The sequence below is a fragment of the Theropithecus gelada genome, chromosome 1, assembly GCF_003255815.1.
Source record: "Theropithecus gelada isolate Dixy chromosome 1, Tgel_1.0, whole genome shotgun sequence".
NCBI classification, from domain to species: Eukaryota; Metazoa; Chordata; class Mammalia; order Primates; family Cercopithecidae; genus Theropithecus; species Theropithecus gelada.
In genome coordinates this window covers 1,824,634-1,938,231 of record NC_037668.1, presented here as the reverse complement: position 1 = coordinate 1,938,231, position 113,598 = coordinate 1,824,634, and the positions used below count along the sequence as shown (strand labels likewise).

At 45.0% G+C, this 113,598-nt stretch overlaps 4 protein-coding genes and 1 non-coding gene across 9 annotated transcripts; 2 read left to right on the top strand and 3 right to left on the bottom strand.

Annotated features, from left to right (window-relative positions):
- Positions 1-11,745: 11,745 nt before the first annotated feature.
- On the bottom strand, positions 11,746-24,090 carry AMPD2 (adenosine monophosphate deaminase 2). 4 transcript variants are annotated; one of them, XM_025387170.1, is made up of 18 exons: positions 23,472-24,090; positions 18,325-18,455; positions 17,967-18,097; positions 17,532-17,600; positions 17,333-17,441; positions 16,848-17,034; positions 16,444-16,585; positions 16,242-16,331; positions 15,857-15,986; positions 15,483-15,677; positions 15,265-15,396; positions 14,975-15,138; positions 14,543-14,669; positions 14,288-14,451; positions 13,860-13,980; positions 13,370-13,543; positions 13,005-13,115; positions 11,746-12,855 (listed from the first exon to the last, which is right to left on the bottom strand). In XM_025387170.1, exons 1-18 carry the CDS (start codon positions 23,479-23,481, stop codon positions 12,646-12,648), a joined length of 2,397 nt encoding a protein of 798 aa, XP_025242955.1. In that variant the 5' UTR covers positions 23,482-24,090; the 3' UTR covers positions 11,746-12,645. The 4 variants fall into 4 exon arrangements, with proteins under 4 accessions (XP_025242955.1, XP_025242937.1, XP_025242962.1 ...); XM_025387152.1 differs by having other exon boundaries at positions 22,483-23,655; XM_025387177.1 differs by lacking the exon at positions 23,472-24,090 and adding an exon at positions 19,668-19,937.
- GNAT2 (G protein subunit alpha transducin 2) lies at positions 22,734-40,776 on the top strand. Of its 2 annotated transcripts, XM_025387222.1 has the most exons (10): positions 22,734-22,825; positions 23,650-23,867; positions 30,776-30,946; positions 33,194-33,236; positions 33,515-33,656; positions 34,968-35,125; positions 37,345-37,473; positions 37,682-37,811; positions 39,486-39,639; positions 40,041-40,776. In XM_025387222.1, the coding sequence occupies exons 3-10, from the start codon at positions 30,829-30,831 to the stop codon at positions 40,229-40,231; spliced, it is 1,065 nt and encodes a 354-aa protein (XP_025243007.1). In that variant the 5' UTR covers positions 22,734-22,825; positions 23,650-23,867; positions 30,776-30,828; the 3' UTR covers positions 40,232-40,776. The 2 variants fall into 2 exon arrangements, with proteins under 2 accessions (XP_025243007.1, XP_025242999.1); XM_025387214.1 differs by lacking the exons at positions 22,734-22,825; positions 23,650-23,867 and having other exon boundaries at positions 30,617-30,946; positions 40,041-40,318.
- Positions 40,777-50,366: 9,590 nt separating this feature from the next.
- GNAI3 (G protein subunit alpha i3) lies at positions 50,367-97,287 on the bottom strand. Its single transcript, XM_025387201.1, has 9 exons — positions 96,957-97,287; positions 70,054-70,096; positions 69,796-69,937; positions 64,499-64,656; positions 61,296-61,424; positions 57,500-57,629; positions 56,963-57,116; positions 51,651-51,863; positions 50,367-51,560 (listed from the first exon to the last, which is right to left on the bottom strand). Exons 1-8 carry the CDS (start codon positions 97,072-97,074, stop codon positions 51,673-51,675), a joined length of 1,065 nt encoding a protein of 354 aa, XP_025242986.1. The 5' UTR covers positions 97,075-97,287; the 3' UTR covers positions 50,367-51,560; positions 51,651-51,672.
- Positions 52,266-52,372, top strand: LOC112615182. Its single transcript, XR_003117298.1, has one exon. It is a non-coding gene; the product is annotated as a U6 spliceosomal RNA (small nuclear RNA).
- Positions 97,288-100,352: 3,065 nt separating the features above from the next.
- GPR61 (G protein-coupled receptor 61) lies at positions 100,353-105,930 on the bottom strand. Its single transcript, XM_025387188.1, has 3 exons — positions 105,849-105,930; positions 101,158-103,380; positions 100,353-100,486 (listed from the first exon to the last, which is right to left on the bottom strand). Exon 2 carries the CDS (start codon positions 102,773-102,775, stop codon positions 101,420-101,422), a length of 1,356 nt encoding a protein of 451 aa, XP_025242973.1. The 5' UTR covers positions 102,776-103,380; positions 105,849-105,930; the 3' UTR covers positions 100,353-100,486; positions 101,158-101,419.
- Positions 105,931-113,598: the final 7,668 nt, after the last annotated feature.

The following is a 113,598-nucleotide window of genomic DNA, read 5'->3' as shown; positions in this document are numbered from 1 at the left end:
GGGGCACGGCTCTGACCACAGTAGAGGCACAGCTCTCTACCTCGCAGCTACAGCTCTTTGGGCTTTTCGGTTCTTTGCGCAGGAACTTAAGCCACGTTCCCCAGGGGCCAAGAAAGAGATTTGGAGCACCCCTTGTTGCAACCCCAGAGAGTAGCATTCAGAGAACACTGGCTACCCTTTATTCAATAGCTGAATGCTGGCCACTTTGCGCCTATTATTTTATTCCTTACTACCTCTCCATGAAATAAGTAGTGTTATTAGCCTCTTTTTACTAGTAAGAACACTGAGGCTGGTTTTTCTCTCTCTCTTTTTTTTACATTGAAGTGAAATTCACATAATTTAAAATGAACAATTTTAGAGTGAACAATTCCGTGGCAATTAGTACATTCACAATGTTGGGCAACCACCACCTCTGTCTAGTTTCCAAACATTTTGATCACCCCCAAAAGACATCCCATACCCATTAAGCATTTGCTCCCCATCATCCCACTTCCCCAGCCTCTGGAAACCACCAATCTGTAGATGTCTCTACAGACATACTTATTCTGGCTATTCCATATAAATACAGTCATACAACACGTGATCTTTGTGTCTTGTCTGGCTACTATTGCTCAGCATGTTTCCAGGTTCACCCACTGAATGGAAGCATCAGTACTTTATCCCTTTTATGGCTGAATGACATTCATTATATGGATATAACACATGTTGTTTATCCATTAATTTGTTGATGTACATTTGGACTATTTTCACCTTTTGGCTATTGTGAGTATTACTGCTGTACACATGAGAGTGTGTGTGTGTGTAAAACATTTATTTATTTATTTATTTGTTTGTTTGTTTATTGAGACAGAGTCTCACTCTGTCACCCAGGCTGAAGTGCAGTGGCACATTCTCGGCTCACTGCAACCTCTGCCTCAGGGGTTCAAGAGATTCTCCTGTCTCAGCCTCCTGAGTAGCTGGGATTACAGGCATGTAATCAGGCTAATTTTGTATTGTTTTATTAGAGACGGGGTTTCACCATGTTGGTCAGGCTGGTCTCGAACTCCTGACCTCAGGTGATCCACCTGCCTCGGCTTCCCAAAGTGCTGGGATTACAGGCGTGAGCCACCATGCCCAGAGAGTGTACATATATTTTTGAAGTACCAGTTTTCACTTCTTTGGGGAATATACCTGGGAGGGGAATTGCTGGGTCATGTGGCAATTATATGTCTAACATTTTGAAGAGCCATCAAATTGTTTTTCATAGTGGCTGCACCACTGTACATTTCCACGAGCAGTTATGAGGGTTCCAATTTCCCCACATCCTTGCAACATTGATTTTCCATTCTTGTCTATTGTAGTCATCCTAGTGGGTGTAAAGTTGTGCTGAGGCTTATGTGGATAGGGTGGGTGAGACTGAGAAACCCAAGTCCTATAGCTTGGATAGAAAAGCGCTTTCTGCAGGCCTGTCCCTCTCTATTGGCCCCATCGCCTCCCCTCTAGTAGCCCATGCCAACCCCAACCTTAACTCCATAAGAGGCCAGCAAATCTTCTTTTCTATCCCCTGCCACACAGTGAGCTCCTGGTCATCCTCTTTAGGGCAAATCTCCTCAGTCAGAGGACCATCTTTTTGTCTCTCACCTTAATACCAAGAACCTAACCTTGGAGCCCTAAGTGTCCTTCCTGGGCTCTGCTATGGCACTGTGTCCTTATCCAAGATCAGGGCTAAGCACACACTGGGAACAATTATTGGACTAAGCACACACTGGCTTCCCAGGGCTAAGCACACACTGGGAACAATTATTGGACTAAGTGTCATGGGACAAGCTTCCCGTGCCAGCAGAGAGTCTCTCTCTCTCTCTCTCTCTCTCTCTCTCTCTCTCTCTCTGAAGAAGGCAAGGAGATCATCTGGTTTCGATTTCAGGGAGACACTAGTCTGAGGGTGAAGGGCAGTGCCATCCTCTTCTACCGTGGGCCTTTGGAGCACTGACCCCACACCAGAGCAGGATGGGAAGATGCCCCCAACACAGTCCCCAAATGCCTTCCTCCCTCCTCCTCCTCCATGCAGGCTTTCCCCATCCTTACCGTCTGGTCAAAGCCCATCTCCTCCTTGGAGACTTACCCAAGTGCCCCAGACCCTAGAGCTTCCTCCCTGCCCTGACTACCCACAGCCCATGTAAGCCTCCGCCAGGGCTCTTAGCAAGGAGCTTTATCTCCTTTGGGAGCTTTATCTCCTGGGGTGTGACCAGGCTATGAGGGTGACAATTAGGCCTTCCTCAAAGCTCTGAGGGTTACCAGAAAATCCACTCAGAGATGAAATAAACACCCCCAGAAAGGCCAGGCACGGTGGCTCATGCCTGTAATCCCAGCACTTTGGGAGACCAAGGTGTGTGGATTGCTTGAGGCCAGGAGTTCAAGACCAGCCTGGGCAACGTAGTGAGACCTCATCTCTATAAAAAGTGCAAAAATTAGCTGGGTGTGGTGGTGTGTGCCTATAGTCCCAGCTACCTGGGAGGATGAGGTGGGAGGATTGCTTAAGCCCGAAGGTGGAGGTTCCAGTGAGCCAAGATCATGCCAGCCTGGGCTAGAGAGCAAGACCCAGTCTCGAAAAACAAAAACAAAACACACCTGGAGACATCATCTAGAAATTCAGAGGCATTCCACTTGAAGAGCAGGAAGAGTCTGGAAATCCCATTAGGTTTTGCCGATGTGAAGAAGATACGGCCTAACCACATGTGGCCCACATATCTGGAGGAAAAAATGTGGTCACGAGATAATGCGGGTGGTGTGGGGGCTAAGGACAGGACAGCCAAAAAGCCAGTGTGTGCATGTGGCTCCAGCCTTGCCCTGCAGAAAGGGGGTCCGCCTCAGCTAGTGGCAGTGCAGCTCTCCTAGTGGGGATCCTGGCGTGAACCTAAGCCGTAGCTCTCACTGGAGGGGTCATGAACCAGCCTGCCCACCGCGCTGGTGGGTGGGGCCCCAAGTGTGCCCGCTGCCAAGTTAGTGGGCATGGGTGCCTAGAGAGGGTGCTGCAGCCCATCCATTCCCAGAACCCAACCTCAGGCAGGAGAAGCTGTTCTCAGGAGGTACCGCCACCCTGTGGACAAGTTGGGTACTGCACAAGGACTACCAGCCAAGGGGCAAGCAGGAGCTGAAACCCAGCCTACACTCTGCTAACCCAAGAACTCACACTGCACAGCTGCAGTCACCTGGAGAGAGAGACACTCTTGTATACCAAAAGATGCCCTTCGTTCTTTGAGCTTTCAGGGGTATATCTGCCCAGAGGCTCACCTTTTCCTAACTCACACAAAGGTGGCAGGAGGGTGTTTCAGCTCTGGGTTTGTGCATGACCCCAGGGCTCAAGCAGCCCAGCAAGGTATCTGGTGCACAGGGAGAGGATGTGACAGAGGGAAAGGAGAGAGCCATACACTGGGGTTCTTCAGGGTGGGGGCTGTGGCCCCCATGGCTGACCACTCTGGGAACACTGAGGCATGAATATGCACACTCGCATGGCAACCCGAGGTGCCTAGGCAGCTCTGTGGGCACTGAGCCGTATTCAGCTGCAGGACACAATTGGGGTGGAGCTGGGGCTGCTGGAACTTCAGTTGATTTACAGACTCATGTAGGATGCTGCCTGGAACGTTGAGACCTGGCTAGGTGACATCCTCCAAGAGTAGGCACAAGAACTAGTGGCATCAGTGAGAATGCAGCTACATGTGCACCCTCAGGCTGTGGGCGCTCCGGGGACCCCCAGCCAGGCTGACACAGATATCAGGTGGGTTACATGCTGCGCAAGAGCCTCTGGGGGCGGAGGGGGATCATGGACTGCAAGCCAGCCTGTGCTCTGCTGGCCAAGCTGTGCTCCCCATCAGAAGGCTGTGTCTACCCAATGAAGGGACATCTTCTTCTAAACCAATAAAGGCACTTTCTGGGCCAGCAGGGCTCTGCTCAAGTGCACATGGGTGCAGAGGAGAAGGAGGCCCAGGGCTGACCAAGACTCTTCAAAACCCCGTTTCCAACATACTGCTCATCAAGCCACTTCTGGTTGACTTTTTATAAAAACCCTGTGCTTGTTGTTTGAGTCTTTATCGTAAGCTGATAAGGAGCTTATCAGCTCCTGTGTGCTGGGTTAGAGGAATTTGTTTCTATGGGCAGTCATATTTGCATGAGAGAACAGAGCGAGGGCCTGCCCAGTGGCCTCCTGAACACCAGCTGCTGGTCCATCTTGCATCTGTCCACCCAGGGCCTTCGATGAACACCGTGGAGGAGCCTCTCCTCCTCTCTCCCCTCCTCCTTCCACCTCGCCCCAGCACCTGCTTCTCTCCCAACCAACTTCCATCCTGACTCCAGGCTCTGAGGAGAGAGCTGCAACAGGCCAGGCCCCTGCAGCAGGTATTGGCCTCCTGGCCTGCTGGGGAGAAGGAAGAGGTGGGTAGAGAGAGGGAGGCAGTGAGGAAGCCATCAGGAAGGCAGGAGGACCAGCTAGAGCAGGCTCACCCACGCTACAAGGCAAGAAATATTCCCCCACAAGGGAGCAGTTGGTGGGCCGCTGGGTATTGTCCCGGGTTCCCCTGCTACCCTGTGACAGAACCTGAAGGCCGCTCATCTCAGCCGCATCCTTGCTGGATGCCGCTGTGTCTCAGCTGGTGTGGGATTCCGATGCTCTGAGACAGCTTGGTCGTGCAGGATTCTGGAGGTTGGCAGTCCTCTGGAGACGATACGCCATAATGGTTCCGCTTGGAATCTGGAACTGGATGGGCCTGGAGCTGAGTCCTGGCTCTACCTCATGCCCGCTGAGTGACCAGAGCTGATTACTTAATTTCTTTGTGCATTAGGATAACCATCTGTGAAATACGGATAACGCTAATACATAACTGCACAGTGCTGCTGTGAGAGTTAAAAAAGAACAGTTACTCAGGAAAAGAAATGAGGTAAATGGGAGTTAGCTGATGGGGCCAGGAGCAGAAGAGCAGGAACAGGTGCGAGAGAGGCTGAGATGAGGGCAGGGCGCCGAGCCTCCACAGCTGCCCAGGAGGTGCACTGAGATTCAGAGCCAGCAGGGGATCTCCCAGAAGATGCACAGGCCCAAGGCAGTAGGAGGAGCAGAGAGGAGGGAGCTCAGCAGAGGTAAACGGACACACATGGGGCCAGGCGCAGTGGCTCATGCCTATAATCCCAGCACTTTGGGAGGCCAAGGCGGGTGAAATCACCTGAGGTCAGGAGTTTGAGACCAGCCTGGCCAACATGGTGAAACCCTATCTCTACTAAAAATACAAAAATTAGCCAAGTGAGGTGGTGGGCACCTGTAATCCCAGCTACTTGGGAGGCTGAAGCAGGAGAATCACTTGAACCTGGGAGGCAGAAGTTGCAGTAAGCTGAGATCATGCCACTGCACTCCAGTCTGGGTGACAAGAGTGAGACTCCGTCTCAAAAAATAAAAACATAAATAAATAAATAAATAAATAAACAAACAAACAAACACATGGACACTTGCCTTTGAAAGTCTTGGCCAGGCACGGTGGCTCATGCCTGCAATCCCAGCACTTTGGGAGGCTAAGGCAGGCAGATCAACCTGAGGTTGGGAGTTCAAGACCAGCCTGACCAACATGGAGAAATCTCATCTCTACTAAAAATGCCAAATTAGCCTGGTGTGGTGGCACATGCCTGTAATCCCAGCTACCTGGGAGGCTGAGGCAGGAGAATTGCTTGAACCCGGGAGGCGGAGGTTGCAGTGAGCAGAGATCGCACCATTGCACTCCAGCCTGGGCAACAAGAGTGAAACTCCATCTCAAAACAACAACAACAAAATGAAAGTCTTAGTGACTCCATCAAGGCCCAGACCTCACACCCTGTTCCACCCTCGCCATCCCCACCTCAGCTTCACAGTCACCTAGAGTCATCCTCCCACCCCCAGTTAAGGCCCCTGGCCAGGCTCTGACTCAAAGCTCCAGCAGGTCCCAAAGGGAGCACAAAGATAAGAGCACTGGGCTGGGAGTCTGGTGCCAGGACCTCACTCCACTCTCCACCTCCTATCCCCGTGACCAGGCAAAGTATGGGACTCTTTGACTTTTGGTACCATTATCCATTATGGACTTGTAACATTTTATGGCTTCTGTTTAGCTCACACCTGGTTCCAAAAGGATTTGAGGCTGCTGGGAGGAATAAACACTCTCTTGACCAACTCAAAAGGCTGTTGCAAAAACTAAATATGGCCGGGCGCAGTGGCTCAAGCCTGTAATCCCAGCACTTTGGGAGGCTGAGACGGGCAGATCACGAGGTCAGGAGATTGAGACCATCCTGGCGAACACGGTGAAACCCCGTCTCTACTAAAAAGTACAAAAACACTAGCCGGGCGAGGTGGCAGGCGCCTGTAGTCCCAGTTACTCGGGAGGCTGAGGCAAGAGAATGGCGTGAACCCAGGAGGCGGAGCTTGCAGTGAGCTGAGATCCGGCCACTGCACTCTAGCCTGGGCCACAGAGCGAGACTCCGTCTCAAAAAAAAAAAAAAAAAAACCTAAATATGGAAAATTATAAAGCACAAAGCAAGCGTGGTATTATTGCTATTTTCTCCAAAAAGGAATTAGCCCACCCTTCTCTGTCCCCCCAGTGGAGTTTCTGTCCTAGCTCCATAGTTGTTCAAGTCCCCTGTCCTTGAACTCAGCCTTATAAACAGCATTTAATCTCCATGGCAAACCAATACACGTGGACCCCGATATCCTCATTTGATAGATCAGAGAACTAAAGCTCGGAGTTCCTAGAAATTTTTCAGGATCTTATGGCTAATAAGTGATAGCTGTGCCATGGGATAGAACCCAGGGATCACAAGCCCAGTACCTCCCTGGCCGTGTATGGACTGGGATGGGTATAAGGTAACCGGGAGGGGTCAGGCTAGCAGCCGCCTCAGAGCATTCATATTCTCCATCTCTCATCAGGCTGTGCCAGCCAATCACAATCCTGTGGCCACCTCTACCGCCTCTGTCTTAACTACTGGTCTTAACAGCCTCCCCACAAAAGCTCCTCTCCACCCACACTGCCACCAGCCAGGTCCTTGTCAATCACACCCGGGATGTGGCAGGAGCCTCCTCCATGAATGACCCTTCTGCCTCCAGACTCACCCGCACTGATCCGTCTGCTCATCAGAGCCTGACCCTGTCCCTTCCCTGAGCACCCCACCCCTAGAGGGACCCCCTCGACCAGACACATATCCCAGGGACCATGATAGAGTAGGAGGAACAAAGACTTTGCAGCCTGACAGTTCTCGGGTCACATCCCAGCTCTGGCACTCATTAGCTGAGTCATTCTGGATGAGTTACATAACCTCCCAAACCTCATTCTCCCTGTTGACGTGCGGGAAGATGGTGATAGAGATCATGCAGAGTCCTAGGAGCTGGAAGTACATTCACACTTACAAAGAGCTCAGCCCAATGCCAGGTGCTCATAGGTATTTTACCCCACCATGGCAAATGCGTAGTAGGTACACCAGCATACCCCAGCAGTGGCTTGGGACCCAGGCTGGTAATGGATTGGTAGCCACTCCCCTTTGCATATCTCCTCCAAGCCTGGGAAGTCAGGGAGGAGGGCTGACTTGCCCAAATAATAAACAGAACATTCAGGTTTAAACCCAGGTCAGTCTCTCATCTGCAAAGGGGAGACAGAAATTCCAGCTGTGCGAATCCGTTGCACAGATTCAGGGAAGATGCCAGTGGCAGCAGTAGCTGCTCCAAATCTGCCCAGACTATTTAGGGAGGCAGGAGGGGCTGAAGGTGATGGCAAGACCAACAACTGAGCCAACCCCCTGGCCCAGAGTGGGACTGTGGGGCTGAGCCATTTTAAGTAAGTCCTTTATAGACCCTGCATCTGATTCTTGGAGGCCCCACCCTCACTTGCATTTAAAATGCACCCACACCCCTCATTAAATAGAACTCTACTTTGCTTTAAAGGAGTTTTTATAAATTTGCTTTTGAAATTACTTGACTCTGAGTAACTCACTTAATTTACTATTGGCTATGATTTCTGTTTCATCATATTGCATATTCTGGAACTTTTGTCAAAAATCCAAGTTACAAATTGTTTTCAAATATAATGACATGTGACTTAACAAATATTAAAGTTGACATGCAACTTTCTGAAGGCATTTCATTAAACATTTGTCAATTTCAACTTTTTTTTTTTTTTTTTTTTGCAGCCCTCAAAGCTTTTCTTTCAGCTCCCTGTGTTGCCCGGGGGTGGGCGGCATTGAGGGCCTGCCAGGAGAAGACAGGTGTGTGCACAAAATCAAGGCATTTGGATGGTCCCCATCTCTAGACCCGCAGGCTGCCCGCTTCAGGTGCAGCTGCAGAGACCACCCACCCCAGATTGTTCAGGGCATCCTAATTTGGGCAATTTCACCTCATTTTGAAAATAAAGTGATTTGTCAAACATTGAATTAAATCTGAGTTAATGCTTAGGCCTTTATTGGAATTTCATATGAATACATTCATAAGTGAGGCAATACTTTGATATGGTAAATGTTCTGATGTAGGGTTTAGAAATCAGGATTATTGTCACCCAACCAAACACCCTTACCCGTCCTCTACCCCAGCCTGGGGACCCAGATAGCTCCCCAGTTACTCTCCTTCACTCCCCCAGGAGTGGGCATGGAGAGGTGACCCCATGCAGGGCATGTGAGATGTGGCCTGGCACACGGCCCTCATGCTTCCCAGTCCGAAAGCTTTAGGGACAGATGAGGGACAGTGCCTCAGTGTCGACTTCACTCAGGACAGGCCCCAAACATTGGAAGGAGACAGGTTGGGTTGCCTGTTTTATTTACTCCCTCTGCCACCCACCCTCTTTCCCCCACCCCCCGATTCCATGTAAGATCTGGCCCCTGACCAGAAAGAAGATGTGGGCTCCTTCGCACACACAGGCACACAGAGCAGGTCGAGAGGAAGGGTGGCTCCAAAAGAGGAGAGGAGGTGGCGGGCTGGCATGGAAGGTGCAGGCAAGGTCGAGGGCAAGGAAATGACTTTTTATTTCGGCTCACATACTTTGATTCATTTCTATCAAGAACAGTAAAAACATTCTACCTTGGACCTGATGATTTCACTCAGGGCATCTGCACTAAGGGAATAATCCGGAGAGATTTATGCAAAGATAATAATAGCTAATATTTACTGAGTTCTTGCTTAGTGCTTTATATCCAGTGGCCGACTGAATCCAAAATCAACCCATGAGAAAAGTGCTATTATTATCCCCATGAAATGGGTGAGGACCTGGAGGCACAGACAGGGGAAGTAACTTGCCTAAGGTCACACAGCCTGAAAGTGGTGGAACCAAAAGTCAAACCCAGAGTGCACATTGTTGGTCACATTAGGCCACAGTTATTCTTAACAGAGGAGAGCTGTAATCATAAACCACGGGAGGCTCACCAGGGGGTGGTGCACAGTAGTTCACATTCATATTTGCAGAGTATTTTAATGACATGTGGAAAGACATATGTTAAAATAATTTTTAAAATAGGCCGGGGTCAGGCCCGGTGGTTCACACCTGTAATCCTAGCACTTTGGGAGGCTGAGGTGGGTGGATCAGCTGAGGTCAGGAGTTCGAGACCAACCTGACCAACATGGTGAAACCCTGTCTCTATTAAAAATACAAAAAATTAGCCAGGTGTGGGTGTCACGCGCCTGTAATTCCAACTACTTGGGAAGTTGAGGCAGGAGAATCACTTGAACCTGGGAGGCAAAGGCTACAGTGAGCCAAGATTGTGCCACTGCACTCCAGCCTGGGCAACAGAGTGAGACTCCATCTCAAAAAAAAAAAAATAAATATTTTTAAAAGCCCAAATTATCCACGTGAAATCAACTCAAAAATACGATTTTTAAAAGAACTGAAAAGAACGCACAAATATGCATAGATATGTATTAAAATATCTACATACATCTCAGGCATGCAGCAAATACTTGGTGAAACTGAATATTTGGTAGATTATGAGTGGGCTTTTTACTTCTTCCTGTTTTTCTTTATTTTCCAATTTTTTTTAACGAAAATGATTTTCTTTTCAGATAGGAAGAAGTATTAAGGGCTTACTGTTTTAAGATTATTTTCTCTTCACAAATATTTGAAAGAGAAATTTCCAAGAAACTAAGAAACCAGAGGGAAGTTGTTTAAAAAATAAATTGTGGGTTGGGCGCAGGGGCTCACGCCTATAATCCCAGGACTTTGAGCCCAGGAGTTCAGGACCAGCCTGCGCAGCATGATGAAGGTGGCACGTGCTTGTAGTCCCAGCTACTCATGAGGCTAGGGTGGGAGGATCACTTGAGCCCAGGAGGTCACTGCAGCCTAGATGATAGAGCAAGACCTTGTTTCAAAAATAAACCATGGAGAGGCTGCTAGGAACTTCAAATTAGTAATATTCTTAGAGCTAAGCCTCAGCACACACTAAGAAAAACAGGAGACAAGAAAGTGAACTGAAGGATTCTATTAAATGACAAATTCAACGAGTAAATATAGAGTCCTAAGTGCTGGCAGACGGGACAGGCAGTTCTTGCCTCCGAAAGATCTTCTAGAAAGATCTTTTAATCCTGCTTCCTTGTTAAAACAAAGACAAGACATAGCTCAGGTGTGTTATTATTCACCTACTTGAAAAGTGAGTCCCTCTCACCCTTGTAAAGGGGGATCTTTGGGCAGCCAAGGCCCAGCCTGGGTGGGGGAGCCCTGCACTCACCACCTCCCACCCTCATTGGGCTCCAGCATTCAATTCTGTGACATGTAAGTGGCCAGGATGAATCGGCAAGGGGTGTCTTCTGAACTGAAGGGCCTCGGGTCTTGACCGGGAGAGGGCTTGGCCAATGGGAAGTGAGGAGGGATGAGGAGAGCGTCTTCCCGGGGCACCTGCTGGGAGGCCCAGGGCCAGGTGCAGACCTGCTTGCTGAAAGAGGCTGGGGTGAGGGAGAGCAGCTGACAAGAAGGGAGGAGGAAGCCAGCGGCCTCCCAGCCTCCCCCTCCTGTTCCAGCTGCTCTGGCTCTGGGCAGGCCCTCAATTACACAGGCTCATGCTGTTCCAGGGCTAATCGCTTCTGAGGCAGCCAGCCAGGGGAGGACAGGCCTCCCCAGCCAGCAGCAGGGGCAGCGACAGGCTTCTCTCCGCCCACCCAGGACCCTGCACAGCCCAGGGCACATTCCACTTTCCTTCTTTACCTGGGGAACAGACTCCAGCAACCTCTGTGCCAGGGAGGTGCTCCAGAAATTGTGTATTAAACATGGGACAGAGGCTGAGGTTGTGGGGGGAGGCGCTGGAATCAGAATGCGCAGGCTTGTGCCAACCTCTTGCAATACAATCTGCCCGAGAGTTTGCAGATGTCTGTGCCACACCTTCTGCCTATTGAATCAGAATCTCTGAGAGTATGGCCTCGAGAGGGCCATCTAAATAAGACCCCCCAGAAGACCCTGGCCTCCGGTTTGCCTGTAGGTGCACAGTCCCCACCTACCAGGCCATCCCCTCAGAGGCTGGAAGAGGGGAAGAAGTACAAGGTAGGAACAGACACCAGCCCCCGAGCTGGTGTGACAGGGATGTGCTGCAGACCTGGGGCTAACTGTCCCCCTCATGGGGGACAGGCTAGATGAGGGTCGGATGGGTATCTCCTCTCTCCCACAGCTTCCTTTGTCAGTTTCCACAAGCACAACATACACATCACCCAAGACTAGTCCCTCCCCTCAGAATGTGCAGTGCCTCCATCCACAGCCACCTCCCACCATGGTGCTTCCTCTCCCAACAGAAACCCCACCTGCTTCATTAATTAAATAATCTTTATTTCTCATGCACTAGGAAAGATGGGTCGTATGAAACACTGCAGTTCACAGCAAAGGCCTCGGTCCAGAACATAACACAGGGGCCAGCTGGGATCAGGATCTGGTCAAAGCTCTGGGAGCCACACTGGGAACACCACTCCCAGGGTTGAGTGGCAGATCCAGGACCTTGCAGTGACCGTGGCCCCAGACATAACACAAGGCAGCTGCCCTCTCCCACAGAGGCACAGGAAGCTGACACCCAAGGAGCACGTGGGCTGGGGACAGGACGGAGAAGGCTGCTGGGCAGTGACTTGGCGGAGATGTGGTCCAGCACCTCTGCCACCTGCGTCTACCCACTTAGGCCAGGAAGCCCAGGGCTGTGACTGAGCTCTCAGCCCAGCTCTAGCCAGTGCGGAGCTGCTGGAGTTCCACAGACCCTCAGCAGCCCCATGCCCACAGCAGAGGTGTACAGGTCCCCCGCCTGCCCCTCGGTTACATGAACAAGACAGGGGCCTAAACTCCAGCCCTGGCCAAGGCTTAGATTTGTCCAGGAAGGACCTGAAAGGCTAGAGGGCCCAGCCCCCCACAACCATCCCAAGCCCCTTTGGACACTGGAGAAGCCCGTGGGACAGTCAGGCTTCTGAGGACCCCAGGACAGGGCCACCAGCAGGGGGGACCCTCAATACCTGGGCCGTCAGGTGCTACCTGAGCCCGAACAACAACGAGCAGATTCCCAGGCTTTGCTTTCACTGGGCGGCTCAGGGACAGTCACATGGTCGGAGACATGCAAGACAGAGACAGACAAGAACTGAGACATGCAGAGACCACACAGCATGGGAGGGGTCTGAGGACAAAACGTGGTAAAAGTGCTGCGATGTGGTGGGCACTTCATGGACCAGGCTCACTGAGGCCCTGGGCTCATGGTGATACCCGCCTCCTCCGGAATGGTCTCCAGCATCTCACTCTGGACTGCCTGCGTGATGAGCGCCAGCTCCTGGCACAGGGTCTCGTAGCGGTAGCCCACGCGGATGTCTGGCACATTGGTCCGGCGGATGTCATTCCCCTCAGGGCCTTCCTTGGTATAGTTGGGTCCCAGCCAGTGGCTCTTTACCTGCAGGGAGCAGGGGTAATGGGCAGGGCTGCAGCCAGTGCTGAGGGGCTGTGCCCCACCCCAAGCCATCCCAGGGACAGGTCAGGACCCCAAATGCAAAGGAGGGGAGGAGCGATGCCATGCCAAGGTCCAGGCAGGCGCTGTAGTACCTTGTGCGAGAAGCCACTCATGAGCACGCTGTTGCGGGCCAGCTCACACATATCGCAGGAGCTGAGCTTCCACACCTGGGTGGCGATGCTGTATTCCTCCATCAGCGGCTCCTGCACGGACCAGGTTCCCTCAGACAAGTGCGTCCTGGCTAGCTGCCCCTGCCTTTCTTCCCCCGCCTCCCCACACGCTCTACCCACCCCCGCCCCCCATCCGCCCAACCCCCCAACTCCATAGGACTTGCCAATTGGCCTGCTATGCTCTACCACCAGGGGGCAGCACCAACCCGAGAGACCCCCCCCCCAACCCGAAAGACCCCAGCGTCCTGGGACCCGCCCGCCTGCCTGGCTGCCTGCTGGGCTCTGACCTTGGTGAAGTGGAACTGCAGGGGATCATCAGTGGACAGGGAGACCATGAGGCCGCGGGACAGGTACTCCGGTAGCGGATTCCGGTGGTAGCTGAGGAAGAGGCTGTTGTTGCTGAGCGGGGACATGGCGATGCCAATCTGGGCCAGGTAGTACAGGTACTGCAGGACGGGGGCCTGGGCAGGCAACAGGGAGGGAGGGCCTGTCAGGTGGCCTCGAGGCTGGGCAGGGCACAGAGGTACTGGGGGTCCAGGCCACAGAAGAGGGAAGGGGGAGGAGAATCCAGGCTGGGCCTGATGTGCAAAGGGTGAATTAGTCAAAATCCAAGTTGGGGCCCCAGGCTGGAGGCTAGGGCGGGGAAGGGTAGTTACATTGGGAAGGCAGAATCCAATCTGAGGGCTGGGTGGGAGGAGGATTGGTTACTGAAGGGGCTTGAATGGTTCAGAGGAAGGTGAACAATTGGGAGGGAAAGCTGGGCGTGCAGATCCTGACCTTGCGCAGAAGCAGCCCATGGGAAATGTTCTCAGCCAGCATGAAGGCTGACACCAGGTGGTGGATGGGTCCAGCCTCCCCACAGTGTGGCCTCAGCACAAACGTGTGGAAGCCCCTCTGCCTGGGGGACATGAAGACAGTGTCAGCTCCCGAGCCTGGGATCACCTGGGCTCACTGGAGCCCCTGACCTCCCAACCCAGCCTGCATATGTCCTCCAGCCGATAACTATGCAGGCCTGGGATAAGGGGGACAGGGGTAGGTTACTGGCTGTGAGGGGTGAGAGATGTAGCTCCAAGGGCAGAGAAAGAACCCATCTAGTCCAGGCAACAGGTGGGTCAGAGGTCTGGTGGCCCCAGCCCAAGGTGCCAAGAGTGAAGTTTGTTGGGCAAGAGACGGCACAGCAAACAGACACAGGGTGGTGCAGGCACCTGCGCAGGTGGTTCAACATGGCCATGTTGGCAAAGGTGTAGTACAGGTAGTAGGCATAGGGTGGGTTGTCCTCCTCCACCCACGCCTCAGGCAGGGGGCTCTCCAGGTTGAAGACATGGTTCTCAGGCTTGGACTCGTCATCCACACTGTCAAAACCATCCACCTAATACAGAACCCTGAGGTCAGACCCAGAGCTGCAGCTGGATGTGAAGCTGGCTGTGCTCCCCATACCCAGCCCTGTGCTGCCTGCTCACATGCTCCAAGAACAGATGCAGCTCCGGGTGGCTGGCAGGGTGCACAGTGGCCTCGAACAGTGGCAGGAAGATGTTCTCCAGCATCTCCTGGAAGTTGGCCAGCTGGCCCTTGGTACGGTACACATCACTGCAGGCGAGACATAACATGCAGGTATGTGCAAGTCAGGGCCAATGGGAGGAAACCCAGCAGGCCAGTAAGGGTCAGAGCTCGGCCCAAGAGCATAGGGGCGTATCTGAACCACACTGGGAAAGCAAGGATACCCAGGTGGGCCAGGCTGGACAGACCATGGGTGGGACCAGGAAGCCCTTCTTTGCACTCAGAGGGGTTGGCAGGGACAAGGAAGGCTCAGCCATCTTAGGAGGGCAGGAGGCAGGCCCTGACCCCTTGAACATGACCCCACAGGTTCCCCTCCCACTCCAAGGGACACTCACAAGAGGCGGGGCACCTGCACCAGCCAGCGCACGTTGGGGGAGTGCACACGGTGCATGACGGCCCAGCGCGCCAGCTTGTCCCACTCATCCCTCGAGCGCCCGTAAATGGAGAGCCGCAGCTCTGCATTCTGGTATTTGCTCTCCTCCAGGTCTGACATCACCTCCTAGACATGAGGTGAGCTGAGTCAGAGCTCTTCAGGGGGTCATCTGCCCACCTTCCTTGAGTCTCACCCCCCAAAAGCCCCCAGATCCTCAGGCTCGAGGCTTGCCAGGGAAGGCGGCCTCCTTACCTTAATGATGTGAGCAAAGTACTTCCCAGATACCCTGTTGTCCGTCTTGATGAAGATCTCTCGGAGGACGGACTCCCCAATAGGGTTGTATTTGGCATTAAACTTGTCAAAGCGATGGAAAGTGTTCCTGTCCTGGGGGACGTGGGAAGGCTCAGGTCACCCCTGACTCCTGGTCCCCTGAGTGACTCAGTCCCACAGCCCACACCACTGGCACAGACCGCATGCACATCCAGCGTGTCCACACTCAGGTCGTAGGCCGTGAGATTCATGCTCTCAAAGACCTCCCGCAGCGTCTGTTCACGGCCCTGCTCCACGTGCACGATCTCCTCCAGGTGCCGCTTCATCGCCCGCTTGATGAAGCGCAGCAGATGCTTCTGGTTCATGCAGGACGAGGCATGGATGTGGGTGTCCACCTGGAGTGGAACAGGGCACTGCTGATCCACCAGAGGCCAGGAAGGTCTGGGGCCCAGGGCAGTGCGATGGGAAAGGACCCTCTGTACTGGATGCTCTGTGGGGGGCCTGGCCCTTGAAGGGGAGGCTGGGCAGAGGTGTGGGATGAGGACATGGAGAGGGTCACGGGGTCAGGGCCCACCTTGCGGATGTTGTAGAAATCTCGGTGTGGCACTTTCTTCTGGGCGGCCAGTTCCTTCATCTCATTGAGTAGCACGTGCATCTGGAACTTGGAGCTCAGATACTGCAGCCGGCGGTAGCAGAATGACTTTCTGGGCATGAGGAGAACAAGGCAGGGACTTAGGCCCTGAAGGGAGGCACCTGGGGAGGGCTCAGGTAGCAGATCAGAGGGAGCAGGTGGGAGGGTAAGGATGGAGGCTGCCAAGAGGCCAGTAGACTGCAGGCAAATCGAGGGCTCAGCAACTAGGAAAGGCAAGACACCAGGTGATGGGAGTCTGGGGCAGAACTGGGGCTGGAGAATCTGGGCTAGGAGGCAAGCTAAGTGTCTGGGATGGCAGGGGACTCACATGGGGCCATTGATAATCAGGGCCATCAGCACATTGACGTCAGCCACAAATTCCTGCAGGTCAGGGTATGGCAGCTCCACCTCTGAGCAACTGGCATGGAGGGGAGCTTGGGTGAGGAGAGCAAGCTGAGCCCTGTGGCCTCTCCCAAGCCAATGCAACCTCCCACGCTGCATCCCCCCAACATGCACCACACCCCTCTTACTGCTCGTCAGGTTCCCTTCGGGTGTAGACGTGCACCACACCCCGCACCATGCGCAGACCCAAGCCCAGGTCCCCAGGCATGGTGCTTGGCTCACAGTGCTCGTACGGGTGCTGCTCCAGTGCAGGGGGGTGCACCGGGGCATCTGCAGGGGTGAGGAGGGTAAAGTCAGAGCAGGGCTCTTCCAAGCCACCCACTGCCCAACCCAAAGTCCCCACAGAGGGCAAGAGATGTTGAAGACCCAGTAGGTCAGACAGCTCCTGCCCAACCTCCACCCCTGCACACCACGGGGTTGGAATGAGGCTGGGTGTAGGGAGAGGCAGGCAGGGCAGAGGTGCCCAGGCACTAGGCTGAGGAAGCCCAGGAGGTTAGGGCACATGGGGTGGGGCAGAGATGGGGGGTCCCACCAGCAGACACAGGGGTGTCGGGGCCCTGCTCATAGGTCCGGGTCTCCAGAGGCTTTTCAGCCAGCTGCTGCAGGTAGCGGCGGGTGGTGGGGCAGAAGCTCTGCAGGGACAGGGCCATGTACTTCTCCCGGATGAAGAGCGCCCGCACCACACTCTTGGCTGCATCCAGCAGGTCTGTGAATGGCACCTGAAGATGAGGACATGCAATCACCATCCTCAGTCTCGGACTCAGAGACCTCCTCCCTGAGGCTTTATCTCAGACCCCAAACTATCCCCACCTCCCACAGGCCCTGGCCCCCAGGAATACTCAGATCACCCTGGTCCAGCACATCAAGTGGCTCCCAGCCAGCCCCTCTGCCCCTCCAGCTGCTGGAAAGAGAAACACCCTCTCCAGCCCCCACCCCCAGGTCTCCAGGTTGGGGGAACCCACTAAGACATAGGTGATGGAGATTCAAGGCCCTGCCCCACGTGTACCCTATACTCACCCCACACTTCTCCTCCCCGGAGATGGTGACCCGCTGAAACTCCCGTTCCAGCACATCACGCTCCCGCAGGCTCCGGTCACCCTGCCCCTCACCCTGTTCCTTGTAGAGCCTGCAGGGGGTGCATTCAAGGGAGGGGTTTGGAGCCGGCAGAAGGGCAGACTCCAGCTCCGCATCCCCTGTGCCCCTCTGCCCTCCTCACTGTAGGTCCGAGTCACTGTCTGTCTTCAGGAAATCTTGCTTGGCCCGAAGCAGGATGTCCGGCTCCAGCCTAGAGGCAAGAGGGGTGAGAGGTCAGGCAGATCACGAGGGACGGCCCTTGCTCCCAGGTCCCAGCACCACACTAGGTGCTGTGCACATGTTGTCACATGTGATCCTCAAAGGCAGAGCTGCAGAACCCTGTGCTGTTCTCACCCACTTTAGAGATGAGAAAGCAGACCCGTAAGTTAAGCAACATGGCCCAGCCACACCAGCGGCTAGAAGACAGAACAGAACCCAGCAGCCCGACTCCAAAGCCCACTCTAGGCTCCCTGTGCAGCCCCCCAAGGGAGGGCGCGAGGGAAAGAGGCAGAGAAGGGGCTCTGAAAGGGTCTGGACAGGTATGGAGGGAGACTAAGCAGCTGCCTGCTGGGCTCACTTGACATCCTGGCTGATCTGCCGCTCCAGCCGCTGCCGCCGCTCCTCCAGCTGTTCAATGGGGCTCTCCTCGGGGAACTCATACGGGGCACTACGGAGCTCACTCTCGGCCAGCGAGCGGGTGAACAGCTCCTGGGGGGAGGGAAGGAAGGTCAGCATGGCTGGCCCTCCGCCCTCGGGCACTCTCCTACACAGTCTAAGGGTGGGGTGAGGGCAGCAGGACCAGGGGTACCTGGGAGAGGCTGAGGATCAGGAGACAGCCAAGCGTGAGGTGAGGGGACAGCTGAGGTGAGGGGTGTGGGGAGCAGAGGCAGGGCATGGAGACACAGGGTGAGGGTGCGGGTGGTGCCAGGTGATACCTCGGCGATCTCCTTGCATTTGCCATCCATAGACGTGCGCAGGTCGAGCGGGAAGTGCTTGAGGCAGGGGGCGGGGCCCGGCAGGGATCGGGCAGACTGCAGCGGAGGGGCCCCCAGACCACCCCGAGCCTCTGCAGAGACAGTGATGCCAGGGTCAAAGGGTGGAGGGGCAGCCCCTGATAGCCCTGGGCCCCTGCCCTGACTAGGCCAGCTCCCGAGAGAGCCCAGGGTGGGGAAAGAGGGCAGTCTCTCCTCAGTAGCTGAGGAGTAGGCCTGTGTGTGGCTCCCAAAGGGCTCACCCTCACCTCTAACATAAGGACCCCTCACCATTTCAGGCTCGGGGTGGGGATTCTGAGTCTGCCCCTAGAACAAGTAGATTCATTACCTCCACAAATGAGAACCGAATCCCAGACTAGAGCCTGCTCCCTCAGGCCATGAGTATCTCCACATGACTACCTCCCAGAGGCAGGTGCACGTGTACATGTGCGCACACATGCACGTACGCACAGACACCCGCAGAGACACACACCAGGCGCTTGGTAAGGACCAGGCGGCCACACCAGGGACCCCCAGCTTGCAGCTCCCAGGGCAGGCAACCCAGGATCAGACCCGCCCCTGGACTAGCAGATTCTCCAGTCAAAGGGGCAGGACCCTGCGCCTGACATCCTGGACCTGTGCAGCACAAGAAAAGCCACAGCTGCTGCTCAGCTCTGACCTGGGGACCAGCCCTCAAGGGAAGAGGAGAGGAAGTGGAAGGCCTGGTTGGCAGGGGAACCCTACCTCCTCCCTGGAGGCCTGCCCTCTCCCCCAGGGCCCCACGGCTGCCAAAATGTGGCCTGGCCTGCCCCTCTAAAAGGAGCTGCCACAAACAGTCTATGTCACTCAGGCTCCAGGATCTGGGCTGGGGGCACCACGGAGGGCCCTGGGGAATGGAGTGTCAGAAGCCAGGGGTCTTTCTCCATCAAGACTAGACTTTTCATCTGTGCCACCCGGAGGATGGCACCAGAGGGCCGTAAAGCTGCCAATCTATGGGGCTGCCAAGGCTTCCAGCCTACCCCGAAGGACCCTCCCTGGGCTCAGCAGCCCCAGCTCCTCAGTGGGAAGCTGTCCACACCCAAACTGCCTCTCTCAGCCGGCTGTAAGGAGTGCTCCCATCCAGCACCCTCCACCCTGGCTTAGGGAAGGATTACAGGATCTGCCTGGGTAGCCGGCCTTAAAGTCTCTGCACCCATTTCCCAATACTCCAGGACTGGTCCCAAAGCTGGACGAAGGGAAGAGGGAGGGGCCTTCCCCAGATCCAAGACCCCGTCCCCTGCACACCCTGGGCCCTGCCTGAACCCTACCTGCAGAGTGCAGGCAGCTCCAGCCAGCAGCCCTGTGCCCCTTGCCCGCCTGTTTGCCAGTGAAGCTGCAGCCAGTCCCTCAGGGGCTGGCACAGGCTGTACCAAGTGCAGCTGCAAGCAGGGGAGACCCTGAGATGGCCGTGAGCACAGAGCTAGGGGAGTTCAAGGGAGCCCAGAAACCAAGGAAAGGAGCATCAGAGTTGGGAGATAAGATGAGCTCCAGAACTGAAGAGGGCCTCTACAGTGCCAGGGAGGACCCAGCCAGATGTGAGGCTCCTAAGGGGGAGTAGCAGGGTAGGCTGATTTGGGCAGGGCAGGCCGGCAGGGAGGAGCCAAGCCTCCTTAAAATCCACTGCCCTAGGGGACAGTCAGTGGACAGGGCCTGGCTGGCCAAAGAGTAAGAGGGGAGAAAAAGGAAGGGAACAGCTCTCCTCATCTCCACACCCACAGCCCCAGGTCAGCCTCCCCTGGCAGTGGCCTTGGTGCTCACCACTGTCCTCTGGGCCCTGACTATGAGGTCCCTTAGGAGAGACAGGGCCTTTGCTGGGGAAGAAGCTAACTGGCAGCTGAGGAACTGGCCCAGTCTAGGTAGGGGCCAGTCACTGAGGCTTCCCCGCTGCCCAGCTGCTCAGGGGGCTGGTTCACAGGCCCCTAGACTTGCAATCCCTGATCCAAGCCTATCATCAGGGACGGGACAAACTGTCCAGAATAAGTTTGGGAGAAAGGGAGCTAGAATTTGGAGGACATGGGTCTGATTCTGTTCCTGCTTCCAGGCATGTCTCTACCCACCACGGAAGGCTTTGGCTCCTCATCTACAAGTGGGGCGGTAAGTGCTCCCTTCCCTGCCTAGCCACAACTGCCATAAGGCTCACAGAGATAATGGCTCTGCAAGTGTTCTGCAAAACACCAGGCTCTGTGTTGAGGCGAGGCCTGCAATTATGAACTCCTGGGACCTTCAAAATACATCCTACTTGTAGCCCTGCCCACTGAGGACAGTGGGAGGTTCTCTGGGCCCAGTGCAGGGTGAAGGCAATAGGCCAGTAAAGGGCAGTGAAGTGAACTTGGCAGGGGTGGAGATGGGGTGACTCTATCTCTTTCTTGGAAAAGGACAAAGTAGAAAGAGGAAGAAAAGAGGGGAACCTGCCTCACCCCCAGAGTGTAAGACCTTTTCTTGCCCAAGAACCCTGATTCTACACACCTCCTCCCTACATATGGCCCCAGACCACTTCTAACTCCATCTAGGGGAGGCCGACCACAGACCTCCATGGCTGGTTCATATTGGGTTAGGAGGAGTTGAGTCAAAGGCCCAAATCTCAACCCCCTCTCCTAGCACAGGGGTCTGGGGCTCCACAGCAGTCCTGGGGTGAGCAGGACAGATTCCAACAGCCAACGCCATCCCCCCAGCCTGCCAGGCCACTCTCCAGGGCTGCCACAGGCTCACTGAAGGTGACACACAGGCAGTAACCTCTACGTTCTCAGAGGCCAGGCCTAGAAGACTCAGCTGCCTACTGGTCCTTTCTCTAGGGGCCAGCACCACACACATACACCCACACTTACAGAGAAGTCAAGCAAAAGCCAGAGTGGGCCGCTCCAGAGCCACTCCCACCAACTCTGAGATTCTGAGCACCCCATCTCCCCTCTCGACCAGGAGCCCCTCACACACTGCCAGGACTGCCTCAGTAGGCACAGGGGTGTCCACGGCTTTGACCCCACAAGTGTCAGATGCTCTTACCATCTGACCACTGAAGGGTATCCAGTTCTGGGCTAGATCCGTATCAGTTGCCCTATTGCTGAACCAAACAGGGCCAGGGAGGGCCCCACCCAGGGGACACCCTTTCTGGATGGCACAGACCTGGGCACAGAGAACACCCTCAGGGCAGTACAGACCTAGCACTAGGCATCTTCAATGAAACAAGAAAATATAGGAGGTTGATAGTAGGGCTATGGCTACAGACAGCTGCAAGGGTTGGGGGCAGTCAGCATGATCTGGTCATCAAAGTCAGGGTGGGTCTTTCCTTAGCCACAAGGCCTGGGAACAGACAGCAGGCAGACAGCCCTCTGCAAGCACAGAGCCAGGCAGCCAAGCCCTCACTGAGACAGGCACTGCTGCACCTCGCTGCCTGCTCCAAATGATGCAGAGATGCTTACTAGAGTGAGAGACGAACCAAAGGGTGCAGGAGCACACGCACTGCGGGCAGCAGCCCCAGTCTGAAGCCTGCACGGACCTGACCAAGGACGCCCCATACTCCTAAGGAGGCTCATGACATAGACAAGGAACGAGCAAATAGCAAACGATAAATACAGTCAAGCCCCCAGTTGTGGGATGCCAGCCAACAATGGTTGTGCCCAGATGTCAGACCCCCAGTGAGGGGGATCTAGATGTGGGGTCCTAAAAAGTGGAACTAGTCACAGAACAGCCTGAGCCTGCCTGGTAAAGGCACAGGCACCAGTCAGAGTGGCCAGTCCACAAAACAGTCCCACACACCCCCACTCCATTCACACATGCTCCACATGCAGTCTTAGCACATGCACACGCTGACACGTGTGCACACACACCTCTTGCTGCACCCACACCATGCCCACTCCTTGTGACAGAGGACAGCATCCCTGGCACAGATATCTCAGATCCACCCCCACCCCCGGCCACCCCTCACCCCACCTTCCAAGCCGGCTGTCCCTGGGATTGAGGTTAAGAGGCACCACCACAGAGAGGATGCCAGAGGAGGTGGCCTCCTCTGAGGGGACCAGCAGCTTGGGCGAGAGGTGGCAAGACAGAGCCCAGCATCTATCCTGAGGCCAGGAAGCACACACTCACCTGGAGCTGCAGTGGAGGCCTGCAGGCTGGCCCGCTTCTTAAAGGGATATTTGGCCTTGGGCTTGCCAGAGCCAGATGGATAGGATGCCATGGCTGGGACCACGGCGGCGACAGCGGGGGAGTCTGAGCGGCACCGGCTGGGGCCTGGCTCTGCCACATCCAACCCCTTCCTCCGCCCCGCCCCCAGCGGGAGTGACTGATGCAGGAAGCAGCGGCTCCGCAGGCGGAAGAGGCCCCGGCCACGATTTCTCATGTTGTCTAGGCAACCTCGGGGAGTGGGGCCTCCATCTCTGCCCCCTATCCCTCCCCTCCCTCCTCAGTCCTAGGAGTGACGTGACTGATGGTGGCTGGGCTTGGCGGGGGGCGGGGGAGGGAGTGGGTAGAAAAGAAGATGGGGAAGGGCCAGACCCCAGCTCTCCACTAACCCACCAAGAGCCCTCACCCCATTATGCCAGGGCTCCAGGGCAAAGAAGCCAAAGTCCAGGCTAGCTGGTCCTTCCAGCTAGTCTGGAAGAAAGAAGAATAACAAATAGGAATTCAGCAGCGAGTGAGTCCAAGCTCAAACACAGTCCTCCCGGGGCAGGGCTGGCATACTCCGTGAAAACCCAGCACCTACTTTCCTTCCACATCTGACCCTCAGCTCCGGGGGTAGCTCAGCTCTGGGAGGAGGGGGAAGAACCGAGAATCCCAGCCCAGGAGGGAGGGGCCTGTCTTGGGAAAATTCCACCGTCGCCAAATAGCTACCTCCTAGGAAGGCAGGAAGGCCAGGAGACCCCCTTGTCTGGGGGTCTGGGACAGAGACCCTAGCCTCTTCGGATTTTTCCTCTGGCTCTGCACACTCTGGCTCTGCTCCCCAGGCCCTCGTAGGAAGAGCTGACCGCCTTCCCTACGTCCTGCTGCTGTGCTGTGACTCCCACCCTCTTGTCACCCTGGCCACAGCACTTCTCTGTCCCAGAGACCCTCCCTCCAACACACGTACACACACTCACCTGAAGCCATGCTGTCCGAGTTCCGAGGGGAGGCTGCCCACGAGGGTCTGCACAGCAGAAAGCCCGGGTCCTGAGAGAGGGCAGGGTGGTCGGGCCCCAGACTCCGGCCAAGTCACTCCAAGGGCCCCTGCCCTGGCACTGAGATGGGGAAAGTAAGGCAGTCTTTCAAAATTGCCAGCTGGCCGGAGGTGGACTCCTGCAGATCTCGGCAGCCAGACTGGCCTCAAGGCGACCCCGGTGTCGCGACCACCCAACCCCGCAATCGCAATCAAGAGACGGGTAGGCCACGTGCTCCCAAGGGAGCGGGACCCGGAACTCGTCCAGGTTTCTCTCAACACTCCCTGGGCATTCAGGGTCGGACTCCCGCGGCCGGACTGTGGGGGAGTCACGCAACAGGTGCGACCCCACGAAAATCTCGCCGGCTCCGCGCCAGGCTCTGCGGCCCTTGGCCCCGCCCCCGCCTGGCCCCGCCCCCGCCTGCCGACCCCGCCTCGCCATTTTTTTCTCTTCCTGGGCGCCACGTGGGCAGCCGCCACACCGCGGTAGGGCTGGCCTGAGCTGACCCTTGATCTTGGGCCAGTTTCGTGCGTCAGCTTCCTCATCCGTAAGATGGGGTAATGACAGTACCTCACTCAAAAGGGTTACTGTGAAGATTAAACGTAAAGTCCCTTTACACAGTGCCTGGCACGAAGTCAGGGCCCAATGAAAGGTAGCTGTTGTTATCGTCCCAGGATTCATTTTAAGCAGAAGTCCTGCCCCTGCAATCTCACCTGGTCGTCTGTTTTCTTCCGGCCGGCATAGGTAGGAGGCTGTGCCCTGCAATTCTGGCTCCCCTTCCCACATTTCTGTATTTGGTGGTTAAGAGCTTTAACTCTAGCCAGAATGTCTGCATTCAAATCCAGATTTCACCTACTTCCTGACTGATACTGGGCAAGTTACCTAACTTCTCTGTGCTTCTGTTTCTTCCGTAAAATGCGTGTAAGAGTACCTGCTTTATATGGTGGTTAAGATGAATGAGTTAATATAAGTTAACTGCTTAGAACTGTGCCTGGCCTGTAGTTAGCACTTTTTTATTATTACCATTGCTTTAGCCTTGGCCTTGGTTCTCTATTGACACTCACAGGTTGATTCACTTACAGCCGTTCTGGGGTCTGCAGACATCCTATCCAACAAGCATCCCCACTGCCAAGGGGTAGAAAATCCGACCTAAAGGGAACTTGTGGAGGGAAGTCCCTAAGACTTCACTGAATATAATTAAATGCATTAGCAGGAATTAATCTCTTCCCTATTTTCCCTCTTGTGGGAGGCCTTTGCCCCCCAAACCCAGTTGTTCTAATGCTGTTTGTCTGGCTCCTCCCAGTTCTCACCACCCCCACAGCAGAGTTCCTTCCCAAACTCTGCCTGCCTCTTCTCTCTCCACGCTGGATTCTGGACTTTGAACCCTGTGCTCCACCTGCATCTGGTGCCACTTCCATTGATCCCTGTCTACTGTTCCCTGAACAAACTTAAAAAAACTTGGCCTCTTCACCTCACACAGAATCCATAAAACTAAAAAGAGAACAGAGATAACCAGGTTTACCTATCAAAATAGCAAAGACTAAAAAACAAAAAAACAAACACTAATGCAGGTGGCAAGGGTATAGTTAGTGAGATGGGAGACACACACACACGTACGTGTGCACACACATTACTGGTGGCCTTGAACACTGATATAATCTCTCTGAAAGCCATCTGGTAATATATAATCAAAAGTTTCAAAAAGGTTCTTATTATTTGACCCAGTAATCAATTTTCTGGAGTGTTTCTAAAAAGAGCTGCCAGAAAAATATGTATGCAAAAAGTTGCTTAGCACCACAATGTGTATTGCGTAGGAAAGTTAGACACTTTAAAGGCCCAACAGTAGGGGAATGCTTATGGAAGATTCATACCATGAAATACAGCCATTAAAAATTGTTCTTGGAGAAATGTTTAATGATGTGGAAATGTTTACAATATAAAGTTAGGTAAAAGAATGGATGCAAAACACTATATACAGAATGGTCCTGCTTATGTGATATACATGGGTAGAAAAGAAACACACCAACAAGTTTACCAATGATTATCTGTAGTGGTGGAATTATGGGTTATATTTTATTTATTTGCATTTTGAAAATTATAATACATACCCATAACTTTTATAATCAAGGGACTAGAAATCAACAAAAATCGGTAAAAATCCATAATTGACTCCACAGTCCCCCCAACCCAGACTTCCCTGGGTCTTAACCCCAGACTTAAACTATTCTGTTTACATTTATGGCCCACTGAATTGGTCTTGGGGCCCTGAGGGATTTTGAGGCTGATGGACTCTCAAGAATGAATAAAATGAATCTCAAAAATCAAGCACCATGTAACTACATAGAATGTCATGTATCTTCTGATAAGATGCAAATGTTGACATAGTTTTAAAGATAGTATCTTGCATTGGGCCAGGCCTCTTGAGCCTCCTGCTTAATGCAGACCTACCTACCTCAGCAGCCAATAGGTGGCAATCCTTGCCCTCCACCCAGCCCAGGCAAACCAGTTCATTAGTCCCTTTATGCTAGTCCCCTAGTCCGATCTGCAACACACCCCTCACTCTACAACCCTCCCCTATTTCCAGGTCATCTGGTGTATTGTCGCTGCTAGGAAGTCGGCCCTGATTACAGTTAAGCATCAGTCCCTCCACCCACTCAATACCAGCAAGAATCACAGTGAGGTTTCATTGTCTATGCAGAATAGAGCTTGGGAAATAAAGGCCTGAGTCATCCTATGGCCTGGGCTTTTTTCACACTGAGGCCTTAACATTGCTTTTGAGCCTCTGGGATCTTCCCTAGCTCCAAACACAGCTTCCTCCCCTCCTAGCCTGTTCCCCACATGGCTCCTTAACTGACCCTCCTGGAATCCCAGCTCCCTAACGATGGTGCACTCCTGTTTCTCTGAAGAACTGCTTTTCTTTACTTCTGGACTTCAGCTCACTGTGATGTCAGCCTCCCTAGCTAGGCCAGAACAATCTTCACAGATACTAAACTTGGGAGAGAATATCTGCATCTCCAAAAAGGTCCTTGGCCAGGGCAATTTCCCAAACCATACCTTATGCCTAGGCCCTTCTAGAAACAAGCTGTTCAGCTCTGCTTTCTTAGCTTCTCCTAGCAGCCAGCTCCCTCTACCCCCCACCTCAGTCACCCAGCATTGTGTTTATAGCACCATGCAGCTGTTTCCATCTGTACTTGTTTATAAGACCCCAGTGGATTTTAGCCAAACCCCTTGCCATTGAAGGCGCTTCACTGGCTGGCTCCAATTTCCCTTTCTTGTCCTTATCTTCACCTCCCAGCCCTCCACTCCATGCACCTTTCACTCCAGTCCAGTCACATCAAAGTCCAGGTCTTCTCTGAGCACACCTTGTACCTTGTACCTCTACCTGTTTTTTCATGCTCTTTCCTTTCCCCAAAACACTAATCTCCCATTTCCACTGTTGTTCTGCTTCTCTGTGGAAAGTCTGTTCATTTCACAATCACCCTTTTCTTTCTTCTGCCATAGAACTTGTCAGACAGTCAGCTGTGTGTTTAATTGCCTTTCCTACCAGGGGTGAATGCTAGGTCTTAAACAGCTCTGAATTTCCCAGCACTACTGCAGTATCCCTTTCACTAATTTGTTTCTCTGTGAATTTCCCCCACCTGTGCCTATGGACTGGAAGGTCCTGAAGGTAGTTCTCATCCTTCATATCCTCCCACTCCATCTGGGACAAGTCTTTACCCACAGTTCACTTAAGACAAGGCTTACCACGGATGTCAGACAGATCCCTTAACTCAGGAAACATGCCCAAATCACTGAGAAACAGTGATTTACTTTTCATCCAAGATGATATGGTTATAAAGGGCTGTGAATCAAAACAACTGAGCTCTGGCTTGGCTTCTGATACTACCTTGCTTATTAATGTGAGGATCACTTTTCTGTACTTCAGTTCACTCACCTCAAAAATGGAAATAGCACTACATACCTTACTTACTTCATCAGGAAACTGTCCCTAAATGTGATCATAAAGTGGAACAGCTACAACAAAGGCACAGAGTTGACAACAGAGGCAGAGGCAGGAGGTCACGGGCATCAGGATGATGTATGCACAGTAATGGATCTGTATTCTCAGGCCAGGCGAGGGCTAGCAGTTCCCTCTCTCAGCTTTCCAGTGAGAATGGGGAACTTCCACCCAGTAGGTTAGGGAACAAAGCAGAAGCAGCACAGAAGTTTGCAGAGGTAGCAGTAGAAAAAGGAACGAGCCCACTTTCCCTGTGTGTGAAACAAGTTAGTGGTTCCTTTAACAAGGGCTGCTGTTATCGAGTTCATGCATTTGCCCATGCTTTCTCTCTCTGGCTACTTATGTGGGAGTAATAGAAAGAAGGATCACTGGTTTGTCTGTTCACTAGGACATATAACTTCGTTTTTTTGTTTTTGAAACAGAGTCTCACTCTGTCGCCCAGGCTGGAGTGCAGTGGTGCAATCTCGGCTCACTGCACCTCCGCCTCCTGGGTTCAAGCGATTCTCGTGCCTCTATCTCCCAAGCAGCTGGATGTATGCCACCATGCTGGGCTTTTTTTTTTTTTTTTTTTTTTGAGACAGAATCTTGTTCTGTCATCCAGGCTGGAGTGCAGCGCCTCCTGGGTTCAAGTGATTCTCCTGCCTCAGCCTCCCAAGTAGCTGGGATTACAGGTGCCTGCCACCATGCCCGGCTAATTTTTGTATTTTTTTTAAAGTAGAGATAGGGTTTCACCATGTTGACCAGGCTGTCTCAAACTCCTGACCTCAGATGATCTGCCCGTTTCGGCCTCTCAAAGTGTTGGAATTACAGGCATGAGCCACCACTCCCGGCCTAATTTTTGTAGTTTTAGTAGATACAGGGTTTCACCGTGTTGGCTAGGAACTCCTGACCTCAGGTGATCCGCCCACCTCAGCCTCCCAAAGTGCTGGGATTACAGGCATGAGCCACTGTGCCCAGCCGACTTTAAATGAGTTACTTAACTCTCAAGTCTCTGTTAATCTAGTCTGTAAATTGGGGATGATAGCAGTTATTGTGAGAATTAACTGTTATGAGCCACTTACATTGTTCAGCAGTTATTATAATAACTATAACATAATAATTATTAATAGTTCCAGGCAGCCCCTTGAACAGTGTAGCCTTCAGCATAGCTCTGGCCTCAGTGTGAGTTACCGGTATTGTGGGTAGGCTACAGCACGTCTGGCAGTGGGGTATAATTACTGAAACCTTATAATGAAGATTCCAAGATAGTCACAATTTCAAAGAGACTCTCCTGTTTTCCCTTAGATCAATAAGCACTTGCCAATTTGATGGGAAAACATGGCTACCACGGAAAGCTCTCAGCAGCTGCCTATTTCTCCATCAGCCTGTACAGTCACTGAAAGGTGGTGTGAAGGAGGAAGATAATTAGCTATGGCTCAGGGTACCTGATAGGCGGGGAGACCTAGATTCTACTCCTGACCATCCCAGTCCCAACTGGCCACTGCTGCACAAGTCCAGCTCTCAAATGAAAGAGCAAATTACATCCTTCGAGCTCAGTTCTCCACCTTGGCTGTACGCTAGAATCAGCTGGGGATGTTTTTAAATTCTTGTGCCTGGACTGCACTCCAGACCAATTTAATCAGTATTTTTTAAAAAGCACTCCAGGTAAATGCTACTGTACACTAAAAGTTGAGAACTGTTTCAGGGCAGGGTTTTTCAAACTTCACAGGCGTAATAACTACCTGTATTAGCTTCAAATATTTTCTCTGGCTCTGGAGTTTGATTCTAACATACCCTTTAAAAACATGTACACTATTTTAACATCTCAGAAAGCAGGGTGATCTTCTAGTCAGTGGCACCTAAGACTTGAAGACACACAGAAACCAGCAACCCAGCTGATTCTTAGGATTAGGCAAGTTGAGGGGACAACAGTTCCCGAGGGCAGTGCTTCCCAATCTTTAATGTCTTTAGAGTCACCTGAGATCTTGTTAAAATGCGGATTCCGAATCAGAAGTTCTGGGTTAAAGCCTGAGATTCTGCATGTCTAATGAGCTTCTGGGTGATCTGATGTTGCTGGCTCTTGATCCGCATTTTGGGCAGCAAAATTCTAAAACATCTCCACCCGAGGAGGCTCCGCCAGCAAGACTCATTTAAGTCAACTGAAATAACTGGCATAGAGGAGTACAACCTGTGGAGTCCTCAATGTCTGTGAGGCAGTTACTAGACCGCACCCTCATTTTTCCCCCAGGAAAGGGCAGCTGGGATGAGAGCCAGAGGGAGAGAGAGCTGCCCCGACCTTTCAGAAGCCAGAGTCTGGAGTCCAATTTCCCAAAGAAGCAGAGTTTGTTGTGTGAGGCAGCACAAATCCCACACTGAATACCAGCAAAGTTCACTTATGAAGTGAAGCTGGGACTCAGCTGGCTTTAGTGGGCCGAAGGGAAGCAACCCCATTCTCTTCACCATACACCCTTTTTCTACATTTATTCATTCACCAAACCTTTTGATCCACGAACAAACTACAGGTTCTGAGAGGTTCAAAGATGAGTCAGATTTGGTCCATTGAGCTCCAGGGGGAGAAATGCAGTGAGGGAAAAGATTTGTAAAATGACATACAATATGAAATGATAAGTGCCAATAACAGAAGTACAAAGAGAGGGGCCAGTACAAAGGAGCAATGCTAGTAGCTTCCTGGAGCAGCAGCCACTGTGGGACCCGAAACATTCCTAATCTTCCCAAGGAAGGGCACTACCCAAAACAAATTTCCTTGCCAGGATCAGCCTATGGTAAACGAGTATGCTTTGATACCCTGAAGCCCTTGAAACCAAGACCTCATAATCTGGAGACTCAACATAAGGAATGCTTCCTACCTATGTGCCCGTAATCTCTAGCTCTACGATGCAAATAAATCCAAGGAAGCAAGACACTTTCAGGGGATGAGCCCCTTAAAGGATGGAAGTGGTTGTGCATCCTATCCTTCTCCCAGAACCCAGCAGATCATTTCCCTAGTTACATAAACATTTGAGTCTTTACCCCTTGCCATATTGACAAAGCTCTTAATTGGCTTGACCTATCACATCGCTAGATATAAAGGCTACAATCCCCAGACTAAGAAGTAGGTCTCCAGTTGGAGTAGGGAGTCTCAGTCAATGTAGGCAGAGTACAAGACCCTACAGCCTGCTCTCTTACCTGACCTTGTATAGACCAGCTTTTAGGGGAGCCAAGTTGGGATACTCAATTCCAACTCTTTTCCTTCTCTCCGTCTCACATACAGGAAACCTTACGAGAAAGGTTTAGGGGCCTGAAAAAGGTGACAAGACGGCAAAGATGGGAAGTGGAGCCAGTGCTGAGGACAAAGAACTGGCCAAGAGGTCCAAGGAGCTAGAAAAGAAGCTGCAGGAAGATGCTGATAAGGAAGCCAAGACTGTCAAGCTGCTACTGCTGGGTGAGTGAGATGGGAAGATGAGCCAGAGAAGGCAGGGGTCCTTCCTGCTTTCCTGAAGGGTCAGTGGGTTCTACCTCACCCCATGGGAAGGAGGGGTGGCAGGTCATTTTTCCTCTCCTCTACACAGTCTCAGGCTAGGTGATCAGGAGATCTAGAGCTGAATTAATATGGGGCCTAAAGAGCCACCCCAAGGGGATCCAGAATGCCAAGGCTATTCCAGAGTTTTTCTACTCTTGAGTGAGGAATAGTGCAAGGGCCACCATGAACCCTCCCATTTCCAAATCTAACCAAACCTAACACATCCTTTAGGCTTCAAGGACCCTGGACTTGCACATTGTACCCAATCTGCAGTCAGAGAACCCTAAGCCAAGAAATCAGAAGAGAACAGGACCTTCCCTCACCAACAGGCTCACAAGTCCCAATATACAGTCAGTGCCAACAGGCCCAGAGATAGTCCCACTGGTTTTTGCCAAAGTATAGTGGTTTTTTTGTTTGCAGTAAAAATTCTGGAAGCAGGGGGCCCTGAGTGAGGAGGAATAGCGTGTATGTATAGCAGTCCCTTCCTGGCTCTCTATTCAATAGCCACCTTCAAAGCCCCTGCCAGATGGAAGGTTCATCAACTTGATGAGCTCCTAAGCAGATCACTAGTCTGTGCTGAGAAAATAAAAGCACCTCAGTTTGTCAGGGAAATTGATCATGGCTGTAAATAAAACCAAGACAAGAACATTTGAGACATGTGGCTTAGGAAAAGAAACCACTGGTACCACAGAAGTAGGGTAGCTGGAGCAGGTGGGGTCTATGTAGCAGAAGATTGGATGCCTGAGCTGGGTTTCCAAGCCCTCATAAGGGATCTGGGAATTGACGCACTAGGCTAAGGTGCCTTCTTTTCCCCCAGCTGATCTGTGGCACAGTCGTAAGGACACACTAAAGGAGCATATCTCTGTAAGCTGGACCCAGACTCTAAGGAGCCCAGGAGGTTACGCAGGGGGAAACAGAGATGGTGGGGCCACTGAGAGATCTTTTAAGCCTAAGCAGATTTCTTCTAGATTCAGGATAAGCTGCTTAGAGGGAACAAGCACAGGCGAAATGGGAGGAGGTCGAGGCATTAGGGTAGTATAAACTCAGTATTAAAGGTATAAGTTTTTGATGGGGAGAGCAGAGTGTGAATGAGGACATTAGGACACTTTAGTCAATAAAGGAAACCCACTTAGTCCCATCCAAGATCAGGCTGAGCAACATGGTGAAACCCTGTCTCTACAAAAAAAAAAAATAGGCCGAGTGCAGTGGTGCACGCCTGTAATCCCAGCACTTTGGGAGGCCAAGACAGGTGGATCACCTGAGGTCAGGAGTTTGAGACCAGCCTGGCCAACACAGTGAAACCCTGTTTCTACTAAAACTACAAAAATTAGTCAGGCGTGGTGGCATGCGCCTGTAGAGTCCCAGCTATGCAGGAGGCTGAGGCAGAAGAATTGCTTAAAACCCAGGAGGCAGAGGTTGCAGTGAGCCAAGATAGCACCACTGCACTCCAGCCTGGGAGACAGAGCAAGACTGTCTCAAAAAGAAAAAAAAAAAAAAAAAAATGTAGCCGGGCATGATGTCACACGCCTGGAATCCCAACTACTCAGGAGATTGAGGTAGGAGGATCAGTTGAGCCCGGGAAGTCGGGAAGTCGAGGCTGCAGTAAGCCGAGATCCTGCCATGACACTCCAGCCTGGGCTATAAACCTGAGACCCTGTCTCAAAAAAAAAGGGAACCGGCAAGGTGATGAAAATATAGTATTTTGGTGAAATGATCCAGCTCTCTCCAATCTTACCCCAAGATCACTCTCCTGAGTCAAAAATAGGCACAGAGGAGAAATGTTAAAGGACTCCCCCTGTATCTGTTATATCTGGGAGATTTTGACTCCCAGCAGTCATTTGGAAATGTCTGGAGACACTTTTGGTTGTCATAACTAGGGAAGTGGGGTGCTATTGGCCTCTAGTGGGTAGAGGCCAGGAATGCTGCTAAACATCCTACCATGCATGAGACAGCCCAAACTAACTAGTACTGAAATTAAGAAACTGCTCTAAATCCAGGGTGAATGGCCTAAGCTCAAGCCTGCCAGAAATTGAGGGCAGCAGTCATCCCTATGTATTCTCCTCTAACAAGACCCCCAAGCAAGCAGTGGCTCTGACTTCTCCCAAGCCATCTCCTGGAAGGCTGGGGAGAACTGGTGGAAATCGAAAGCACAAGCATTTTTCCTTCCAGGTGCTGGGGAGTCAGGAAAGAGCACCATCGTCAAACAGATGAAGTGAGTAGCAACAAAGCCCCAAAGCACTGGGATAGGGTGAAGAAGTCAGCCAGTGGAGGTATTCAAAGTGAAAAGCTCTTTAGCCTCAAGGAGCCCAGGTATAAAGGATCTGATTCCAATGCCCCTCATCTGTACCTCTTGCCCCCACCCTCCGCTTTGAGAAAGCAGTAGCAACAGAGAGATAGGATTCTTATGACCCCTTAAATACCCCCAAATTCCTAATCCCTTAGGTCTGGTTACTGAGGTCCAACTAAAGACAGAGTGTCTGCCCCTTGCAGGATCATTCACCAGGATGGCTATTCACCAGAAGAATGCCTGGAGTTCAAGGCTATCATCTATGGAAATGTGCTGCAGTCCATCCTGGCTATCATCCGGGCCATGACCACACTGGGCATCGACTATGCTGAATCAAGCTGTGCAGTATGTGGTTACTATTATGTGGTTAAGGGTGGAAGCAGAAAGGCTAGAAGAAACATACAAACTAAAAGGCCGGGCGCGGTGGCTCAAGCCTGTAATCCCAGCACTTTGGGAGGCCGAGGCGGGTGGATCACGAGGTCAGGAGATCGAGACCATCCTGGCTAACACGGTGAAACCCCGTCTCTACTAAAAATACAAAAAACTAGCCGGGCGTGGTGGCGGGCGCCTGTAGTCCCAGCTACTCGGAGGCTGAGGCGGGAGAATGGCGTGAACCTGGGAGGCGGAGCTTGCAGTGAGCCGAGATCGCGCCACTGCACTCCAGCCTGGGCGACAGAGCGAGACTCCATCTCAAAAAAAAAAAAAAAAAATAAGGAGGGAGAGAAACATACAAACTATATGGAAAGATGGGTAAGAAAAATAGTAACTAAAATCCCACCTGCTGAATTTCAAATCTCTTAATGCAGTCCTGGAGAAGTAAGCAACCTCCACCTTTATTTTTACTGGGACAGGGTCTTGCTCTCTCGCCCAAGCTGAAATGCAGTGGTGTGATCATGGCTCACTGCAATCTCACCCTCCCAGGCTTAAGTGGTTCTCCCACCTCAGCCCCAGTAGGTGGGACCACAGGTGTGCACCACCACGCCCAGCTATTTTTTTTTTTTTTTTTTTTTGTCAAACTCCTGGCCTTAAGCACTCCTCTTGCCTCAGACTCCCAAGGTGTTGGGATTACAGGCGTGAGCCACCGTGCCTGGCCTCAAGCCCTACTTTATAAGAAATATTTACAAAATAAAGCTGCTCACAGCCTCCTCTGCTTTTTTACTTTATTTTACATTTAAATTGCTACCCTTGGGTTCCTGGCCATGGAACTTTTGTAAGTGAAATCCCTACTTCTAGTATTGGCCTTTTTCTAGCTTTAAATCACTAAAGAACAAAGGTGATGGGTCCCTGTCTTCTATCTTGTCTATTTCATGGTCAATCTGGCCTTTACATTCCCAGTCTCTCTGCAGCAGAGGACCCACGTTTTGTGGCAGTAAACTTTCAGACTAAGGATGGAAGCCAGAAACTCCAGAGAGGAAATACCTGGGACCCCTGCCCTGCTTTAGACACATCCCAGGGCTGGGTATAGTGCCACCCTCTGCATCTGGGGAGCATACTCAAAAATTAATCAGTAGTTTTCTTACATAGAATCTTCACTGCAGATTGCTTCCATCTTAGGTCTTTGTAGTAATGTAAAATGCTCCATTCAGCAGTCTTCCCAGAAGCCTCTTGGAAAGCTATTACTCCTGTGAAGTTCTTAACCAGGTTTCTGCATTACAGGACGATGGGCGACAGCTCAACAACCTGGCTGACTCCATTGAGGAGGGAACCATGCCTCCAGAGCTCGTGGAGGTCATTAGGAGGTTGTGGAAGGATGGCGGGGTGCAAGCCTGCTTCGAGAGAGCTGCAGAATACCAGCTCAATGACTCCGCATCTTAGTAAGACTCTTGACTGGGGAGAGGGTGGGTTGATGCTTAAGCAATCTTCTAGCCAGTCTTCTCTCTGGTTGGGAGAAATTTCACCCAACCCAAAATTTCAGGCATTGAAAGCTGGAGACCCAGACTGAATTCGGCCTGTGGATCTGTTTTGTTAGGCTTCAGCAATGTTTTGAATTTAATGCTATGGGGAGATCTGCCACAGTTGTCACTATTTTATATTGCTTTACACTGGCTCACTACAGCCTACAAGGCTAAAGATGCAAAATTCAAAAGAGGTGCTCTGCCTCATAGCCCTCAGCCCTGTTCTCTTGAGGTGTACACTGAGCCTCTCCTTCCAGAACCCTAAGATAGCCCTGCAGTTCTGTCATACACTCTCCCAGGAGTAATGTGATTCATGATGGCTCTTTCAGGGCAGAATTTTCTATCTGGTAATCTAAGATCTACTTAGGCCACTAAGCAGAAATGAGTCTCCTACACCTGGAGCATCTTACGTCAGGATGCCAAGGTAGGGGACACAAACTACGAGGGCAAACCAAAGGAAGGTGGTCAGGAATTAGTACCATCATTGCAAAGCTGCTTCCAAAAAGATAAGGGACATAATTTATCAATCCTACCCCAGACAGTATGGGATCATAGAAAAGTATGGACTTTGAAGTCAAACCTGAGTTTATTTAACCTAACCATCTGTCTCCTAATCTTGTAATAATGCTATCACTTACTGTTCCTGGAGCACTCAAAGCCCAGTCACTGCTAGGTGTGCTGTGTATATCATCTCAAGGCCCTTTACCCATCTACACAATAAGACTTTATTTTATTTTATTTTATTTTTGAGATGGAGTCTCGCTCTGTCGCCCAGGCTGCTGGAGTGCAGTGGCGCGATCTCGGCTCACTGCAAGCTCCACCTCCCGGGTTCACGCCATTCTCCCGCCTCAGCCTCCGAGTAGCTGGGACTACAGGCGCCTGCCACCACGCCCGGCTAGTTTTTTGTATTTTTAGTAGAGACGGGGTTTCACCATGTTAGCCAGGATGGTCTCGATCTCCTGACCTCGTGATCCACCCGCCTCGGCCTCCCAAAGTGCTGGGATTACAGGCTTGAGCCACCGCGCCCGGCCACAGTAAGACTTTAAGGTAGATGGTACCTTTCTAATTAGCCTCATTTTACACATGAAAAACTGAAGTTCAGAGAAGTTAATCAACTGCCCAAGGTCATGTAGATAAATGGCAGAGACTGCATTTGCATTGGGCTGCTTGACTACAAAGCTGAATATTTTTCATAATACACCACAATTTCTCTTGACCCTAGCCAAGTCTTTAATTCTCCTGAATTTCTCCATCTGTAAAATGGGAATATGAAACTTGATGGCTTAGGAGTTTAAACGAGAATCTGCACATTAAAATGCCTGGCATACAGCAGGCACTTGTGTTACTTGTGCTTCCCTCCTCCTCTCAGTCATCTCAGTTCACATCTGCCTTCCTCCTGCCTTTTCTTTTAAAAAACTAACTTTTTCTTTTTTATGGTAACTTTCAAACATATACGAAAGTAGAAATAATATAATGAATTACCCCTCAACAGTTATCAACTCATGGCCAATCTTATTTCATTTTACCTCCATTCCCTACTGGATTATTCTGAAGCAAATTCCAGGTATCATTTCATGCTAAAAATGTCATTATGAATCTCTAAAATATTGACCGTTTTTATAAAAAGAATATAATCACACCCAAATAGTTAACAATTCTTTAATAGCATCAAATATCACCAAATTGGTGTTCAAATTTCCCCGGTTATCTCAAATGTTTCCTCCCCAGTTTGATTCAGGATATAAACAAAGTCCATGTGTTGCATTGGTTCATGTCTCTAAAGTCTCTTTCAATTTACTGCCTCTTGATGGAACTTTTAGCACCCACTGAAACCACTAAATCTCATTCCAAAATCTACAAAAGCTTGCAGTCAGGGGAAACCCAAGGAAAACTTACCTAACTTGATTTAAATGTGCTGGAACCCCAGCCACAAGTGGGCTTATTCCTCAGTCCATCCCCCATTTCCTCTAGTTCATGACTTATGAAGGTTTAAAGGAAAGAATCCTAAATTTAACAGTATGGCTTCTAGTCCTGCTTTCTATCACCAAATTAGCTGTGTGACTTTGGGAAGATACCTTTTACATCTCTTAGCCTTATCTGTGGAAAATTTGTCACTGATGCTAATCACTTTTCTCTAGCTACCTGAACCAATTAGAACGAATCACAGACCCTGAGTACCTCCCTAGTGAGCAAGATGTGCTCCGATCCAGAGTCAAAACCACGGGCATCATTGAAACCAAGTTTTCTGTCAAAGACTTGAATTTCAGGTAAGTGCATGGTTCCCTGGGGCACCTCGGATACACGTGTGAAATCCCGAAAAGGGGCACAGGCAGGCCTCTTGGCCTTTGGTGAAGCCTAATCTAAATTACTGTTCTGCTTCTCCCCCTTTTCCTCTCCCACTTCATGGGGTGAACATCAAAGGCCTATGGGTCAGATGCTGGGCATACCTATGAAAATAGCTGCTTCTTCCCTCAGGATGTTTGATGTGGGAGGGCAGAGATCAGAGAGAAAGAAGTGGATCCACTGCTTCGAGGGAGTCACCTGCATCATTTTCTGTGCAGCCCTCAGTGCCTATGATATGGTGCTGGTGGAAGATGACGAAGTGGTGAGTGGCCCTTGCACCAAGCAGCTTTGGTAGAACAAGTTCTCCCCATGAGCCTTTCTCTAAGTCTTGTGTCACTCTACTGCCCAACTTAGGTAATTTCAGTCTAGCAGACCAATCAATGTCTCATGCAAATAATTCTAGAAAAACAACTTCTTCTGCAGGTTCTAGGTTAGCATTTTAGAGCTCCAAATTTACTGAGAGTGAGCTTGGTCTCAAATTAGACATCGAAGTATCACTTGGACATCACAAAGCTCGTAAGAGGAATTGAATGTAAAGAGATAAGGGACCATCAACTAGGCAAAGCAAAGGAGTTACACTTAGTACTCTCCCAAGTTGCCTAAGGAAGGAGATGAAAATGATAGAACAGAGAAAATAGCATATATGAATCTTCATTGCAACATAATAGAGGGGTTGAACTAGTAACCCCACTTAGAAGGCTAAAAATGTACTGTCCATAGGAGTAAGGAGAGACTGGCAGACCAGCTCTCATGCCAATTAAATTGGCAGCTGGAAGACTACCCAAGAGTGGTTCTCTTTAGCCTGTAGAATTCTGTAGGACACGAGTTCTATAGCACAAGTGTTAGAGCCCAGCCAGTTACCTTCTCTGAAGTGAGAAAGGTTAGAGGCGTGAAAAACGTTAATTTCACCCAAGCATCTGCTTACAAATGGAGGTCCACAGCTTGCTGATGAAAGGGATACTCCTATCCCTTGCCACAGCTTGTTCTCTTCCCTTCCCCTTGTAGTTTTAACTTCACATTAGGGCACTCTGAATATCATCTAACCAAGATGGCTTACAGAGCTATTCACTTCCCATCTTTAACCCTAAAGATTAAAGTATAAGAGACTTTCCATCTTTAACCCTAAAGTCTATAAACCAAGTCTGTAAGACCCTTAAAGGGTTGTACAGGAGTATTATGGGGGGAAAAGCCACAAATGAGATTGTTCTTGTTTTATTAGATAAGTAGACTGAACTCTAGTCAACTGATAGCATACTTCAAAATCCTAAAGACCTGCTCCCTAAAAGCAGGCTGGGCTGGGGCAATGGGCAGCCTCTGCAGATATATAGCACGACTTCTCGCTCTCTAAGTAGCAATCAGAGAAGGAAATGAGAGAGCAGAAATGCTTGTGGTATGGCAATGGGAAATTCTCCAACCCTCACCATGTGGCAACAGGACCAAAGTAGCCCAAACTGAGATCTGGGACCCCATGAAAGAAGCCTATCAAAATCATCCTGAAGATGCATATGGGCACATGCTAACTTGGGCCTGTTTCAACCCATTATCAGCACTACTTATAAAATGTCAAGTTCTCAGTTGCACCCTGGCTGCTAAAGATCTGCATAACACATATTATAGACCTATATGCCAGCCACTATCATGGACACAATACATATACAATCTCATTTAGCTTTCATTATAACCCTATAAGACAGGAAAACAGACTCAGAAAAAGCTCAATAATTTTCCACAAGTCACACAGCTATTAAAAAGACAGGGAACTAGAACGAACCCACATCTCTCTGGCTTTACTCTGGTACATTAAAAAGAGATAAGCTGTTCTCTGTCTTGCTTTTTACATTTGGAGCACTGGTCTCTCCAAGGGGAACAAGAGCAGGAAGTAGGTAGCTATTCGTAAGCCAAATCTGATATTTCCAATGGTGTTTCTTCTTACTAGAATCGTATGCATGAGTCTTTGCATCTGTTCAACAGCATATGTAACCACAAGTTCTTTGCGGCTACTTCCATCGTCCTCTTTCTCAACAAGAAGGATCTCTTTGAGGAAAAAATCAAGAAAGTCCATCTCAGCATTTGTTTTCCAGAGTATGATGGTAAGTGTCAGGGGCTGGAAATAATAATAATGCCTTTTAGTAGTGACTGGCAATTGTCTCATTTTTTAGGCTAAGGTGACATAAAGAACTTAAGGGAAAACCTTGGGCACAGTTACAGGGTTTAAATTCAGATTCTCTGGAATACAGCAGGGATTAGATGCAGGAGAGCCACTGACTTCATATGATACCTACTAAAAACCAAAGGTGGAGAGACACCTCTCCTCAATTTCTTTTCAACCAAAGTGAGAAACATTGGAGTGTAATCGAGAACCTTCCCTCCAAAAACAGGCCCCCAGCTGCTGTTGTCTACATTTTAAGGATCAAGTCAATCACCTAAAGTGAGTCAGCAACTAACAAGGGTTCATTTATTCTACTTTTTCACTATTTTTCTGGAAAACCAGGTAACAACTCCTATGATGATGCGGGGAATTACATCAAGAGCCAGTTCCTTGACCTCAATATGCGAAAAGATGTCAAAGAAATCTACAGTCACATGACCTGTGCTACAGATACACAGAATGTCAAATTTGTGTTTGATGCAGTTACAGATATTATCATCAAAGAAAACCTCAAGGACTGTGGCCTCTTCTAATCCTCACCATTCCTCAGGTATAAATTCTATAAACAGGCTTGGAATCTGGGTAATTAAAAACAGAAGATTATAGTCAATATACTATGACATGAAGAATGAATCCATTCTTTGGAGATGAAGTATACATGACTGCAACTGTGTTTCATACATTCTTTTCAAAGTGGGATAGCTAGTGCAGCTTGAAGAGCACAGGCCAGTAGTTAGAAGACCCCCCAGGTTCCAGTACTGGTTTTCCAACTTAATACAAAAATGTGAATACTTTATTTTTGAGTCTTGAGTCTTTCAACTATAAAATGAAGATGACTTCCCTGCCTACTTCACAGGGTTATTCTGAGGAGCACGAACATAACTGAAGGGAAGGCACGTAAAAACTGCTTGTGCAGGCCGGGCGCAGTGGCTCACGCTTGTAATCCCAGCATGTTGGGAGGCTGAGGTGGGCGGATCACGAGATCAGGAGTTTGAAACCAGTCTGGCCAACACAGTGAAACCCTGTCTCTACCAAAAATACAAAAATTAGCTGGGCATGGTGGCAGGCGCCTGTAATCCCAGCTACTCAGGAGGCTGAGGCAAGAGAATTGCTTGAACCCAGGAGGTAGAGGTTGCAGTGAGCCAAGGTCACGCCACTGCACTCCAACCTGGGCAACAGAGCTAGAATCTGTCTCAAAAAAAAGAAAAAAGAAAACTGCTTGTGTTTAGGGTCACAGAAATAAATCCTATATAAAAGCTGCCATATATTAAATTCAACACCTGGTTTTTAGAATAAACTACTGCAACAAACTATTCCAAGCAAAATAGCAAGGCTTCCTATAGTCTGTAAAAAACTAGTATTAACCAAACCTAAATAAACCTGCCATTCCCTTTTTACTAACAGACCTCTATGTGCCTTAGCTCAGAGATCTGGATCACTGGATAGAAGATGCGAGTTTGTTAGTTTCTAAGGCACACATCCCAAAACGATCATCTTTATTAAGCAAAGATTATCCCTCTGCCCCTATCAAACAGACCTTTATCTCTACAAATGTTTCTTAGCTACAGAAGATACTTTCTGAATAAACTTAGAGGACATCAAATACTCTTATTTAGAGTGTTAATTATTGTGCTGCTGCCGCTTCTCTGTCATAGAATTTGGAACAAGGGAACAATTCTAAACTTTCATTTCAACTGCTACATGTTTCAGAAGAACCAAGACAGGTGAGCTTGTTTTAGGCACTGAAAATCTTTGCAGCTGGGTCCATGTGATGGTGGATGAAAACAACATCTCCCCAAACACGCCAACAAGTTTTCCTTTGAACTCCTTTGAGGGGAAATGCAGTTTGCATTTATCTTGACAGAAGGTGATGAAGTTAGGTATATAGATTTAGCATTTACAACTACCAGTGAGGAAAGCTCTTGGCATCCAAAATTTAGTACATAGAAGAAAATGTCAATTAAAATGGAAATTGCTCCTTGCCAGAAACACCCACTCACACTTAGGCTGCTACTAGCAATATTAATACTAGAGAGCCATATAAGCTTGAAATACACAAGAACAAATTTGTAGCTAAATTAGTTCATTTAATAGTTAAATTCATTTAATAGTCTTTCTGATTTCCTAAAAAGAAAGCAGCTTGGGAGAATTATCCGAGAAACTACTCTGGCTACTGCTGATGAAAAAACAAGCCAAAGAACAAACCTGGCCAGGCACAGTAGCTCACACCTGTAACCCTAGCACTTTGGGAGGCCAAGGCAGATGGATCACCTGAGGTCAGGGGTTCGAGACCAGCCTGGCCAACAGGGCAAAACCCCATCTCTACTAAAAATACAAAAATTAGCCAGGCGTTGTGGGGCATGCCTGTAATCCCAGCTATTCAGGAGGCTGAGGCAGGAGAATCACCTGAACCCAGGAGGCAGAGGTTGCAGTGAGCCAAGATCATGCCACTGCACTTCCAGCCTGGGCGACAGAGTGAGATTCCATCTCAAAAAAATCAAAACAAAACAAAAAACCTGGGAAAGACTTCTCATACTCAAGAGCTGTTCAGGAACTACTCTGAATATCATGCTGCAACCATTACTAACCTGTTCACTTTAACTCAACATACAGGAGTTCTGAATCTGTTTTGTATCATGCATCCTTCCAGCAGTCTGATGAAACCATGTACCTCTTTTCATCATATTTTTAAACACATAAAATTAAATTCAGAGAATTACAAAGAAAACTAGCATATCAAATAGTCTCTTTGTAGACTCATGGAGCTCTGAAGCCCCAGGTTAAGAACCCTCACTATACAGCTATGCTCTTGTCTATTCAGGCCCCAAACATAATTTATCCCATTTATTCCATCTCCATATAGGACAGCCCTACTTTCCCTCACATAGTACTAGATTGTTGCTTATTTTATTAACTTTTCCTTGGTCTTTCAATCTAGGTACAAATTGGGTATCGACCCAACTATAAGTCTAACTCAGGATCCTTGGTTATTAATGTTCACACAGAACCTGCCTTATAGTACTAGTACAGAAGCAGAGCCAGTGGGACAGGTCTTCCGTCAGAAGACAAGTCTCTAGCAGACTAAAACAGGGTTGTATTTAGTCCCCTTCTTTTGGGATAGCTGGTGGATATCCCAACTTTTAACTGGTTTATAAACAAACTCACACAAGCCACCTTGTACAAACTTTATGTAAAGCGTTCATCTTGGAGGATAGAGGATAAGACAGTAGCACTTAAAGCAACATTATATAGCTGTTTTTTACTGAGGTTGGGATCTGCCTATATTCATCTTATGATGTTTTCAAGCTAAAACTCTTCTGGCAAGTCTACATGAAATGCAACAGGGGCCCTTGAGCACCCATTCACCTATTACCTTAGAACAAAGTCAAAATAATTTTCTCAAACTCTTGGTCCAGACTGGGCTCTCCCGTGATTAAAGGTAAGAGGACTTCACTTTGATGCTCTTGATAGGCTTCCAGAAGAGGCATTCACCCTTACCCTAGCTTAACTGTTTGTCAGGCCAACGATTATTCCCAAACCTTACATGTTAGAGCTAGAGAAAAAGTGCATTTGTACTTTTCCTTCATAAATAGCTTATTTTTATCTCATGGACATTTTGACTGTATTCATGAAAAGTTCTTATATAAAACAGCTGTAAGATTAAAATAAAAAGTAAGTCATATATTCTGCTGTCATTATCTTTCTCCTTTTGCCTCATTTTAAATTTACACTATACTGTTGAATTTTTATTTACTTTAAGCCATCAAGTTTTTTTTTGGTAAACAGATCAGAAACAAATATTTAACCCTATTTTCTGGCACTGCAACCTTAATTCTTAAGACTGCTAAAGTTAGAACGAACTTCAAAATATTCCAGCCCCATCACTAGCAATTTATAGATAGAAAACTGAAGCCCAGGGAGGAAGAGTATCTTCATCAAGATCACAGTGCTAGGCAGTAGCAGAACTAGAACTCCAAAACAGGTCTTCTGAATCCAAAGCCTGTGGTGACGTCCAGCTACCAACAGCCCACCATACACTATAAAATCAAAGCCAATTTCTCGTTCTTCTAGGCTCCTCCCATTCCCAACCAAATTCTTGGTTATTTTTTCATTATGCCATCTCTAAATCATGGACATTTAACAAAACCATCTCCAAGCTAAGACAAATAGATCTCAAAATAGAATATGAAAATGGCATAAAATCACAAAAACATAACTAAGTTTGCTTGTTTGTTGAAGGCAAAATTTCCTCTTCATATTCTTAGAGGGAGAGACTATAATGTACTTCCCTAGTATAGCACGATTAAAGAGACATTACTTACAATAAATCCAATGTAAATTACATTTCACATAAATCTGAAAGTTTTCCTTTTTTAGACAAAAATACAATATGATTGATACAAAAGGACAAATACTATGATTCTACTTATATGAGGTATCTAAAATAGTCAAATTCATAGAGACAAAGGAAAATGCTGGTTACCAGGGGCTGAAAGAAGACGGGGCATGAGGAGTTATTGTTTAACACGTATAGAGCTTCAGTTCAGGAAGATGAAAAAAGTTCTGTAAGTGGATGATCGTGATGGCTGTGCAACAGTGTGAATGTACTTAATGCCACTGAACTGTATACTTAAGATGGCAAATTTTATGTTATATATGCTTTATCACAATTTTAAAAATAGAAAAAATACACTATAATTAGAAATTTGTATTTCTGTGGATAAAAGGAAGAATGGATAAAAGTGGCATAAAAGTTGTCTTAAAAGCAACATAAAAGACATGTTCACTTGAAACAGCTCCTACTCTGATAATAAAATCCACTCACATGTACCCCCAAATAGTCCAAATCAGAGTATTCCTTCCCATCCCCACAGTGAGACATAACAACATTCAAAACCCACTCTATACTTGGAGATGTGCCGTAGACCAAAGTGTGCCGGCCATGCTGGGTGGAGAAGGTGGTGAAGGGTGAAGAGCTCTTACCTCCCACTGCCCTCTCTACCCGGCACAGCCCCCGGAGCACAGATTCCAGCAGGATTTCGGTGTTGGGCCAGGGACTGCAAGTGTGACAGAGCCTCTGGTGGTCCTGCTAGGTAAAAGCATGAAGACATTTCTGTGAGGTCAGAAGACACTGGAGACTGCAGAAGGGAACTTTTCTTTTTGCCATGAAAAATCACTAGTATAAGCAGAAAATAGCTGGATTTAAATTTAAAACAAAGCAAAGACCTTTTCACCCTGCTTCACAAATTTTAGAGCAATTTGTAGTTTAACTTCATTTCAGGTCTTCAAAATGAATATAGGCAAAGTAATGCTGTAAAAGACCACTAGCTACGTTGAATACCTTTGTTGGTGCTGCCTTACGATTTTTTTTTTCCCTGTAGAGTATAATCCTGAGTATCATAACATTTACAAAGCACTTTCAAATATGTTATTTCTATTTGATGAGAGCCACAGAATACCACAGCAGGAAGGAATAATTTAGTCCATCTTTAGATAACAGATGAGCGATGTAAGACTGAAAGAATACACAAGATTCCATAGCTAGTTGGAAGCAGAGAAAAGACCAGAACCCAGCATTCCAAACAACTCGCCAACCTCTTAAGATTCTAAGAGGTCTCAGGACCTTTATCCTACATGAGCAAGAATAAACAGAACAGGTAATTTCTTGTGTTTTGTTATGTCTACTGGAAATCTCTCTTACATATAAATAAGCTTCTTAGTAAAAATGTCTGGATAACCCAAGGAGAATTTTGGGGGTAGAGAGAGGTAAAAGATAAGAGGAGACAGATAAACCAGGTTGTTCATAAGTTAATATTCCTGCTGTCAAAGATTTTACAGCTTAGTGAATGCTAGTACACTGAGATACGTCTATCCCAGTAGTGTATTAATACTTATTAAATATTTGATTATTTCTGGTACCTTGTGATTCTCACTGAATTTCAGAAAAACACTAGCACTGGGCATACAAAGGCTTTTACATGTGACTCAATCATTCCCTTTATGTACCCCCTTACCCATTTCAAAATGACTTTCATTCTAGTTTAGAGCTAGTTAGCTTTGCTTTCTCTACCAAGTGTAAATAAATATTTATGTTATTACATATACCGTTATCTGTCACAGGGTTTTATCTTTAATTTGGTGTATCTTTCAATTTTCACTTCATAAATGCAGTAAAATAAATGAAATAAATGTTTGGACATCCTAGGTTTCCTGTTGTCTTAATTTTGTATAAAACTAAATACTCTGTATCCAAAGTGTAGGAATGTTATGTGACCCAACAGTCTTCAGTAATTTTCTTGGTAGAAGGCACTTTAAGTCATGTACAAATGGTACTTCTTCTCGGGAAAAAATAGGTCATTCACTAGTGATTTTGAGGTTATTTGTGCACTGAAGTTGCTTTTCAATGTTTGTGTTGACTTTAAAAAAAAAAAACGGAGTCTCACTCCGTCGCCCAGGCTGGAGTGCAGTGGTGCCATCTCCGCTCACTGCAACCTCCGCCTCCCAGGTTCAAGCGATTCTCCTGCCTCAGCCTCCAGAGTAGCTGGGATTACAGGCGTCCACCACCATGCCTGGCTAATTTTTGTATTTTTAGTAAAGACGGGGTTTCACCATGTTGGCCAGGCTGGTCTCAAACTCCTGACCTCAAGTGATCTGCTCACCTCAGCCTCCCAAAGTGCTGGGATTACAGACATGAGCCACTGTGCCCAGCCTGTGTTGATCTTTTTTTTTTTTTTTTTTTTTTGAGACGGAGTCTCGCTCTGTCGCCCAGGCTGGAGTGCCATGGCCAGATCTCAGCTCACTGCAAGCTCCGCCTCTCGGGTTTACGCCATTCTCCTGCCTCAGCCTCCCGAGTAGCTGGGACTACAGGCGCGCGCCACCTCGCCCGGCTAGTTTTTTTTTTTTGGTATTTTTTAGTAGAGACGGGGTTTCACCGTGTTAGCCAGGATGGTCTCGATCTCCTGACCTCGTGATCCGCCCGTCTCGGCCTCCCAAAGTGCTGGGATTACAGGCTTGAGCCACCGCGCCCAGCTGCCTGTGTTGATCTTTAATATAGATTGAGCATTTCAAACCTGAAAATCCAAAATCTAAAATGCTCCAAAATCGGAAGCTTTTTGAGTGACAACATAATGCTCAAAGGAAGCACGCACTGGGGCAGTTTGGATTTCAGATTTTTGGATTTGGAATCCTGAACCAGTAAGTATATAATGCAAATATTTCAAAACATGACAAAAATTGAACTCTCAAACACTTCTGGTTCCAAGAGATTTGGATAAGGGCTACTCAACCTGTATTAGGTCCTACTCAGTTGTCCCCAAATGTTGGCCCAGATTGACTACATCAAAATCACATGAGGAATGTATTAAAAACATGTATATTCCCATGACCTGGCTCAGACATTTTAATTTACTAGGGTTTAGCCAAAGAATCCGCTAAATCAAATTAACCACGTATCCCAGGTAACTACTGCTGTTTAACATTCGTTATTACCTCTTATTCCTGAGAAGATCTGAGTCAGCGCAGGTCTAGGCCTGATATGGTATCAGAAAAACAAAACTGCCCTGAGTGGGTGGAGTGGTTCACACCTGTAATCTCAGCACTTTGGGAGGACAAGGCAGGCAAATTACTTGAGGTCAGGAGTTCGAGACCAGCCTGGCTAACATGGTGAAACCCTGTCTCTCCTAAAAATACAAAAGTTAGGTGTGGTGGCACACGCCTGTAATCACAGCTACTTGGGAGGCTGAGGCACAAGAATCACTTGAACCCACGAGGCAAAGGTTGCAGTGAGCAGAGATGGTGCCACTACACTCCAGCCTGGGCAACAGAGTGAGACTGTCTCAAAAAAAAAAAAAAAAAAAAGAAAAACAAGAGAAAAAACTGCCCTATCCTGATATGTTCTGAAGTATGTCATTCTCAGCAGAACTAACTCATAAATGTTGAGAAAACTGAGGGGAAAGGAGGGAGAGAAGGGATCTTAAAAACTAAAACATAAAGGAATAAAGACCTTGATCATCATTAAAGTTAGTTCTCTAGTGCCTGAAAAAGCCTTTCTTTTACTCCCTGACAGTTGTCAGCAAAATCAGCTTTGAACTTGAGGTCTCTAGGCAGCCTGCCTTTTTCTCTTGTGCTTGTTGGGAGCAATACAACAAAATATGATGACCATAAAGCTATGTAAAGAGCTGAGGGTGATCCAGGTCAGATCTCTGATTTGCACTACGAAGCCTAAAGTAGAACACAATAATTACCTGGCACTGGCAAACTAAGATCATTGTTCTTAAAATCAGTATTACACATGAAAAGGAAAGATCCCACAAGTACTACCACTCAAGGAAAACAGTGACGTTTTAGGTTTATACAAATGAGTAGAGGGCTGCTGATTTTTTTTTTTTTTTTGAACACATAAAAAGGGAAAATAATCAATGGTAGGTTTTTAATAGGAACAAGAGGCTGACTTTACCTTATATATGACTGCAATACAGCAAGGAGTTCTGCAACAGGAAACTCCAGAACTATGTCACACATGCTAAGCAAATGAAAAAATTATATTAAGTAACTAATCAGGCCAGGGAAGCAATGTCCAAAGAATGTCACAGCTATAAATGAGAGAATAATGACCAGAATATAATATAGAGTGACTGAATGAATTACAAAAACCAGCTGTTATTTTAAAATAGTCTAATGTGTATATACAACAAATAGAATATATATGAAAATTTTAAAAACAAGGCAAGAAATTTTTTTTTTAAATTTTGGTCCCATCTAGTCTTACACTGTAAAAATGTAGTACCTTGTGAAATATAACGATCCATCAGTAAAAATTTAAAAAATGATTCACTGTGAACTAGAGATTTAGAATTCAAACTGTCCAAGATGAAAATGTCATCTCAAGATCCACTTAAGAATAATTGTTGAAGTTTTTGGAATTTTCATCCTAGGAGGTAAAATCTGTTGCAAAGCTGAATTTATAAGGTTGGGGGGACTGTCCATTAAGAATATTTCTTCTTTACACAGAGACTAATGGCTTCTTAAATGGTCCAAAGCATAGGCACCTGAATTCTGAAACATTATCCATCACAAATCTCCAGCATTCTCCAGAGGAAACACACAAGGCAACTTTTAGCTTCTTTGACTACAAATGCCGAAGTTTTTTTTCAAGCTAGTAGATTTAATGTTTCATCTCACATTTTAGCCCTGCTACAAGAAAATATCTTTTGTTTCAATACAAACCAGTGATTTTCAAGCCTGACTGGTAATCAAAATCACCTTTTAAAAATTATAAATTGCCGGCCGGGTGCGCTGGCTCACACCTGTAATCCAGCACTTTGGGAGGTCGAGGCGGGTGGATCACGAGGTCAGGAGATCAAGAGCATCCTGGCTAACACGGTGAAACACCGTTTCTACTAAAACATACAAAAAAATTAGCTGGGCGTGGTGGCAGGCACCTGTAGTCCCAGCAGGAGAATGGCATGAACCTGGGAGGCGGCGCTTGCAGTAAGCCAAGATAGCGCCACTGCACTCCAGCCTGGGCAACAGAGCGAGACTCCGTCTCAAAAAAAAAAAAAAATCGATTGCCAGCCCACCAGCCAAAAGTTAATCTCTTAGATGGGTCCAAGTGATTTTTACTTAAGTCATATTAAAGACCACTGACTTAAATTGTCTCCCTGTGTCCTCAAGGAATGTGCATTTAGATAAGTTATTTGGGATGGTGAAATAAGAGTGATCTTCATGTAAACAAACAGAGAGCAAATGTAAATGGTACAAAGGCAGAAAATGGGGACCTGCTATTTTTCTTTAACAGAAGGGCTAAAAATTTAACATATCAGATAGATATTCAAATGAAAATACAAATTCAAAATAAAATGAACTTTTTTGGATTATTGGTTATTTTAGATTATCAATAACACCATTCCATTAGTCCACAATATAGAAAGACTAAAGTTGAAAATAATATTCCACCAGTTCTCGTTTCCAGATGATCCTATATTACAGAATACAATAAGGAAAAGATATATTCAAAATGAATAAGAACTACCAACCCTGTTTACATTGTGGGCATTGAATCAATCACCAACTGAAGCTGATAATTTTCTTTCAGATCAAGTTTTCCCAAATCTAAAGAAAATTTCATTATATAATACAGTTATACCATCTGTAAGCTATGATTTTCCAAAAAGAATCAGAAAAAAAGTTAAAAACAACCAACAAAGGCACTGAACTGCTATGACTTGCTTTTTTGTTGACACCAACCTTTTTCTGTAAACTAGTGAAAGGTCACATCAAAAGATGAAATAGAATCCAATCCGAAAAGATTGGACCCCAAAAGGCACTGCTCAAACTTTTGATTTGAAATGCTCAAAATGCATTCTCTTCATTTGTCTCCCCCCAATAGAGCATTCAATATTTAATGACATTTGCTGTACATTATACAAAAGGGTCTGTAGGTTGAAGTGAATATAACTCTCCACACAAGCAAAATGTAAATCTGCAAAATGAATGATGATCACATTCACTTGTATGCAGATATAACATAAAACCTAAGGTTCAACAATACTATTACACCAAAGGACTAGACCTTCAGGAAACCCTTCTACCTAAACCCATTCTCAGACAAAGGCTAAAACACATTCTGCAAAGGCAAAAGGAAACAGAAGACAGTATTTCCATTAAAGACTAGTTACAAACAGGAGCAAACCTGGGCTCTTTACTCACCATTTTAATACTGCTGCCAACTATAACAATTAAAAATGTACACATGACAAAGTGGAAAAAAGTCCCAAAATGCAACAGTTTCAGCAAAAGAACATACTGACTAAGGATTACTACAGTTAACATTGCTACAGTAAAAACGATGGCAAACAGGGATTTGGCACCACATTTACAAAGTAAAAGCATGCACTGTTAATACACTTTAGATGTCTCTCAACAGAAAAGGCCATGAAGATGGAAAACAAGAGGCACCTTGTACAAAACTCCCTATAACTGAGACAAACAAGCAAGAATCAAAGTGGTCAATTTAGTAAATATGTAGCAGCAAAGTCACTGGTTCTGTTTGGAATTTAGCAATTTGCATTTCTGATTGGCAGCTATCCCGGGCATGTCTGTATCCAAGAAGCTGACTTTATCATACTACATCACAGCAGTAATTTGGTAATCTGCATAAACAAAGTTAACCTTCAACCATAAGCTTAAAGAAAAGAGAGAACTAGAATCTTATTGCAGAACTTTCCAATGTAATTACCATATGGAAACCATAATGGTACTTTGAGCAGGATAATAACATAAATTTCATCAAAAAAGTTGTATGCATAGCCCCAGTAACTGGAAAGAATTATAAGTAATTATGGAAGTATTATATTCTGACCACACCAAGAGTTACAAACAAAGAGTTCCTACTAAAGAGGAATATTTTCAAGATGATCTGGTCACATCATGTGCATAGTTAACATTGTGTTTTAATAAAGATTCTTTTGCAAATAAAGAAATAAAATTTAGTAAAGTTATTCTTCTCTTGATGAAAAAACCCTAAAAATGAACCACTGGTGGTTTGTTAAGAAGGGGGAAAAAAAGAGTAAGCTACATATTGAAGTTCTAGAATGCAGCACCTCAACTTCACATCTTCCATAAGCATTTAAGATTAAGAAATCCAAGTGATGTCTTGATGATCAAATCACACTTTACGGTTCTTCCAATTCCAATGTCTGACTTTAGCATCTCATGTCAATTAAAAGTTCCCTAATATAGAAGATTGTGCTAAAGAGTGCTAAGATTCTGCATGCTGCTGCCATTCCCTGGTCCCGTTCATGCTTGTAGCTGCCCCGTAAGACAGCAAAAGGTGTCTGGTCTCAACACTCCACACTGTAGTAACTAGAAGAGAAGAAGATTCTTAATTAGAAAAACTTTACAAAGCTAACAGACATCACTATAGCACTATAACTACCTTGTATGAAACTTTACCTTTCACTAACATCCATGCTTTTCAATAAAGTCCACATTCCTTTAAGTTGTTTTTAATGATGACATCTGTAACAGCATCAAAAACAAACTGCACATTCTTCGTGTCTGTGGCACAGGTGAAGTGAGTGTAGATCTCCTTGGTATCTTTTCTTCTGTTCAGATCTTCAAACTGGCATTGAATATAGGCAGCTGCCTCTTCATATGTATTGGAACCTAAAACAGACACCCCGTACTCTCAGTTCAAATTGTAACAGCTGCCTGAACTCAACTAAGTCAGACCATTACCATTTACTTATGGAGAGGAAACATAACCCAATTAAATACGAATAGAATTCTCTATTTCTATAATCATTAGATGTTTCTATAATTAGGTTCTTCATGAGAATAGACTCTCATGGTAACTAAAATAAAATCATCACATACAAAGATTGAAGAAAACATAACGTTGTTTCTCTTTACCCTTTCATTTAGACTTTTCAGCTAAAAAAAATCTAGAAAGTATAAAGGGAAACTAGGAAAGTAGGAAGGTGCATTTCTAGGGAACACAACTGCTTCAAAGGTCTGAGAGAGGCTGTGTTCCTTGGAGTGATCTTGGAATAAAAATTCAACAGGGTAGTGCTCACTTCGGTAGCACATGTACTAAAATTGGAACAATACAGAGAAGATTAGCATGGCCACTGCACAAGGATGACATGCAAATTCATGAAGCGTTCCATATTTTTGAAAACAACTGGGTCGGATCATGCTAAAAGGAGATAATATTACTCTGCTACAAAGTGTTTCCAACTAGAAAGGATCAATGAAGTGAGAAATTGTTGAGAAGGATACAGTTTGCTTTTAGATGTCCTTTGTCCAATATGAACATTTATTCATATTGTTTTGATTACCCTTATGTTACAAGATGGCAATAAATGCTATGGGATTGTTTGTATTAAAACAAACAAAAAAGGAATTCAACAGGGTAAATTGTTCTTTTCAAAATCATTCCACAGTTTTAAGGAGGTTTAGCTTCAAAGCCTTAAGGTAATAATTTAAGGAAAAGCAATACACTTTAAAAGAGTGAATTTTAGGGTTTCTGAATTATATATCAATAAAGCTCTTATTTTTTACAAAAAGAAAGGTGGCAGGAACCAAAAGTAAAAGCTGTCTCAACAACATTTGTAATTAATACCCTTAAATCACCTGCTTTTTACACCATCTTGTCTACTTATGGAACCTTTAGAGTAGCCTTAGAAACTGGCTATAAAGCCAGGGAAACGCAACAAAGACAATTCATTATTCCAATAAACTAGAGACTATTTTCAGTAGCATTAAGCATAACAAAAATATCAATAACAAAGATATAAAGAAGACCAGGTAACAAAATGGAGCTTAAGAAAAAAGGAGCTGGGTGGGGTGGCTCACACCTGGGGCTGCGGCAGGTGGATCGCTTGAGGTCAGGAGTTCGAGACCAGCCTGGCCAACACAGTGAAACCCCATCTCTATTAAAAATCAAAAAATCATTAGCTAGGCCTAGTGGTGGGCACCTGTAGTGGAGCTGAGGCACAAGAAACACTTGAATCTGGGAGGCGAAGGTTTCAGTGAGCCGAGATCATGCCACTGCATTTCTGTCTGGGAGACAGAGCAAGACACTGTCTCAAAAAAAAAAAGAAAGGAAAGGAAAAGAATATTAATTAAAATATTTAAAGAACTGAAGGAAAACAGCTTTGTAGGTGCTTGAAGCAGGTTCTTAAAATCTGGAAAACAACCTCTGTAAATTAGAGGCAGATGAGTGAAAAGTGAATTTTGTCTGCTAGGAACAGATACTAATACCTGGCAAATAAGGACTGTAAGAATCTGTACGTAGAACGAAGACAATGGAGGATAGGCTTGGAAGTCAACAACAACAAAGAAAATGGATACGATATTAAAGGCTCTTTGCTTTGTGTGAAGACTCTAAGCTGGGCCTTCAACATTAATGCCGATTCTTTTACTTGTCTTACATCTCTCTCCCCCAATCCTAAAACTTGGTTGCTTTCTATAAATTCACCTGATTCTCACTTCCCTCTGTTCTTTACTCTGAACAGGTAACCACATTTCCAACTTCCTTAAGAAAACAGAGGCCATGAGGATTAAACTACATCTCAACTTTTTGTCCTACCACCTCACTCAAAATGTTACATATCTGCACTTATTTGTACTTCTGGTCTTACAGGTGTCTTACTTCTTCCTCAAAAATCAATTGCTCTACCTATACTCTTTTAAAAAATTGAGGAAAATTAACATAACAGATATTTAACCATTTTAAAGTGTACAATTCAGTGGCACTTAGTGTATTCACAATGTTATGCAATCACCACCTCTCTCTAGCGACAAAACTTTTTCAATGCCCTATTCCCATTAAGTAATCACTCCCTTTTCTTCCCATTCTCCCAATTCTCATAACCACTAATATGCTTTCTGTCTCTATGGATTTGCCTATTTTGGATACATCATATAATAGAAGTATCGGCCTCTTTTACTTAGCACAGTGTTTTGAGTTTCATACAAGTTGTACCATCTATTATTATTCCTTTTCTTGGGTAAATAATATTCATCGTATGTATATAACACAATTTGTTTATCCATTTATCCTACTTAGACTCTTAATTCCTTTTTTCCCACCTGCTTGCAAATCTTGCTCCTTCAATTACATCTGTTTTTTCAACATCTCTTTTGCTTATAGGATCTTAGCCCTCAACCTATAAACATTCTTAAATTTCTCCCTTTTACCACGTTGCTCAAGAGTAGTCTACACTTGTCTTCTTTCTTCACTTTCCACTCTGTAACTCACTGTACTCACCTTTCCATTGACACTGCTCTCAAGAGCAGGTCACCGACCTCCTAACTGTTAACTCCAAGGCCATTTTTCAGTATTTATCTTACTTATCTGCAGATAACACTATTGACTGAAATATTTAATCAACTCACTTTTTAAGCTCTCCTTTTGGTTATGATATCTTTCTTTCTCTCCTGCCAATAGAGGCTGCTATTCTCTCTCATTTTATCTGTGGTCCTTTTTCTCCTCAGTCTATATTATTCTCTCCATAGGTCATTTCACCCATTTCCATGTTTTCATTACTGATGATCTCAAACTCCAACCTCTCCCCAACCTCAAATATAACTGCCCATGAGATATTATTTCGATGTTCCATAAATAATTTAAAATCAACATTCCTAAATATGAATTCAGGTCACAGCACCAGCATCCAAGACAGAAACCTGGGAGTACCTCTGACTCTTCCCATTTCCTTAACCCTGCTTTACCCCTTCACTTTATTGATTGATTGACGGATGGAGACTCACTCTGTCTCCAGGCTGGAGTGCAGTGGTGCAATCTCAGCTCACTGCAACCCCCGCCCCCTGGGTTCAAGCGATTCTCCCGCCTCAGCCTCCCGAGTAGCTGGGATTACAGGTGCGCGCCACCATGCCCAGCTAATTTTTCTATTTTTAGTAGAGACAGGGTTTCACCACATTATCCAGGATGGTGTCGATCTCTTGACCTCATGATCCACGCACCACGGCCTCCCGAAGTGCTGGGATTTCAGGCATGAGCCACCGCACCCGGCCTCACTTTATTATAGAAAGCATTTACAGTGTCTCCGCTAATAAGAGTTCCTATTCTCTGGAAATACCTGACTCTGATCTCCTAGTTTCATAGTGATCCATCCCTGGCAGGTTATATTTCTGCCCCTGACCTCAACTGATTGGCCTACAGATTTCTGCCTGACTTAACCATGGCCAGAATCTCTCTCCTTGGAATTGAAACCAAGGCCAAGCAATCCCAGTCTAGTCTTACCTTTTTTTTGTTTTTGTTTTTGTTTTTGAGGTGGTGTCTTGCTCAGTCGCCCAGGCTGGAGTGCAGTGGCGCAATCTCGGCTCACTGCAAGCTCCGCCTCCCAGGTTCACACCATTCTCCTGCCTCAGTCTCCCGAGTAGCTGGGACTACAGGTGCCCGCCACCATGCCCAGCTAATTTTTTTTTTTTTTGTATTTTTAGTAGAGACGGGGTTTCACTGTGTTAGCCAGGATGGTCTCAATCTCCTGACCTCATGATCCACTCAGCCTCCCAAAGTGCTGGGATTACAGGTGTGAGTCACCACGCCCGGCCTAGTCTGATCTTTTTAACAGAGATACAGAAACTGTGACCAAGCTGTTATCACATAAACTGAATAGCAGAGAAAGCCGGTAAGGAGAGAAAGAATAATAAAAAAGATACACAGAGGAGAGAAAAGAGATGGGGATAAAGAGTGCTTCCAGGGTTCCTCACAATTATTTCCTAGTTCTAATTCCATTCTAAGACCTGTCCATTCTTGCCTTTGGGTTCTAAGATCTATCCCTTAATCCCCATCAAGAGTTTTTATTTCCATCCTGAGTTCTTACTAATTCAAATCTACTACTATCTTTATTATTTATTGCATAATCTTTCTAAAGCACAGTTTCTTCTATATCATGTACCCCATGATATGGATCATGGAAGGATATTAAACCTTCAACTGATTATCATTGTCTCAGCATGAGATATAAGGCCCTCCATGAGTTGATCTCTGACCATCTCTCCAACCACTTCTTCCCTGCCACTGTAAACTCTAGTAATACCAAACTCCTTCTGAGTTCCACGACTGGTCACACCATTTTCCTACTTCCATATTTTCATATGTGCAATTCCTCTTTTCTAAAATGCTTTTATTCCCCTGTCTGCCTGATGATTTCTATTTCATCCTCTTAGCCGCTCTAGAAAAAGACTACACTGACCCCATCAGAAGTAACCACTTCTATTCCATTTCTGTTAATGCACATTTTACACTACAATAAATTTATTTATGTCCCTCGGCAACTACATGTCAGTTTCTTGGGCACAATGATTACAACTTACCCTTGTATTTTCTTCGACATATACCAAGTTTTACTTTATTTTTTGTGAGACAGGGTGTCACTATGTTGCCTGGGCTGATCTCAAACTCTTGGGCTCAAATGATCCTCCTGCCTCAACCTTCCAAGTAGCTAGAATTATAGCCACCATGCCCAGCTCCCAAATTTACTTTTTCTCCTTTTTTATTTTCCTTAAAAAATGAAGAGAGAAATTTAAAATAAACACAGAAAATTCAATTGTGTCTGATATGGCACTCTTGACTTAGGGGGTTTTAATCACAGGCTTAATGCCAATGCCACTACCACTGAATACTCTCCGTCAATCACTAAAAAAAAAAAAAAAAAGGCAGTTTTATGAATGCCACCAAAGTGTCGATCTAAGTAAGATGTGTACCTCCAACAAAGTCTTTCATAACCTCTTACCTGTGTATTCTGGATAACAGATAGTTAACGGACTCCTCTTTATTTTTTCCTCAAACAGGTCTTTCTTGTTAAGAAAGAGAATGATTGAAGTTTCTGTAAACCATTTGTTATTACAAATGCTGTCAAACAGTTTCATGCTTTCATGCATTCGGTTCTGAAAAAGAAAGAAAGGATGATAGGTCAGTAGCAAATAGTAAAAGTGGATTAACTTAAAGAAAAAGATAAACCAACAAGTTTTGCAGCACTGAATGGCATTAATGGAAATAAGTCAAACACCAATAAGATAAAGTTGAGTGTCAGTCCTCATTTGTGTAATTTTGAGGCGAGAGGAGGTAGGAGGAAGGGCTGGCTAACATCCTTTCCACATACTCAATGTGCCTATAACATCTTTTTTAGAGTAACAGGACACAGATCAAAAAAATTAAAGATACTAAGTTTTGACTGAATGAGCAAATGGATGCAGACAATCTTCCTAATAAGTTATTTTCTATTTCCTGGTTACATTAGACAGGCTTTTTACCAGAAGCTCCAACATACCATCTCCTCGTCCTCAGCCAGAACAAGGTCATAATCACTGAGGGCCACACAGAAAATAATTGCTGTCACTCCCTCAAAACAGTGAATCCACTTTTTTCGTTCTGATCTTTGGCCACCTACATCAAACATCCTGGCAAGGGGAAAGAAAGCACAAATTCAGCAAGGTCACACATACACCTCTCCCTAAACTGAAATAATTAGGAAACTTCCCACTATTACATATTCAAAAATTCATTTACAATAGAAGACAAACAAGGAATAGATTAAATGCAGTCAAAATAATTACCTTGGCTAAAAGTACAAGACAACAACATGAGAAAATAAAATTTGTGAATAATCTAGATTCTAATTTTAGACAGACTGTTGAGCCTCCTCTCTATCAAAGCTTGTACCAGATGTGTGAAAAGTAAGCAGAATAAGCACTGAAATGGATTAAAGGAAGGAGGGGAAAAGATAGGAAAAGCAAAGAGCTAAATAATACAGTTTGAGATAATAATAATAATGGCATATTTATTGAGTGCTTACCATGGTGCCAGACACTACTACTAAACATCTTAACTCATTTTGCCCTTGTAACACTCCTATAAGTACTATTATTATTACCCCAATTATACAGATAAAGAAATTGAGGCACATTCAATGTTAAATGATTTGCTCAAAGATACACTACTAACAAACAGGGACTGGGGATCTGAACCTAGGCACTCTAACTCCAGCACCCATGTTCTGACTCTCAAAATGGTTTGCCTATAAATGCCCAATGTGCACTCTGCTTCCATAACTTCTTCCTACTAAGTTTGTTTTCCTTACCTTAAAAAAAAATTTGGAAATTGTAAAAACAAATAAATTATATTTTTATGGTAGGATTCTATGAACCCAATAACCAAAAAACAGCCTTGACCAACATTTCCAAACTCCAAGTCTTACTTAAACCTAATTAATAAAAACAAAGTCTCAACTGTTCACAAACTTTATGTTCCACTCCAGATCAGTTTTAGTCCAATACTCTCTTCTGGGCGACTTACTTGGTATTCTGAGTCAATTGCTGAACTTCCATCAACAGCATCCTCAACTACCTCCTACAGTAAAAAGAAGACCTGCACTGCTTTGTGTTTTAGCTGATACTTAGGTCTAATGACGTATACATGCAAATTGTTACTCTGTGATCTGTGTTTGAAGAAAATGATAAAATTTTTAAAGGCTAAACTCTGCTGAACTGGTTTAATGTATAAGATCAATAGTGACTAGAGGCCTACATTTCCAGAGATGTTTTTGCCCAGAAATTGAAAGAAATAAGACACAGTTGGTGATTTCTCAATGTATGCTTGAAAGGAATTATCTCTTTATGACCCAACTCTTCCTTTGGGTTGATCTTGCACAATTCTTTTTGACCTTTGGTCATGACACCTGAAATGATGTAATCACAAGTTGGCTTTAATATAGGGTTATAATACAGGTTTTAGGAAGGCTAACATCATATATTTCACCATGGAAGTCTCAAGGGGAGACACACCAATAACTTCAATTTACTCCCCCATTTTCTCTACAAAGTCTATACAACACTGTGAAGTTCCAAGGTGGGCTTTTAGCACATATTAACATTTACAATATCATTCACTAAGAGATCAACATTTCATAAACATTACCTCATTAACTGAGAGGCAAGTAAGCAATTACACAATGCCTTGCATATGGTAGATGCTCAATAAATGTTTGAATAAATGGATAGTAGTTTTGCCTAGAGAGAAGAGGAAAAGGAAGAAATGATAGTACTTCATAACAAGATAACTACATGCCAACAATCAAGTAGGTGTGGCACCTTAATTAGATCTGGCTATTGATTATGGCATAAAAAGACAGGACAGTTAGGATTTGCCTAACTAAAGATTGATCTATATAACAACACCAATAAGAAAGTTTCCAACACTAAATAATGATCACAACTTTTAATTATAAGTAGATTACAAACCTTATACAAAGAAATCTCATTCTTATCATCTTATGAGTGATAATCCACGTGGTCTTTGCTGCTCTTGCTAAATAAATTCATCAGTACTAACAACAAGCAGCAAGTCTATTCTAAAAGCATTCAGAGCTGAACTGCTATTTTCCTGCACCAGGAAAAAATCTAGTTTAGTGTATTAGGATTTCAAGACCCTGACTGGTATCTAGTAATAAGTAAACCCTATGTGGATTTCACAAATCCTGTGTAAGAGCTGGTTTCAGACAAAAAACCTGACAGGCTCTGAGGTAGTAGTTACATCTGTATGCAATAATGCCGAACATCACATTCTACATATAAGCATAATAACATAACTAAAGAACACATGGTATATTGAAGGAGAAAAGTTTACTCCTAATCGCAAAGGTCACAAAAGAAGAAAATGGGAACCAAAAAAACATTCCTAATATTTATAAAAGACCATTAACACAGAGACAAGCTGAGGCTTGTTTTAGAATTACTAATGCTGCCAGGCATGGTGGCTCACACCTGTAATCCCAGCATTTTGGGAAGCTGAGGCGGGCGGATCACGAGGTCAGGAGATAGAGACCATCCTGGCTAACACGGTAAAAGCCCATCTCTACTAAAAGTAAAAAAAAAAAAAAAAAAAAAAATTAGCCGGGCATGGTGGCATGCGCCTGTACTCCCAGCTACTCAGGAGGCTAAGGCAAGAGAATTACTTGAACCCGGGAGGCAGAGGTTGCAATGAGCCAAGATCGCACCACTGCACTCCAGCCTGGTGACAGAGCAAGACTCTGTCTCAAAAAAAAAAAAAAAAAAGAATTACTAATGCTAATGAGAAAGTTATTTGTATTAGAATACTAGAATTTTCTCTCTCTAAAACTATCACAGTTGGACTGGGCATGGTGGCTCACACCTGCAATCCCAGCACTTTGAGAGGCTAAGGCGGGAGAATCACCTGAGCCCAGGAGTTTGAGACCAGCCTGAGCAATAAAGAGAGATTCTGTCTCTACATATTTTTTTTTTGGTAAACATTAGCCAGGCACAGTGGCATGAGCCTACAGTCCCAGCAACTTGGAAGGCTGAGGCAGAAGGATCACTTGAGCCCAGGAGGTCAAGGCTGCAGTGAGCCATGATCACACCACTCCACTCCAGATAAGATGACAGAGTAAGACCCTGTCTCTAAAAAATAAAATTTTAAAAACAAACCAAAAAAAATCACTGTTTAAATGTCATCTTACCAACCCAAAATACCTCTATCCCCATATTTCTGCACTGTACTAAGAACTTAATTGTACATGACACTATGCACAAATTACTTCAAGAGCCATGATAATACTTGCTCCATTCCATTCAACTGGAAGGGAAATTCAAACCAAAAAGAAGTGACATTGGGGAGAAAAGCATTTCTATTTTAATATCAAAATGGCAAAACAAAACCATGTAACTAACCAAAAAAACTGGTTTTCATAAGTTCAATATTGTTACCCTATTAAACATTCAATATCTGTTTTGGTGAGTCTAACAAGCAGCTGAAAAGAATAAAATTAAAACAAACCAGTTATCACAGGAAAAATTTTACGGGGAGGCAAGTTACAATTTATTTTTGAATTTAAATTCCTCTAAATGAACACAAACATTTGATGCTATTTGGAGAAACAAGAGATGTTTGGGCCCCCATTCAGTTAAAATATTCAAACAATGCTGATAAATAGGTTAAGTTTCTAAACCAAGGAATACTGCCCAGAGGAATTTTGCCCTGATTAAGAGATGGTAAACTAAAACAAAAGATACTTGTATTTGGCACACCTAGCAAAAAGGCTAATGACTTACTTGAAGTATAGGTCTTTGAAGGTGAAATGCGTTTCTACAATGCCTGTGGTCTTCACTCTCGTCCGAAGAACATCTTGCTGAGTTGGAATGTAGGTAGACTGGGATATTCTATCCAGATCATTTAGATAACTAAATAAAAGACACACTTACTTTTACTTGGTGAAGCCAACCATGTGCATAGCAAATCAACAGACTAAATTAGTTCCTATTCTAAACCTGTTACTAGTTACTAAAGTGGCAAAACAGAATCAGATCTTCAGTATCATAGAAAAGATAAGAAGCCAGGCATGGTGGCTCATGACTGTAATCCCAATACTTTGGGAGGCCAAGGCAGGAAGATCACTTGAGGCCAGGAGTTCAAGACCAGCCTGGGCAACATAAAGAGACCCCTGTCTTTACAAAATATTTTAAAAATTAACTAAGCATGGTGGTGCACGCCTGTAGTCCTAGCTAATCCTCCTACCCTTGAGTGAAGCAGGAGGATCACTTGAACCCAAGAGGTCAAGGCTGCAGGGTGCCGCTGTACTCCAGCCTGAGTGACAGAATGAGATACCCATCTCTTAAAAAAAAGAAATAAATAATAAGAAAAAATACGAATCCAACATAGGACAATTAAAGTATAGAGTCTATATACATTAACAAAAGTAGGTTTTTGTTTTGTTTTCTTTTCTTTTTGTTGTTTTTTTTTTTGAGACGGAGTCTCACTCTGTCACCCGGGCTGTAATGCAGTGGTGTGATCTCGGCTCACTGTAACCTCCATCTTCCAGGTTCAAGTGATTCTCCTGCTTCAGCCTCCTGAACAGCTGGGATTACAGATGCTCACCACTACGCCGAGCTAATTTTTTGTATTTTTAGTAGAGATGGGTTTTCACCATGTTGGCCAGGCTGGTCTCAAACTCCTGACCTCAGGTGATTCGCCTGCCTTGGTCTCCCAAAGTGCTGGGATTACAGGCGTGAGCCACTGTGCCCAGACACAAAAGTAGGTTTAATTCTACAGAATTAAACTGTGAAGGCCAATTTAAAAAATTAAAACAATAGGAACAGGAAATGTTTTTAGTAAAGAAAAATTCCTGAAATGTAATACTAAATTAACTGTGTACTGTATAATACCAAAACCAAACTATACCAAAAGTCCTCAGACAATTAAACTTAATAGGTCATGTGTGTTTAACCATTTGACAGGACATTAGAGAATGGCGTTTGATTTACTAAAATTAAGATAACTATAGTGAGTAAGAATACTTTCCGTTTTCTTTCAATAAACAGAAGAGTTGGGGAGGTTTGGGGGTTTTTTTAATCTAAACCAAAAACAAATTGTAAATACCTCCAAAAAAATTAATTTGTTCAGGGAAATAATTAAAAGACTGCTTCAAAACTATATTCTTTGCTGATTCCAGGCTAGAAAACTGATGAGCAGATGGCACCAATATAAGTGAATCATTAATGATCTAGAAAACCAAATACTATCACTAATGTAAAGAGGCAAACTTAGATCAACTGTTATGAAAATCTCTATAATGTAAGCACATGTAGTTAGAGGATTCAGAGCTTTCTGAATGAATGATGAAAAAAAGCAATTATAATCTACTTTTGTTGACCACTGGTAGAATTATTTAAGCTCTCAATACCTGCAACTAAAATATGTTATTAAAAGGTAGGCAAGAATCCTGAAACGTTTCTAAAGTCAAGTTCTCACTGAAAGAATAAGAAAGTTTTCAAATATAGTCATGCGCTGCATAACAATGTTTTGGTCAACAACAGACTCCATAAATGTATGCTAGTGATCCTGTAAGATTATAATGGAGCTGAAACACTCCTAGTCCCTAGTGACATCATGGGCCGTATTACCCTTTTATATGTTTAGAGATGTTGAGATACACAAATACTTACCATTACGTTACAATTGCCTACAGTATTTAGTACAATAACATGCTGTACAGGTTCATAGTCTAGGGGCAACAGGCTATACCACAAAGCTTAGGTGTGTAGTAGGCTATACCATCTAATTCTGTGTATGCATAGTCTATGATGTTCACACAATGACAAATCACCTAATGATGCATGTTTCAGAATGTATCTCTGTCCTTATGCACAGCCTGACTATATCATTTAATTTCTTCTTGTAACAATTTAAGCTAGAATGATGATGTGAAAAGTAGGAAAACAATAATATTGGAGAAAAAACCTTAATGCTTAAAAGTACAAAGAGAAATACAGATAACAAGTGCTCACCAGGCCCCGCAAAAGTACATTTAAAAAAATACATTCTGGGCTGGGCACGGTGGCTCACTCCTATAATCCAAGCACTTTGGGAGGCCGAGGTGGGTGGATCACGAGGTCAGGAGATCGAGACCATCCTGGCTAACACAGTGAAACCCCGTCTCTACTACAAATACAAAAAATTAGCCAGGTGTCATGGCGGGCACCTGTAGTCCCAGCTACTCAGGAGGCTGAGGCAGGAGAATGGTGTGAACGTGGGAGGTGGAGCATGCAGTGAGCGGAGATCGCGCCACTGCACTCCAGCCTGGGTGACAAAGCGAGACTCCGTCTCAAAAAAAAAAAAAAATTCTGAATCTAGGTTTTATAAATAAGTATATGTAAAAGAGGTAAAATAGGATAACATGTAATAGCTTTATATAAGTATTCATTACAAATTCTCTAAAACTATGTTAACACTCAAGATAATATCCTTGACAAAAAAGATACTTCAACTTCATTCCATGACTCAACCTCTTTCTATACAAAGTCTACTATTGTGATCTGGCAAAATATTTATTAGTGAAATCCACGGTGCAGCCCAGACACAGAGAGCTGGCTGCATAAAAAGGAATACCACAATTCTAATTTCCCTTTCTAGCTGGCTATCAGTGCCAAGCTCTTACACAGAACTTATGAGTTGGAACAGATTCAGAATCCAGCCACAATAGATGTCTCTCCTCCTTCACTTGCTTATAATAAAATGCCATGGAACTAATTTAGTGGTGCCAAGTCTCCCATTTACATTCCAAGAGGGAACTTTTTTCTCCAAATCATACAAATGACCAAGGGCTCTATAATCCTAAACTTAGACAATTTTTATAAAGCATCCTATAAACTTCTAAGAGTGTCTATTACTTAAACATTTCCTTAAGGATGGGCACTAAACTTTCTCTAGTGTCACCAAGTTATTCTCTGTTATAGTTTCATGGAGAAAAATTACTTACTATGAAGCAGAATCATTGAGCTGATATTCCCTGGATCTGCTGAAGCAAGCTTGTACCCCACCATCTCGCCATAACCGTTTAATCACTCCTGCTAGTTCTGGAGTCATGACTCCTTCTTCAGCACTGCCAGCTAAAACAAATAATTGTCGGGCATCATCCTGAAGAAAGCAGTTAAGAAAGAGACAGATGACTCTCCATTTCCTTCAGACTTGATGACAGTCTCTTAAAATATACACACATTACATGTTATGTTAAAACAGGTGTTGTTACAGAGACCTTTTCTGACAGGCCAGCATGACCGAATTTATAATTAAGTCTTTCCTCATTCTCATTCCACTACCATTTTAAGTTCAGAACTGAGCTGAGAAATGATTTTACTTCCCCACCACTCCTCCACACATCACCATCCCCAGAAAAGATCATTTCTGGCCAGCCCACAAATCTCCATCCAGATTGCTAATAATTTTTGAGAGAAAAAAACTGGTTTATGAGACAGGCTTATGTAAAACATTCCCGTTCTATTAAAGGAAGCCTACAATAAAAATAGAAATAAAAAGACTAGCACATAAGAGTTAAAGTCTAAACACCTCAAAGGGAGTAAAACATTAATCAAGTTTAAGAAAAAGTATTATCTTCTTTGCCTTCAGCCCAGAGAGCAGAACAAGGAGAGGAGATGGAGGCACTTAAGGAGTCTAGAAGTCTAATGGGGGAAATAAATCCCTCAGGGAAAGATTCAAACAGTCCCTAGATTTCCCTAAAGGAATAATAATAATGTTCTGAGAGAGGGAAAGGAAGGCAGCAGGAGGAAAAGAAAGTAACCAAAACTTCATGAGTCATAGCCACAGTTTTGTTTTGTTTTTTTTTGAGATAGAGTTTCGCTCTTGTCACTCAGGCTGGAGTGCAATGGTGTGATCTCTGCTCATTGCAACCTCCACCTCCTGGGTTCTAGTGATTCTCCTGCCTCAGCCTCCCAAGTAGCTGGGATTACAGGCGTCTGCCACCACATCCAGCTAATTTTTCTATTTTTAGTAGAGATGGGGTTTCACCATGTTGGCTAGGCTGGTCTCGAACATCTGACCTCAGGTGATCCACTCGCTTCAGCCTCCCAAAGTGCTGGGATTACAGGCATGAGCCACCGGGCCTAGACATAGCCATAGTTTTCTAGGTTGTTATTAGTTTTTAAACATAAAATATGTGACAGACAGGACAGAAATGGATTATGAGATTTTTATTGTTTTGCTTTATTCTATCCATCCCTACTTGTTGTTTAAAAATAAACACAGGTCTCACAGGATGATTTTCCCAACCACATCTAATATTTATCTACCTTGAGAGATTCCAAATAACTACAAAAATAAAACATTTAAAAAGTATATAACATGTAAAGAAAAAGTAAAGGAGAAAAGGGAGCAATCATTTGTATTTTAAGTAGTCATCAGGACAAGTAAACTAACAAACAAAAGTCATTTCAGACCACAGGTGAACTCACAACCAAAAACTCCAAAGACTCGTGAATTACCAGAACTTGTGCATCCACCTTACCAAAAGAAAACCATCCAAAGTGCATTCAAATTATTGTTGCCAAACTCTGGGTCTCCAGCTCTAATGGTTTTTACCTAGTAATATTTCCTCCTTTATGATCCTTTCCTGTATTCTTTCTAGTAATATTTAGGCTCAACCCACTCTCATTTAGCTTCTGAGATCAGGCGCATTCAGGGTGGCATGGCGGTAGACTAGGCTCAACTCTAAGAAAACTTAGCTGGCTGGGCGCGGTGGCTCATGCCTGTAATCTCAGCACTTTGGGAGGCCGAGGCAGGCAGATCATGAGGTCAAGGGATTGAGACCATCCTGGCCAACATGGTGAAACCCTGTCTCTACTAAAACTACAAAAATTAGCTGGGTGTGGTGGGTGTGCCTGTAGTCCCAGCTACTCGGGAGACTGAGGCAGGAGAACTGCTTGAACCCAGGAGGTGGAGGTTGCAGTGAGCTGAGATGGTGCCACTGCACTCTAGCCCGGGCGACAGAGCAAAACTCCATCTCAAAAAAAAAAAAAAAAAAAAAAAAAAGAAAAGAAACCTTAGCTGACATCTATATGCCCCTCCCTTTCTTTTCAAAGATAAAATTTTAAACAAATGAAAGAGAAAAGTTGAAATATTAGACAAATTGGCAAACATACTCAACAGTGAGCATGTCCTTCTACACATGCAAGGTATGGTGCTTTAACATTTGAAGTCTTTATAATCCCTTGGTTCTGAAATTTGACCTATACTCATGCACATATTCAAATAATCTTATTAAGCATTACTTAAAAAAAAAAAACAAAATACGATTCTAATTTGAGAAACTTCAAAAGAGAGGGAATTATTACTACTTTTTTTGCTGTCCTGACTCTATAAATATTCTTTTAGGAGGAAACACTTTTTTCTTATCACTTAATTTCTTCCACTGACCTGCTCTTGCTTCCCCACAATAAACCCTCTCTAAAGGTCTATAAAGAGGTCCCTCTTGGCCAGGCATGGTGGCTCATGCCTGTAATCCCAATACTTTGGGCAGCCGAGGCAGATGGATCACCTGAAGTCAGGAGTTCGAGACCAGCCTGACCAACATGGAGAAACCCCCGTCTCTACTAAAAATACAAAAAAATTAGGCGGGCATGGTGGTGTATGCCTGTTATCCCAGCTACTCAGGAGGCTGAGGCAGGAGAATCGCTTGAACCCAGGAGGCAGAGGTTGCAGACAGCCGAGGTCACACCATTGCACCCCAGCCTGGGCAACAAGAGCGAAACTCTGTCTCAAAAAAAAAAAAAAAAAAAGAGAAGAGGCCTCTCTTAATAATAAACTTTACACCCCCACACTTAAGCAGATGTGAAAAAGTAACCTATTCCACACCCAGCTCTATTTCTTTTTTTCCATTCACACTCTCTAACCAACTATAAAAAACTAGAGTAGAGGCCGGGCACAGTGAATCACGCCTGTAATCCCAGCACTTGGGGAGGACGAGGCAAGTGGATCACCTGAGGTCAGGAATTCAAGACCAGCCTGGTCAACATGATGAAACCCCGTCTCTACTAAAAATACAAAAATTAGCCAGGCATAGTGGCGGGTGCCTGTAATCCCAGCTACTCGGGAGGCTGAGGTAGGAGAATCGCTTGAACCCAGGAGGCAGAGGTTGCAGTGAGCCAGGATTGTGCCATTATACTCCAGCCTGGGTGACAAGAGCAAAACTCTGTCTCAAAAAACAAACAAACAAACAAACAAAAACACTAGAGGACAATAAGAGAGGAGCTATAAACATAAAACCTTACACACAGAAGGAAAAAAAAAAGAAACATTTAAAAATTATAATATAGGATTACAGATTAGGTTATGTGGACACCAGAAAGCTGGATGATTTAGGAGGCCTGACAGGGATTAATGACGTCAACTGCATCTGGTGACACAGGATTGTTAGGACCCAAAGATTAATGACAATTATTTGATAACAGAAAGAAACGGGGCCGGGCGCTGTGGCTCACGCCTGTAATCCCAGCACTTTGGGAGGCTGAAGCAGGCGGATTACGAGGTCAGGAGTTCGAGACCAGCCTGCCCAACATGGTGAAACTCCATCTCTACTAAAAATACAATAATTAGCTGGGCGTGGAGGTGCGCGCCTGTAATCTCAGATACTCGGGAGGCTGAGGCAGGAGAATCACTTGAACTCGGGAGGCGGAGGTTGCAGTGAGCCAAGATTGTGCCATTGCACTCCAGCCTGGGTGACAGGGCGAGAGTCCGTCTCAAAAAAAAAAAAAAAAAAGAAATGAAAGGGTAGGGAGATAAATAAAGGAAGACAGACAGTGGGGAATAAAATTAAAGAAGGAAAGAGAAAAGGGACAAACTAAAAGAATCAATAACTGAGATGGAGAAAAAGCCAACAGAGAGAGGGAAGAGAATAAATAACAGTACTACTGACCTGTTATCAGATACAACAAATACAACAGAGAAGTAGAGTTAGGTAACAGGGAGAAATGAGAAATGGGAAAAGAAAATAAGACCACAGATAGAGCTGGTATGAAGAAGAAAAAGAGGAAAAGAAGGAAAGAAAAGCAGGAGGTGAGAGAAGGAATAGGAAAGGGTAAGACAAGGATAAAGGCTTTTTTTTGCTTGACTGCCAAACTTCCCCACTCGGATGCATAGAAAAATAGTTTCTATGTGATATATTTTACAAAAATATAAAAGTCACATTCACATATTTTCTCTTATTTTTTGATACTCATCTCTCATTTTACAATCCCTAATCTAGCTCCTCTTCCTTTATGCCATTTCTAAGACACTTTCCAGTCTAACACTATCCAACTGTGACCACCCTTTCAGTATTTCCCCTCAACAATTTCCTATCTTTTTATCAAATATAAATTCGCATTTGGTAAGTTGGAAGTGGCTTATAAGAGTTCCTAAGCGACTTCGTAGACATATAGGTTTTGCCTTTCCAGGCAGACTTCCCAAATCATCTCCTTTTATTTTGCCATGGCACGTAAGTATGACACTCTGAACACAGCCAGTGAGTCCCTTAGATGTAGGAAATAATTCTATAATTTCCCAGCCTTTTCTGGAATTTAGCTGATAGTAATATCAAAGATCTCCTGCCTTCATTTTGGCCCCCTCCCCAATGGCATAAAACATCCTAATTATACATGCTCTAATTTTATAAACTAGATCTTCAGGGTCCACTAAGTATTATTATAATTAATAATACAACTTTTTAAATAGCTGACATGTGCAAGGCATTAAAGAATTATACTAGGGCATGGTATATGCCAATTCTATAGCCTAAGGTTCCATGTAGTATACAGTATTCTTGAATATCTGACTTAGATATTCAAGAATTTGGACTTAGTGCTCATGTCTTTACAGAATTTATTCTGCAAGACTGATTTTGGCCTTTAATCTGTACACCTCAGAAAGCAGAGCTACATATCATGGCAACCTTTCTCTTAGATTATTATTTTAATGTACTATTATCAACTACTATAAAAGTCAACAGTGCTGTTAAAAAAAAAAAAGGCAACTGAATAGAACAGTTATCCCAGAAACCTATGATGCATCCACAGAATCCCATTTCCTAGACTCCTCTTGGGGTGGTTACATCTAACACCTTCTAAAGTAGATTGCTAACACTTCTCAAGTGAGCACAAAGTACTTTACTACATTTTATCTTGTTGCTTAAATCCATTTCCCTAAAACATGAAGCAAAAATTTTGCTTAACTTAAAACTATATCTGCTGAATAAGAGCAAGTGAAGAGGAAATGAGAAACACTTACTGCCCTGGCAGCTTCCCCAAAGTCAATCTTTAGCCGTCCCATGGCTCTTATGATTGCAATGATGGACTGTATAGTATTGCTGTAGACAACTACTTTATATTGTTTACATTCATCCTCTGAATAGCCATCCTCATGAATGATTCTTTAAAACAAAGAAAACCACAAGTCAATAGCGTGGACCTAAAATGAAAAGATACTATGAGTTTTATATGCATTAGGAGAAATCCTAGTCTAACAAAATGCCACATTCCAACTTACTTCATCTGTTTCACAATGGTGCTTTTACCAGATTCTCCAGCACCTGAAAGAAAAGAAAACCAGACTTTGAATTTCTCAGTAATCAACATAAAAGTATAATATCAACATGAATGATAACTCTAGATTGATGGAAACCACGGGTCCTAGGGAAAATTTTGGTGAGGCTTTCATGTCTATCAAGAAAATGTATCCAGCTTCTCCACTACAGCATTTTACTTTCTTTACATAACTCAGCAACCAAGTATAATTTATTGAAAGTGTCCTAGGGCTTGCTTGGTATCATTTGTGTAAAATAGGCATATCCAAGGACAGATGGCAACATAAACTTTTGGAGGAACTCATTCACTATATAAAACATGATATAAACGCTGAATATGGGCAAAAATGTAATGATTATATTTTGGTCTATTCATTTTTATTAATTCCTCTGTTGCTGCCTGCCTATACCAGAGAAATGTTCTGAGGGCAATCCTATCAGTCACAGAACTAAAGATGTTTTAAATAGAAGCAGAGAAGGCACTGTGCCTATCAATTTCTCACCATACACCATCTCAAGACCACCCTGCCCTCCTTAGCCAGCTGCAATCACTTTAAACAAATGACCACAAATGTCAAGCTGGCCTTCTGACCTCCTTGACAAAGCCACCTGCTAGATCTTCCCTAGTCAACTCATTTTCCTATCTTTCAAGATCCCTATATCACAGCACCTCCTCTCTCTCAAATTTTATAAACCCCTTGCCACTTCTGACTCTCAGCTGATGATCCTGCCCTACTTTTCCATAAAAATTAAAGCAATCAGAAAAAACTACCTCATTTTCCCACAACCACATCTACCAGTCTATCTGTACCTCCATTAATATTCTCTACCTTCATCAACGGATGAAAAATCCCTGCCAATGTTTTAAAATCAACTTCTCCCCTTGTGCACCTTCATTTTACCTACTCATTTTACCTACTCATGGCTGCTGCAATTTCCCATGATATTTCCCATGTCTCAAATATGATCAATTTTTTATTTCCACTGGGTCATTCTCATCAGCATACAAGCTTACTATACTATTTTCCATCTTTAACTCAACACACATACACACCCCTAACTTTCCTTGACCCCACACATTTTCTTCTAGCTACCACTCCATTTTCTCTATCCCTCTTTGCAGCAAAACTCCTCTAATGTGCCATCTACACTCAGTGTCTCCAATTTTGTACATTCAATTCTGTCCCTCAGCTATGCTAATCAGGCTTTCATCCCCACCACTCTACTGAAACCACTTCTCAAGGTCTCCAAAAACTTCCATCTTGACAAACCCAGTTGGTCAATTCTTGCTGCTCATCTTAGCCTCTCAAGCAGAATTTGTCTAAGTTGAAATATCTTCTTCACTAGGCAGGCTTCTAGCCAACATACCCTTCAGGTTTGATTCCTACTTCACTCCTCAATCTCCTCTCTCCAGTTTCTGAATCCTTTTTTTTTTTTTGAGATGGAGTCCCACTCTGTAGCCCAGACTGGAGTTCAATGGTACAATCTCAGCTCACTGCAACCTCTGCCTCCCAGGTTCAAGCAATTCTCCTGTCTCAGCCTCCCGAGTGGCTGGGATTACAGGCTCCCACCTTAATACCCAGCTAATTTTTGTATTTTTAGTAGAGATAGGGTTTCGCCATGTTAGCCAGGCTGGTCACAAACTCCTGACCTCAGGTGATCTGCCTGCCTCAGCCTCCCAAAATGCTGGTATTACAGGCGTGAGCCACCGCACCTGGCCCAGTTTCTGAATTCTAAAGGTTGTATTGCTTCAGGGCTCCCTCCTTGGCCCTTTTCCCTATCTAAACTCATTCTCTAAGTTATCTAATCTCATCGCCTTTATTTTTTGGAGACAGACTCTTGCTCTGTCACCCAGGCTGGAGTGCAGTGGCTCAATCTTGGCTCACTGCAACATCTGCCTCCCAGGTTCAAGTGATTCTCCTGCCTCAGCCTCCTGAGTAGCTGGGGCTACAGGCACGCGCCACCACATCTGGCTAATTTTTGTATTTTTAGTAGAGACGGGGTTTCACCATGTTCACCAGGCTGCTCTCGAACTCCTGGGCTCAAGCGATCCACCTGCCTCGGCCTCCCAAAGTGCTGGGATTACAGAAGTGAGCCACCGCACCCGGCCCTAATCTCATGGCTTAAATACTATTCATAAACCAGTCATAACAGGTAACATCTAATGAGTAACCTCAGCCATGCTGTTCTAACCACTTTGTTTGTAATAACTAATCTAATCCTCACAACAACCCTATGAAGTAGACATTATCATCCCCATTTTACAGATGAGATTAATGATGCAGACAGATGTCAAGTAACTTGCCTACAATTACACAGTTAGTAAGTGGCAGAACTGAAATCTGCATTCACAGTTTGGCTCCAAAGCTGGTGTTTACTGCCTCTATACTACTGATTTGCAAATTTAGATCTCTAATCTTGGCTTCTAACCTTGGTTCCAGATTCATATATCTAAACCATCTACCTGATACTAGATTTCTAGCAGGTATTTAGATTTCACAAACCTAAAATGCTCAAAACTGAGATACTGATTCCCCAACTCACTCTCACCTCAAAACAAACCCTGCTCCTCCCTCAGTCTTCTCATTCCAGTAAATGGCACCAACATTCACCAGTTGCTCAAGTCAAAAATGTTAAGTGACATGTGACTAACATGCAGATAAGACAAGGATGCCAGTGCCAATCTGTATATTAAATATTAGTAAAGCTTAATTTTTTTAATAAAGCAATATAAATAGTTAATGTAATAGTTTTAAACAGTTTGTTCCTGAACATTGAAAACCATAGGCCTAGATCACTGCAAAAGCTTCCTAAATAGTCCAGTGCTTCAGACCTTGCCTTTTCTACAGCCAGTTTGCCAGTCAGTAGGTAGAATAAACTTTGTAAAATGTAAATTAGACCATGTCACACGATCTCCAGTTATACTCAAAATCCATGGGCATTATTGTGCAATATACTCTGGCCCCTGCCTACCTCTTCACCCTCACCTCTTGTTACTCTTCACTTTGTCCTCACTGCTCTTGTCAGACCAGCATTCTTGCTTTTCCTCCAACACACCAAACCGGTTCTTACTGAGTTAGGTCCTGACTCTGTCTTTCCTGTCTTTGAGTTTACTGTTACCTGAAATAAGTTTTGCAAGATTTTCTTTTTCACAGGAACAGCTTTTTCTGACTAATCTATCTAAATAGTTCTCACCCCGTCACAGTCTCTCCCCTTATTCTGTGTTATATTTTTTCATAGCACTTACCACTTCCTCACATGACAGATTAGCTCATTTCTTATCTTCCACACTAAAATATAAGCTCCGTGAAGGCTTATTCATCCCTGCATTCCCAGGGCCTTAAATTGGTCATGACATAAATTATCTACTCAAATAAATATTACTAAACAATGAATAATATTTAGTAACCATGATTCTTTACTATTTCTCAACTTTACTAACCAAAAGTTAATTAAAATCCAAATATAAAAATTCTAGACAACTACATTCTTACAGAATCAAAAGGCACATTTATATATGACCTTGTCTCATTACATAATCGATAATCAGGGTAGTATTACAAAGTTAATATTCAAGAAGCACATAGTGACTTTCTTAGGATGCTGTTATAAAAAGGTGGATCCTCTCATTCATATCTAAAAAAACCAATGATTCTACTCTGGGGAAGAAAATACAAATGCATACCAGTTATATTTTAAATTGTTTAAAAGACAGAATTCTCAGATTATCCATATTAACAAAAGCTACTAAATTAAGAAAAGTTGAGATTAATGAATCAATGTGTACTATTCTTTTATATATTGAAAACCACATTTCCATCATTCATGTGAGATTATCTTGAATAAAATAATAAATCTATTAATCTCAGAATCAATTTCTACCTATCTCATTAATCCTAGCCTACGGATGTGCTGATTAAAAAAAAAAACCCTCTGTTGCCCTACCTCCCTCACATTTTTCCAAGGCTCCCTGAGAAAATGTCAGTTTGCCTTTCCCTTTGTTATCACACTAACATCTTCTTCCGAGCTTCCAGTTCCGTCTCTTGCACCTTGGCAGGGCACAGTGGCTCACGCCTGTAATCCCAGCACTTTGGGAGGACGAGGCTGGTGGATCACCTGAGGTCAGGAGTTCGAGACCAGCCATGGCCAACATGGTGAAACTCCGTCTCTACTAAAAATACAAAAAATTAGCCAGGCGTGGTGGTGGGCACCTGTAATCTCAGCTACTTAAGAGCCTGAAGTATGAGAATCACTTGAACCCGGGAAGCAGAGGTTGCAGTGAGCCAAGATCACACCATGGTACGCCACCCTGGGCAACAGATTGAGACTCTATCTTAAGAAAAAAAAAAAAGGCACTTCTAACTGCCCACAGAACTAAATACGGATTTGTTTCAGTGGGTGTTCCGGGGGGCATTTTATACAAATAAAGAGTGAATGACTTTATACCAAAAGTCTTTGACCCACTCGGCTTCTATATCACCATGAAGGGTGCCACCATCTTATCCATCTTCCAAGTGTGAAATATAAGAGTCATCTGGAACCCACTCACTTCTCTCCTCTCCTTACCAAGCTGTAACAAAATCTTCTTTCTTCTTACGCATTTCTCAAATTAATCCTTTCTATCCTTCACATGTCTGAGCCTGATGTTGCACCTATTATATGTTACTGCTGTGATTTTCTGAAGCTTCCAGTTCAAAGCCCCTCTCCCTGTTCTCATCATTTCCAAGTGGCACTTTTTTTTTTTTTTTTTTTTTTTAATAGTCTTGCTCCATTGCCCAGACTGGAGTGCAATGGTGCAATCTCACTTCACTGCAACCTCTGTCTCCCGGGTTCAAGCAATTCTCCTGCCTCGGCCTCCCAAGTAGCTGGGATTACAGGCGCCTGCCCCAAGTGGCACTATTTTTAAAACCATCAGTTTATCTAACAATTCTCCAAATTATTGAAACACTTTCTATAACCCTTTCTTATTAGGTCTGGGTTCTTCACTTTTACCTCAACTCTCTGTGCTCCATTGTTCTAGCAGTAAGCTCCCTTTTCATAACATCTCATCGTTGCATTTTCCCCAAGCTGCTTCCTATGTTCCATCTCCCTACCCTACAACACACATGGTGTTTGGAACTTCCTAATTTTATCTGCATCTTTTATCTCTTTTTTCAAAAATTTATCACAAGTTTAAGGGGAGATTCAGTTGCCCATCTTCAATACACCAGGGAAGTGATAGTTGAAATACAAAGAATGGGAAGATGTAAAGGATATTGCAAAGACAGCATCTATGGCTTGGAAAGGGAGGAACTGAAGAGGACTCTGTATGCAGAGGGATGGAACTGCGCAGGAGGTTAGGATATACAGGGCAGAAAAAGTTGGAAAGGTCCCAGAAACAGGAGGGAATAGGATCCATTCAACATAGAAGCTTTGTCCTTTAAAAGATATCCTATATAAGTAGGAAAAAAGGATGAGAGGTGAAGTCACAGAGATTTTTGAGAATAAAAGGAGGAAGGAAGCCATGTTAGTCTCATTCTCAATAAAAGAGGCAAGGCAATCTGCAGAGAATAAAGGAAGAGGATTAATTTAGAAAACTATCTGGGAACAGGGCATGGTTGGTTCACACCTATAATCCCACCACTCTGGGAGGCCAAGGCAGGAAGATCACTTGAGGCCATGAGTTCAAGATCAGTCTAGGCAACATAGGCAAACCTCATCTCTACCAAAAAAAAAAAAAAAAACAAACCAACAAAACAAAACAAGAATAACACAAAAAATTAGCTGGGCCTAGTAGCACACACCTGTAATCTCAGCTACTTGGGAAAATCTCTTGAGCCCAGGAATTCAAGGTTGCAGTGAGTTACAAGCGTGCTACTACACTCAAACCTGGGCACAGAGCAAGACCTTGTCCCAGCAAAAAGAAAAAGAAAATCATCTGTGTTTATCTACAATTTGAATACATAACCATCAACACTGTTAAACCAAAAAAAAATTCACCAATATGGAGCCGGGCGCGGTGGCTCACGCCTGTAATCCCAGCACTTGGGGAGGCCGAGACGGGCAGATCACGAGGTCAGGAGATCGAGACCATCCTGGCTAACACGGTGAAACTCCGTCTCTACTAAAAATATTTTAAAAATTAGCCAGGCATGGTGGCAGGCACCTGTAGTCCCAGCTACTCGGGAGGTTGAGGCAGGAGAATGGCATGAACCCGGGAGGCAGAGCTTGCAGTAAGCCGAGATGGCGCCACTGTACTCCAGCCTGGATCACTGAGCGAGACTCCATATCAAAAAAAAAAAAAAAAAAAAAATTCACCAATATGTACTCTAATGTAGAATCACTGTATTTACCTAAACATGGGTTTTTTGTTTGTTTTTTGTTTTGAGACAGAGTCTTACTCTGTCACCCAGGCTGGAGTGTAGTGGCGCAATCACAGCTCACTGCAGTCTCAATCTCCCGGGCTCAAAAAATCCTCCTCCCTCAGCCTCCTCAGTAGATAGGCGTAGCTAGGACTACAGGTGCACACCATCGTGCCTGGCTAATTTTTTTTTTTTATTTTTAGTAGAGATGAAGTCTCACTATGTTGCCCAGGCTGGCCTCAAACTCCTGAGCTCAAGCAATCCTCCCGCCTCACCTCCCAAAGTGCTGGGATTACAGGGGCAAGCCACTGCACCCAGCCACATGTTCTTAATTAAATTTTTAAAATGATCTCTGAGCAGGTACCAGAGCATATGCTCTCCACCCTATTACATTATGGGTATGTAAAGTGAGAGATGGTGATAATTTCTTTGCAAGATAATTTTTAAACAAGGCCTAAAGTGATTGGAATTTGGAACTGCTAAAACAAACCATTATCATATATGAGCAAACTCATTCAGCTCACATACAGACTGATTTTAAAAATTAACCCTGACAGATGGCTAATTCTCAAAAAAAAACACTATCCCCTGAGGCCTTCTCTTTTTTCTCTTTCATTTGACTAAAGCCAGTCCAAAGAAGATACATGAGTATATTATGCGAATTTCTATTTCTGTGCCTTCAAGCACAATGAATTTCCTCATTTGAATGGGGGTCAATAGAAAATGCTTAAAACAGTGCCTGGCACACAGTAAACGTTCCATAAATGTTAGCTAGTTATTATTTATGAATGCTGTTTTCAATGTTGAGAATATCACCAAGTAATGTTAAGGCCTCACAAAGTTTCATTTAGTAATAACTTGGATACTGATGTTGGTTCAAAATTACAGTAAAAATGGTATAACTATTTAGCAGTGGTTTCATAATAAAATCCTAGACAGAATCTGGATTCACACACATAAACTGTAACTTATAACCTGAAAGTTACAGCAAACTATAATACATCAAAGCATTAGTCGTTTTCTTCACCCTATCCTGAAGAACAAAAACACTCTCTTCCTTAAATGTATTTTCAGCCCCAGATATTCCTGTCTACTATCGCCTCTCCTTTTCATCCATTTATACCTCTATAGCTTTTCCTTGAAGCTTTCTCACAGGTCTCTCTGTACTGCTACCACCTGAGATAGTGGTTATTCCAGGGGTACCTGAAACATCTCCTCTTCCTGTTAAATACCGGTTTCTATAGAGAAATTCTAAAATTTTTAGTAGCAGGATTATAATTAGAGTATAGCCCCTCTTCCAGAGGTCTGGACAATCAAATCCCAGTATGGCACTATTTTTAGATAACCTTCTAGTCAGTGCTAGACCAACACTCTCTCTTCTACCAGCCCCCGTTATCAGACATATAGGAACATATGACCAAAATAGGCACAGACAGCCCCTCTCTCACAGCAGGCTGAAAGCTTGATCAGCAAATAAAATTGATTTTTTTGCTAAATTATTCTCGCCTTTCATTTACAACAGGAAAGAAAAAAGAATTGTGAGCATCTACAACTAAAGATCATAGGAGAAAGCCCATGCTATTTCCAATAGGAGTACCTACTGCTCCTGGTTGATTCCTTTTAGTAACAGGCATAGGTATGTAACTCTAAAAGTTCAAAGTAAGGTTAAAAATGACATTCTAGGCCGGGTGCAGTGGCTCACGCCTGTAATGCCAGCACTTTGGGAGACTGAGGCGGGTGGATCACCTGAGGTCAGGAGTTCAAGACCAGCCTGGCCAACATAGTGAAACCTCGTCTCTACTAAAAATACAAAAAACTAGCCAGGTGTGGTGGCGGACACCTGTAATCCCAGCTATTCAGGAGGCTGAGGCAGGAGAATCGCTTGAATCCGGGAGGTAGAGGTTGCAGTGAGCCAAGACCACACCACTGCACTCTGCCCTGGGCAACAAGAGTAAAACACCGTCTCAAACAAACAAACAAAAAATGACATTTCATTCAAATGGCTTTTCAAGGTACTACACTTAATTTAAAAACCCGTTGCTTCTTAGTTCAATAAAAGAAAAGGCTAGAAGAATAACAGATAGGAAAAACAGCACTGAGCAAATAAAAAAAATTTTTTAACAAACATGTCTCCTACATGCCTGAAAATGATGAAAATTGTGACTTCAAATACAAATAAGTTTATGGACTTTATGGTCTGGTGGGATAAGTTAGAGATCTATTTTTCTTGTGAAATTACCAAGTTTCCTTAGCCTACAATCTCAAAACAGTTTTTCAGCCAGCCCACTATCCCGCTAAACATGACAAGCCTCTATATATGCTATAAACATCCGTGAAACCCCTATTCAACTCAGACTTCAACTCCTTGCTGAAGCCCTCCTCATTCATTCTGAACAGTTATCACTTCCACCCTGGTGGCTGACATAGATTACTCCCTTTGCACATCAGTTCAAGAGGTTAACTTCCAAAACTAGCTCCCAAACTGTCCTTCCCAGCCACCTCACCTCATTTTATCTCTAGCCAGCTCTGGCTACTGTAAAAAAATTATTTGACTGTCTTCCTAGCTCCTAATCTCCTTGCTTCTCATAAGTTGCTAGTTGGTTTTCCTGATTTTGATTAAAATAGTAATGAAACCCTTTCTGTCACAACCTGAAAACCCTTCCATATCTATGTAATTCTCCCTCAAGGCACCCTGACCAGGCTCTACCTGGCTTTACAGGGTAATGTCAAACACTATTACATTAGTACTTGGTCAAATTATCGTAATTATTCGGGTTTGTGCCTGTTTAGGACTCCACTAGCCCTAAGCTCAAAGCACAATCCTTGAAAGCACAAAATTGTGATTTCTTTTTGTGCACCCCCCGCCAATCTAGAGTAAAATCTAGGACAGAGTAGGCACTTAATGACTATCTGTGAGATGAATGGCTTGAGTTTCTATAATATTCAGTGGTTGCTTAATCACATGAATCACGATGCCAGATGCAATGGATGGAATCTTCAATGTGGGTAGTTAACAGAAACAGAAGATGTCCATTTCTATGCTATCTTTATTCCGCCTCACACCCACTCTTGGCCCTTCAACTCTTATCCCATGACTGTACTGACAATAAATTTGGACTCACTCACTAACCTCACTCCCTTCTAGCCTTACTCTCAAACCCTTGTCCTAGTTCCCTTGCACTCATCATCTCATTCTATCCCTAACTCCTAGAAGAGTACATAAAACATAGTGAGCACTCATTTATTATTTGTTCAGGGAGATCATCAATGAGTTTTTTTTTTTTTTTTTTGAGACAGAGTCTCACTCTGTCACCCAGTGGCACAATCTCGGCTCACTGCAACTTCTGCCGCCCGAGTTCAACTGATTCTCCTGTCTCAGCCTCCCAAGTAGCTGAGATTACAGGCGCCTGCCACCACGCCCGTCCTATTTTTTTTTGTAGTTTTAGTAGAGACGGGGTTTCACCATCTTGGCCAGGCTGGTCTTGAACTCCTGACCTCATGATCCACCAGCCTCGGCCTCCCGAAGTGCTAGGATTACAGGCATGAGCCACCGCGCCTGGCTACGAATGAGTATCTTAAGGATAAAAGAAGGCAGTGAGTTGTAACTGGAAGAGAGCTAATGGTCTTTTCTTTGAAAAACATTGTTCTAGGAAGCAATCACATACCAATTATCAAAAAAGCTTAAAGAGCATATGAGAAAATTTTGATAAAACTTAACTGACATATTAGAATTTCAGAACACCTGCCTGCCCATAATCTCTTCTATAAAAATCCCTACTTCACTACCTCAGCGGGGAATGGCTCACACCATCTAGGCCACATCCTTTCCTGTGACTGAATTGAGAGTAAATACCTAACACAGGAGTCACCCAGTCACAGACTGTTGGGGGCCTACGTGACCTAGCTCCAAAAGATGTGCAGGACCAATTGGATTATCTGAGGAATCTGCACTAGGAGATACATGTGAAAAAAACCTAGGCTACCATAATAGAGCTTCATGCACAACAAGGTCACAAAGGAAGAGATTCAGAGGAAGGTTGGTCTGGAGAGAAGAGAACAGACAAATGTGCAGTGAGACTTAAAGGAGAGAGTTCACAAAAAAAGAGACATCAAGTAAGTGAGGAAACAGAGAGTGAATGGGGGAAGGGCACCTTTGTTTTACAACAAAGGTTGTTGCCCCAGTTTAAAAAACAAAAAACAAACAAACAAAAAAACAAATGGATGGGACCAAGGAAAGAGAGAAAGAGGGGAACAAGCAAAGGTAAGAAAGCAAAAAAATAAAATAAAATAAAATAAAGGCAGAAACAGTGAAGCCAGCAAGAGGCAAAAACAGACAAAAAAGAGACAACAGTCTGGCCAGTCTAAGAGCTGCCTCAGTTCCTGCAGCCTGATTCTCCAACTCTTCCTGTATTCCCACATACACCTTTCTATAGTCTAACAATAACCTATCAACCCACCAACTTTTGGTCCTAGTTTGAATGAGTTTTCTTTTCCTTGCCACCAAAAAAAAAAAAAAAAAAAAAAAACACACAAAACAACTGAATGGAATTGGCTTTAAGGACATGAGAATTACCTTTTTTGCCTTTAAAACTTTAGGTTGTTTTTTATTAAATAAATATTGGATACATAAAAGGGAATACTTACAGCAAATGTATAACAAAAATATCTGTGTACCTATTGTCCAGCATAAAAAATTAAACATTACCATTTATCTTTGAAGCAACCTATGTGTCCCTTCCAATATCAGTTACTGTTTCATTAAATATTTCTAGAGGGTAAAATATGTAATGACAGAGGGGGAGATGTTTTTTAAAGGCCCTAACAACCAAAATATGTCCATAACTTACATGGCACTGTATGGTTTGTTCTGAGTTTCACATCCTTCACCAATTACATACATGGACAATAATTCTATCGTTTTACAAGCATCATAAACCATAAAGCAGAAAGTTAATAGGCATTTTACATTCATAAATCATCTAAGGAAGGGTTGGTTTGAGGCTTTTTTTAAAAAAAGGCAGCTCACTCAGCTAAGCAGCTCTCCTCAAAATGTTACCACTTAAGTTCCTTCCTTGGCTTTGAATGCTTAAGGGAGCAGTCATTTGTGAGCAAGGACTGGGATCATCCTCTAGCTGCCTCAATGGTTTTTGTTTGTTTGTTTGTTTTCTGAGACAGTGTCTTGCTCTGTCACCCAGGATGGAGTGCAGTGGCATGATCTCTGCTCACCGCAACCTCTGCCCCATCCCAGGGCTCAAGCAATCCTTCCCCCTCAGCCTCTAAAAGGGGGGACCACAGGCGCACATCACCACATCGGCTAATTTTTGTATTTTTAGTAGAGATGGAGTTTCATCATGTTGCCCAGGCTAGTATCAAACTCCTGAGTTCAAGCGATCCCAAGGTGCTGAGATTATAGGCATGGGCCACTGTGCCCAGTCTCAGTGTTCTAATTTTGGCCTGTGGTACGTTTCCCTCTACGTATGAAAGCAGGGCAGCAAAAAGCCATTTTGATGCTAATATTAAATTACGCAGTATTTATATATGACATGACTGAAAACTATCTTTTGTTTAGAGTAAAAGGGAACAGAACTGACAGAAGCAACTGTAATGCACAAATAATCCAAATATTTCATTTTAACCCATAGAAATAATTATTCATCACACTGCAGATGTCCTCCAAAGTTAATTGCAATGCTAAATCATTTATCAAAACACCTACATCCCAAAATTCTACAATTTTGGGATTTAAAATGTTGAAATCATATTCCTCCCTACCTAGGGCCCTCTAACATCGATAGCCACATAGAGCACGTTTCTACAGGTATATTTAATCAAATGTAAATCAAACTACACTTTCAAAATTCACTAACAGCAAACTCTACACACTGAGTTGCCAGATAAGAATGCCTGCAATTTCATTTCCTTTACTATAATAATTGCTCACCAAAGCTGTTAAGCTAAAACCCAAAACAGTCTGGATTTCACATATGTATTTACTTCCACTTAACCTTTTGTTACAGCATGAATTGGTGGAATGACCAAAAAAAAAAAAAAAAAAAAAAAGCAGGTAATAAGGAGGAAAACAATGCAGTCTCTGGATGAGTTCCCCTAAATTTTATACACACACACATACCTTGGTATCCACAGGGGATTGGCTCCAGGACTCCCCTAGGATACCAAAATCCACCAATGCTCAAGTCCCTTACATAAAATGGTGTAGTATTTGCATATAACCTACACACAATCTGCTATACAGTTTAAATCCTCTCTAGATTATTTATAATACCTAATAAAATGTAAATGCTATGTAAATAGTTGTTATACTTTAATTTTTGTCATATTATTTTATTTTTCCCAATATTTTTGATCTGTCATTGGTTAAATCCAGATGCAGAACCTACTCCATATGCGTGCATACATATATATTTTGTGTATGTATATACACACACACATATATTCATATGTACACACACATACATAATACAGCTTAAAATACAGCTACCAAAAAAATTAACATAAACACTCTCCAAATCCTCTGCATACCTTTTCAGGCTCACCTTCTACACTCTTCCTGTACCAACCCTTCATTTCAGGCTCACCTTCTACACTCTTCCTGTACCAACCCTTCATTTCTTTTTTTTTTTTTTTTTTTTGAGACGGAGTCTCGCTCAGTCGCCCAGGCTGGAGTGCAGTGGTGCGATCTCGGCTCACTGCAAGCTCCGCCTCCCGGGTTCACGCCATTCTCCTGCCTCAGCCTCCAAAGTAGCTGGGACTACAAGCGCCCGCCGCCACGCCCAGCTAATTTTTTGCATTTTTAGTAGAGATGGGGGTTTCACCGTGTTAGCAAGGATAGTCTCGATCTCCTGACCTCGTGGTCCACCCGCCTTGGCCTCCCAAAGTGCTGGGATTACAGGCGTGAGCCACCGCGCCCGGCACCAACCCTTGATTTCAATCAAATCTATTTGCTCACTCATGTTCTGAGTCTTTGTGCTTACTATTCCCTTTGTCTGGATATGCTTCTCTCCAGCCTCTGCCTTAAGAGTTCCTATTTAACTTTCATCCCAGCTTTTTGCTTGGTAAAATATTCTAAAAGGAAGAAACTAAAAAAAGAAAAAAAAGAAAAGTTGCTATTTAATTTTCAAAGCACATTTCAAATGTCACCTCCTCTGGGAGGGCCTCCCTGATGTAAATGTCTCTCTCTCTTCCTCCTCCTCCTTACAAAATTGACTATTCCTTCTGTAATCACATTTTATTACCATTGTTTACTTTTGTATCTCCCCTACTTGAACTGCTTAAGAATTGTGTATTTCTCATTTTTATCTCCAGGCTGGAAAATAAGTTAATACATGAGCCTTCCACTGAACAGTGCAACACTGAAAATCAAAAAGCTCAATAAAAAGTAGCCTTGACTAAATGCAATAGCGTATCCTGGATTGGATCCTGGAGCAGAAAATTAGTGGGAAAACTGCTGAAATCTAAATAAAATGTGAAGTTTAGTTAACATTAAGGCACCAACATTAATCTCTGAGTGTTTACAAATGTACCATAGCTACATAAGGTATCAACATTAAGGAAAAACAGGTGTAAAGTATATAGGGACTCTGCACTATCTGCAACGATTTTCTGTAAATCTAAAATTTTCCCAAAATTAAAAGTTTATTTTAAAAAAATTGAGTAGTCTAGAAAAAGTTGAAAGAACTACTTCAACTTTTGCTGGGGACATGAATGTGGATTTTAATTACAAACATAATAACCAAAATAGAATAAGAAATACTTTTCTTCTTAGAAGCAGAAGGAGAAAAGAAGCAAATTATTCTCAATACCCTGGAATGAACCAAAATTAAGACTGCACTATCCTAACATATACCTCAGGACTACATTACCTACGTAAGTCATGGTAGTAGTTTTATCATTATATCAAACAAAACCCTGTTTTGAAGTTAATGATTCCCAAGTTCTAATTTGAAGAAATACAGGGAAAATGTTCTGTTAAAGATATGTCACTTTAAAACAACCCATCAAAACTCACTTTCACATCAGCTCTTTAAGAGCAGTGAATCAGGTCAGATAAGGTGGCTCACACCTGTAATCCCACCACTTTGGGAGGCTGAGTTGAGAGGATCACTTAAGCCCAGGAGTTAAAGACTACCCTGGGCACTGTAGACAGACCCCATGCCTATCAAAAATTTAAATTAGCCTAGCATAGTGGTGCATGCCTGTAGTCCCAGCTACTCGGGAAGCTGAGGCAGGAGGATCACAAGAGCATTGACTAGAGAGGACTTTTGCTGTTCCTCAAATGACTTTTTTTTTTTTTTTTAAGAGACAGGGTCTCACTCTGTCAAATTTTTTGTAGACACAAGGTCTTGTCATCTTGCCCAGGCTAGTCCTCCGGCCTCAGCTTCCCAAAGTCCTGGGATTACAGGACTTTGCCCAGCCAGTACAATTTAAATATACAAACAGAGTGTATGTTTTGATCACAGCAAGGCATGCCTGACTCAATAGCTGCTACAGCTAGAAAAAATTCAGAATATTATACTGAGCAGCAAAATAATAATTATTATTATTACGACTTAGAATACTATCTACTTCCAAGAGCAATAAGAATTCTTTGAGATGTAAAATACTAACATCATTCAAAACACAGATGTTTTGTATTAATATTAAAAACATTTATCCATCTGAAAACGTGACTTGGTGACAAAAAGAGGCACTAACAGCAATTAGTAATGGACCAACAAACACAATAACATCTCAGCTAATCCTTAACAATCTTTCTTAAACTTTTAGGTATCTAAGTCTAACTTGGAAATCAAAGGAAGTTCAGATCTGAAGACTAGCTCTTCCTGAAACTTGTTTCTAAGATCACTAGACCATTATTTAGGTACAAGTCAAACAAATTTGGTCTTTTAGGTATCTTTCTTCTTTGCTTAGTTCACATCAGATATATGAATTTCTGTTACAACTTAACAGAAAGTCACGAAAAATAGGGTATTTCACTTATATAAAGCACTGTATCTATCAAAACTAGAACAATTAAACAGTGATCCTAACACAATGTTATTCAGTTCAAGCAGCTTGAATTACAGAAATGATACAGCTGATTACTAAGCCGGTAACAGGATCACCTGGACAGATAAAGGCTTAAAGATAACTTTAACTTGCTAAACACCAAAAAAGAATTATACCAAAAGACAATTAAAATTGGAGGGGAAGTCAAATACTAGAGTGATTTCTTTGTATTTTCTTTTGAACATTGACATTAGGGGTACTTCATGAATTTATGTTTTTCAGGTTTTTAACTTCAGTTTTTAACTATCCTTGTAACCAGCTTTATGATGTTAAACTAATTTCAATCAAACTCAAGAATAAGAGATATAACACAAAAATAATTATCTTTATAATTTGCTAAAATATTCCATCTGGTTAATAATACTAAGCTCACAGACAAAGGACCCCTGAGGTTCAATTTAAATCCCTCAGTGGTAAAAACAAAGGAAAATGAAGCTCAGTGATAAGGACTAATCTCTCAATTTTCAGTTTCTTTGCCCTATATTAATTGCATGGTATCTCCTATTTCTGATGTGAGTTACCAGTTCAAAGAGATATGTTTTATTATTGCTAGTCTACTATATTTTATTGACTAGAAAACAAAGTTTAAAAATGAACTTCAGTAACGTGAACAAATTCAGTGCACACTGCTCTAGACATTTCTTTTTCCTTTTTTTTTTTTGAGACAGAGTCTCACTCTGTCACCCAGGCTGGATGGAGTACAGTGGCACAATCTCAGCTCACTGCAACCTCTGCCTCCTGGGTTCAAGCAATTCTCCTGCCTCAGCCTCCTAAATAGCTGGGATTACAGGCGCACACCACCATGCCCAGCTAATTTTTTGTATTTTTAGTAAAGACAGAGTTTCACCATGCTGGCCAGGCTGGTCTCCAACTCCTGACCTAGTGATCTGCCTGCCTCGGCCTCCCAAAGTGCTGGGATTACAGGTGTGAGATGCTGCACCTGGCTGACATTTCTTATTAATGAAGACCTGCATCCCTTCTTCCCCATTCCCTTCAACAAGCCCTATGCTCCCGCCATAGAACTAAACTAAAGGTAAAAACAAAGCATGGATAGCTTAACTCTATGAGCAATCTACTTTGCCAAACGTTTTTATCTACTCTCTTTTTTTTTTTTTTTTTTTTTTTTTTTGAGACGGATTCTTGCTCTGTGCCCCAGGCTGGAGTGCAGTGGCACAATCTCGGCTCACTGCAAGCTCCGCCTCCCGGGTTCACGCCATTCTCCTGCCTCAGCCTCCCAAGTAGCTGGGACTATAGGCGCCCGCCACCTCGCCTGGCTAATTTTCTTGTATTTTTAGTAGAGACGGGGTTTCACCGTGTTAGCCAGGATGGTCTCGATCTCCTGACCTCGTGATCCGCCCATCTCGGCCTCCCAAAGTGCTGGGATTACAGGCTTGAGCCACCGCGCCCGGCCACTCTCTAACAAAAACTTAGAAGCAAAATTATTAATAAGGAGCAAAAATAGTGTTTTATTTCTTCCCTTAGCTTTGGACAATTTTCTGATACTCATAAAAGTAGTAAGAGGAAAAATTAGCACCAAAAAAAAAAAAAAGCCGGGGTGATGATGAAGCACAGACCCTGAGCTGGTTATATGCATTTAAAAAAATTAATTCCTAAATTAAAATCAAAGGTAATTAAATTCAGGTTACATTAACTATTCTGAGTTGAATGTGTTGATAATGGGACTTTAAAATCCTGTACCCTACTTCAATTTAACTTCAAATTTTGCTTCTGTTTTTTGAGTCAGAGTCTCACTCTGTCACCCTAGAGTGCAGTTGTGCCACGTTGGCTGCCTGCAACGTCCGCCTCCCAGGTTCAAGTGATTCTCATGCCTCAGCCTCCCAAGTAGCTGGGATTACAGGTGTGCGCCACCACACCTGGCTAATTTTTGTATTTTTAGTAGAGACAGGGCTTCACCACGTTGGCCAGGCTAGTCTGGAACTCCTGACCTCAGGTGATCTGCCCACCTCAGCCTCCCAAAGTGCTGGGATTACAAGCGTGAGCCAGTGTGCCTGGCCTAATTTTAAATCTGAATTTAAGTTCTCTCTCCCAACCTTACAAGATGGTAATATTGAGAATGAGCAGGCATGTTCTCATGAACTAACGAGAAAGTAACACAGTGATATGTTTAGTTCCTCAATATTCCCATGTCATTCCATTATGTTCAACTTATATTTAGTGAGTGCCTACTAGGTGTTAGGCATTGTCATCTCTTTATTAAACATTAATTCTCTGGCCATGCCTTTAATAGAGAATTTGACCTACTCCAGTCCTTGAAAGGGTTACCTTATAAAACTCATGATACCCCATCAACCCTGCTATACCCCAACCATACATGACTGGATTGTGGTTGGCACATGACAAGGTTGGGCCAATCTGATACTCTTTCCCAGGAACTGGGAATGGGATCCTGCATCAGATAACATGAAGCACTTGAACTACCAGGTCGGGCAGTGTGTGAGCCACAGAAGATGTCAGAGTAAGCCAAAGTTGAAGACTCGGGGGAGGTCATTCTGCTCTAGGAGAAATAGGGGAGAGGGTGGGAGTTGGGTATCACAATCCACGTACATACAACCTACCTGTATTTCATTTCTTACCTATTCTTGAATGTCTAACACCTATGAAGTTGCCTACTGTGTCCTTTCAATATACCTCTTTTACTTGTGACTTGTATGAGTGGTGTTCCTATTCCTTATGGGCAAAAACACTTTAGCATTATATTAGGTCCTGCAACAGATACAAAGATGAGAAATACTTAGTTCTCCTGCCCTAAAAGACCATATTGTTAGGACCAGGTAAGTACATAAATAACCATATATAAGGCAGACTAAAAGCGGCATAGAAAAAAAGTACTATGAGGTTTCAAAAAGAGAGAGTCATGTCATATCCAATTCAGAACATCAAAACAGTTTTACCAGTGGTGAGGCATGGTGACTCACATTTGTAATCCCAGCACTTTGGGAGGTCAAGGCGGGTAGATGACTTTAGGCCAGAAGTTTGACACCAGCCTGGCCAACATGATGAAACCCCATCTCTACTAAAACTACAAAAAACAGCTGGGCACAGTGGCGCACACCTGTAATCTCAGCTACTCAGAAGGGTCAGGCACGAGAATTGCTCGAACCTGGGAGGCAGAGGTTGCAGTGATGCAAGATTGTGCCACTACATTCCAGTCTAGGCAACAGAGTGAGACTGTCTCAAAAGTTTCACGGAGGAAAGAGAACTAAATAGTAATCATAACAGACAGTAGTCTGAGATTTTTAAAATGTATTTACTAAGAAAAATAAAATATTAAAATCCTAGGTCAGTCTACCAAAAACCTTAAAGTCCAAAAATCTGGAATCTAGTAATGACTGAGCCATAGGACCTCACAACTGACTGATTGTAAGAGATGACAGTAAGAGAGGAGTTAAAAACAAGTGTTGTTTTCAGCCTAGATGATGTTGAGAATGGTGGTACTAAAACAGAAAAGTTCCCAACAGGTGGATTTGGGGGTAAAGAGTGAAGGCAAGTTCTGTACTGGATAAACTGACTTGAGGTAACTAGCAGGATGTAGTTCATTAATACGCTGGGGGAAGAGCAGAAAGAGAAGCCATCTCAAGTAGAGAGAACAGATTTTTCAAAAATTCCAAGTAAAAAATTGTCCTCTAATAAAGGAACCAAAAGACTCTTCACAATGTCTCAGTTTCTTCTTCCACGTTTTGAACATTCCATTTTTGCATAGCTACTGATTTTCCTGCCATCTGTCTCTCTATATTGTTTTTTCCTGGTTACAGATGAGAGACTTTTAAGAATGGAAGTTAGAGGCTGAGCACAGTGGCTCAGCCTATAATCTCAACACTTTGGGACGCTGAGGTGGGTAAATCACTTGAACCCAGAAGTTCAAGGCCAGCCTGGGCAAGATGGCAAAACCCTATCTCTACAAAAAATTAGCCAGGGGTGGTGGCATTAGCCTGTAGTCCAAGCTACTCAGGAGGCTGAGATGGGAGGATCGTTTGAACCCGGGAGGCAGAGGTTGCAGTGAGATTGCGGAGGTTGCATTGAGATTGCACCACTGCACTCCAGCTTGGGTGACACAGCAAGACTCTGTCTAAAAAAAAAAAAAAAAGAATGGAAGTTAGTGGAAGGACCTGATGAAACACACACACACACACACACACACTCCTTTCCCCAAGAGAAAGTATGCTGTAGAAGAAACCAGGGAAGGAAGAGAGACAGGATAGGAAAAAAGGAAATATCTGCAGAGGCCTAACAACTCTCTTTTCCTTCCCAAGAAGCTAGAGGATGAAGAAGCTCAGCACCACGGGGTGGCATAGTGCTTCAGGTTTTACTAACCATCTCTAAAAGATCTCTAGGCCAGGAATTACTTTTAACAGAGACAACTGCCTAAAAACTAAAAGACTTTTTTGTAATAGTGCATATAAGTTTAATATGCTAAAAATTATTTTTTAAAGAGACATAGTAGCAGCACTTATTAGAACTGTACATGCCCTGTCAAATCTAGTATTAAGCACCCTACTCTATGGCCATCAGTGTACTACAGGAATAGCGTAGTCAGGGAAGATTACATTATTTTAATTCCTGAAAAGGGCCGTATTTTCAGACTGCAAAAGTGATTAGTGCTTCTACATGTGGCTTGTCAATTATCCCAGTACCATTTGTGGAACAGGGTGTCCTTTCCCCACTTCACATTTTTGTTTATTTGTCGAAGATCAGTTGACTGGAAGTTATTTGGCTTTATTTCTGGGTTCTCTATTCTGTACCATTCGTCTATATGCCAGTTTTTACACCAGTACCATGCTGTTTTGGTGATTATGGCCTTATAGTATAGTTTGAAATCGGGTAATGTAATGCCTCTAGGCTTGTTCTTTTGCTTAGTCTTGCTTTGGCTATGCAGGCTCTTCTTTGGTTCCACATGAATTTTAGGATTGTTTTTTCTAATTCTGTGAAGAATGATGGTGGTACTTTAGCGGGACTTGCACTGAATTTGTAGATTGCTTTTGGTACTATGGTCATTTTCACAATATTGAATCTACCCATCCATGAGCATGGGATGTGTTCCCATTTATTTGTGTCATCTATGATTTCTGTGAGCCGTGTTTTGTAGTTTTCCTTGTAGAGGTGTTTCACCTTCTTGGTCAAGTATATTCCTATGGTATTTTTGTTTGTTTTTTGTTTGCAGCTATTGTAAAAGGGATTGAGTTCGTGATTTCATTCTCAGTTTGGTTACTGTTGGTGTATAGGGCTAATGACTTAAATCTAAGACCCAAAACCATAAAAATTCTAGACGATAACATTGGAAAAACCCTTCTAGTCATTGGCTTAGGCAAAGACTTCATGACCAAGAACCCAAAAGCAAACGCAAAGACAAAAACAAAAATAAAAAAAGGGGTTTAACTAAACTAAAAAGCTTCTGAACAACAAAAGAAATCAGCAGAGTACAGACAACCCACAGAGTGGGACAAAATCTTCACTATCTATACATCTGACAAAGGACTAATATCCAGAATCTACAAGGAACTCAAATCAGCACGAAAAAAATAATCCCATCAAAAAGTGGGCTAAAGACATGAATAGACAATTCTCACAAGAAGATATACAAATCGCCAACAAACTTATGAAAACATGCTCAACATCACTAATTATCAGGGAAATACAAATCAAAACCACAATGTGATACCAACTTACTCCTGCAATAATGGCCATAATAAATAAATAAATAAATAAAAATAGATGTTGGCGTGGATGTGATGAAAAGGGAACACTTTCACACTGTTGGTAGGAATGTAAACTAATACAACCACTATGGAAAACAGTGTGGAGGTTCCTTAAAGAACTAAAAGTATATCTACCATTTGATGCACGAATCTCACACCTGGGTATCTACCCTGAGGAAAGAAGCCATAATACAAAAAAGGTACCTGCACATGCATGTTTATAGCAGCACAATTCACAATGGCAAAATATGGAACCAGCCCAAATGCTCATCAATCAACGAGTAGATAAAGAAAATGTGATACACACACACACACACCCCTCTACACCCATGGAACACTACTCAGCCATAAAAAGGAATGAAATAACAGCATCTGCAGCAACCTGGATGGAACTGGAGACCATTACTCTAAGTGAAGTACCTCAGGAATGGAAAACCAAACATATGTTCTCACTCATAAGTGGGCGCTGAGCTATGAGGACACAAAGGTATAAGAATGATACAATGGACTTTGGGGACTCGGAGAAAAGGGTGGGAGGGGAGTGAGGGATAAAGGACTATACATTGGGTACAGTGTACACTTCTCAGGTGATGGGTGCACCAAAATCTCAGAAATCACTGCCAAACTTATTCATGTAACCAAAGACAACCTGTTCCCCAAAAACTTATTGAAATGTTAAAAAAAGAGGCCAGGCGCGGTGGCTCACGCCTGTAATCCCAGCACTTTGGGAGGCCGAGACGGGCGGATCACGAGGTCAGGAGATTGAGACCATCCTGGCTAACACCGTGAAACACCGTCTCTACTAAAAAAATACAAAAAAAAAAAAAAACTAGCCGGGCGAGGTGGCGGGTGCCTGTAGTCCCAGCTACTCGGGAGGCTGAGGCAGGAGAATGGCGTGAACCCGGGAGGAGGAGCTTGCAGTGAGCTGAGATCCGGCCACTGTACTCCAGCCTGGGAGACAGAGCAAGACGCCGTCTCAAAAAAAAAAAAGAAATGTTAAAAAAAGGAAAAAAAAAAAGTGACTAATGCATTTAAATAAAAGACACAAAGAATGACAAGTGCTTATAAAACACAAAGCTTTTCTTCCCCGAGACACAAGATGCATCCTCACATGAAATGTAACTGGCTATGAACCTTATCCCAAGTAAATGGAAACATAATAAAGGGTATAATCCTATAGGAGGATATAATGTAATGGCATGTTTACCAAAGGGCAGTCTTATTCTCAATAATAAGCATATTCAGCCAATAATATGCAGCGATTTAAATATAAATAACTAACTGTATAATAAACAGTTCAAGTAAATAAGATGATTCCAGTTCTCGGCATGCAACTGGCTTTTTGCCATACTACCACCAGCAAATCCCAAATAACAAAGTATTTTTTTAAGTTTTCTCAGAACCTGCTAAAGGAAACTATCATGAAATGGAAATTCAGAGAACAGATCATTCAACAACTTACAAAACTAAATATCTTCATTAGTATAGTGACGAGTAAAAAAAGAAAAGGACTAACATTTAATTCCTTTCACCATAAAAGGATATTAAAATTATTTGAAGATCTTTGAAAACAGTATATTAATACGGAAAATAACAAAATAGCTGTCTGAAAAACCTCTGAAAAAAGTAGCTAAAATGGTAAGTCTCACAATCATCATTGACAGAAGTGACCACTTACTATTTTTTATTTGCTAGGCACTAATGTGAAGCATTTTACATGCATTATCTCATTTCATATTATGAAACATCATCTCTGCTTTACATATGTAAAAATTATGATTCTTATGGTTAAGTTACTTGCTCTGGGTCTCAGAGCTAATAAATGGAGGTGGAACTTAAATTCAGTTTTGTGTGAATCCAAAAGCACTGCTCTTATCCATTATACCAGTGCTTCCCAACCTTTGTCACATGATGGCACATATTAAAAATATTTGTAAGGCTCACTGGGGTGCGCTGAAAGAGCTTGGTGAAAAAAAATTTTCTTGCTTGTCCTGGGGTCAAAACAAAACAAAACAAAACCCACACACACAAAATTTCTTTTTATTATGAAATTATGGCATAAAAAATACAAAGTATTACAGATGATATTAAATATAAAATTGGTATAAATTTAGTATTTATACCAAATACAATTTTTTCAAATTACCAAATTCATGGTAGGGTAGGCACAGTGGCTCACACTGGTAATCCCAACACTTTGGGAGGCTGAGATGGGAGAATCATATGAGGCCAAGCATTTGAGATCAGCCTGGGCAACATAATGAGACCCCCATCTCTACCTTTTTAAATAGTAAATAACCAAATTACCAAATTCAGGAATTTTAAAGAGGAAATCAAACCAAAGACGTTCAAATGTAATTTCAACTGCTGTAAAAGTTTGAACTTCTAAAAATGATTTAAAATTTCAATGCTATAAAAAATTTGTAAACAGCACACCTATATGCCATCCTAAGCACTGGAACATTGGTTGGGAAGCTTTGCATAGTATTTTTTCAACAGAATGTCATAATTAAACACTAATTTGATATACCTACCAAGATCTTTCCAAGAACACTTTTTTTTTTTTTTTTTGAGACAAACAGTCTCACTTTGTCGCCCAGGCTAGAGTACAGTGGTGCCATCTCTGCTCACTGCAACTTCTGCCTCCCAGGTTCAAGCGATTCTCCTGCCTCAGCCTCCCAAGTAGCTGGGACTACAGATGCACACCACCATGCCCGGCTAATTTTTGTACTTTTAGTAGAGATGGTGTTTCGCCATGTTGGCCAGGTTGGTCTCGAACTCCTAACCTCAGGTGATTCTACCAGCCTCAGCCTCCCAAAATGATGGGATTACAGGAATGAGTTACCATGCCCAGCCCTTCCCAAGAACATCTAAAGGAAATTCGAACCAAAGGTTATCAAAGGAAGAATTACAATACTGAAGTGTCTGTTAATAATCTGGCCCACACTAGCTTCTTAATTTGGTATAATTTCCATAATACCTACAATCTGTAACATTGATTTTGACTTAATAAGAATAGCTAATCTTCATGAAGCTAGTACTATGTGCCAAGCTGTGTTCTGCTTTACATCATTATCATATTTAATCCTCACAGCAATCCTAGAAGTAGCTCTATTTTCTCCATTTTAAAGATAAGAAAACTGAGGCCAAGAGAAATTAACTTTCCCAAGGCTATAACTAGCAAATGGGAATTAGGATTTGAAGCAGTCTGACTTCAGGACCCATGCTATTAATCACCATGTTAAACTATACCCCCATAAGAAAATATATCATGTGCCAGGAGACACAAGGGTAAGTAGATAGATTTCAACTTAAACTAAGTTCCATAGTGATAAAGTAAAAACGACTTGCATCTACAGCAAAGGAGATATTATTCAGGAAAAAGAAAACTGTATACTGTTTTGGGTACACTTTGCTTACAGAAATAGCATAGAAGATAATTTTAATTTTCTATGTGTGTTATGATATGGCTCAAGCAAGAACATATGTTTCTGCAAACTATTTGAATTTCTGGATTTAACTTGCTCAAGAATATTAAAAAAAAAATCCTACTTAAAAAAGAATGAAGATAAAAATTGAAAGCAAATATGTTTAGTACTTTGATTTTTACTCACTGCTTACTCAGTTCCCTAAGTCATCAAGTGTCTAATTTTGTTTTTAATTAAATGCACTATTTGTAAAATCCTGAATAAAAATTCTTCTAGACATATGGACAAGTTCCGCCTGTCCAAATTGTGCCTGCCTAATCCTGCCTTTTGGAAGAAAGTCTCAAAAGTTTCCAACTACCTTACAATAAGCTGATGTCCTGAGGGTATCTCTGTTGGTCAGTGTAAATCAAATCACTCATAGAAGATGAAAATACATCTTTAATTTCATAACCAATAAATCAATAAAGAAAATGTTGGCCAGGCGCGGTGGCTCACGCCTGTAATCCCAGCACTTTGGGAGGCTGAGGCAGGCGGATCACGAGGTCAGGAGATCGAGGCCATCCTGGCTAACACGGGGTCTCTACTAAAAACACAAAAAATTAGCCGGGCATGGTGGCAAGTGCCTGTAGTCCCAGCTACTCAGGAAGCTGAGGCAGGAGAACGGCGTGAACCCGGGAGGCAGAGCAGTCTCAAAAAAAAAAAAAAAAGTGAATGCCCTAAATATTATAGTTTATATCAAATTTCTCAAAGGCCCCAAGGACCAATGTTCAACATTTGCTGGCTCAGGCTGGTTAACAGTAAATATTTAAGGAGCACCTACTATGTACCAGGGACCATGCTTATCTACCTGTTATACAGACAGTGGCAGTCTAGAACAATTTGAACTTGCATCTTCTGAAAGTTCAAGTATACAAACCGGAAGCTTAAGCTCCAATACATAACTTTCCCTTTATAGTACATCCAAAAAAGCTATTACCAGAGCTTCTGCAATCTACAACCAACCAAATACGTTAAGAAGAGACTACCGGGGCACTCAGCATGTCCTAGAGTACAAAATTAGTCTTGGGTTACAGTGGTACATTCTGTTCTCTGGAGCTTTATACCACGAAAATTTAGCACTTCCCCTAAAGTGACTCCTTTTCCTCAAAAATCAATTGTTTTAAAAAGTAAATTTCTATTGCTTACAGAAACCCCTACTCCTACTTATTCATCTCTAATGGAAATACTACCCTAGAAAATACTAATAATGAAATGTGGCTTGATTTATTAGTAAGCTAATGCCAGGATTCTTTGTGTGATTTACTGAGCCTCTCAAAAATTTTAAAACTCATGTTGAGTAAAACACATCCGACTGCACAAAAAAAGCCACTTAAAACGACTATCAGATAATATAAACAGTAATTCCTGAAGCCAATGGTTTTGCTTTGGAGAGGCCAAAATGGATACAACAGCCACCAGAAGTCTACCATAGTCTTTACAGTAATATATGTCCAACTCTGTAACTTATCCTAAGGTAACTATTCCAACTGCACATCATCTATAGCAACTGTTCAGCACTTTCCAATGTGTAATCTCTTGTTCACTATATCTTCTGCTACAAACCTCAAACAAATCATTCTTTAAATTTCTTCAGCTCACACCATTTCCGATCCTTTTATAAAAACAGAAGGCGTTATAAAACCTTGAAAATAAAAATGATAGACAGCGGTGGAAAGGTAGAGATGGCCTCTGCACCCAAGCTCTTTTCCTTTATACTTGATAATTTGTCATTTATCTCATCTACCTACCTTCATGTTCCTGGATAATCCAGGGTTCCTCCAACAGTTCAAAAGGCTCTCTCATTAACAAATGTCAACGTCCTTATGTGACCATTCTGTTCCAGTCTCTATACCATCCATTCAAGCCTCCTAGCTTTATCCTGCCAAAGAACCACGACGCTCCAATCTCACAAACCATTACCAACACGCTCCAACCCAATGTAAAACCTTCCCGAGTATCAACTCTTCCTTTATGAGCTTTTCCCATATTCCTACTCCCTCAAAATCCTACCTGCCCATACTCCCAAGTCTCTCTGCTAAACGCAATTCCAGCCCGGAGTCACACCCTCTACAGCCTAATTCCCGCAACCCCCAAACCCCACCCCCCTCATCACGCCCTCTGGGGCCTCAGCTATGAACCCCAACACCCCGCCCCACACCCGGCAAGCCCTCCAGATCCCTTTAGAGTACTTTTCGTCGGCCCGACTAGACCCCGTTCAGGCCTTCCAAGCGCCTAGGCTCTCCCGACCACCACTCAGTCCCCGCCTCCAGCCCCTCACCGAGTAGCAGCAGCTTCACTTCTTTGGCCGCTTTTTCCCCGTCCTCCCGTAAGTTGCGGTCGATCATCTTGCTTCGCTCCACTGCCGCCTTGTCTTCGGCGCTCAACGTGCAGCCCATGGCGGCGGCGGAAGAGGGGACACCTGCCCGGGCTCACTCACACACCGCGGGAACTGCGGCTCGGCAGGTTAAGGCAGCGTCTACTGCTGGGCGGCGGCCCTCTCCGTCAGCTCCCTTAGCGCCCTGAAGAACCGGATATCCGGCGTTTACGACACTTCCGGCGACGCCCCGCAGCCTTCACTGTTTAAACCGCTCTCCTCGGGGAGAGGAGTTGAGACCGAAAGCGGAAGTCACGGGGACCTGGCGGCTAGGTTGGGCGGCGGATCTGCAGTTTCGAGGTTCTGTCAAGTTCGCTGCCCGCCGCCCAACTTGAAGCCTCATTTACCTTTCGGCTACCTGATTTGGATAAATGGAGAAAAACCGGGGCCTCCAACAAATAATGCCCTCCCGCGTTCAAAATGCCAGTTTTGGGGCGGAGATGTCTAAATTAAAGCCTACATCCCGCGCGGGAATTTCTGCTGATAATTTCTCTGCTGTTAGAAAACTCCTTTGATCTCTTGCTCTGGAGACTCGGGGCCCCTACCCAAGTTTGGGACACTGCCTCTGTTGGGGTTGTATCGGATCAATGGAATGGGAACAAGCTGCCCGGCCTGGGCGCCGTTCACGTCTCACATCTGAGACCGTAACACCGACTGTGTTCAGGACCTTAGCAATATCTTTTTGCCCTCTCTGGCCCACTGACTCCTCTCAAAATGTCCCCTGGTCCTTATACCTTTCACGTTTTTTTTGTGGGCTTGAGATTTGCTTAACTCCTATGTTGGCAAAAGGCCACATGAAATCACTAGCAGATACTCGATAACCTTAGTTAAGCCTGTAGTTCCTCCATAAAATTTCCATGCTGCCCTTCTCTCCAGTATAATTCATATCTTCCTACCTTAGGGTCTTAGAACTAAAACCAAGATAAGTCAACTTCAGTTCCACACCCTGAAACAAACCAATGCATCCTGTGAATCTCCTATTAAAATTTCCTGTTGCGATTACATACAAAAGGAGAAATTCTAGTAAAATTTGCCTCTCAGCCCTATTCTCACCTGAAACTTAAGTCCACTGTGAAAGCCCCAGGCCGATAGCATCTTTCACTAATAACCCTGGATACTGCGTGAAGGTAGTCGTAAATGAACTTTTCAGGCAAATAAGCCCATAATTACTATACATTCTAGGGAAGGGAACTCAGTCCCTAAAACCTTTCCCTGTGATTGTAAATTACTTTCTTTCTCTAATAGAATCTGAACTTGAGAATGTAAGGTCCCAACAGAGAGGGCTATATAGTGATGATTCATTAATTAGAAGGATTTAATTAGAGGATTAGAGCCACTTTAAAAAGCCTCGTCCACCATAACTCTTAGCAATGCCAATTCTTCAAGGTTTGAATAGTCCCCCAGTCATTCCCAAATGACTGTTAGAATGAAAGGGACCGCTTTTCCATTATCAATACTTTTGGGGAAAAAGGGCAAGAGGAAAGGGAAGTAAAACCAATATTTATTGAGTACCTATTTGCCAGATATGGCTAGGTGCTTCCACATCCCATCTCTTAATCCTCACAACAACCCTGTGAGGTAGGTAATAAAGATCCCCATTTTTACAGGTGAGGAAGTAGGCTCAGAGAAATTAAGCAGCTTTCCCAACTTCACACAGTGAGTAAGTAGATCTCTCTGACCCCAGAGTTACCTTTTTCTATCATGCCCCTCTACGATATTGCCTGGGGACACCTGACAACAGAAAGTCTAAGGTTTTCATCTAGGATTGGGAGTTACCCCAACACCAGCAGGATGCAGGAAAAAGTAACTGACCGGATGGTTGCCTCAATCTGTTGATTCTTCAGTGAGTTAGCTCAGATTTTGTCCAGGAACAGCTTTCAGAGCCAAAGATTACGTATTGAACTTTACCAAGGCATCCTGGTGACTAGAAAACTCCTGGAAGGTGGTCATAGCAGAAATTGTTGGGAAAGTTCTCAGCATAATAAAAGAGAAATTTTTATTTCCTTCATGATCCACTCCTACAGGGAAAAATAAATGGCAAATGAACCCATGTATGTCAAACTCTGTAATAAACACCAGTGAGATCACAGTGTCAGGAAATTTCAGCCTGAATTAAAGATACCCTTACTCTTAAAAGTTTCTTCTTTGATGTATGTGAAGGAAGGGTTGGAGGGCAAAGTGAAAGGAAAAGGCAAAATAAATTAACAAAATGGCTGCCAGGCAATGTTTAATGCCTTCCCCTTCCCCCTCCCACCACATACACTCGCGTTTCCTCCTTCCATTGGACTCACACTGCCACCTGCTGGCAATGCTTTGTATCTAATAGCTGATTAGTGGTGTTGGAAAGAAGTTTTTTTCCCTGTCTAGGAATGATTGATTCCTCAGTATGCATTTATTTTAATAGGGAGGAGAGGTGAACATGTTTTTCAATCACAAACGACTCTCCTCCCTATATATACTATGTTTTTAGGTGACTTCCTCAATGTAATAGGCACTAGACTGGTATAATAATCTAGTGGTAGGAAGACAAACCTAGAAATTTTCCTACAACAAAGGGGGAAAGCTGTTTGCCCAGTTTCATTTAATTTTTTTTTTCTTTATTAGAGAGTTTCATTTACAACCCCTATGCTTTCTACAATCTGCAGGAAGCTTCCAGGTATGCATCTTGCTGCCATGGGCTGAACTCTCAGAAGTTAGAACCATGGACATATTCTCCAGTATATTTCTCAAGCACATTCTGTAGTGCTTTATCAGATCAAAGTGCTTTGTGAAAATACAAGGTATCTCATCAAATTAGACTATGAACTCCTTAAAAGCAGTGACCACACACCCTGTGTGGGTCCCAGGGACTAGTGGGTGTTTAACTATTATGCACTGAATTGAACTAAAGGAGTCAATGTTGATATCAGTATAACCTTTTATAAAAATTATTTATTAACTGTTTAAAGGGGAGACTATCCCACTCCCACCAGCCCATTTCCCCCTTTGATGCTCAGTGAGCCAGGAATTTGTTCAAATGCAGACCACACCACCCTCTGGCCCTGCCTTGACCCTTTAGTGTTACCTGCTTCAATTGAGGGAAGTAGGATGGACAGGTGGTCCCAGATGGGTGTCCTGTCCAGTTTGCAATTATTCCCTCTTTGCTGAAAATACCACCACCAATACCAACCAACACAGTTCCTACAGTCTCAATCAATGAACAGCCAAGACCAACTCCTGTGCCCTCTCTCCAACCCAGTGCTGCAGATAGGAGAGAGATTTAAGTCTTTGTCACTGAAGCTAATTTTGAGAGCGATGAATGGGAGTAGGAAGGCATTTAATGGATCATGGAAACCCCACCCTTCCCATGCCCAACCTTAAGTCTCTTGTACCCGATTGTCCACGGGACTGGAGGTGGGTCGCTGCCATGAGGAGAGAGATCAGGGAAGCCAGTCCTGGAAAGAAAAGATTCGCAGTATTATTGGTCAGGCTGATTACTTGGCCTCTCTGTATCCAGCTACTTTACCAATTCAAATGCTAACCTCCACCCTCACCCATCTGACCCCCAGGCATTCTAGTTCTTCCTCCTAAAAGAGAGGAAAGCCATCCTGCCTTCTTTTTGTCTCTGCTGAGATCAGGCTCTACCCTTGATCTCCTGTGTGCAGGAGAGAGACAGAAAAATAAAACAGAAGGGCTTATCCTGAAGAATGGGAGAAAGAGAGCTGCAGTCAGCTTTCCTATCTTCTACTCCATGTACCCTAATTTCTATTTTGCCTTGTTTCTGGCCAAACTCAGTAAAGGAATACACCCTACTGGTCCTCTCGTTTTAAAGAAATCTCAGGTATAAAACCAGAAAAACGATCTATTAACTCAAGTGGAAACGCTTGGCTATAATTTAGTTCTTTTTAAACCTAGCAAGGAAATGAGAAAACATGGGTCATTTTCTTACCTTGCTTGGGTGCAATTACTGCCCTGGACAATTACACTGAAAAATAAAATATCCTAAATGGCCCCTAGAATAACTCCAAACCTGGCCTGCTGCCCTGTATCCTCCAACTCCTACCCTTAGAGAATTCCCTACTTCTGGAAGCATGGAAATTTCACTGGTTGAGAGGCTTCACCTCACCTTTGTGACCCTTTTCTCTCGTCACCGTCTCACCATACCCAGGTTCCCTCCCCCAGCAGTCAAAGATCACAGCCAAGTCCAAGGCTTTTGCACACGTTCGTCCTGTTGACTCTGTTCCTGACCCAGGAAACACTAAGCAAAAGCTGTGTGCAGAGACCCCAGCCTCAGCCCTAGCCAGCTGGGAAAAGGTGATCCCACAAGGTGGTCCTTGCGATCATAACTGGCCCCCAGCCCCATATCCCTCCGAGTGTCCAGCGGCCCATCATGACTCCAGCCGGGGTGAGGGGGCAGGACGGAGGTAGCTGTCTGACATGATGATGTCGCTGGTGAGTTGCTGCTCCAGGAACTCAGAGGTCTCCTCAGCTATCTGGCCTGGGATTCGAAAGTCAACAGCAGGAGGCTCCTGCTTGGGGCTGGGTAAGGGTCGGGAAACCCAGGACTCAGAGGCACAGCCAGTCCCCTGAAGGAACTGCAGGAAATTCTCCTCAATGGAGCCCTCCCGGCTAGGTAGCCTCAGCTCCTCCTCTGGAGCTGGCTTGAAGAAGCAGACAAACTGCTTGCTGAGCTCCCCCCGGATCTGCCGGTTGAGACATCCATAGAAGAAAGGGTTGGAAGTGAAGCAAAAGTAGCCGATCCAGGTCACCACACTCTCCACCTGCCCAGTTGAAATGGGCTGAGCACTCAGGGCAACGTAGAGGTGGAAAGAGAAGTAGGGCAACCAACAGAGCAGGAACTGTCCCCCCACAGCCAGGAGAACCACTGCTGCTTTCCCTCCCCCAAACGTCCGGTGTGGGGTGGTCTGGGGGGCCCCCGAGCTGGTGACCATCGTGGAGCGGCTGCTGAGAGATTCAGAGCGTTGCCGGGGTGTCTCCATCCACGTGGGCAGCGGCCCGTGCTGCATGGCAGCCACGCGGGCCACTCGGAACATGCTGCAGTAGACCACAAGGATAAGGAGCAGGGGCAGCAGGAAGTAAAGGACAGCAAAGACCACCACAAAAAGCTGGCAGTAGGCACTGTGGCTCCATTGGAGTGAACAGCCTGGGGGGACACTGGGAGCTCCTTCCTCCCAGGTGACCCTTCCCAACACTGGCACAGAAGCCATAGCCAAGGCCTTCACCCACACACCCACCAGCACAGAGGCTACCAGCCCCAGCGTCATGCGCACCTCGTAGCGCATGGGGTGGACCACGTAATAGTAGCGCTCCACATTGATGGCCGACACTGAGAGGATGGCCAGGCTGACAAAGCACACGCTCAGGAACAAGTAGAGGCGGCAGGCCACCTCCCCAAAGAGGGCGTGGTCAAAGAGGGCGGAGCTGGAGAGCATGGCCAAGGGCATGAGGGTCAGGGCAGCCAGCAGGTCCACCAGGCAGAGGTGGAAGACAAAGACAAATTTTCGGAGGGCGGGCGTCTTGGCAATCACGGCCATCACAGCGGCATTGCCAGCCACAGCAGTCAAGTCCAGCAGGAGCATGAAGAAGAGGGCCACAGATTCCGAAGCGACATCCCGCAGCCCCACCTCCGGGACCCCACTGGCAGTAGAGGGACCTGGGGTTTGAGGGACCCTCCCCAAAGTCGAAGAGTTCCCTGATGACTGGGGGATGGGTGAGGACTCCATGGGGCCGAAAGAGGACACCCAGGGTACCTCCTGTCACAGGCCCATCCCCCATCCTAGTCCAGTGACCCTGGGATGGCGAGCCCAGGCCCAGGCTTCCCGGTTTTGTAGGGGGCGCCTCCCACTGGAGCCTCTTGGGCAGGTTTGTCTGCGTACAGAGCGCCAGGCCAGGCAGCTGAAGGATTAGAAGCTCATATCCCCTTTCGGGCCAGAGGTAGCTCCAGGATCTGCCTTGGTGACTGCTAAGAAGCAGGAGACGTGAGAGGTACAGGAGCCTGACCCACTCAACACTTCGCCTTCGGAATGGCCTTCACCTCTTCCTTTTCCATTTCCTTTCTGCCATTCTCATTCTCCATACCCTTCTACCCTTTCCAGAACTGTTAGCCGGGGATTCTAAATCCTCTGTCTCTCCTTCCCAGTGTCCTGCTGATCTCTGGGATGGTGCCTCAGTTTTAGGGTTCCTTATGTAAATTTCCTGATTTCTTGTCTCCTCAGAATGGCAGGAGCTGCTGGGGAGTAGAAGGAGCACAAAATTTAGTTTCTAGTCCCAGTTCTGGGCATTACTAACTCTGTGAATCTTCTGAAGTTCAGTTTCCTCATAAATCCATCTGTAAAATGAAAGGAAGAAGACTTGCTTCACAACTGTGTTTCTGGATCCTGCGTGATTTGTTAATAATAATATTAATGACAAGCAGTAGCATTAATACGGCGTTTTCCACATGTCAGGCCCTGTTCTCGGCACTCTACCTATATTAACTCATTTTATTCCTCACACAACCCTATGAGGTAGATATTATTTTTATCTCCATTTTGCAAGGGGTGAAACTGAGGTCTAGAGAGGTTAAGTAAGTTACCCAAGGTCACACAGCTAGTAAGCAGCAAGGGCTGGGCACCTACCTGAGCAATCTGGCCCCAGGGCCAGTACTCTTGCTCACTGTGCCATGCCATATGTGAAGGTGCCCTCCATGCCGGCTGGACTATAATAGGCATCCAGTAAATAGTTGTTGAATTTCAGCTGTCTCTAAAAATGTCTCTTGCTGCTCTGGGGCTATCACCTGAGAAGGGGAGCTGTGCTTCAGGCTCTTTTGACATCACTACTCCCAGCACAAAGAGCTGCCACTTTGGGAATGTTGAGAAGGAGCAGTGAAAATAAAATGTCCCGGCTGGAAGGAAACTGGGAAGCCAGCTCATCCAGCCTCCACTGCTCCCAAAGCCAGAAGTCGCTTTCAAGCTGCCCTCCTCCACCCACTCATGAACTCTTCAAGGCCACTGTATCCCTCTTGTGGGAAAGGAGCTGCTGCCAACTTCGGGCTCCCCAGATTCCCAAATCTCTGGTCTCTAGAGCTGACCCTTGGAGGATCCCTGACCAAGAACCCCCTTAGTTCTAGACTATTACTGCAGTCACGGAACAAGAAGTAGGGAGGAGGCACTGAGGTTGCTCAGTTTAAAAACCCATCATTTCTATGGCTGCAATAAAGAGGACCACATGGCAAGATGGGCCTCACCCTCCTCCACAGTTACAGCCTTACAGTCACCTTTGGTTTTTGGTGTTTCCACAAACCTTACACCGATCCAACTTCTAACATGCTATGCCTGCAATAGGTGCTGGATACAATTTTGTGAATTGAATCAAACTCAAATTGATAGTTGAATCCCTGCCCCCTAGGACAAACTCCAAGAACACTCAGTCAGCCAGCTGTGTGCCAGCCAAGGGACTCTCTTGTGGAAAGGGTAGCCGGGGTTCCTGGACTTGAGGAAGCCCTAACTTTGGGCAACTGCCTAGAGACATGCCTCTCTCTAGGGATACAGAAAGCTCATTTCACAGTTAACATGCCCACAGAGATTTAGGGTCTGCAGAGAAGATGAAGAGTGGGCAAAAAGTGAGATATCAGCTTCTCATAAGAGTCTACCAGGAAAAATGCCTGAAAGAAATGCTAGGAGAAGCATCCTTCCTCCTTACTCTCCATGCTGCAATTTACCTATCCCTTCTGCCTATAAGTGAAGCCCAGACGACGTGGTTCAGAGTCCCTCCCTGGTGGCTGAAGGAGGAGAGACCCACCATGTCTGGATGGACATCAAGAGTCCCAGACGGAGGGAAGCAGATGTGGTTTCCACGTGGAGCTGGAGGGATGCCATGCAGCCATGATGGAGCCCTGAGCACGAAGGCATTGGACATTGCTCTTTTTCATAGCCCCCTCAAGCTTGCCAGTGTCTCCACAATGACTCCAAATGCCAGGACTCCAGTTTTTCTCTTAACAGACAGATCAGTGTATCTGGCTACTTGGCATTCCCTCACTAATGGACGGGGGCTATGGAGGGGAGGGCTGTGGTGTAGCAGTTTCATAGGTGAAACCAGGGTTCCTTACTCTTCTCCCAGGTCATATCATTATGCCTACTCCCCCAACAGATGCTTTCCTTCCCCCACTACTTCCTTCCAACAACACCCCTCTTACCTCCAGGACCTTCAGTACCTAGAAGGCTGTGCCACTAGGCCCTGAGATCTGGGCCTCTAGCAGGGGCATGGTCAAGTTACAGGATGCAAGATGTGCATAAGTGCCCAGCCCAAGGCCACAGAGGTATTGGGATTCACATGCACCTGTTTTCCAGATCCAGAGCTTCCATCCCAAAGACCTGAGCCTAGCCTTCCTTCCGACAAGAGCATGCCCCTCCTAAGCTAGGGAAGATTTCCGGGGAGCTACAAAACCTCTCCTCAGCAGAGTTGCCCACGCCCAGGACACAGTTGCCCATCAGCCTGGATGCTGAAGGGCCCATTCCTAGAATGTGGGAGACCCATCTCCATGACATGGAGCAAGACAGACCGGGAATGCTGTTTGTCTGCAGGATGTGGGTACTCCTGCCGGCAGGAGATGATCAACCCCCCAGCTCTGGGCTTCAGAGATGCCCACACCCCAGTACCGCCTTTGGGATACCTGAGAGCCCATCTCCTGATCAAACTGCTCACCAGAAGGTAGGCAGGGCTGGTCCTTGGAAAGCCACCCTTCTATGGGGATACCTTGGCACTCACCACCAGGCCCTGGGTCTGGCCCCCATTCCTGGCCTAGTCGGCAACTCCTACCTTTGCTGAGCAGTCCCGGCTCCCATGTGATAGCTCCTCTCAGCTGATGCTTCTCCAAAGCTGCTGAAGCCTGAAGCACTGCAGTGAGCGGTGAGAGGCAGCCGGCAAAGCAGAGTGCTCTGAGAGCCTCTGGGTCCTAATGGCCTCCTGCTTCTCACCCAGCCCCTCAGAGTCACTTCTGGAGCAAAAAGATGGGCACCAATGTCCCAGGCAAGGTGCCGGGCAGTGAGCTCAACTCCTCTCACTTCTCCAGGCTGCTGGATTGCATCTCAAAAGTTTCGTGGGACCAGGTAATGATAGGTAGAGGAGACCCTCCTGACCAGCCTGATGAAGTAAAAAAAAAAGTACATGGAGTCAGAAAATCCAGGTTTAAGGCCTGGCTATGGCACTTACTAGCTGTGTGACCTTGGGCAAGTTACATTTTGGCCTTGATTTCTTAGTGGTTCAAAGAGAAGATAGGAGAGATGCATGGTTCTGTGTGACATCAGAACCAAGGTACTGATGCATCAGGTCAGCGCAGACCCAGGGCCCCAAGGCTTAGGCCAGGGAGGGGACTGAGGCTCCAAGGGATGGTCCAAAGTTTGGTTCCTTTGGAAGCTGCCTAATGCATATGGGGGACAGGTTTAGGAGCAGCACTCAGGTTTGAAGGGCAGCTGAAGGCTTTGTCTTAAACCTGTCCTTGCCACCAAAAAGCAAATTGTTATTATTTGCTTAGACTGTATGTTTATTGGGAGTGGGGCTGTGAGGGCTGATGGAGATTGGCAGGGAGGGGGCAGGAGGATCTAACCTCCCCCCGAGCCACCACGGGAACCACACAACACTGCTTCCTGAAGGAGACAGAGTGGGAGCCAGGGACTCAGGAGTGCTCACACTGATCTGGATTTGTAGGACTGGAGAGAGCTCGGGAGCATCAGCCACTGAGCATCGCCCATCTGTGGCATGATGGGCCTTTAGAGACGCAATGAAGGGGCATGGCTTCCCTCTAGCTATGAAGAAAATGATCATTTCCCCGGGTACATGACTGATACCCAAGGATAGAATCCTAGCATTGCAAAGCTGTAAGACGCCCTACAGGCCAAGGTATCCATGTTTCTGAGACCCAGAGAGATAAAGAGATTGCTGAAGGCCACATAGCTCCACGTGGCAGAGCCATGAGCCTAAACAGGGAATTCAGGCATGATACCCTACTCCAGAGCCTTCTTCCCTCAGACTTGCCTATCTAGGGACTCCTTCTGCCTCTAAGAAGGAAAAAGGGAATTCTGGAATTGTTTACCAGACCCAACCCAAAGAGCCATAAGAACAATGAGTTACCCAAGGACCTCACTAGGACAAGTTGGCTGCCCCAGGTCAACAACAAAGAGGCCACTGACCAACCAAGAGCCGATGCAGCAAGTGCCGCTGTCACCAGCCACCACTTTTTGAGCTCTTATGAGTGCCAGGCCCTTTACATACAGTTTGTTCAATTCTCACACCAATCTATGAGGCAGCCATGACTTGCCCTATTTTATAAGTGAGGAACCAGGTGCCAGAGGAGAAGTGACTTTCCCCAGATCACACGGCTAATAAGTGCCAGAGCTGATATTTGAACCCAGATCTGTTTGAAGTCCAAGTATTTCCTCCTCCTTCTCCCTTGGCTCCATGCCCTCTCCAGTGGCCTGACACAAGACTGTAGACTACAGCCCTAAAAGCTATCTTCATAGAAGTAGTCACTGCCTTCCAGAAAGCCTAAAACAGACCTCAAAACTAGGTATACCTGGGTACAAGAAATTCAAATGGAAATACCAAATTGAAAACCTGTAGACAGCAAAGTGATTTTTATGAAGCCCTGTGCTGTTGTGTTGGCAAGATTAATTTGGCATCAAGCAGATTGTCTGGGATTAGGTAAAGCCTGTCCCTGCTCAGCACCCACATTCTTCCTGCAGGGCCCCAGCCCAGACTGGCATGGCCCCTTCCAAGGGGTTCAATAAGAACCAGAGCAGACCTGGACCCATTGGAACAGGATTTTAGAAAGAGCGCTAGACTGGAGTCAGATAAACCTTGGTTCCAGTTTGGTGCCATTCTATTGGTTGGTGGTAAGACCTTGGCCTGTGAGTTGGCTGTCTGTGAAAATGGGCAAAATTCTTCACTTCCAAGCTTATCTAATAGTGATAGGGAGCCTGCAAAACAAACATAGCCTGCCTCTCCGGCTTCAGGGAGCTAGTACAGGTAATCACAGCTCGTGTTGTGGACAGCAGGCAAGGCCTCCGTGTCCTGAAGCCCCTCCCAGAGAGCTACTGGGAAAGGTGGTACCAAAGAGGGAGCATGTTCCAGCTGTTGGAACCGTCTTGGCTCAGGAGGTCGGGGTGGGGAACTGCTTATGCTAGCCTGTGGGCAAATAATAATAATAATAATCGTCATGCTGGCTGGGCACAGTGGCTCACGCCTGTAATTCCAGCACTTTGGGAGGCTGAGGTAGGTGGATCACGAGGTCAGGAGATCAAGACCAGCCTGGCCAACATGGTGAAACCCCATCTCTACCAAAAATATAAAAAGTAGCCAGGCGTGGTGGCACATGCCTGTAATCTCAGCTACTCAGGAGGCTGAGGCAAGAGAATCGCTTGAACCTGGGAGATGGAGGTTGTAGTGAGCTGAGATTGCGCCATTGCACTCCAGCCTGGCAACAAGAGTGAGATTCTGTCTCAAAATAATAGTAATAATAATAATAATAATAATGCTACTAGTTCTTTTTTTTTTTTTTTTTTTTTGAGACGGAGTCTCCCTGTGTCGCCCAGGCTGGAGTGCAGTGGCCGGATCTCAGCTCACTGCAAGCTCCACTTCCCGGGTTTTTACGCCATTCTCCTGCCTCAGCCTCCCGAGTAGCCGGGACTACAGGCGCCCGCCACCTCGCCCGGCTAGTTTTTCGTATTTTTTAGTAGAGACGGGGTTTCACCGTGTTAGCCAGGATGGTCTCGAACTCCTGACCTCGTGATCCGCCCGTCTCGGCCTCCCAAAGTGCTGGGATTACAGGCTTGAGCCACCGCGCCCGGCCGATGCTACTAGTTCTTGAAAGCCCACTCTGGGAGGCACTTCTTATGCTGTATCTCATTAAATGATCTCAGTCAGGGTGTGGAGTAGCTACTGACAGCACACCCCCAACTTCACCTGCCAGTTCCTCCTTTTAGTAAAGCTTAGCACAATGGAGGGGGCAAGAAGACCAAGATGGAGAAACTGGGTGTGATCCCCCAAACCACGTAAGAAATCCATGGCTCACTATGCTGTGCACATACCCAGGAAGGGAATCCTGTTACAGGACGGGGACCAGGCCCTGTTCCCGACAGTGGCATCCCTCCTGTTGGTATTGTGGCAGGGCCCTTGGTGCTGAGGACTGATCTTTCCATCCTAGACTTGCTTTCTGGTACAGTCCTACCCAACCCTTGCCCACCAGCACCTCGTGACAGGGTCGTGTCTGCCCGTCCACCCTTTTCTGCCCCAGGATGAGACCTGGAAGCCAACCAAGTTCATCTTTCAGTCATCCATCCACTTCTTCAATAAACATTGAAGGCTTCTTAGGTTGCCACTGCCCCCTCCCTAGAGTCCCTCGCCTGCTCAGTGGCACCCACTACCCTCCTTCTCTGCCTTGTGTCAGAATCTGCTCTCAGGAAAGAGGTTGATAAATCCATTTGCACTGATAGCAGCTTAACGTGTTCTCTCTCCCAGGAATATTAACAATTTAACAGGGAACAAAGAGAAGAAGCAGAATGTTGGGATTCCAGCATCGACCAGGGATGTCCCTGAGATCCCACAACATAGACTGCCTGTCAGCCGCCTACTCCCTAGCCAGGCCTCCCCCGCCAAGCTGCTGGCATTGTGTCCTCTTGGCATCCACCTCCATCCACATAGGCACCCAACCCCCCCACCCCTGCCACCCAGACAGCAGGCTCACAGCTGGGACCTCCCCACCACAGCTCAGTTCCTGGCTGCCTGGAGACCCCTGTACCAGTACCAGCCATGCCTGCTTTCCAGGCACCCGCCTCACCCTGCCTACCATCTGGGGGCCAGGCCAAGGGGCCGAGGAGGGAGGCAGAGGAAAGCAGAGGTGAGAGCCTTTCCATTCTCTTTATTCCCCCACAGTCTGGCCCATACCCCCTGCCAGGAGCTGAGATCCAACGGTATATTCAGCCTGCAGCTGCCACTGGTCATGTGAGCCCATTGCTAGGTTACAGGGACCCAAAAATAAATCCTTCCCAACCAGATTAGAAACTGGGGGCCTCGGATGAACCAGGCTCAAAAGAGTGGCAGGAACACCCACAGTGCATGTTTAGGCCAGGCCTGCTATGGACCAGGGCCCTTCCCATGCTGCCCACCTCCTGTCCATCAGCAGGGGCTCAATGCTGGAACCCCACAGAAAAGTCCCAGAGAGCTCCTGGGTCTCCTATTTATTAATAACACAATAAATAGGTCTACAGGCTGAGTGACCCTTCCTCACTAGCAATCAGGGTAATATCCTCTGCACGTTCTTCCCATCCAACCTTCCCATCATCAGCCTGTCCCTCCACAGGCCTTGCCGCACACCCAGTGCATGGGCAAAGCAGCATTAGTCATTTGCCCTGTGGCCTGGGGGCCATCTGTCCTAACAGTCCTTTTCCGGACTCAGGAAGGGAGCTCTGGCAGTAGGCACAGCACTAGGCGTATTCGTGTGAGTAGTCTTACACAATCTTTTGTGTTAGTCTCAATGATTCCATTTACAGATATGGACACTGGGGCTTAGAGAGATTAAGTGACTTTTGCAGAGCCACATAGTTGAGCAACTGGGGTTCAAACTCCAGATCTATACTATGGGGATGAGGCAAGGAAGAAGACAGGGAAGCACAGTTAAGGAAAGGGGAGTCCTCCAAAACCCTTCCCTGGGGCCTGAAAACTTGGCACTGTAATTGCTCTGAATTGGAGGGGTGTGATCTCCCCCTGGAACTGCTTTCACATCCTCCAAACCAGGACACAGCTTACCTAGGTCACATACCTCCTTCCCCGTGGCTTTGGGTTCTGTTCCCTTCTCTGGGAAATACTGTCCAGGACCTGGGTGGGGTCGTCCCCAGTGCTGAAGCCTGGGGAGGCAGACACCAATGCCCACTGCTCAGCACAGCCCTGCTTCAGAAGCTTGGCATGGGGCCAGAGTAGCAGAGCTGAAAGGATCGCAGGAGGTCAGGTGTCTAACTCCTGATTTTACAGATGAACAGGCCCGGAGTGGAAAGGTGACTTGCCCAGGGCTAGGCTACATAGCTAGAGAGTGAAGGAGGTGCAACCAGAGCCCAAGCCTCTGGAGTCCTGCTCCTTTTCTCAGCCTGTCATTAGTGGTGCACAGTTGGGTTCCTGGGGCCCTTCCTCAGCCCACCACACCCCCAGGACCTCTCAGCTGTCTGTTTTCTTCAGCTCCTCCTCCCCAGCAAGGTTCTGAGCAGGCCCAGACACCCTACTTACCTCTATACTGTCCTTGTCTCCCCATTTTGAGTACATTCCTATAGTCTTCTGAAGCCTGGGAGCACCCTATTCCCACCTCCTTCAGCTCCTAGCAGCCCAAACTGCAGGCTCTATGTCACTCCATTCGAGACATGTTTATTGAGCAACTACAATATGCAAAACTCTGTATAGGAAGTGAGGAAGAGGGATACAAAGATTAAACAAATACAGACTTGCCCTCTTGGTGCTTATGTCTAGGATGGGGACAATGCAGGTTTTAAGTGTCAAGGGATGGTGAAATTGCTGGGGAGATTCAAAGGAAAAAGTGAACTTACTTTCTTATGAAATCTAGGAGGTCATCATGAAGGAAGTGGCATGGGTCTTAAAGGAGGAGTAGGATTTTAACTGGGAGTAATTGAAAGAGGTTGAGGAGGACAGTAGTCTAGATGGAAAAAGAAGGTCTACCAAAAATATGGAAATAGCAAGTTTAGGAAATATTAGGGTGCTGTGAGTTCTCCAATTTGACTGAAAAATAATCTGGATGTAGGGAAGAAGTGAGAATAGAAAGGCAGATTTGTGGGACCGCGCCCCCTGCAAGCCAGGCTGAGAAGCCAGACTGAGAAGTCAACGTAACAAAATGTTTTGAGCAGGGAAACATTAAGGCCACAGATGTGCCTATCTCCTATCTTTTTTTTTTTTTTCTTAAGATAGAGTCTCTTTCTGAAACCCAGGCTGGAATGTGCAGTGGCACAGACATGGCTCACTGCAGTCTCGACATCCCAGGCTCAAGTGATCCTCCTGCCTCAGCCTCCCGAGTAGCTGGGACCACAGTTGTGCCACCACACACAGCTAACTTTTTATTTTTATAGAGATGGGAGTCTCACCACATTGCCCAGGCTGGTCTCGAACTCCTGGGCTCAAGCAATCCTCCCACCTTGGCTTACCAAAATGCTGGGATTCCAGGCCCAGCCTCCTGTCTTTTGGTGGCTCCTTTCATAAGTGTTTACTGAACCCACAAGTTCCAGAGCAAGGGGCTGAATCAGAGACGGGGGATTTTCCTTTGTCATTCAGGCCTAGAGGGAGAAATAAAAATCCATATAGGTCATCAAGGAGATAGTGCATATGAATGTGTGACAGAGTGCACTCAGAAGAAAGGGGAGGTCACAGATGAAGTGATACGGGATCAGATGACTCTCATGTTTCTTAGGTAGGGCTCTGAGGATCTTTGGCCCAGGTACTCATGAGTGACCTGCATGTCCATTCTTCGGAGAGGAGGAGAAAGGGTGGAGTGGTAATTAGAGTGGCAGGAAATTCTCCCTATAGAGTAATGATATCATAAGAAGCTGTCCAGCCTGTCCTGAGAGGACATGGCATCTGGACTATCAGCTGGTCCTTCCACCCTGGAACGCCCAGCTCAAGGCCTACTTCTTTGGCCCTGGGCTGAAAACAAAGAACTGTGCTGGATTTCCCAACTGAGAGGTCCACAGAGCACTCCCAGCAGTGCCTGGTGTCTGACTCTGGGGGGCACCCCTGCTCTACGTCTCTGGGGCTGTCGCCCCTAACCATCTCATCCTCAGCCAAGCCAACCCCTACTGAGCCCTAAGGCAGCCTGACTCTTCCCTGTCCAGGCTGGACACCACTGGACACAATGATACTGGTCCTGTGACCTCTTTCCCAGACATTTCCTTCCCTCCAAAGTCCTCTCCCTGCGTTCCTGCCCCACCTAAAAACAGCATCCCCCGCCTCCTTTGACTCTTACGCCCATTGGTTGAAGGGAGGGCCAGACTTCCAGACCTAGAACTCTCGGGGAATCCTTGGGGATCCAGAGATGGCTTGTGAGTGGCCCCTGGGGTTTGTGGGGGCCCGGGAGGTGGTCAGCCATCATCCACATGCCTGGGGACCCTATTGCAGAATGGCACGTGGAAGCTCAGTCTCCTGGATGGCCTCCCCTGGAGGCGTATCCCTGGAGGATCTAAATCAGCATTGCACTAGGCAAGAGTTCCTAGAGGGTGAGGTCCTGGGTGGGAAAGAGGACCCAAGCCGCTCCAGTTCCGGCCCCCAGACTGCCTTGACAGCCAGCAGCCACAGGGCGGCAGTGTTGGCCACAGAGATGCAAAGAGTTGTCTGCAATACCCGGTGACAGGCTTCTCCCCGCCCAACCGCCACCTGCCTTCTCCCTCCTGGGGACGGTGGTCCTGTGGAACCTGACCTTTTTACACCATCACAGTCAGCTGGGAGGGCCAGGGGAGAGGGCCCTGGCTCCTTAGATAAAATCCCTCCTACTCCTAAGAGCTTGTGAGGGTCTGGGACTGATGTC

Coding starts and splice junctions, on each gene's coding strand:
- GNAI3 (XM_025387201.1), bottom strand. CDS start 97,074: ATGGGCTGCACGTTGAGCGCCGAAGACAAGGCGGCAGTGGAGCGAAGC. Junction 69,938..70,053: donor ACCATTGTGAAACAGATGAA/GTAAGTTGGAAT, acceptor TTTGTTTTAAAG/AATCATTCATGAGGATGGCT. Junction 51,864..56,962: donor CTGTTATCCAGAATACACAG/GTAAGAGGTTAT, acceptor TGTCTGTTTTAG/GTTCCAATACATATGAAGAG.
- GPR61 (XM_025387188.1), bottom strand. CDS start 102,775: ATGGAGTCCTCACCCATCCCCCAGTCATCAGGGAACTCTTCGACTTTG.
- AMPD2 (XM_025387152.1), bottom strand. CDS start 22,735: ATGAGAAATCGTGGCCGGGGCCTCTTCCGCCTGCGGAGCCGCTGCTTC. Junction 18,456..22,482: donor GGCCTCCACTGCAGCTCCAG/GTGAGTGTGTGC, acceptor CTGTCTCTGCAG/AGGCTCGGGGTGGTCTGGGG. Junction 12,856..13,004: donor TGAGTGGCTTCTCGCACAAG/GTACTACAGCGC, acceptor TGCTCCCTGCAG/GTAAAGAGCCACTGGCTGGG.
- GNAT2 (XM_025387222.1), top strand. CDS start 30,829: ATGGGAAGTGGAGCCAGTGCTGAGGACAAAGAACTGGCCAAGAGGTCC. Junction 30,947..33,193: donor TGTCAAGCTGCTACTGCTGG/GTGAGTGAGATG, acceptor TTTTCCTTCCAG/GTGCTGGGGAGTCAGGAAAG. Junction 33,657..34,967: donor ATGCTGAATCAAGCTGTGCA/GTATGTGGTTAC, acceptor TCTGCATTACAG/GACGATGGGCGACAGCTCAA.